Raw genomic sequence first — 117,489 nt, forward strand, 5'->3', positions numbered from 1 at the left:
TGCCAGGGATGGGAGCCAAGTGGTTTGTGCGCTTGGTTTCAATGCGGAAGTCCTGCTTCAAACCCCACCCCTGCCACATGTCTCCATCTAATGTGGAGTTGTGTCAGGAAGGGTGTCCGACGTAAAACTTTTGCCAAAATCAACCTCGAGTGAAAAAAAAGAGGGAACAGCCAACAGGACTTACTTTTGCGTTTGGGGGGGGGACTTAGTTTTTCCTGCAAAATAATCACCAAACAGCCAAAGCAGGGTGTTATTTTCACTAGTGTGTGCGTGTGCAAGATAACAAAATCAACTGCACAGATTTCCTTCAGTCCTGGCGAGAATACAACCCCTGGCAAAAATTATGGAATCACCGGCCTCGGAGGATGTTCATTCAGTTGTTTAATTTTGTAGAAAAAAAAGCAGATCACAGACATGACACAAAACTAAAGTCATTTCAAATGGCAACTTTCTGGCTTTAAGAAACACTATAAGAAATCAAGAAAAAAAATTGTGGCAGTCAGTAACGGTTACTTTTTTAGACCAAGCAGATGGAAAAAAATATGGACTCACTCAATTCTGAGGAATAAATTATGGAATCACACTGTAAATTTTCATCCCCAAAACTAACACCTGCATCAAATCAGATCTGCTCGTTAGTCTGCATCTAAAAAGGAGTGATCACACCTTGGAGAGCTGTTGCACCAAGTGGACTGACATGAATCATGGCTCCAACAGGAGAGATGTCAATTGAAACAAAGGAGAGGATTATCAAACTCTTAAAAGAGGGTAAATCATCACGTAATGTTGCAAAAGATGTTGGTTGTTCACAGTCAGCTGTGTCTAAACTCTGGACCAAATACAAACAACATGGGAAGGTTGTTAAAGGCAAACATACTGGTAGACCAAGGAAGACGTCAAAGCGTCAAGACAGAAAACTTAAGCAATATGTCTCAAAAATGGAAAATGCACAACAACAAAAATGAGGAACGAATGGGAGGAAACTGGAGTCAACGTCTGTGACCGAACTGTAAGAAACCGCCTAAAGGAAATGGGATTTACATACAGAAAAGCTAAACGAAAGGCATCATTAACACCTAAACAGAAAAAAACAAGGTTACAATGGGCTAAGGAAAAGCAATTGTGGACTGTGGATGACTGGATGAAAGTCATATTCAGTGATGAATCTCGAATCTGCATTGGTCAAGGTGATGATGCTGGAACTTTTGTTTGGTGCCGTTCCAATGAGATTTATAAGATGACTGCCTGAAGAGAACATGTAAATTTCCACAGTCATTGATGATATGGGGCTGCATGTCAGGTAAAGGCACTGGGGAGATGGCTGTCATTACATCATCAATAAATGCACAAGTTTATGTTGATATTTTGGACACTTTTCTTATCCCATCAATTGAAGGATGTTTGGGGATGATGAAATCATTTTTCAAGATGATAATGCATCTTGCCATAGAGCAAAAACTGTGAAAACATTCCTTGCAAAAAGACACATAGGGTCAATGTCATGGCCTGCAAATAGTCCGGATCTTAATCCAACTGAAAATCTTTGGTGGAAGTTGAAGAAGATGGTCTATGACAAGGCTCCAACCTGCAAAGCTGATCTGGCAACAGCAATCAGAGAAAGTTGGAGCCAGATTGATGAAAGTACTGTTTGTCACTCATTAAGTCCATGCCTCAGAGACTGCAAGCTGTTATAAAAGCCAGAGGTGGTGCAACAAAATACTAGTGATGTGTTGGAGCGTTCTTTTGTTTTCATGATTCCATAATTTTTTCCTCAGAATTGAGTGATTCCATATTTTTTTCCCTCTGCTTGGTCTAAAAAAGTAACTGTTACTGACTGCCACAATTTTTTTTCCTGATTTCTTATAGTGTTTCTTAAAGCCAGAAGGTTTGCCATTTGAAATGTCTTTAGTTTTGTGTCATGTCTGTGATCTGCTTTTTTTCTACAAAATTAAACAACTGAATGAACATCCTTCCCAAGCCGGTGATTCCATAATTTTGCCAGGGGTTGTATTAATTACTTGGATAGATATCTGGAGGTGATATGGGGACTAGTTGGTCAAAGGTCAAGGAAAACAAGGACCGAATATCTCAATAATCAGGAAGGCTAGACGGATCAAAGTTGGTGGGAATATGACTTGTATAGATATGTAGAGGTGGCTACATTTGTAGTAGTTGGTTAAAGGTCAAGGAAAAATATGGTCTGAAACGCTCCACCACCACCACATTTTTTTGTATATCTCAAAATCAAGAAAGCTACATGGATGATTTAAGCAAAATATTGATTGGTTGGTAAGAATTACCTCATAATGAAGTCACACAAAAGTCATATAGTGAAGTCACATAGTAAAAAACATGACAGATATGTATTTACTTATACATTTATATTGTGATGTGTAGAGCATGCAGGGTATGCATCAGCCCTCTAATGCCTTTTATTTCATGTAGCATGCATAGACCAGGTTTAGCAGCACTGAATTAGTCACATTGCCAGATCTGTTGTCAGTCATCTGTATTATAAAGATTACACAAGAGGGATACCATATTCCTCTGTTTATTCGTGTATTTTCTCCTTTAAATTGTATTTTTGGTTTGACTATAACACTCTGCGTTATTACTTTAATTGTGGAAGGGCATCCAAGTTCTGCTGCATTTTAAAGTTTTGCTGTCTTTTTTCCAAACACCTAACCCTAACCCTAAACCCTAACCCATTTGTGGTGTAATCTAACTGCTTAAATCTATCCAATTTAAGGTCTGGTCCTGCATCCAAATGCTTAAGAAATTCACAGCATTAACAAAATATTCAGATTTGGACTTGTCTTTTTTTATATCTAACCTGATTTCTATAGTACCAAAAATCTTCATAGATTGATTTGTAATTTTTTTTAATTTGGACAGCAGTGATCTCGCTGCCTAATGAGGTTTAGGCTTTCCAAAGTCATCCAAGGTTCTATTTGTTGCTTAATTCACAATTCCTTGGATGGTGCCAGTTTGTCTAAGGTATTTAGGAACATATATTTGAACTTTGTTGATGCTTTCATTCACATTGTTACTATCCGTCACCTTGGATCAGTCCTGTTCAAAATAACTGAACGAATTGTCTTTGTCATGGATCTCATATTATGAATGGTGTTGTGTCCACAAAATTGGGACTTGGTTACTCTGTGAGTACAGAAGATGAGCATTACAATCACTTAATCCAAGATTTAACACACCAGACTCACATATTTTTTTGTGGTTGGAAACAATAATCAAGTCAGTATGATTCTTAAATGCTGCACACTCACCATATTTGATTCTTTAATTAGCAGCGTGAGTCCAAACATTCGTTCAGAACTGACACAGGGCATTAAATGAACATTACCAGATGTACATTAGTACTGTCATTTAACAACTACTAAATGCATACTGAGTATATGGGCACCCTACGGGTTGTGAGTACTGCTTTTTGTCCAGTTTATAATAAGTTAGTATGCGTATTCAGATTTAGCTTGTGTATACCAGCTCTCACATTTGGTTGTGTCTTCCTGTGCAGTACCACGGCACGGTTTGTGTGTGTTCTAGGGGAAGGTCGGCATGTTGTCTAGCATATATTGGCACAAGTCGGAACATGGTTAAACTCATGCCGGTTTAGAATATGATCAAAATTCTTGGAAGCTCGGCTGGATTCCCAGCTGTGTGGGCCTCCAGGCAGCCTGGCGCAGACTTGATGTAACTTGGCGTTAAATTTCCACAGAAAATGGAAAGAATTATCCTGAGATATCAAGCGTGGACAACGGCATGTACACCAAGTTATCCCATAATTCCTCTGTGTTACATGGAACCTGCCTCAGGCTGACCAAGTGCAGGTGGGATTGAGGTGGCCTGGAGTCCACTGAGCTCTAGAAAAAACAAGACCACCAACCAACTAACTTTCCCAACTTTTTCTGAGGAATGTGCCTGCTGGGAACGACCTGCCTTGGTGAGAGGACGCCTGGGGAAATCAGCCAAGGTGGACAGAGTTGTATCACAGCGTGTTATGGCATAAAACAACACAAAGCTTTGCCAGGTGTGAGAAGAGCTTTTCTGGGTCCCAGAGAGTGGAGCTGAGCTATAGACATGTAGACCAAAGAGGCCAAAGCAGAAGATAAAGCAGTATTCCTACAAAAGTGTTTCTGCAGAGTTGTGCAGCATGTGAATACTATGATCTCACTGATCACATAAAGAGGGTTTGAGTTAATTTAGGGTAGGCAGTGAAAATGGGCACAGTGATTAAAAATACAACTTTCAAGGGCAATACCCAAAGAATCAGAGGACTTTTAATGTAACATCAATATGCAGCAGTTTTTTTTTAACAAATGCTTACGGTTTAAAACTGATTTTTTTTTTTTCGTTTGTTTGTTTTTATGTATTGTTGGTGTAAGAAATGGTCAAGGTACAAATTTGAACCTGGTGGAAATTTCAATTCAACAAGCCTCGGGGCCTTTATGGGGCTTACTGGGTAAAATTTAAAGGGGTCACATTATGAAAAATTGTTTTTAAACGTACATTAGGTTTCATGTTAAACATTAGTGAAATCCCAGGAATTAATTTCTTCTTCTTTATGTTTTATAGTGGGTGGGAAAAAAGCAAACAGGTGCATTACCATCACCACCTATTGCAGGGGTGGCCAAGTTTGGTCCTCGAGAGCCACATTCCTGACACTCTTAGTTGTCTCCCTGAACCAACACACCTGAATCCAATGAAAGACTCGTTAGCAGACTTTTAATGAGCCTTTCATTGGATTCAGGTGTGTTGGAGCAGGGAGACAACTAAGAGTGTCAGGAATGTGGCTCTCGAGGACGACCATGGCCACCCCTGACCTATTGTGTTGGAGGGTGGACCAGTGTTTCCTGATCCCATCTACTACTACAAGCAACAGTTGATTGTACTCATGTCCCACAGTCCTGTAATCAAGGTTCTTGAAATGGAGTAATATCTCCACCTGGTGGACATTTACCATTAATGTAGATACAAGAGAATTTCGCCAAGAGCTCTGGTGGTGAATAAAAAAGAGAAAAAGAAGAAGAAAAGAAAAAAGAGCAGAAAGAAAAGAGAAAGGGAAAACAAACCTACTTATCTTCCTTTGGTTTAATGTTAAAAACCAGTGGAAAGTTACATATTACCGCTTATTGTACAGGAGTGTGAAACATGTTTTGTTTTGTTTTTTAACTTGTTTGTTTGTTAGTTTTCCCAGTTTTCAGTTGTAATACCACATACTTGTCACATTTATCTGATGCCCGTTTGTTCTTAATAAAGTTGCACTGCTGTGTGTTCTGTATGACCCAACCTAAGCAGCGATAGGGTTCAAACACAGTCTCTTTATTCCTGAATCTGCCTCTTTGTCATCTGATTCTTACAGTTTTTCCTATTTCACAACATTCCTTGCATTCATTGCCGGTCTTCTATATCTTCTGACAAAGTGTCTTTATTCCATAATGGGTTACATTTTGTTTTAGCTCCACCAAAAGTAATTTGTAAAATGTCACTATCATCTTTCTTTGATCCCTATTTTGCCAATTGATCTGAAATGCAGTTACAATCTACCTTTCATACACTGGAACCCAATACAAGTATTGATCTTTTCCCAGAGATTGAAGAATTAACCAGACTGAATATTTCAAACCTGAGCGCTTACCCATTTCATCTGATTGTACTTCAGTACTGTTGAATCTGAATAAAACTGAATTCTTTTAGGTGAGCAGACTTGTGAGTGTTACAACATGTTGATCAGTTATTTATTCACTGGTTTCTGTGGAATTGTGAATTGGGCTGTAACCTTCCAAAGTATAACCAGGTTATCATATTCTGAAAATATACTTTCTTTAATAAAACAGGCAAAATTCATTCTGAAATGTAAAATTTCAGAGTTGGTCTTTTTCTGATAGCAGTGATGGAAAAACAGCAGAAAATCCATTTATACAGGAACATTATGGTGCTTTTGTACAGTACTGTGTACACTGAGTTCTGGGTTTGACCTTAAAGGAGTGTTTAAGATAATAATCACTGGGCTGCAATGCGTGTTATTTGAGATGTGCTTCTGCACTTTCTCATTTACATTCCTGACAAATCCATTGTTGCGTCTCCTTTGTATATTCCAGTAACAAGCACTTTAATACACAAAAAGTGATCAAACCTAGGGTTGGGTCTTCTATGTGCCCTCTGGCAAAGTGCAACTGAAGTGTCACATAGTTTCTGAGAAAATCCCTCTCTATGAAGCAGTGACTGCAAAAAATGTGTGCAATCCACAGTGCCTACATCTGAAAATATTTTGTTATCTTTGAACATAAAAAAAAATACTGACTATACAAAAATGGTTCATTTGCCTTTATTTCTGAACATAGTTAAACCTTTGTGCTTAAATTAGATTAGTAACACAGTGTTTTACAATCTGTGATTCATTTTCACTGAGTGCATTTAAATAAGTGGCAGACAGACGTGTTTAATTATCATACACAGTCAATTTTATCATAAGGAATGAATTCTGTTTTGAGCGGGGCCTCGTGCATAGTTGAGCTGATTTAACACGGCAAAACTGACTATGTCAAATAAATCAAAACAATATCATTGTTGCATATTTTCAGCATTCATCTTAATCTCATTGCAGTCAAGATGGGGGGCACAATAACTAAAAGCTGCCAGACAGATTTTTACCAACCTTGGTGGGAATATGACTTGGGTAGTTGTCTCAAGATGATTAACTTTTAGAGGGGATCAGTCAAAGGTGAAGGTGAAGGTCAACAAAAATATGGTATGAAAAACAAATTTTCTGCTATATCTCTGCAACCAGTTGGGTCACAGAGATGATTTAAAGTTGATATTGATCAGCAAAATATGTGTGATTGATTGGTAACATGAACTATCAGACCTGGATAACCCAATGCGCATAGTGTGCAGGGATTGCATCAGGCCTCTCATCCTTTCATTAAAAAAAATGCATTAAACAACATCTTGCACATGGAATAATTAAACGAAAATCTACATTTAAGAAAAACAAATGAATAATGTTGAAAACTCATTCTTCATATTTCATGCAGCATTAAATCTGAGTGTTATAACCTGATAGTGGTACCAAAGCCCCACACACTGAAGGCAGGGTAGAGGGGCTCCGTAAATGTTGTCTGGACTCTCTGCAGAAGTTGCATGGTATCAGACACACTGTAAAAAGCCAACGTTCCTGCCATTTGATCCACATACACTCCAATACGAGAAGACATTGGAGGTGGCATGTCTTTGCTCTTATTGTTATGCACAAAGGAGAATTTGGACTCAGAACAATAGAGGCTCCAAGACTTGTTGTTCCAACCCAGGCTGCATTCGTTGGCATTTCCTTTCCGCCGGATCCCTCTGTAGGTAACGGCTATGTCTACCTCTGTTCCTCGCCAGTCTACCTCCCAATAAGAACGATTATCAGTCAGATTCTCTCTGCACAGCACCTGAAAGAGATGGAATGAGAGGGAAAGCCATGGTGATGCCTCACTCCAGGTTGGCAAAATAATCCAATAAAGGTCTGACAAACATTTAATACATCAGCGTTCCCTAAAAGCATGGTTAATGACAATAAAAGCTTTCATTTTGTCGATTGCTTTTCATAACAACGTTGTTACAATTCTGCACATTCATTGCCAATTAAAAAAACATAAGAAGATGAGGAAACCATTTAAAAAGTCAAATATTTTCAAAGACGACTAACTTGAGCTCCAAAACCTGGGGTTCCTATTTACAGCAGGTTCATATGGGTCATTATTTGCCTTAAAATGATAATAATAATAATAATGATGATGATAGTCATCATCACCATTCATTCATTTAGAAATTTTCTATACCCACTTCATAAAAAATAACAATAATGTATTTTTAATTATTATTAATATTATTAAAGTTTGCAGCCAAAAACACACCAGCAACATCACTGTGATTCATCCTAACAACACTCATTTTCAGGCCTCTTTAAAATGACCGATATCTGTACCTGTTGCTTTCAATGAAAAGGAGCTCCTGCAGGCCAAACCCAAGGTGGACACATCTCCACTTCTCTCCCACAGGCCTGTGTGGGCACATCACACGGTGTGCAGACCAGTTCATTGGGTGTGTCTTAGAGCAAAAAGGAGTTCTGATTGTGACATCCGTGACATATGTCACAGACGTCTAACACAAGCCACTCCAGGCTTAAATTTACTTTATTACAAGGTTGTTTCTTTATTCACAGACATGGAACTGTGGGACGTTGAGGGTGTTTAACATGAAAACTAGATCATTAAAGCAAATATTCATGACTTAGAATGCCACATTCTAAGTAATCTGATGATTTTTACTTCTTTAGATGTCAGCGAAGAATCCTGATAGATGTCTCACCTGCTGCCAGTGATCAAATCGATCTGGGTGTTCAGGGTAGTTCTTGGGATCATTTTTCATCGTAGCTGTTCGGTTGCCCTCAGAGAGATGAAGGTTCTGGTGGACTGTGTTAATGTCCAAAGTAAGCTGGCAAGAATCTAAATAGTACAAGACAACAACAACAACATTAACAGCAATAACTTTAATTTTATAGCACTTTTAGTACAGAATTATACCATTCATATTGTTTCAGCATCATCAATTCCATATACAATAATTAAAAGTAATACAAGTTGAGCAAACACAAACCTATAATCCCATTATAACACACAACAAAACTTAAAATGTGTGTATATAATTTAAAATATAGAACATTTGGTTAACAGCACACAACCGCATAGTTTGACCAGTTAATCAATTAATCAGTCAATCAAATTTTATTTAGAAAGTTTTTGTCGTATATCAAAATGGAGCACAAAGTGCTTACATGATTAGAAAAAAAAGATGAGACTCAATCTCCTAAATAGATAACTTGCCCAGACCCAATTACATACAAGTCAATTGATATCGATTATAAATTACGATTTAAAAAAGAATAGATTTGTCTTCAGTCTGGAGTTTTTAAAAAAAAAAAGCTCAATGAGATCAGATTCCCAATGGGGATAAGCGTGTTTGCTGTCAATTACTGATAATTTATTTACTTATTTATTGTTTGTTTGTCTGTTTTAATATTTGTTCTTTGAAAAGACCATGGGTCAATGAGCCTGTGGAGTTTTTGAAACTACAATGTACTGTATAGAATTTAGTGACATCTAGTGGTCAGGATTCTGATTGCGTTATGATGTCACCAGTCACAATTTTGTTCACTTTTGCTTTAAGCAATATGTATGAACCTACAGTTCACAAAAATAAAAAAAATTCTGCCTTGTTAGCCTGCAGTAGCAACCAGTAGACAGTAGAAAGGGGAGCAACCACCGAATCTTATCTAAGTTTGACCCTTTTGGGCTACTGTAGGAACATGTATGTGGTGCAACATGGCAGTCTCTCTGAGGAGATCCACTCCTATGTAGATATAAAGGGCTCATTCTAAGCTCATGAAAATAATCAATTTCTGGTGATAAAAGCCCATAAATACTACACGCAGTAGCTTTAATGCCACAAATGAGTTGTTTTTACCTAAGACCAAAATATGGACTTTGGGTATTGCAAGGCTTTATGTCCATCTGTCTGTCTGTGCTCAGCATAACTCCATTCCTATTTACTGCCAGGGTCTTCAAATTCACAAGGAACATTCTTGGGACACAGACCTTGGACAAGTTTCTGTTTCTTATTTTTACACACTACATATGGCTGAGGGTATTTTAGCATTGCTTTATATTTTTCTTTTTCTGTCAGTTTGATCAATATTATGTAATATGATTCAGCAGCTGTTGTATTCATCATACTTAAATGACCTAACAATTCTTCTGGATAGCCTGTGTTTGGGAAAGACAAAGTTAGCCTGTGTTAGGTTTCAGGTAGAAATAACAGGAAGTTCTGTGTTTACTTAGAACTCGGGTGTTCCTGTAAGTTTACTTTCACGCAATCCATCAAACCTGTTCTACAAGCAGCACAAACTTTTGTAACAGTATAGTTTAGCTGTTCCCAGCAGATCCCATTGTTTGTCACAGAGACATTCCCGGTTCATAGGAACAGGTGGAGCACCTTTGAAGTTCTAGATGGCACAAAATAGACTTTGATCTTTGGATTCCATATGGTGGCAAAGTCGCCCTGCCAGGTCGGTACTGAAAATACACTGTAAGTTAATTACTCACATTTCATGAAATCATCTCTTGTTTTTGGTTCTTCTCTCAACTTTGGCTCTTCCCTCATGAATGAGTCGTTCCTCGTCTTTGTCTCAGCTTCTTGTGTAATGTAGACTTCTTTCACTGTAAAGGACATATAGTCCAAGCATGTCATGCTTCATGCAAGCCATTTATCCTCATGTTTGACACTGATTCATGCAAGTTAATTCTTTATGATGCAATGATTTGTGTCCCTGTGATGTTTGATCAGTTTTGTCCCAGATTAACCACTTTATCTTTAATGAAATACATACTGAAGTATGCATTAGATGTATCTGGAATTCAATAAATTCGTAATTTTCTCAAGTGCAGCAAACCTGTGTCCAAACAATTCATCTTACACAGCGCCAAATCACAACACAAGCTGCCCTAAAATGTGTCCCACAAGTAAGATCTAACCTTACCCACCCCTGAGCAAACACATTGGCAACAGTGTTCAGGAAAAAAAAACCTAAAGCATTTTGATTACAGGAAGAAACCTCAAGCAGACCAAACTCAGTGGGGTGACCATTTGCTTTGGTTATACTACCAGTAACAAAATGACAAATCAATCAAAGTACAACAAAGAATTGCCACATATGTAAAGACTGGAAATGTTTCAGCTAAGCAACCATGAAGTCCAGTAATCACAATGATCAATAGCTCAAAAGTGTATCACATATAAATGTAATTTTCTACTAACATTTTTGACCTTGTGATCTTGATCTCTAACCATTTCTTCTCAATCATGTCACCTCATTCTGTCTGCAGCCACTGCATGTGCATGAATTAAACATTAATTAAATGAAACATTAATTTATTTGACAAGCAACAGCAGCCCGGGTCACCATCAGGACCCTGCAATTAGCATCAAGGCTTCATAAGCAACTAGCTACGCCTGCCGGCCTTTTATTTTATGTTATGGGGATTCTGCCTGTTAAAGGATGCTAACATGCTAACAAAATCAGTTTAATGGTCCTCACCTGCATCTATCAGAATCTTAAATTTCAGAGCTGAGTATACTGTAGTTTTAATGGCGTTACAGAAATTTTGCAGCTCAGTCACAGCACACTGACTGACTGACTCCATGCAAACTGCAGGGAATATCCTACATGTAAAGTTTATGACTTCCACATTTATCTTACAAGCTCATCACAAATCAAGAGTCAGACTGAACATGTATGTTCTACTTGACTGGTCTAACCACCACCAGATGCATCTATCAAACTATGCATTTCATATAAAATTCTTCTCAGTCATTTCACCAAGTTTGGTCCAAAATCAAATCAAAAAGTCTTGTTTTACACACAAACACACAGGGACAGGTCTGAAAGCAAAACACTTGTGTGGGTATGAAAATGTCAACCTGATGCTGAGATTTTGTTCATTTCTGCCTTGCTGACTTCCTCGATCTGTAATCGTAAAGCAGATATGGCTTTCTTGGTGGGCTCAAAGGAGAAATAGGGAGCGACACTGATGTTGTTGAGGTCTTCATATCCTGAGGGACCTGACAGGGACTGCCAGCTCTGTAAATGAGATCACGACAGGGATAAAAATAGCAACATGACAAATCTCACTTAGAAAATATGGTCTTCAGCATGAAGCAGACTCACCTGCAGGAAGTGTATGTGGTCATCAGTGTGTGAGAGTTTCTCCAGGTCATTATGTCTCTTCCTCAGCAGAGTGATCTCCTCCTCCTGCCGGTCCAGCAGGATCTCAGCTCGGGTAACAGTGGCCTTTTCATGGGAGTGGATCATCTCCTTTACTTCATTGTACTTCCTCTCAATGGAAAGCAGAAGCTCAGCAAAAATTCGCTCGTTCTCTTGTTGGACCATTTGGGCAGAGTGCTGTTGAAACATAAGAACGGGGGAAGTGAAAGCTCATTAAAAATGTGAATGAAAGTTGTTGTAATTCAGAGCAGAAATAAGTGTAGATCTCTTTAACTGGATGTTACGGCAGTGTGACCCTGACCCATGCGTGGTGGCACATGCGGGGTATTGTTTTTGGTCCTGTGTGTCTGTATGTCTGTATGTGAACAAAATATCTTGAATAGTTTTTGATCTGGTTTGCACCAAATGTGGAGGAATTACTGAGGGTCAGCCAACGACAAAGTGATTTCATTTTGACAAAAATCGGCTAAAACGTCAAAATCACAGTTATTGTTGTTGTCCATTCGGCTGCTCCCGTTTTGTTCGGGTCACCACAGCGGATTACAGCCAGATCCGCATTGGTACTGGCACAAGTTTTGTGATGGATGCCCTTCCTGACGCAACTCCAGTTTTTACACGTTGCAGCAGCCGCTAGTGTTCAAAGAGGTCTCCATCCAAGTACTAACAAGGTCCTGCACTGCTTAGCTTCTGAGATCTGACGGGATCAGGCTGACACAGAGCAGGTCGGCTGCAAAAGTCTAAATCACAGTCCAAGGTCAAAATTTTGGCCCCACTGCTGAACATAGAGGTAATATTTGACAGCTGCTTTGAGAAATGAGTTAAAGATACACTTTAAACACTAGTGCAATATCATCTATCAGCTTTCCAATTGCTTCACACAATCACCATGACTGTGTATCAGTCACAGATTAACTGGTTCAATATTAGACAGAATTGATTGACTGTGGAGACCACATGGAACCCAATAACACAGTGTGACTGAGTCACAAAGAATTCTTTTGCATGACTCTATCAAACATGTCATGAGTGAGTGTTGCCCTCTTTCAGTGATCTGTCTTGCTGTACTAATGTTTTACGCCCTGCTTCCCTGTTTGTTTGTTTGTTAACAGGATATAGAGCTGTGGAGAATGTTTGTTCAGCCTTCAGCTTTTATGTTTGAATTTTTTATGACATCGCAATCAAATGAATAAATAATTCAGACTTTTTTTTTTTTACATTAAATTTTCTATAAGGGTTCATAGTGAAACATAATCTCTACAACATGATGTAAATTAAATAAAAATATAAAAGCCAAAGCAATTGTATGGGCAAGTATGGGTAGCTTTACATAATTAAATCCTCAATTTTACAGCCATTTAATTTTACAGAAGTGAGGGGACGGACACATGAACATTTCCCAGTCATTAAATATGTCTTGGATGTGATTTACATCAATCATTTAACAATACAAACAGTATGGTACTACACTGTAAATCTGTCTGGAGTAGGCAGTTCTCAAAAAATGAGTGAATAACATAAGAAGAAGGACTAGTGAGGGAAGCCACCAAGACTACCCATGATAACTCTGTAGGCATTATAGGCTACTGTGGTTGTTATTGGGAGAATTGTGCAAAGTGTGACTTTTGTATCTGTTGTCTCATCAGTCGTACAGCTTCATGGTAGGAACAGAGAAGGATGATCATACAACAAAACAGATTGAGTATCCATATGCTGATATTTCGGCTCTTGTTTTGAAGAAAATCATTTTCTGTGCCACTCCACCATGAAGCTGTATGTCTGTGATGCTACAGTCAAAACTTGCACTATGTGCAATTTCTCCAATCACAGCCACAGAAGCTTGTAACTTCTTCAGAGTTATCGCTGGTGTCAATCAATCAATCAATCAACTTTTTTCTTGTATAGCGCCAAATCACAACAAACAGTTGCCCCAAGGCGCTCCACATTGCAAGGCAAGGCCATACAATAATTATGAAACACAGTCTACGTCTAAAGCAACATAACCAAGGGATGGTCCAGGGTCACCCGATCCAGCCCTAACTATAAGCCTTAGCGAAAAGGAAAGTTTTAAGCCTAATCTTAAAAGTAGAGAGGGTATCTGTCTCCCTGATCTGAATTGGGAGCTGGTTCCACAGGAGAGGAGCCTGAAAGCTGAAGGCTCTGCCTCCCATTCTACTCTTACAAACCCTAGGAACTACAAGTAAGCCCGCAGTCTGAGAGCGAAGCGCTCTAATGGGGTAATATGGTACTATGAGGTCCCTAAGATAAGATGGGACCTGATTATTCAAAACCTTATAAGTAAGAAGAAGAATTTTAAATTCTATTCTAGCATTAACAGGAAGCCAATGAAGGGAGGCCAACACGGGTGAGATATGCTCTCTCCTGCTAGTCCCCGTCAGTACTCTAGCTGCAGCATTCTGAACCAACTGAAGGCTTTTTAGGGAACTTTTAGGACAACCTGATAATAATGAATTACAATAGTCCAGCCTAGAGGAAACAAATGCATGAATTAGTTTTTCAGCATCACTCTGAGACAAGACCTTTCTGATTTTAGAGATATTGCGTAAATGCAAAAAGGCAGTCCTACATATTTGTTTAATATGCGCTTTGAATGACATATCCTGATCAAAAATAACTCCAAGATTTCTCACAGTATTACTAGAGATCAGGGAAATGCCATCCAGAGTAACGATCTGGTTAGACACCATGCTTCTAAGATTTGTGGGGCCAAGTACAATAACTTCAGTTTTATCTGAGTTTAAAAGCAGGAAATTAGAGGTCATCCATGTCTTTATGTCTGTAAGACAATCCTGCAGTTTAGCTAATTGGTGCGTATCCTCTGGCTTCATGGATAGATAAAGCTGGGTATCATCTGCGTAACAATGAAAATTTAAGCAATACCGTCTAATAATACTGCCCAAGGGAAGCATGTATAAAGTGAATAAAATTGGTCCTAGCACAGAACCTTGTGGAACTCATAATTAACTTTAGTCTGTGAAGAAGATTCCCCATTTACATGAACAAACTGTAATCTATTAGACAAATATGATTCAAACCACCGCAGCGCAATGCCTTTAATACCTATGACATGCTCTAATCTCTGTAATAAAATTTTATGGTCAACAGTATCAAAAGCAGCACTGAGGTCTAACAGAACAAGCACAGAGATAAGTCCACTGTCCGAAGCCATAAGAAGATCATTTGTAACCTTCACTAATGCTGTTTCTGTACTATGATGAATTCTAAAACCTGACTGAAACTCTTCAAATAGACCATTCCTCTGCAGGTGATCAGTTAGCTGTTTTACAACTACCCTCTCAAGAATCTTTGAGAGAAAAGGAAGGTTGGAGATTGGCCTATAATTAGCTAAGATAGCTGGGTCAAGTGATGGCTTTTTAAGTAATGGTTTAATTACTGCCACCTTAAAGGCCTGTGGTACATAACCAACTAACAAAGATAGATTGATCATATTTAAGATTGAAGCATTAAATAATGGTAGGACTTCCTTGAGCAGCCTGGCAGGAATGGGTGTCTTGGTGGCTTCCCTCACTTGTCTCCTTCTTGCTCAGTTTGTGAGAACTGCCTACTAAACAGAGATTTACAACACAGTACTATACTGTTTGTATTACTAAATGATTCATGTAAATCAAGTCCAAGCCATATTCATGACCTGGAAATCTTCATGTATCCATCCGCTGACTGACTACAGAAAACTGTGTAAAGGATAAAGGGGGAGCTGTTGTCGCTTGGCAGCAGTTTATACCTACTTTAACTGACTCCATAGCTTGTGGAGATCCTGCCACTTCTTAACTCTCTGGTCAATCCTCTGTTGAGATTTGTGGAGCGTGATGCCAAGTTGTTTCTGCAGAAGTGATGAAGTTGATGTTACCATCTGAATTATGTGTATCTGAATAACGTACCTTTTAAATGACATATTTTGTGTCGTTGTGCTCACTTGTTTTTCGGTCCTCTCGGTTCCAGCTGGGACGATGTTGTGGTGTTTGTGTTCATCCATCATGCACAGAACGCACACTGATGTCTGATCAGTGCGACAAAAAGCCTCCAGGAGCTTGTCGTGCTGTGCACACACCTTCTCTCTCATCTGACCCGTAGCTTTGACCAGTTTGTGCTTCATCAGGGCAGGGTACTCATAGTGAGACTGGAGGTGACCCTCGCAGTATGACGCCAGGCACAGCAGGCATGACTTCACGGCCTTCTCTTTCGTTGTGGTGCAGAAGTCGCACAGGACGACCCCGCTCTTGGCTTGACTCCTGGCTTGGCTGCGACTGGATATCCGACGACTTTGCTCCAAAGTGTTGTGTCTGTCTAAGTCCAGAGTGCCGTGATGGGACATGTTGACCTGGATACAGCCAGTAAATACAAAAATAGAATGAATAACAGAAATGAATATCCTCAGTTGATAAAGAAAATGACTTCCTGTAGGTTTCAGCTTCAGTGAAACTGTGTGTGACATGAACAGAATGTTAGCTATGTGGTCCACTCTCCAGGTAAAACTAGTATTCCAACTTAGGTGTTTAATAGTTGTAGAAGGGGTGGAACTGCACGTACTGCCTGTGACACAGTGTTGACACAAAGGGTAGGTGTGGAAACCTTCAAACTGACAAAAGTTTTTAAAAAAATGCCTTATTAATGTGCAGGGTAGTTTTGAAGGACTGTCTCTAATGCACCCTGCTTTATAGAACCCACATCACATTTGAAAGTCATCATGTCATTGTAAATTAATAGCTGACTGTAGTGTTATGTTTGACATGTTAAAGTTTTCTTTTGTTGACATTTGCTGTGTAATAGCTGCTTGAGTAAGTTGCTAGACTCACATGTGAAAGTCGGACCTTAAAACACACACGCTTTGGGATTTTTCACTTTAATCTTGATTTTGGTTGGTTTGTTTGAAGATCATTTGTGTTCCTTCTGAGAAGTCAGCACAGCTTGTTCTGTTCTTACCATGGAGCAACATTGATCTCTAGTGGTAATAACACATTACTACAGGAAAATGTGTTATTTCCGCGTTTGGCCTCCTTTTTAAACATTGATTAATCTGTCAAGTATTTTTCATGTGACCAGTGATTCATTTGTTCTGTGCTGTATGTCTTCAAGTTCCCACTGTCTTTAAAGATCAAAGCCCAAAATTACTATTGATATATATGTTTTAATGTTGCTGTTTTATTTTGTTGACAACTTGTTTGTTCGTCTGAAACATTCATTGATTGATGATTGCATAAAATGCATAAAATAAGCATATATTTAGATATGATACCTTTAACCTAAAAAAATACATCTTTTACTTCTTATTGATCAAATCATTACTGACATTTTCCCCCCAAATCCGACTAACCACTGATTACAGCATTACCTGCCTTCATTTGAAATTTACAGTCTGATGATATGGTATCATGTAGGATCTTAAACATAATCCAGTTCCAGTACTGATTTTAAAAGAATTATGAAGAAATAATTGAGATATTTTGAATTTGTTTAAGATGATATATAGTAAGTTGCAATTGATTTCACTGCCATTTTGTGGGAAGACCTTCAGTAAATGGTTACTGGAAAATGTCACTCAACATTATTCTAAATCTGACAGCTTGGGTGCAAAGTTCAGGAAGATCTCAAACATCACATCAGTTTTCATGCCCTTTAACAAGTTACTTGTGTGTTTTAATTCATATTACATTTCTTCCATTCTGTTTGAAATCATTGTTTCCATACCTGTTGCTTTAAATGGAAAGGAGCTGCTGCTTGCCACGCCCACTGACACTTTGGACAGGGGCATTGCTGCACATCTTTCCTCACAGTGGTCAGCCCAGATATGGATTTCATCACAAAGGAAAATTCAAAACAAGCTATTTCAGGTCTGATATTTTCCTGAGAGCAGGACAGTTCTTTGTAGACAAAGAAACCCAGTATGTGTAATATAAACCTTAGCCATAGTTAACTGTAAAAATGAGATGAAAGTGATTTTGCACAATGCAACTTCTATAAATGGCCCTGTGCCACAGTCCTGTCAGAAATATTGGCACCTGTAAATATGAAGCATAAAATTTTAAATATGTTCACAAGAAACCCCTTAATAACAGAAATGGAAAAAATAGACAACAGAGCCTTGATGCATCTACCGGCACAATTTGATGAAATTACAATAAATCATCACTGTCACAACAAGTATGTTTTTTTTTACATACAAGGGACAATTTAGATGTTTTGAGTCTGACTCAGAAAAAAAGTAAATGGTAAATGGACTGCATTATATAGTGCTTTTCCATCTGCATCAGACGCTCAAAGCGCTTTACAATAATGCCTCACATTCACCCAATGTCAGGGTGCTGACACACAAGGTGCTCACTACAAACCGGGAGCAACTAGGGGATTAAGGACCTTGCCCAAGGGCCCTTGGTGATTTTCTGGTCAGGCTGGGATTTGAACCAAGGATCCTCTGATTTCAAGCCCAACGCTTATCCACTACACCTTCACCTCTGTGGCTCTCCATCTTTTCCATTCTGAAAAACCAACATTTCTTGAGAATGTCAGACGTTTTCCTACTTTTTTCTGAGTCAGGCTCAAAGCTTCTCAATTGCCCCTTGTAAATCAGGGGATGGATAAGTGAACATTTCCAAATCACAGAATATGTTTTGGACTTCATTTCATTAAGAAAATCACCAAAACAAGGTGATGTATGGTAATCTGTGTAACTGTCTAATTATAAGCCACCAAGACCCACATGACAAGGCTGAAGAAGTTATAGGCTCCTGTGAATGTGACTGTGGAAAGTGCATATTGTGCCACTTTTGTCTGATGCATCACTAGTTATACAGCTTCATAGTGAAGTGCAACACAGAAATATTGTATTATGCCCAGTTTCACAGAGGCCTATAACTCCTTGAGAGTTGTCATGGCTTCCCTCACTAGTCTCATTCTTGTACAGTCACTCTGTTTTTGAGAACTACCTACTCCACACAGATTTACAACACAGTATCGTACTGTTTGTATTGCTTAATGATTGATGAAGATGAAGTCCAAGACACATTCAGTGACTTGGAAATGTTCAGGTAGCCACCCCCTGACTTGTCTAAAGAAAACTGGCTGTAAAAGTGATTATTTGTATTAACAGTAATCAATATATTGGTCCCTCTAGGATGCTGTGATGCTGCGTTTCCAAGAATTAACACAAGTTTAATGTTGTGGTGGAACGTAAATGAAAGTCATTGATTGTCAAACACTTTTTCTACGATGAAACACAGACAGAAAATGACTTAAACTTAAATCAGTCACTGTGACACAGATTGTTGCGTCCAGATCGATTTCAAGTACTAAAAGAATCAGAGTGAGTTCCATGAAATATCCATGCTTAGTGGTAATTTTAGTATAAATCACAAACTGATAGAAGTATGAGGTGTGTGACAAATTGTGTATAGAAGACGTAAGTGCTATATCAGCTACGAGGCCTGTGCTTATCTCTGGATTCCGTAGCGTCTACTGAATGAGAATCTACCACTCCCTTTGGATAGGACACCAGTCAGACTCTGGTCATTTCTGTATTTAATGTGTCTAGTTACTACTAACCATATAAATAAAAATGGTTGTAGTTCATTAATCAGTAATGTGATATTTTTGTTAAACCCTGTGAACTGAAGGTCTGCACCACTAACACATATTGATTGTCATTTTAACTCCCTTGTGATGGCGTACAGAGGCAAATAAAAAGTCACTGTCCAAACACTTATGGACCTGACTGTAGGTATTCGTGTATCCATTCCTGAATTTAAGCATGCTTTTTGAAAGCATTTTATTAGTGTTGTTTACTAACTTTGAACATTTTTTATACCTCAGCTTCCTTGCCGTTTGTATGGTCATCCCAGGCTATAGGCGGCGATAGAGATTTGCGAGGCAGCGTGAAGACAATGTTGCTTTGGTAAAGTCTGTCGGTAGGGCTTCGTTGGCGCCAGATGAGCAGTGGCGCCAGGCTCCAGCTACACACGCAGACTCACTGAGGAAAGACAAGCTGCAGCTTGACGAGGCTCCCGCAAGCTTATAAAGCACTTTTCCAACCCTCTGTGTCAACTACACATACGATTTTTTCCTCTTTTTCCCCTCGTTGGTAATCAAACAAATACGTGACAGGATAGAAAGGTGGGTGCCATTACCGAATTTCTATCTCCTTAAACATGCGCGATCTTTATGCTTATTTCGTCGTTTCAGCAGTTCTAATGAATAATAGTTGGAGTGTGTGGATTTAAGTGCGTTATTTCTGTTTGTGAACATTGATGGCGAACTTAGAGAGGCCCTGCCTCGTACTAGTTTATGTTCTGCTTTGGGAATATATCCGACAACCACGTCGACACGCCAGAGCCTGTCCTTTTTTTGTCTTGGTTGTCATCAAGGTGGTGGTTTGGGTGTTTTTTTGCGTTATGTGTAGAATCTCTGTTTCTTGTGCTTCCGCTCCAGTGTTTGACGCTGCTGTCCAGCTGGACAGGGGGGGTTTAGCTATATTTAGCCCTGTTAGCAGAGTCGGTTAGCTGGGTTGTTAGCTGTGCGTAGCCGTAGCCAGCAGGGAGTAGCTGCTGCTACCATCAGTAGGCCGCAGTTGACGTCGTGTGTGCGGTTTGCCTGCCGCCGCCGCCTCGGTCAACAGCTTCAGCTGTGTAGCCGAGTGTCCTCACGTATTTTAGCGGTGGTATTGACTTTACTACGTTATATTTTTAGTGACCACCAACGGGCTTTTGCTGTGGGGCGTGCAGCGTCACGGATTCTACCAATATAAGATTCATTTCCCGGGCTTTTCTCCAGGCTTTTATCGCCGCTGATGGTTAGCCATCTTTGTTTCTCTTAGCCAATTAACGCTGCGGTAGGTAGATCGGTTAGCTTGCTAACTCGCTTGCCATTTAGCCAACGACCTCGTCTTCTGTCATATTTATTTTAAGTAACGCACCAGAAAGGCTGCCATTGCTGCACGGCGTGTCTGCGTAAAGTTGTGTTTTAGCCTCGTCAAGAGGTTGGGCTCGGTGCGTTTTTAAAGGGCGGAGGCTAAGCGGGCTAGTTAGCGGCAGCCATCTTAGACTTTGGCTAGCTGGAAGTGCTGCTGTGGCACAACAAGATGGCCCGTTAATTCTCTTACACGGACAGTTTCCGCGTCGCTGGCTGCATCACAAATTGTGTTGAACTACTTGATTCGAACCACCGGGTTTTTTTTTTTTTTGCATTTAAACGTGAGTAATGTGCTGTTGTAGTTCACTTTGCTTGTTTGCTGCTCGCTGTGTAGCTAGTTAGCTGGCTATATCGTGATCACATTAGCGGCTAACAATGCTGCGTGTCGTTAACCAGCTAACTAGCGGCTACCGTGGCTATTTGTAGCCGCCACCTAGAGCCAGCAAGAGTTCGGTGTTTAATGCCCGAAACTTTGGTTTTTAGATGTCGCTGGAAGTAAAATTCGAGAACATGTTTTGGCGTACTGCGTGGTTGTCTGCACGCTGTAGGCCGCAGATAAGTTGGCGTGTGGTTAGGGATCATAATTCAGAACTTGGTCGTGATGGGGTACAGTTTTTTTTTTTTTCTGAAATAATCAGCTAATGAAACAAATCTCATTGTGTACACCAACATGGCTAGCAAAAATTAGTAGGATTGATTGAAACACTGCTGCTTCTCAGTTAGATTTTTACCTGGTTTAAAGTGTGTGTAAGTGTATATTTATGTAATGTGAAAATTCATCAGCTTGGTTAAGTTTTTAGGGGAGTGGTTTGTTGTGATGTTAACTTTATTCACAAAGAAATATTTGCATTTGACCATTGTACCAGTCACTTTCCTTGTTATTTTGCAATTTCTGATAAAGCACTGAGATTCTTAAGGCTCCTTGACACTTGCACAAATGTGAACCCTGCACTGATGTGCAATCTTGCATGCCAGTGCGCAAATTTTTTTGAAATGTTCAATATTTCTGGTACACACGTTTCATGCCACTTTCGTGAACTGGTCATGAACATTGCGCAACCTATTTGAAAACGCTGTATCATAAATTAATAAGCGGTGTTACATCTATAATAAACAATTTTACAGATACATTATCTGACTCATAAGAAGGAATGAAAATGCAACTGATTACCAATCCATTACAATCTATTATAAATACCTTTGAGACAAGATTCCAAATGTGTTCACCACCACACTTCTGGGAGGGATGACAGAATGATTTCACCAGCCAAGTTCCAAGAACAAATGCGTCATTGGCTATGGAATGACCCGGGACTGTTGAGCTCTGACGTAACGCATCATGTGATAAATTTGTTTGTGTCCAAACACAACACTTACGGTTATGTAAACTGACTAAATTCGTTTCATAATGGTCGGTACAGTCGCTACAGCGTCAAGAATCAAAACAAAAAGGCCAGGGTAGGGGGCCCAACTGATCAGTTGTAGCCACTTCTGTTGTTTATCATCGGCTGGGAATCTATAAAACAACAGCTCCGGTAATGTTTCCGACTTATTGACTCGGTCGCACATCCGGGAACTCTGCTTGTGAGGTCTTAGCAACGTGCTTAGCAGTGCCGGCTGGGTGTGTAAACGATCCATATTGGAAAGTGTAAATTTATTTTATTTTTCCCTTCATTTTTCTGGCCGTTGTATGGGTATCATTTTTCCATCGTCCAGCTTTGTGTTGGTACGGATGAGATGCCAGTGCTGCTGCTAATTTGGTTTTTATGTAGCTCCCTGACAAAATGATCTAAACTGAATAGTTGAAGGCCACACTAAGATCCCAACAACAGAAATGTAAAGAAATTCAAACAAATTACTTAATCTGGAATAGAAGAACAAATACCACTCCCACATACATATTGTATCTCTATGGTAAAATACGCTGGCAGCAGCAGAGTTTCACACCAGTGCGGAATTAAACTGGCAGTGAGGTGATTGCGATCAAGTCAGTTGACACATTCTGGTACACAACACTGTGGCTTATTTGCGATGCTTTACTTTGAAAGAAGCTCAGGTGATGCCAGCGACCACAAACAGCTGACAAAGCTCGCTTTTTTTGTTTTGACTCGGAACACCTAACCGAATGGCACAGGCGTTATTTTATATAGCGTGGTGTCAAGCGAGGCAGGTTGAGTTGATGAATTGCACAGCAGTACAGGGATCAAATTTGTGCAAGTGTCAAGGTGGCTTTGCTGTCAGATGAGATGGCATGAGATGCTAACCAGTGAGCTGAGGTGGCAGCTAGTCTTTTTTTACTTAGTCTCTTCAAGTGATCATTTGCTGGTACTGAAATTACTTTACATTGAACAAACTTAATACTAGGTTGTGCTATATGGGTGGCTACTTTGGAGTAGTGGGCATAGACTGGTTGTCTGCCTGGTTGGTTGCCATCTACTGCCCAAAGTGGTTCCATAATGTGCGGGTGACATGGGCACCAACACATGCTCCTTGTCCTGCCTCTACGCCACCACATAGTTGCAATGGAACAGTCAAGCTGTGCCTGTAGTGGGATTTCAGTTTTAATTCCAGGCTTTAACAAGATCACTGCATGAACCATTTGGGAATTATATCCAGTTTTTATACAGATTCTCTCCATTTTCAGGGGCCATATGCAGGTTGTCAACCTAAATAAATACAAGGATTAATAATACAAATCATCACTTTTGCAGTGAATGTTTTTCATAAGCTGTAAGAAATACAGGTGTTATTTCCTGACTGTATGGGAAATGTTTGGAGTCAGCACTTCACAAAAACTGAGTGACCATCCAAATGGAGAGACGTCACCAAGACACATTGTGGAGTTAGAGGCTTCTGAGGGTGCATATGGGGGAACTGGGCATGGTGCAACTTTTGCCTCTTACAGCTTTATGGTAAAGTGGAAACAGTAGGATTTTAATGCAAGAAAACTGATTAAATAGTGGGGTGTTGTTTTTTTCCTTCTTTTAAGAAATCCTCTGCGTCACTCGGTCCTGCAGCTGTGTAACTGCTGAGGCAACAGACAGAAGCTGCACTATGAACAATTTCTGCCGTCACAGCACAGAAAACCTGTAACTCCAAGAGTCGTCAGGGGTGTGGGGTTACTGAAGTACATGCACTCAGCATATATGGGTGATTCTTAGACTACGGGCACTTATGTCCTTTGATCATATTGTATGAAAATAGAAAAAAGGGGAAAATTTGACACTTTTATAGTTATCTTTACAATGGAAAGTGTGTTAAGAAATTTGTTCTAGTAGTCTATGATGACTTTTTCACCTTTTTTCAGCATCATTATATGCAAATATTGCCATTTTGTGCTTGTCCCACACCCAGAACTTTTGATCTTCAATGATAAAAATGAATGGTAAACGTTTTTTCTAATGTTTTTAAAATATCTCTGAATAAAATATCAGTAAAATAATCAAAAAATAATTGGGGTATTCAATGTCATACACCTGTTGTGATTTTTTTTTAAACAAAATGTAGTTGTCCCACACTATTGCTGTAATTTCCACCACAACGCTGTAATGTCCCTTTAAACAGTTTGTATGAAAGATTGTTTGGGTAGTTTCTATGGAGATAAACAGTGACATCAGAGCACATGTATATAGCGCCAAATCACAACAAACAGTTGCCCCAGGGCGCTTTATATTGTAAGGCAATGGTGTGGTGGAAATTACATTTACAAGGCCAATGGTGCCTGTTGTTAAAGAATCACCCATATACAGTAGTGTTCAGAATAATGGTAGTGCTATGTGACTAAAGATTAATCCAGGTTTTGAGTATATTTCTTGTTACATGGGAAACAAGGTACCAGTAGAGTCTCACAAATCCAACAAGACCAAGCATTCATGATTTGCACACTCTTAAGGCTATGAAATTGGGTTATTACTAAAAAAAAAAAGGTATAAAAGGGGGTTGTTCACACTAATAGTAGATGTGGCATTCAGTCAGTGAGTTCGTCAGTTTTGTGGAACAAACAGGTGTGAATCGGATGTCCCCTATTTAAGATGATGAAGCAGCACCTGTTGAACATGCTTTTTCTCTTTGAAAAGCCTGAGGAAAATGGGACGTTCAAGGACATTGTTCAGAAGAACAGCGTAGTTTGATTAAAAAAAGTTGATTGGAGAGGGGAAAACTATACGCAGGTGCAAAAAATTATAGGCTATTCATCTACGATGATCTCCAATGCTTTAAAATGGACAAAAAAAAAAAGACGCTTGGAAGAAAATGGAAAACAACCATCAAAATGGATAGAAGAATAACCAGAATTAGGGGTGTCGGAAAAAATCGATTCACGTCCAAATCGCGATTCTTATTTATTACGATTCTGAATCGATCCAAAATGTCAAAATCGATTTTTAAAAAGCTTTTTTTAAAACATTTTCTTGCTTACTCGCTGCGTGTACTGTTTGTCAGGCAATGGCTTCCGTACTACAGCGTCCCCGCGAGGGGGGTGGTCCGCCGTGCTTCACTCGTGAGCTGCAGAGTTCAGTGGCTGTAGCGTAGCATGGCGGAAGAAGAGCTAATTCAGCCAGCACCGTCTTTGCTGAAGGCAAATGTTTGGGCGCATTTTGGATTTTATTATTTGCTGCGTAAGAAGGAGCTTGACATGAATTGTGCAGTGTGCAAAATCTGCAAAATGAAAATCAAGTACTTCGGAAACACTTCAAATCCGCAATCCCACATGCTATGCTATCACCCGGAGCTAAAAGAGTGGAGCAGCGGTCTCTGCCGACTACTGACCAGCGCTTCGCTAAACTGCCAGCCAGCTCAGAACAAGCAAAGCAGATAAGTAAATTTACATCTAGAATCACTTGATTAACCTTGTAAAGCTGTATTTTCTTAAACATAAACATTTTTAAGTAATATAACTATTTCTCAGAGCTCTTTGAATCAAAAATCGATTCTGAATCGAATCGTCACCCCAAGAATCGGAATCGAATTGAATTGTGAGTTGTTGTACGATTCACATCCCTAACCAGAATGGCAAAGGCTCACCCATTGATCAGCTCCAGGATGATCAAAGACAGTCTGGAGTTACCTGTAAGTGCTGTGACAGACGCCTGTTTGAAGCTAATTTATTTGCAAGAATCCCCCCGCAAAATCCCTCTGTTAAATAAAAGACATGCAGAAGAGGTTACAATTTACCAGAGAACACATCAACTGGCCTAAAGAGAAATGGAGGAATGTTTTGTGGACTGATGAGAGTAAAATTGTTCTTTTTGGGTCCAAGGGCCGCAGACAGTTTGTGAGACGACCCCCAAACTCTGAATTCAAGCCACAGTTCACATTGAAGGTAGTGAAGCATGGTGGTGCAAGCATCATGATATGGGCATGTTTCTCCTACTATGGTGTTGGGCCTATATATCGCATACCAGGTATCATGGATCAGTTTGGATATGTCAAAATACTTGAAGAGGGCATGTTGCCTTATGCTGAAGAGGACATGCCCTTGAAATGGGTGTTTCAACATGACAATGACCCCAAGCACACTAGTAAACGAGCAAAGTCTTGGTTCCAAACCAACAAAATGAATGCCTCGCAGATGTGAAGCAAAAAGCAGTTTGATCATAATAGTTTTGAGTTTGTAGTGTCAACAGCAGATGCTACTATTATTGTGAACACCCCTTTTCTACTTTTTTTTTTTTACCAATAGCCCAATTTCATAGCCTTAAGAGTGTGCATATCATGAATGCTTGGCCTTGTTGGATTTGTGAGAATCTTCTGAATCTAGTGGTACCTTGTTTCCCATGTAACAATAAGAAATATACTCAAAACCTGGATTAATCTTTTTATTCACATAGCACTACTATTATTCTGAACACTACTGTATGTACAAACACTCATTTTTTTCACTCTCAAAGCCCTGCTGCATTTGGGAATATCTTATGCAAGTTTAATAAATCTAATTTTCAATATAGTGTGTAAACCATTTGCCTCATTCATCAAGCTCCTCAGTCATTACTGCATTTTGATGTTTGCAGTGGCCACTTGACTGCAGCTTTGCCACTGCTATCCATGTCTGTGAGATCAGTGCTTTCAGTTGAAGGTGTAGTAAAATTGGACATTGGTCAGATGACATAAAAGAAGGGCCTTTTATTGTCACTGTATGTATGTGCATGCAAAATTTATCCTCTACATTTAACCTATCCTAATTACAGTTAGACACAATCCAACCACTAGGAGCATGAATCCATGCAGTTGGTGAATCTGAAACTGAGTGATCCTTGAACTTTGGGTGTTCTTTAATATGAAAAATATTTAAGTGAAGTTTTTATTTTATGTAGTCATTTTTATATCATTCTTGTTATAACCATTGTGTATGACTAAGTTTGAGTTGCCTGTACGGAAAATACATGAGTGGAGTCAAAGTAAACATGATTGTTCTGTTCACATTTGAAAGTACACAAAATTGTCCATTACTGTAAAAACCTTAGTGTTGGTGAAACTACCCTCTAAAATATAAACCTAGGGGTAAAGCTACCCTCTGTAGTACAATTCCAGAAAGAACACTGGGTGTCTTGGTAGCTTCTTTTACTAGTCTTTACTAGTGATGGAGTGTGTAGAAAAATTATCTAACTGTTGAGAAGCAGCACAATCCTGACAATGAGTGACCCAGGAGAAAAAATGAGAATGTAGTTGTAGATGGCATATAGTGTTTTTACTGTAATTGTTACTTTTTACATGCAAACGCAGTACAGAAAGATCCAGGCGGGAAGCGATCCTATGACCTTTAGCAGTGCTCAACAATAAGTCATTGTGCTGCCTTTGAATATTCTTTACAAATAGAGCTTGCTATGTTGTGAAAATTAGTTTGATTCAATTATTAGTCGTATTGAACAATACACAGAACAATAAATCTCTCATCACTTATGTTGTGGTCGTGTTAAAGATGTGTACAGAGTTACTGTTCAGACCAATTGCATTTTGAATGAATTCTGTTTTACATGGAACCCTTCATCAAACATAGCTACTATCTTAAGTAGAGGTGGGGCAATATGTCGACGTCATCAGTGACGTCGACGCAAAAAAATGCGTTGACGCAAAATTTGCATGCCGACGTGTCGGCGGATCAACAACAAAGATGGCGGCCCCGGAGAGTTGTGGTAGCAGTGCAGTGAGTGGCTCTTCTGAGTTTCTAAAAAGCAAAGCACGTACCCTACAATACCTTGTCTACACCTAGTGTTTTAGGCTACTGTTGATTTTCTGTGTAATTATGTAGTCGTTTACTGAATGTCTGAAATGATAACATTACGCTTAGGGATGGGTATCAAGAACCAGTTCCTTTCAGGTATCGTTAAGAAATGATTCGATCCACCGACATCAATAAGCTTTTTGCTTAATGATTCTGTTATCGGTCCTTCAGAGTGGCCGTTATTTTGGGGGATGTTTGTCAGGAAAATGATGATTTCTCTACATTGATTACAGACCCTGCAGCAGGTCTGTAATCAACTTTTTGCAGCGCGGCTTTGCTTTGAACCTTGAACCAATCGAAGCAGTGGTTCGCAGATTGAAACAGTGCTTCTATCTATTGCTTCGTGTATTTTAAAACCCTATAGAGCATACATCTGGAGTATTATTTACCTTTTTATGTTAAACCGACCTGTTATGGTCTTCTGAAACAGTTGATGTATTTTATAACTTAAAAACGGGAGCGACGCTAACGCGTTAGCATGTCTATGGCATTTTCAAAGTTAAAAGTTATCTTTGAGCAGTTGCAGCTGTCATCACATTCGGGTGCATTTGTTTTCAAATTGTAATTTTTTTTATTTTTGTTTATATATTAATAATCTAATGATTATTATATACTTATATACAATTTTAGAGAGAGACAAAAAGAACCTGAATAGAAACACAACAGAAAACATAAATGAACAGTGAACATACAGAAATAAATACATACAGAAATAAATGTTTCCTGTGAACACGTAGTGACTCTTACACCTCCATTTTATCCCTCTTATTTAAGTTTAATGAGTTTGTTTCAGTCAAACCATATTTTAATTTAATTTCTTCAGTGATTTCCTCCAGAACTATCTGCCAAGCTAGAAAACTGCTGCATCCTAGTAAGAGCAGAATACTATTGGAATGAATTTGAATAAGGAAAGTTGTTTTTGTTTTTTCTTTTTTTCTCTCACCTAAATGGATGCTGCACTCACTCCAGTTTATCGTCTGGAATAGTCCCAGATTGCATTTCAGAGCTTCTAGAATTCAAACATTCGCGGCGGTGCCGCATGGCGCACAGCAACGCCGTGATGAAGCCTCACGGGACATGTTCTGGCATGTCCAGGCACATCCACAATTTCTCGGATAATCACTCGATGGAAAAACCACCGACAGCTGTCTGAACGCCATCTCAAAGACGTCCTGTGAGACCAAAACGGAGGTGGTTTTGTCTCGCTCTAGTAGCGAATCCATCGCGACGCGCGAAGCCTCCGCTCGGCTTTCCGTGACAAAATCTCTTGTTTAAAGTGAAATCTGCCGGAAAATGGTTGATGTCCAGCTCTTGTGATAACCAGAGAAATGGCACACGATGGTCACGGATCCAGACAGCCATCCGTTTAGAAATGAAATGGTTGTTCAGCCTGTTGATGGCGGCTTCGGTGCGCAGCGCGCCCCACAGCCGCTGGGGGCCGTCCTTAAAGCAACATTAACACTCTTATTCTCTACCAAGCCCGTAACATTTTCACCGAAAGCCAGATAAATTTTTCTAATGGTTTCCAGCTGCCAGTCTAACAGTTTCTGAAAAAATTCTGATGGAAAAAAAAGCCCAAATCATTCCGCCATTTCCTGCCAATGAAACAATGAGGGGGCTGAACCACTCCTCACTCAGAGCCTGCTCACAGGCGAATGACGCAACCGACAGGCGTGGAAAAACTCACGCATGCGCACGAGGGTTCAAGCTTGTCTGACGCAGTCACACGTGATTCAAATCCATATGGTTTTTAAAAAAATAATAAGGTCGGATACGTTTCTAATAGACCTCGTAATTACATGTAGCAATCCTTTTCTAGTTTTTACTAACTTTTTTATTTTGTTTGTATTTTGTACAGATCTACTCACTGACTAGAGACCCTGCACCATAAAACAAAACCTTTACATCCCCGATTCTTTCTTGAGTCACTGTCCGGCTTTAAAACGGAGGTCGTGGGGTTGGAGTGTGTTCTCATGGCGGAGTCAGAGACTGAATGTGACACACCCGGCCTTGACACGCTTGGGTCGGAGTGTGTCATAGCCCACAGCCATGTCGACCTTCACTATGGAGCAGAAACAGAGATCATGACAGAGGAAAAGCGTGGGTTGGAGCTAGAGATCCATGGCTCTGACTTAAAGATCCAGGGACTTGGGACAGACCTTGGAGCCGTGGCTTGTGTTGATGCCATTGTAGAGACGGACCATGATTACATCAAGGTAGAACATGGTGAGATGCACTGTTTTACAGGAGCAGAGATCAAGACCACAGGAAATGAGACTCTACTGGGAGAGGTGCTGCTTAAGACGGAAACCGAGCATGTTGTAAAAGTGGAGTCTGATCACGGAGGAGAGTTGACAGTTGAGTCTGAGAATGGCGTTATCATACACGAAGCTCATGGCCTACAATGCAATGAGTGCGGAGAGATTTTTGGCAGCATAGGTGATCTTCATCAACACTTTGAGATCCATAAGGACCTTAACCCTTACATCTGTGTCCACTGTGGCGAGAGCTTTGCTGTGGAGGCCAGTCTCAAGCAGCACATGAAGATTCACATGAAAGAAAAGCCCTATGTTCCCCCTGGAGTTGAAATCATGGGCAAAGATGTTATCGACGCGTTCAGTCTCAAATCTCATCAGATGATCCATTTGCCTGACAAGCCACATAGATGTTCAGAGTGTGGCAAGAGCTTTGCAGCTGCCATCACCCTAAGAGAACACATGAAACTACATTCGGAGGACAAGCCCTACAAGTGCACTCAGTGCAGGAAGAGCTTTGTCCGTAGACGGCATTTGAAGAAGCATCAGGAGGTCCATGCACGTGAGAAACCGTACACCTGTGGCCAGTGTGGCAAAGGCTTTGCTACAACTTCCAACCTGAAGCAGCACCAGAAGACCCACAGTGCTGCCATTTCAGTAACACTGGGAGACAAACCCCACCGATGTGTTGAATGTGGAAAGTGTTTTGCTGCGGCAGCCACTCTGAGGGAGCACCAGAGGGTCCATTCGGGTGAGAAGCCATACAAATGCAATATGTGCAGGAAGAGTTTTGTCCGCAAGCGCCATCTGAAGAAGCACCAGCAGGTTCACGCTGGAGGGAAGCCCTATACCTGCAGACATTGCAACAAGGGCTTCAACCACTCCTCTTCGCTTTCACGCCACAACAAGACGCACCTGCAGAACCCAGTGTTTACTCAAGCACAGCCTGGCAAACCTCTAACCTATGTTCCTCCCATGAAGCAGAGGGTGCACCAGGAGGGAGACAAGCCCTACATGTGTCATCCACTGTGACAAGGGCTTCAATCATTCTTCTTCCCTGTCCCGGCACCAAAGAGTCCACTCTGACGGAAAGAGTTACACCTGTGGTCACTGTGGCAAGAGGTTCAATAACACCACCTCACTTAGTAGGCATCAGAGAGTTCACCTGGAGAAACAGCAACAGCCACCACAGTCACCACAGCCGCAGCAGTCGCCGCAGCAGTCCCCGCAGCAGTTTAGCCCCATCTCCCCAGGGAAGGGATTCCCTAACAATGCCTTCCCAAAACAGCACATCCTTGCCATGGAAAAACCATACAGGTGCTCCCAGTGCGGAAAAGGCTTTAACCATTCATCTTCCCTCTCCAGACATCATAGGATCCATGTAAACCAGTGAGGCTCCCGAGTCATGTACACGTCCCTGCTGTTGTCTTCTACTAATAGCCCAAACCTTACTACACACCACCACAGGAAATGCCACTACATTCTCCACAAACTAGTGGTCCACTCAAGCAGAAATGAACAGTAACATGTTTTACTCAGAAGGAAGAGGCGTGGCCGGCACTGTGTACTTGGACTTTGTGTTCAATTTGAAGATGTGATAATAGCTTGTGAAGAAGCCTCGCTTCTTGGTAGATTGTGCTCAACTTGCTCCGGGATCTGCTTTTGAGCACTTTTAAATGATAAAAAGATTTATTGATCCACACTTATACTCCACCTTCAGGTTAGCCTTTTTGACAGATGTTGGTTAATGTACCATCAGACAGTCAGCTGCACCTTATTCAAGCCATCAACACATTTGAACCAGAACTTGTCTTGTTTAATATCGTCACCCCCACAATCCATGTAAACGGATGATAAAATCCTTTGTAAATACTTAATGACTTCCTTTTATATATATATGTGTATAGGTGACTAGTGTGCTGTTCCAAAAATAAAACGCTTTGATAGTCGGACCCACTTTTGTCCCATGATTTGAATGTCAGTGATGCCAGGGAATATTGAAGATGTTGAATCTGGGCTCCATCGGACACTAGTTGTTTTGTATATTTAAGGATGTTTCTTGTATGTCAGCGATTGGTTAGTGTGGTTCCATAGACTGTACAGAGAGCAATACTGGCTGGGACCCTGGTTCTATGATCTGCACTCTAGCCATAAAAGAAAACAAAAAAAATTAACATACTGGTTAGCACGACCTGCTCTGTAATTTACTCTGTTCTTCAGCACAAAATGTATATTGAGATGCAAGGAAATGCTTTGTTTATTGCTTTGGAAGTTTAATCCAATTTACTTTGTATAGACTATAGGTTCTGCAAGTTACCACAATTTTGTTGAAAAGATTGTGTATACTTAAAAATAAATTAAAATAACTCATGAGAAGTTAGATTTCACAGGACTAAGGTTTTCCAGATGCCAATGGATGCGCTCCATTTACTGTTCTGTGTAAAATATCTTTTACAAACTATTTTTTTAGCTTGGGTTACATGAAAGGGAATGAGAGACACAGTTTTTATGGGAGTGAACATTACGGTGAGCAATATTTTTCTCTTATTTGGGTAACAGTTGTGCTTCAAATTGTAGCATAGGTTTCTTCCTTGTGTTAGATAGGTGCCTTAATGCATGCGGTGTAGAAATGTATGCTGAGCTGTTTGAAGAGAATTTTGTTTATCAGCTCTTTTTGTTCTTATCCATACTAACTTTACATTTTAATTTGTCATACTTTTTTGCATTCTTGTATATTGCCATGTGTTACACTGTTACAACCATATTGTCTTTATTTTCCCCCTTAATTTTTGTCAATAGCCTCACTGTAAAAGAGGGAAAGTGTAAGTGATCCATATGGGCTTCTCTTAAGGGCAGTTCTGTAACATCTCCCAGTTTCTGAGTGGCAAATACATGGATAAATAAAGGTTGTTGGCTCTCTGTGTTTGAAGTGTGATTCCTAAAGTCATTTGCTTAAATAGGAACGCCAGAAGTAGCCTTTAGGAGTGCTACAGGTAATGATTGATACTTGCACTTCCTAATATAGCCACATGGTGTCAGGCTTGTCAAATTTAAGTGGAAAGCAGCTGGTGCACGGGATGTGCAGCGTCTGTTAATGCTAATGGTATCTTAATGTTTATAACGTTCCTGCCCTTTCTACAGCAGTACCTTTTAGAACATATTTTTTGATGGTGTAATTTACCTCAAACTTAGATCTGGCTCACATACATGAGCTGCTCTAAGACGTCAGGGCTGGGTTCTTCGCTTTTACTGATAGTTTTATCCAAGGCTTTGAACCGGTTTGTGGAATGAAAATGAAAACCAGAAACCATTTTGCTAAGAACAAAAAAACCAGAAAGTGTATTTTTACCCAAGGCCAAGATATGTCTGGATATTGCGAAGGCTTTTGTCTGCTCAGCACAAGCCCAGTCCTATTATGGCCGGGGTCTTGAAATTCACAGGGAACATTCTTTGGACACAGACCTTGGACCACTTCAAAGATGGCTAACCTTAACCATTACAATGACCTGGTGAGGTTCACTTACTCTCATTTAATTATTTTGGTTGTGGGTGGGACTCCACGTCGAGTGTCATCTATCCTGTCCGGGACTCAAGAGCCAATCTCCTTGCGATCAAGGGGTTGCCATGATGATAAATTCTCCATTTTAACCAAACACTTTTAATGTGACTCACCTTTCAGAGGTGACAAGTAGTTAACTGTTAATGATTTTAGTTGCCAGTACCTAAATTAGCTGCTTAGCCCTTGATACTAAGTTCGAAATTAGTAATGCAACAATTACTTTTGTTTTTGTCCCAAGTGAAAAAAAATTTACCCCAGAACATTTAAAGTACATTCTGGATTGTAAAACATTCTTAATCCCTCTTTGGGTCACCATTTCATCACAATCTGAACGACTGGGGGTAATTTTCCAGTCACCAAATCTTGTGCTGAAGACGAAAGTGGAGTGCAGAGGAATTTGGCAGCCTCCAGAAGCAGACCCAGTGATGGGAGAGGGTGGAGTGGGTTTATCTGCAGGTCTTGCAGCACCAATCAATACCTTGAGTTCACTGCTGCGGTGGCCAACAGATCAGACTGCTGCTGTGCTGGACAGCAGTCAGGGGTCAATGTTCATAATGACTGAAAAATATCTCAGCACAACTTCTTCCATGAGCCAGGTAACTTTTTCCAATACCCCAAGCCAATTTATGGCTGGTTTCACAGTTCTTTACATCATCATAAAAGTTTTCCTTTCGCATGTTAGCAAAATATGAGGGATCATTGCATGCAATTAAAAACTGAAATTTCTGGTAATTTTCTTTAAAAAAAAAAAGTTGACGGGAGTCAAGCAGGCGTCTCTGAGTATTAATTCTGGTCTGTGCTCTGAAAGTTAAAACAGGCATTTCTGTCCATTTTCAGGACAACTAAAAAAAATTTCAGTTGAACTAAAGAAAAGCTAAAGGTCTTTGAGAAAGACCAGAATCTCCTCTGTGATCTTAGTGAATTTTGTCATTTGTGGCTGTTACCATGGTAATGCTTCAGTTTTGGACAAATATCCATTAAAGCTCTGGTGTGTAGGATTCAGGGGCATTTAATGGAATGGAATATAGCATTCATAACCATCCATTCATGAGCTTCCAATGAGCCCTTCCTATCTACATATCCTCACCGTGACCACCATATTTCACTGCATCCAAAGTAATATATAACCTCTTTGGGTAGAAAGGTGAAGAAGAGAGTGCAGGCCGGGTGGAGTGGGTGGGTAACGGAAGCAGCCAAAGGAAGAAGACCAAAATATTTCACTGCCATGTTGATACAGTTGCCCAAAAGGGACACACTGTCCACGAATTTTGCAGCACACCTGTTAGACAAACACATTTCAAGGATTCAAAAGAATTTTATTGTCATATGCACAAAGGTACATGTTCCCTGCACAATGAAATGTGATTACTGCATTTAACCCATCCTAATTGCCAGTTAGGAGCAGAAGTCGCCTTTAGACGCCCGGGGACCAGCTCCAGATGTATGTCCTGCCTTAGGTCAACAGCAGGGCTGAGCAAACCAAGACCGGCCTCATGACGACAAACAACACACACAACACACTTAAGCCGGCCCGGTACATGAACACATAAAAAGCACACACAAGGTAAGACTTGATAACCCTCATTTTTGTGAAAGGTGGATCATACGTTGCCAAAAAAGTGAAAACATGACATGAAGGGGAAACAAACTCGTGACCCGCAACGTCTTAATGCAACCTGCATCCTCACCACTAGATGACACCAAATCCTGAACACTGGCTTTGAAGGCTTTAGGAAGTTGTATCTGACTCCAAAAGTAACACTGTACGTTGAGTGATTCCTGAGATGTTGCAAAACATCCATGGAAGCACACGTGAATGCACAAACCGGCGGCATCTAGTGCATTTTAGATTATTTTTATTTATTCATTTCAGGTTTTGGCTTTGTTAATGACTTCAGTCAGTAAATTACAGAGGCTCATAGTAGATGAGGCAGATTGGTGCAGAGGTCCGGGAGGTGGAACTAGAGTTCATATTTGTTGGTGTTGAACTGACTATTCCTTCATGGGAAACAAATAAGAGGAAAACCTCAGTGGTAGACATATACAGTTTTATTTGTGATAATTCAATAAATGAAAAGTAAAAAGAAATTGTGTGATATAAATTGCTGTTAGGAACTTTTTGAATCTCTAAAAGCATGCAGAGAAAAATGTACATTTGCACTGTAGGTCATGAATTAATATTAGCATAGCCCCTTCAGAATCATTTACAAACAAACAAAATACAAAATGTACAATGTGTACACATTCTTATGCAATAACAGGTACTAAGACATGGGTGTAAGCATCAGAATCCTTCTTACTGCACATGTTTTTGTGAGCTGCATAGAACTGGAGATTCAAGTACTTGGTTTTAGCATCTTCATGCTGATCAGTTGGAACATCTGTGTCACCTCATACATTCATGACCGGAGTAAGCTGCAGCAGGGAACTCTGTGGGTCTGATGGTGCTACTCTTAGAATGCAGTTTCTCCAGGTTTTGCAGGAAACCTCTTCTCTTGAGACCTTCCAGAATCACAGTGTTGCTGGAGGCCAAACTGACACGGGTCCTACAGAGGGAGGGGAGGTGGATATCTTCTGTAAATATGCCTTTTTCAATAAGGTGATGTGTTCATGCACAGCAGATTCAACATAATAATAATAAAAAAGGTCTGTTCTTCCTCTTTACTTAATGAGGATTTAAGTGCTGCACAGTAATTATACTTAATTATCAAAATGACTCCCTTCTGTTCAAATAGTGGGATGGTATAATTGTCCACAAGATGTTTGTTCAGCTTTATTGCAGTTACCTTTAAAGTAAAAACACAAATTGGACTAAAGCCAACCACAGACGTGTAACCAGAGGTTAACTAAAGTCACCATGCTGTTTATTTTAGGTGTGATAGTTAAAACACCGGCCTGTGCTATGGGATTAGGATAACTGGTTTTCTTTTACTCAGCATTAAGCTTTTCTTTGGTCTCAGTCTCTGGCAGCTCACCGTTTGTTGTGATGAACAGATGAGGACTAAGAGAGTGGCTTCAAGTTCCAGGAGTCCTTTGTTTATATCTATATTGACATATATCTTTATTTTTCATTGTAAGAGTGTTACTCCTGCATTCTCTTCTCTAAGGGCCTGCGTCCACATAGTTAATTTGTTGTTTTTTTGTTTTTTTTTAATCAGCAACAGCATCTTTTATCACTTCTTCCAAACAAAACAGACCATATGCGGTTGTATGTGGCCACCTAGTGAAAAAGCACTGCACCTAGTGTCTCTTTTTTTTCCCACAGTGTGCTGGCTTTTTTTCCGCAACTGCTCCGAGTGTTTCAACCTGAAAATCTTTCAAGCTGTCAGAAAGGTGCTGGAATCATCACTGCAGTTCCTTTTCAGGCAACCAATCAGGTTAGATAAGATTTGTCACCCTGACAACCATGAAAATGGAAGAGAAAGTTGTTTTGGCTGTCCCCGTCTGGTATTGTACGACATCACCCAAAAAATATCACAATAGAGAGAAATGTGAATCCGTGGGAACACATTGTACAGATTGTAAATGCTGCTGGTGAGTGTTGTGCTTGTGTTGTGTACATGTTGTCAGCTGCTTGTTTGCTGTTGTCATAGAATCAATGCTTTTTTTTTTTTTTTAAAGTATGAAGCACTTTCCAGAGTTTCAAAAAAACAACGTGGACATGGGTCTTAACATTGTTATGTCTTCATTACTATCCTTTGATCCTGACTGCTCACATTTGATTCTGATCTTAAATATTGATTATGAACTATGAACCTGATCTTGAGCCAAAACATTTGTTTGATCCTGATCTCTGATTTTTCAACCAAGGAAGTTGTGTTTTCATTTCCCTCCATCTGCCTGTGTTAGGAAGTGAGGGGCTGGCCCTGACCTAATCAGATTTACTAAAATAAGTCCTTTCTGATTAACAGCTCAAAGGAATAAGGATCAAAGGCAAGGTGAAAGGAATCAAGGTCAAAGATCAAAAGCAAGACCAACCCTTTCAGCAAAAGAAAAAAAAAATTAATCAACTCTGTCTTAGCCCAAGGCGTACCTCTCATTGTTCATGTTTGAGATATCTTTCTGAGTATCTAAGTAATTAACTATAGACAGAGAAACACCAAGGATAATCTCCTTGGTGGAGGTAATTAAAGAAAATCTCATAGTATCAATTTTGTATAACAATATAACTGAAAACACTGGCGGACACTCACCGAGGAGAATCTATGCCGCTGTCACCTGTGAGGCTCTGGTTTTCTCCTGTTTCCAACCGTTTCCCCCGATCCCTTCCCTCTGGCTCCAGCGGGTATGGTCAGAGCTGTTCTGTGCACCTGAGGACCTCCCCTCTGGCCACAACTCTGAAAACCCTCCTCCTGCTCTTCCTCTACCTCATTCACCCAGTGAGCAGATTCGCCATCGCCTTCATCAGTGGACTTGCGTACAGTCTCTGCATCTGATTCCATCTCACTGGCAGTATGACAGTAGTCAAAGATACTGCTGTCTGCCCCCTCAGAAGGATCAGGGCAGTCCAAGCTGAGGGTAGCCTCATGCCTTGTTTCCACATGGGTCAGTGTTCCTTGTCTGGGGTCAGGTTCACTTTGGCCACCTGGTGATCTCATCCTCTGACTGTGATGCTGGAGATTCCAGTTGGTGTCTGCCGGCTTTGTGAAGCTGAGAGGAGTTTCTCTCGGGGTGGAGGAGGAGATCAGCTCTCTGATCCCGTCTTGTATTGAGGGAACATGTGGCTGGTGGGGGATGGAATTATAATAGTGACTCTGGGGCCGCTGATACTGAAAACTAGAATCACAATTCGGGTAAACCAGTTGGGAGTCGTGGTGTTGTGTTTGATACAACTTTGCACCATCAGTAATCTCTTCGTTCAGACACAAGGAGCTGCAAGCGTCCTCGTCTTCCTCCTCATCTGCTCTCTGATAGAGCCTGTAGTCATCCTCCATAAAGCCATCAGCCTCTGTTAATAAACCAGTGTTGTCATCTTTCAGTTCTTGCCTTTCGTCCTGGGCCACGATCCTTTCCTCACTGTTACTAATAGACATGCCGGTTCTTAACTCGTGTTCCTGTGGTTCTATGTTGTCACACGCCTGATGGTGTCCAGAGAGCTCACCGGGCCTTTGAATGTTATCCCTCTGTGGGTTAGAAGGTCTGATGGAATGTGTCCCATGTAGAATGGGTTTAGGCCAGGACAGAACCGGATCATCGGTGTGGTTTGTGTCTATGACAGAGGGAGGAGCAGGGAGAACAGCATCAGTATAAGGCTGAGGTTTACACAGGTTGTCCTCTGCTGTCCTTCCTCCGCTATGGTTTGGTACAGTCTTCAACTTCGCCTCCTGAAATGAGCTGTTTTTGTCTTCTTTCTCCCACGTCCCCTTGCTGGTCTCCTCCCTCCGATGCCGGACCTTGTCTTCTATCCTCAGTGTGCTGCTCTGGGGGTAGGCTGAGCTGTAGTCTAATGGCAGCTCTCTGCTGATTTTCATGCCAGATTGGTGATGACAATCAATGGTAAATTCTCTCTCAGGCACACAATCGTACCTGTCCTCGGATGTTGGGGATTTCCCTGCACCCTCTCTATCTGCTATCAAGTCTTTTGTTCGATAGGGATCCCATGATTTAGAGCGGTGACTAGATTTGTTCTTCTTGCCTGTGCCTGAAGCCTTCCCTTCCTTCACTTCCCGTCGTCTGTGCTCTCTGGTACCAACAGTGGTCTCGGCTGTCTCTTTTGTCGGATGGAAAGGATTGTCAATGCGTTTCTTATAAAAAGCTTTCCCCTCCACAGCTACACCTTCTTCCATCCCATCTGATTCTTCTGCCAGGTTTTCCATTCTGAGCCGAGAGGGGATCGCATCCTCCTCATCTGGATAATCAATTCCACATGTGGGGGTCTTACTCTTAACCCTCTCCCTATCCTTGTCCCTTTCCCTCGTCTTTTCCCTGGAGGAGTGGCCCCTCCTCTTACTGCGAGAAGCCTTCAACACAGTTCTCCTCGCTGCCCCTGCCTTAGAGGAGTGATGATGCCTGGTTTTTTGGAAAGTGAGGATCTCTGTCGACATTCCCTTGTCTACTCCCCTGTCATCTTTATCCACACCTCTGTCCAACACCCTGTCCCCCTCCCTGTCCCTTCTCTCCTCCAGCTTCTTCATTAGGACCGTGTGACGTGTCAGGTTGTCCACAGTCAGTTCAGGATTGATGCGCTTGATGATGGCATGCTCCAGGTCACGTGGTAAATTGTTCAGGTCATCTTCATCCCTTACAGGCCACTCCTCTGGAGGGAACTGGCCTGAAAATGATGCATACTCCTTTTCGGCTTCTCTTTCTTCCCTCCATTCCTGCGGAACAGACTGAGACCAAATTTCCTGCCTGGTTTGTTGTCTTTTTCTTTGCGGCTAGTGGCATTAGTAGTGGCAGTAGTCTTGCTGATCTCACTTGCCTGACAGTCTACTGCTGTTGAAGTGGACTGATGCTGCACTGTGGGCTTATGGTCTAAAGTCCGAGGCCACTTTAAGCTCTTGCCTGTACATTCGCTTATGGAAACAGAGATGGAATGCTGGTCTGGGACATTGGATGGAGAAATATTGGGTGTTACAGTTGTTGGGGAGAGATTATTAGATGTCTGGAGAGGACCGAAGCAACTACAGGATTTGCAGTGAGCTACCGGGGGTGTCGTAGTGCTTTCCACACAGGCATCATTGCTTAAAAGGTACGTAATGGGAGGAGGTGAAGGAGGGTCATCTGCTGAGCCCGAAGTCCACCAATTCTTCTCTCGGACCATGCTGTTGGTGATGAAGTAGGTCTGTGGTGTGACAATGAAGTAGCCCTCTCCTGTGTGGTAAATCTTGCGCTCTTTGATTAGAGTGCCGAGAGCATTGTAGAGAATGTCTTGTGTGGGGATGGTTATCCCTGAGGCACAGAAAGGAGAACGGGTGATTAGCAGAGGGGACAATCTGTGTCCTGGTAGAGATCCTTAAAGGCTCATGATGAGAAATGAGACTACGGGAATCTTTTTGTTCAATTGGGGCAATATTTTCAATCCTTTAAATCTTTATACTTTGTACTGTAGCATTTAAATTAAAATGAAGTATGCTTTGGCCAACATTGACATAAAGGTGTGTGCAAAATTTCAAAGAGATGCCTCGTACCAGAATGAAGGGGAAGATGAGGAACTTGTGTGCTCCACTGGGAAAATGTTTTCACCACAATAGCTTTTAGAGTTCTGGTAGGTTGCAATGGAAACTAAGTATGCACAGGCCAACACTGAGGTAAAGCTGTGCACAAAGTTTAAAGGAGACTCGTCGTATAGGAGTAAAGATCACTTGGTATATTTAAATACACGGCTTTCAGGTCACATTTCAAAGATTACCTGGATGGGCTTTGCTCATATGATTGATGAGTGCTTCTTGGTTGACGGTGATTTGGGCGGAGTTCATGTCTGAGATGACAGAGCACAAAACCTCAGCCAAGGGAATGAACTGGGACTGAGGGACAGGAGACATCTGCACTGGCGACAGGTCACCTGAAACACATGCACGCACACAGCAGCAGATTAGTGTGGTGCAACAAGTGTACTACTGCACAACACACAAAAACACCTGGGTTAGAGAGCTCTCTCTTTCTCCCAATGCAAACAAATCAAAGTGAAGTTGACATTCCACGACTAACCACCTTCTAAATCATGACCGAGGTGGTCTGTTTATGTGCGTTATGTGAACCATGCCTGACTGCTTTTGAAATTCCATCAGTCCTTGGACAGACCACAGAATTCCATTACTCCCTCAGAAATAACCACAGGTCCGCCTGCTGGGCAGATCAGATATCCTGCCCCCCATAGCATAAGGCCCTGCACGACCATGAGGTACCCTTAGACAAACACGTTACCCAGAGTGAGTAAGAATATGAGAAAAAGTCGAAGACACTCGTTGAAACATTTTTTTTTCCTTTTCAAAAATACAATAAAATCCATTCCATGTACATTTGTCCACATCACAGTCCCACCAGTCGGTGCGATTCTGAGGCTTGATGTTGCCCTTTTGACATACAAACTGTGAGAGTCCAGGCAGAAGCCACAGCATTGTTCTTTCGAGGAAAACCATAGTGCAGAAAATAAACAATACTTCACATGGTGATACAAGCACCAAATCCAGCACAAATTCTCCTTAGACATTGCTCTTTTGAAAAAACCGACAGCCACTTGAATTTTCAATAGACGGCCATGTAAGGGTCAATTGAAGAATTACACAGGGGTTTAAATATAAAAATGGTCCAATCATATTGAAAACTATTACCACATTATTTGTCTGATCATAAAGATTCCAAAAAGGTATAGCTTAGACTATCTATGACGGAATGTCGAGGTAAAAACCTTTTAATGGTGACAAAGGTCAGTTTAAGTTTGTACAGGGGTCAAAAGTTAAAGTTGCTCCAATTTGACATGGATGACCTCTAATTTCCTGCTTTTAAACTCAGATAAAACTGAAGTTATTGTACTTGGCCCCACAAATCTTAGAAACATGGTGTCTAACCAGATCCTTACTCTGGATGGCATTACCCTGACCTCTAGTAATACTGTGAGAAATCTTGGAGTCATTTTTGATCAGGATATGTCATTCAATGCGCATATTAAACAAATATGTAGGACTGCTTTTTTGCATTTGCGCAATGTCTCTAAAATTAGAAAGGTCTTGTCTCAGAGTGATGCTGAAAAACTAATTCATGCATTTATTTCCTCTAGGCTGGACTATTGTAATTCATTATTATCAGGTTGTCCTAAAAGTTCCCTGAAAAGCCTTCAGTTAATTCAAAATGCTGCAGCTAGAGTACTGACAGGGACTAGAAGGTGAGAGCATATCTCACCCATATTGGCCTCTCTTCATTGGCTTCCTGTTAATTCTAGAATAGAATTTAAAATTCTTCTTCTTACTTATAAGGTTTTGAATAATCAGGTCCCATCTTATCTTAGGGACCTCATAGTACCATATCACCCCAATAGAGCGCTTCGCTCTCAGACTGCAGGCTTACTTGTAGTTCCTAGGGTTTGTAAGAGTAGAATGGGAGGCAGAGCCTTCAGCTTTCAGGCTCCTCTCCTGTGGAACCAGCTCCCAATTCGGATCAGGGAGACAGACACCCTCTCTACTTTTAAGATTAGGCTTAAAACTTTCCTTTTTGCTAAAGCTTATAGTTAGGGCTGGATCAGGTGACCCTGAACCATCCCTTAGTTATGCTGCTATAGACTTAGACTGCTGGGGGGGTTCCCATGATGCACTGAGTGTTTCTTTCTCTTTTTGCTCTGTATGCACCACTCTGCATTTAATCATTGGTGATTGATCTCTGCTCCCCTCCACAGCATGTCTTTTTCCTGATTCTCTCCCCTCAGCCCCAACCAGTCCCAGCAGAAGACTGCCCCTCCCTGAGCCTGGTTCTGCTGGAGGTTTCTTCCTGTTAAAAGGGAGTTTTTCCTTCCCACTGTCGCCAAGTGCTTGCTCACAGGAGGTCGTTTTGACAGTTGGGGTTTTTCTGTAATTATTGTATGGCTTTGCCTTGCAATATAAAGCGCCTTGGGGCAACTGTTTGTTGTGATTTGGCGCTATATAAATGAAATTGATTTGATTTGATTTGATTTTAGTAAAAAATTGTGTAAATTGTTGATTGAGCTACTTGGTTTAATAAATGGAATAGTTTTGACTGTGTTGAATGCTTGGTCTCTAAAGTAAAGGTCAAATAATGTTGACATCCATTGAATTCTGTGAAATATGTTACCCTGTAACGTTATAACTATGCATGATACATGGTCCAAACTATTCCTTTTTGCAACCTTATTAACTCAACCAATAATTTGCATCACCTTTGAACAAAACTGGAGCAACTCTAACTTTTGACCCCCGTACAAACTGAAACAGAGCTTTGTCACCACTCTTGTTGTTTTTACCCCATAACTCTATAGAATTCAGTCATAGATAGTACAAACTATACCTTTTTGGAATCTTTACAATCAGATAATGTGGTATAATTTTCAATATGACTGGAGCATTTTTATATTTTGACACCTATGTAATTCTTCAATTGACCCCTACGTGGCCGCCTATTGAAAATTCAAGTGGCCCGTCGGTTTTTTTCAGAAGAGTAATATCTAAGGTGTACTTTGCCAAATTTGGTGCTTGTACCACCATTTGAAGGATTCCTCTGTAAATATTCTGTTATCTGGCTGCAGTACCAGACATTCTGGAAATATCTCAATTCAGTAATAAAGAGAATAAACAAAGTTTCACACAGAGACAGCTGAAACAGCGCGAATTCCTCAATGATACAAGGAACTCCAATGACGAGAGGATTGGACACCAAAGATCTGGAACAGCTGTGTCACAACAGCTGGCTACCTCAAAAACAGTGTTGCTACATTGCTTATATGGCTGCACAATATGTTGTAAAAAATATCATTATTGCAACACCGGTGATAATTGCATTGCGCAAGTTTCCTAACCTGTATCTAATTTATATTTATTTTGCCTCACATTAAACCCAGAAGGGACGCCGTAGTGAAGTCTGAAAAGATGAGAAGAGTTGAGACAAATAACTCAACACACGCAACTCTATCCATTTTTTTAATGTAGTGTTTTTGCACCCGAGCGTTACATAAGGCACCTAAATTTGAATTTATAATAAAATAATATGTTGGAGGCTCTAGTCCGCACCACACATATTTCAGTTCTGTCTGACCGATGTAAACAGAGCTCCATTCAGTCGGGATTTAATAAAATACCTCTGTTATTGAGTTTTAAACTTTTTACATTTAAACAGACTCAATCTCCCTCAATTCAACCAGTTTATGGCTAGTTCACTTTATTTTAGTTTTAACAGTAACATGCCCTAATTGCTAACACAGTTAAAGCACTAAGGTAGCTGATGCTTAGTGTAAACAACCATTATTTACACTGTACTATCAATGTATCAAAACATTTCAAATATATCGTTATTGCGATATTTACCAAAATTACTAATCATGGCCTGTTGTCCTGATATTATGCAGCTGTAATTGTTTCTGTGCTGAATTCACCTGAACACAGGTGAATTCAGAGATTGCTGCTAGCGCCAGTTAGCATGTGGACAAAGACAAAATAAGAACAGCAGGAACAAAAGATGAACACATTTACCCAGAGGGCTAGAAAATTCATCAGCTTCAGCTCATTAATGAAAGGTGTAAAACAGGTGGGATGAAGGATATAATGTGTGCTGAAGCAAAACAAATCACTATCTGCAATTTCTAACCCTGCATGCTACAAATGACATAAAACCCCCAACACAAATAAAATGTGTAATTACTGCTTTGAGCACAAGTTACACAACACAGCTTATCATAATTCCAGTACTGACATCAGTACAGTCTAAAGCACCATTCATACTTTCAAGGATATGTGTCCCAGAACATCTCGGTCTATACTCCTGACAAACTGGTATGTGAAGGTCACAGTTGCCCATGAATGTGATCTAGTGCGCACTGTTTGATGACTTGTACCATGTGACGTGTGCAAAAACAATGATAGCCTAACTGTAGGATTACCGTGCAGTTAGAATAGAATTATAACTTTGGCACAACCATGGTACTCCTTGAAATCTTCCTGATGATGTTATGGCATGTGCAAAACTGTCCTGGAGTCCACGAAAATGCAAGGGATTCCCAAAGTACGTCAAAATTTGCAACAAAACAGGGAATTTTTAAAGATCTTGGAACTATCACAATGGTTAAGACAAGACCACAACACACAGAATATCCCAGTTCATCACGGACACCCCCCTAAGATGGGATCACCAACCCTGCTCCTTGGAAATCACCTGCTTTGCATGCTTTCAACTCTGGTTGCTCCTTCTTGGTCTTCTTGCACATAGTGTGCAGAGCTAACCAGGTTTTCCAGTGCCTTCCAGTTTGGGCCAGCGTGATGTCCCATGCTGAGTGGAATCAAAGCCCAGGATGGATTAGTTTGGATGTTCAAGAGGGAGGCTCAGGATGTGGCCATACCATCAGACTCCTTGCATTGCTGCAAGGCAGAAGGCAAGAGACGGGTGGTTGTTGGGTCCACTCTCTGACTTCATTATTGGTTGTGTGGCGGAACCACAAGTCCTTGCATGTCCCACTGCTAATTAACCAAGACACGTTTCTCAGACAGTCAAGAGCTAGGAAATACCCCCCCCCCCCCCCCCCAAAAAAAAAAAAAAAAATTTAACTAATCAGCTGTGGCTACAGGCAACGGGTACACGTGGAAAACATGCACGGCAGGTGATCACAATAAGGTTTTCCAAGAAAGGACATAATTTCAAACCCTGAGCTTCTGGGCTGCATATCCATGAAAGTGACAATGGGGCATTAACTTAGTGGAGCAAACAGAAGACTTCTGTGATATATCTCATGTATATAAAACAAGTAGCGTTGTGTCTAAATTTTGGTTATACACCATGGTAGCTTCTTCATGCACAGATATAGAATTGCGGGACTCTGAGGATGTTTAAGTAAGTAACGTTTATTTGTATAGCACCTTTAAAAATAAAATCACAAAGTGTTTTACAGGAATTTAAGAACATAGAAATAAAAATACAGAAATTAAAAGCAATCAATAACATAAAACTAGTTAAAAACATGTCTGCACAAATAGGTCTTGAGCTTCTCCTTAAAAGGTCCAACAGAGTCCACGGAACGTAGATGTAGTGGCAGCGCATTCCACAGTTTGGGTGCCACAACCTCAAATGCACAGTCTCCTTTGTTCTTCAGCCTTGACCTCAGTACAACCAACAGGTTCTGGTCCGAGGACCTCAGAGACCTGCTTATCACATAAGGGTGCAAGAGTTCACTGATGTAGAGTGACATTTCACTGTGCAGAGCTCTAAAAGTCATCACCAATATTTCACATTGCAGTCTGAACCAAATTGGGAGCCATTAACATGAAATGCCAAATGCTGAACTATAAAAACTATAGAACTATAAAATTACTATAACTATAAAATTATTCCGCACCTCTTTAATGTGTATTATTCCATAGTTTTTATTGGCATAAATGTTTTCCGCACGCCATTTAAAGTTTCCACTCGGCCTACAAACATTGCTCTGTGTGCATTCAGATTTACGGTTGAAAAAGTGACGTGTGTCACTGTGAGCGATTCTCCCATCAGCCCCTGGGCATCCAGTGAAAACACTGCAAAGCTCACGCTTGTTGTACGGTAAACATTTACAACCCTCATGCCTAAACCACTTATGTCTAAGGAAGGAAAAACAAACAACTAATCAAACATCTGGCCTAGTACAGGATGACAGTGCACGCACATACGCACACATTTGGAACGTGTGTTTGATGAGATTTGCATAACTCACGTGTTTGTGTTGCACATTCTATCCCACCATGACATAAAAACACCATACAGCAGCTAAATTCCTCTCTGCATCAATCACACTAATGAATTCCACTAGGGTGGAAACGGTCTAGTGAAAACATTCACAAACAATATATTTTCAGTAAAATCATTAAAAACAACAGCCAAATATGCACTCAAGTGGGGCACTTAAGATGGACAGACATGAGTGTTCATGGAGGAATTGGAAAAATAAAGCATTTGAATTGGTTTGTGTCCCACCAAGTTTTATAGACTATAGAATTTTGATAAAAACAAGAAGTGCTAAAACCTGCAATTCCTTCAACGGCCACATGAGGCTGGCTCCAAAACAAAGTCACTCCTCATTGAAGCCCATGTTAAAAATCTCCAGGTTTACAGCAGAAATAATCACATTTACAGCCTGGTCCAACGATTTTAGTCTGTATAGCTGGTTTCCTCATTCAGGACATTATTAATTATTAGATGTGTGTCACTTTGAATGTTTTTTTTTTTTGTACACTCAGGCGTGCAGGAACATAAAAACCCATTTACGTATATGGATTCATTGGCAAGTCCATAGACACCAGAGGATTAAATATGCAAATATATGGGAATAACCTTGTTGCGTCTGATGACTTGCGGACGTTAATGCTGGATTTTACGTTCGCAAATAACAGGGTTATTCCCATTCTAATCCAATTCCATCGTTTGCACGGTTTATTTTTCTGTAAGTAATTCAGTCGGCGAAGCTTATGGTAGCAACAGTGTTTTCATGCTAAATTGGAAATTCTGAGCAGACCCACAGATTTCTCCATCTCATCAACTACACGGAGCGCCTTGGGGCAACTGTTTGTTGTGATTTGGTGCTATATAAATAAAATTGATGTGATTTGATTTGATGGAGTAATTCTGTATCACAATCCACATCAATACCTTCATACGACAGATTAAATTCACCCATTTCGTCATCGTTGTCGCTGCACTAGTTTGGGCATGGAGTGATACATCAAATGTGAAACGGTCGAATATTTTGCTACCATCAATGCAATGTTTTATGGTCGGAAATCTCACACGATTAATCAATCAGATTTGCAGAGCTAATGTAATTGGATTAGAATTCTAATTAGTTCATCTAATTCCCAGAGTCAAGTTGTCTACATGCCCAGTCAGGTCTGGCAACATGTGCTGGTGTTGCATGTCACCAGACCCACCATACTATGGACCTATTTTGTGTTCTGGATAGCAACCACCCAGGCAGAAAACCAGTCCAGCCCCAGCTCTCGGCAGTGATCTATCTGCCCTTGCCTGGTGAAGCATGGACATCCCCTTGGCCTTCTCCAGCCACTGGGGTCCTCAACACTGAGGCATCTGTATGCTGAGACATGCACAGAGAAATGATCTACATGACCAACATGTCATAGCTGACATTCCCTCAAATGTTAGTGTTACTCCTCACCTGAGTTTCCCTAAGTAACCACTTATTTGTCATCCCAGCAGTACCCTACATGTGTAACTAATGAATAATTGTGTTCAGAAGACAAATAATTTCACCCTCATTAGTATACAAATACAGTAAATACACAAGACAATCCTGAAATCCAGTCAGGTCACCGAATCCCCAGATGCTCAAAGCGCTTTACAATGATGCTTCACATTCACACGGACACACCCACATACTGATGTCAGAGTGCTGCCATGCAAGGCGCTCACGACACACAAAGAGCAACTAGGGGATTAAGGACCTTGTCCAAGAGCCCTTAGTGATTTTTCCAGTCAGGCTGGGGTTTGAACCAAGGATCTTCTGGTCTGAAGCCCAATGCTTAACCACAAGACCATCACCTCCCCTAATAATCTTTGGGGTTACCTATATTGTAATATCAAGCATCAGCCATGTTAGTATTGTTAATGAATTATTCATTCATTTTCTATACCTGCTTACTCCAATCAAGGGTGATGAGGGACTAGAGCCTATCCCAGCAGTCACAGGGGGTGAGGCAGGGCACACACTGGACAGGATTATTATGGAGTAAAAAAAAAACAAATCACTTCATTCTTGTTAATATGAAAATATATGTAAAACAAGAACAATCTTATTAGCTCATCTACTGCTCAGAGGTACTAACTACGTATGTATCAAGTGTCTACTATCTGTTGTTACTGAAGTATGGTGTTCCAGAGGTGGGACAAAGTCACCAGAAAGTCATTCTCAAGTCATGAATTGGCAAGTCTCAAGTCATGATGACCACCAATTGTTTGCAAGCTAACTTGAGACTTGCCAATTCATGACTTGAGAATGACTTGACAGTGAGTTTGTCCCACCTCTGGTGTTATTGGTGGGACATAAAAAAAATAAATCCTCTGTGATCCCCCAGCTTTAAGAGAAGATTCTGATCTGACTAAACCTCAGTCGGGATCTCAACAGCAGTCTCTCCCAGCAGTGACCGAGTGCTGCTGCCCTAAGCTTCTCATTGTTGTTAGCTTCCTACAACCCCTGGCAAAAAATTATGGAATCACTGGCCTCGGAGGATGTTCATTCAGTTGTTTAATTTTGTAGAAAAAAAGCAGATCACAGACATGACACAAAACTAAAGTCATTTCAAATGGCAACTTTCTGGCTTTAAGAAACACTATAAGAAATCAAGAAAAAAAGATTGTGGCAGTCAGTAACGGTTACTTTTTTAGACCAAGCAGAGGAAAAAAATATGGAATCACTCAATTCTGAGGAAAAAATTATGGAATCACCCTGTAAATTTTCATCCCCAAAACTAACACCTGCATCATATCAGATCTGCTCGTTAGTCTGCATCTAAAAAGGAGTGAACACACCTTGGAGAGCTGTTGCACCAAGTGGACTGACATGAATCATAGCTCCAACACGAGAGATGTCAATTGAAACAAAGGAGAGGATTATCAAACTCTTAAAAGAGAGTAAATCATCATGCAATGTTGCAAAAGATGTTGGTTGTTCACAGTCAGCTGTGTCTAAACTCTGGACCAAATACAAACAACATGGGAAGGTTGTTAAAGGCAAACATACTGGTAGACCAAGGAAGACATCAAAGCGTCAAGACAGAAAACTTAAAGCAATATGTCTCAAAAATCGAAAAATGTACAACAAAACAAATGAGGAACGAATGGGAGGAAACTGGAGTCAACGTCTGTGACCAAACTGTAAGAAACCGCCTAAAGGAAATGGGATTTACATACAGAAAAGCTAAACGAAAGGCATCATTAACACCTAAACAGAAAAAAACAAGGTTACAATGGGCTAAGGAAAAGCAATTGTGGACTGTGGATGACTGGATGAAAGTCATATTCAGTGATGAATCTCGAATCTGCATTGAGCAAGGTGATGATGCTGGAACTTTTGTTTGGTGCCTTTCCAATGAGATTTATAAAGATGACTGCCTGAAGAGAACATGTAAATTTCCACAGTCATTGATGATATGGGGCTGCATGTCAGGTAAAGGTACTGGGGAGATGGCTGTCATTACATCATCAATAAATGCACAAGTTTATGTTGATATTTTGGACAATTGAAAGGAAGTTTGGGGATGATGAAATCATTTTTCAAGATGATAATGCATCTTGCCATAGAGCAAAAACTGCAAAAACATTCCTTGCAAAAAGACACATAGGGTCAATGTCATGGCATAGGGTCAATGTCAATGAGCAGATCTGATTTGATGCAGGTGTTAATTTGGGGGATGAAAATTTACAGGGTGATTCCATAATTTTTTCCTCAGAATTGAGTGATTCCATATTTTTTTCCTCTGCTTGGTCTAAAAAAAGTAACCGTTACTGACTGCCACAATCTTTTTTTCTTGATTTCTTAGTGTTTCTTAAAGCCAGAAAGTTGCCATTTGAAATGACTTTAGTTTTGTGTCATGTCTGTGATCTGCTTTTTTTGTACAAAATTAAACAACTGAATGAACATCCTCTTAGGCCGGTGATTCCATAATTTTTGCCAGGGGTTGTATATGAAAGCCTGCCAGACCGTACTCATAGCAACCGCTCACGAACGCCATCAATATTCAGAAGAAAGGTCAGTGACACAGGGTCAGTGGGAATCAAACGTAGTGTTTTCAGAAGTGGCTTCTCTCTGCATATGAGTGTGATACAGAAGTCGCAAATATTTCCACACCACTTTATTTATGTCTGAAGCCAGGTGTGAGAACGCAGAGTGTTTATTGAGTCTAACATTAGCAGGCGTGCACGGACACTGTTGTCTTCTCTCCATGGGGACTGGACCTGTGTGTTCCTGTAATCTGAGACTGGACTGCAAACATTAAACTCTTTGTTATACACACCATGAATACCCTACTGGGGGGGTCATAGCAACGCAGAAAGAGGAAGGGAAGCATCGGCCCCCGAGCCAAACAGGAGACCAGATCTTGTTGTGCAGCAGCGATATAACATCTTTAAAGGAGAACAAGCCTAGGCTCTATTTTTGGATATTTTGTGGTTCATCTTTTCACTTGGAGAATCGGCACATTATTGATTTAGAACACCAACATGCACATGCTAACTGGCTAATTAAGGTTATCAAAGGGCCAATCTAAAAACATTCATAGTAAACTACTTGTCGCCACTGACCAGTGGTGGGCACAGTTTCGCTAGTTTCCGATGAATTTAGCTCTGATAACTTTTAGACCGCTAACATATTTTTGTGGGCATAGTGAATAAAGCTTAACAGTTAAAAATGTTTGCAAAGTCTGAAATCATATATTTTAGTGCCTGCCTGTTACGTTTTGTCACGGACAGACAGCTATGAGTGGCAGCGCTCAATCCTCTGCCAGCAGAGGAGAGATGGCTACCAGAGAGAAAGAAAGAGGGAGGGGAAAAATGATCATTTATTTTCACAACATACAGACTTGCAGGCATATCATACGAGTCATGCACAGGCAGACAGTTTTGACCTATGGTTAAATTTTTAAACAAACTAATTCCGGACAAGTTATTGAAATTAATGTCACCTCTGTCGTTTTATAAAGTGAAAATATCAGCTATATGTTTTAGTTTTAAAGTACTGCACTAATATAGAAGGTTTTAGTGTTTAAAGACACACATGCCGCAATGCATTATGGGAAAATTAGTTTTCTGACATCAGTGTTTGGTCGGTATATAACACACAAGTAACTGTAGCGTGTCATGGGTTTTACAAATCTGTATTTGTATATATGTCATTTTATTAGCCAATGATAGCACTCTGTGATCAAGTCTGAGAGCATGTACTGGAACCTCACTTCAATTCAGCTGATTTATATAGCACCAAATCACATCATCACCCCAAGGTGCTTCACAGGGGTAGGAACTAGCCCTTCACCACATCCACAATGCCACAAAACCACCTTGGGTCCTGATGGCAACTATCCAGGCACCCAACCAACCCAGCCCCACATCTCTAAAATAACCATTTGTCTGCTGCAGCCAGGTGAAGTGTTGGTTTCCCCTTGGCCTTCTGCAGTCACTGGGGTCCTCAACACTCAGGCACCTATGTGATGGACCATGCATAGAGAAATGTGCCACATGGCTAAAATGCTCAGGCTCCTGCATAATGCAAGTGATACTCCTCATCTCAGACTCCCTAAGTAACTGCTCATTTGATACAAAGTCATTCCATGTGCACCCAAGGATCCTCCAAAGACACCTGGTACCAAAGGTACAGTTGCCATCTTAGATCACTGGTTAGCACCTAAGTCTCACAACCATATAGTCAGATACGAAGCACCAGGAGCCTAAAGACTTGAGCCTTAGTTCCACTGCAAATATATCAGCACTGCCAAACACCCCTGTTCAGCGACCTCATGACACCCTTGCAGAACGTCTCTCAATCTCAAAGTTTGAGGACCTAAAGGCATGAACGTCACTCAGAGATAAGTGATTGTCTCTACAAGTTCAACATTTTCACCACATACAGATACACGTCTGACAGCCCAGGCCAGGAATTCATTAAAAGCATGGATCTTAGTCCAAGCATTTGGACACAAAAGCTTGGGTATCCAGGATATCCATTGATTTTGCAAAGATCACAGTATCATCTACAAAGTCAAGGTCAGTCAACCTTTCCTCACCAACAAAAGCAGCTATGTCCCTGGTTTTCAAAACCCTACTTAGCACCCAAACACTGAAAAGTGTAGGAGCCAGAACATATCCCTGATGAACACCAGTTTTCAACTGGAAAACTCAGTCTTTGCCTCTACTTTGTACAGCACTCATAGTACACGTATCTATGTATACACTGAGTGTGATAACTTCTTGGGGATCCTGAGCTGACAGCGTCAGCATTGTGTGTTGTCGTTGTCCATTCAGCTGCTCCCATTCAGTGCAGGGTTGCCAATGCGGATACAACCAGATCCACATCAGTATTTGGCACAAGTTTTACGCCGGATGCCCTTCCTGATGCAACTCCAGTTTTACCTGGAGAAACACACAGAGCCACTGGTGTTCCAAGGAGGTCTCCCATCCAGGTACTAACCAGATCCTGCACTGCTTAGCTTTTGAAATCTGACAGGATCAGGCTGACACAGAACCAACTGGCAGCATCATCGTGTGTACGATTTATTAAACTGGACACAAAAAGAAAGAAGTAAAAAAACAGTAAAAACTACAGCTTGCACTACTGTTGACTGATGCTCGTCGCAGCCATCCTGGATTCTGAACATGGCATATGTGCTGTTTGAAGGACTCAATGATTTGGGATCCCAACTTCAGGGTGCATTCCTAGGGAGCATAACCCAGAAATTACAACCTCCAAGTACAACTGGAATGCAACTTTAGTATCCAAGCTGTCAGCCAGTGCTTCTGTCCAGTGAAACATCACTAGTCAATTGCTGATGAAGGGATGTGCTTTACAGAACACTCCCGACATTGGCATTCTACCTGTAATGCCTCAGTGGACAACATCTTAGGTGGAGGATGGCTAGCAGGCTACGATAAGCAGCTAGATTTGCTAAATTTGTTGTTGTAAAAAGTTTATTTACATTTAGTGAGGCAAATATGTGATTCTCTTCATGTTACTGGATACTTCTTATCACATTTTTATTTGTCCAGTGGCAACGAGAAGCTTTTTACAGAGAGAGATTGCCTCATCCAATAACGTTAATTATGGTCTAGTGGTTAAGGTGTTGGGCTTGAGACCAGAAGATCCTCAGTTCAAATCCCAGCCTGACTGGAAAATCACTAAGGGCCCTTGGGGAAGGTCTTTAATTCCTTATTGCTCTCGGTGTGTAGTGAGCCCCATGTATGGCAGCACCCTCACATCGGGGTGAATGTGAGGCATTATTTGTAAAGCGCTTTGAGTGTAAATGGAAAAGCACTGTATATGTCCATTTACCATTTAACACCTGAGGGGAAAATCCACTTTGGCCAACTTTTGATTGTGACTGGAATTCTCACACTTGTCTTTACTGAGGGACTGGAAGTATACAAGTCTGTTGTACGGAAGCTATTAAAAAAAGAAAAAAAAGTCTGCTCTGTCAGGTTTACTGGTACAGCGTGGCTGGACACAAATGCAGGGTTCAGATGTCAATAAAACAGGGTTTAATAAATGTTCAGGCAGAGTTCGGTACACAGGTAGGCAGGCCAAAATAAACAACAGGAGCAGAAGCATCAGGCAGAGACAAAGTCAAAACACAGGCAGACAGGTCAAAAAACACATGTAGGCTCAAGTACGAAAAAATGCTCAGAAGAAAAGTGCTCAAATGAGGCTCAAGGCTCAATAATCTCACAACAAGACAAGGTGAAAAGTGTGTGTGACTTAAATAGAGAGAGTGATTAGGTAGAAATGCAAGACAGGTGTGTGTGGAAGGTTCTGGAAAGAGGTGTGGCCAGCAGGAAGGAGGACAGGGAGGGACACCCATCACCAAGCATTAGACAGCAGACAAGAAAAGTCCCTCCACCAAAACCCCAATCAAACATGACAGTGACAGAAAACCAGCAGAGACAAAATAAAGTAAAAACAAAACCACACTCCCCACAAACCCCAATCATGACATGATCTCATAATTATGAGATCAATATCTCGTAATTATGAGAACCTTTCTCATAAATATGAGATCTTTTCTTGTAATTAAGAGATCAGTGGTCAGTTTTTTTTAATCCAGTGAACGCAATACGCAGTATTGTTTGTGCACTAAATCAATACGGCACAGATGAAATCATTTTTTCTCAAGAGTGAAAAGATGAGCCTCAAAACATCTAAAAATAGAGTCCAGGTTAAAAAAAAGTCAATTTACTTTTAAACTCAAGTTTGCATTTGTCAAATCGCAGTAATAAATGAATAACAGTGGCAATTTTTACACTCTACACAAAATAAACTGGAAAGAAAGCCTTAATATTTCATATATCATGTCAGAAGTTAAAATAAAGTCACACAGCAGAGCTACAATTTATTTCTTGCCTTGTTAAAAAATTATCCATGTGAGACTAAGCAGCTGCCTGGCGGGTGTTTAAAAATGAAAAATGACTGACGTTACACCCTTAGATTGAGTGACACAAAGCTCTCCTCTAACCCGCAGAGATGCTTTTGGCAGCTGACACTGATCACTGCCACATGTATTCACATGGATATACTGTTAGCTGTCTTCAGAACCATATGCGCCCCATTTCATTACCTCCTGTTCCTTGGAGGGGAATGTGAGCATAACAACATGCAGTCAGTCCTACAGCAGCCAAAACCTCAGCAGTTTGTATTTTTCCTGTCGAACATTTCACAGCTGGGACTTCAGCCGGCAACCATCTTTGGATGCATTGTGATATTTTCAGGTATTGACTGGGGTTCCAGAAACCAAAATGATGAAAGGCATCAGAGGGGCAATGCATACCCATTGGAGCAATGGTCACACGGCCAATAAACAGACATTGTTAATCTAACTTTACTTGTTGCAGATATCCAGAGATTCTTTTTTTCCAGATACATATAGACTTATTAATTGATGACATGACACTGCACGTGAATTCAACTTCTGGGTCCAAACACAGACGTGCGAAATACAATCATATCGATGACTGAGCAGTAACTTAGTTTAGTCTCACAGCATTCTTCCCTGATCCACCAGAAAGGGTAAAGAAAGAGTTAAATCCAAAATCGAGAACGGTTTTGTCTGCCATCACCTATCCTGATGGAATATTCAGTGGATGGTGGGTCCTGAAAAAATGGAGACAAAATATGTGGATTAAAGAGCTTCATTCAGTTTTTTGTTCTGCTGCATGCGTAAGTCAAACACATGTTAATTAACTTTTCTGTAGAAGTAACTTGATTTTATAAGCATCATAGAAATATCTACAATGCATTGTTTGTGTGTGTGTGTGTGTGTGTGTGTAAGACTTTGAGCTTTGTGCTTAAACACTCATTAAGCCCACATATTAGTTAATTAAACACAATAATTGATGCCTAAATTGTAGGGAGGAAGGGCAAGACAGACAGAGTTGAATGTGATTTTTGTTGACATGTTTATGTTATTTTTATTTAATAGATGAAAATGATACAGTAAAAGTTGCAGTGACATTTCATATCCTCTGTCATCAGTAACACAATATTCAGGCCTTTTCACTCTGTATTTACATACTCTTAACTGGATATACTAAAGAAAACACTATCAAAACAATAGGGAACAAAGCACACAAATTTTTCTGACACACTTAACATGAGGACAGTGAGATAAAGTTTTGATGCTTTAAATGTTTTTCATGACCTTTTAGTGGCATCATCATGCTGTCACTTATTCTGCATAATGACATATAATCAGTATAAACTTTGGTCTCTCTGGCACTAGAGATATCCTGGAAAATGCGTTTTCAGATTTTTTTTTGGGGATGACCTTGACCCTTGACCTCTCAGTTCCAAAGGTTAATCATCTCACCACACTCAAGGAAGAATTTTACCAAGTTTGGTGAAAATCTGATCGCCCATTTCTGGGTTATTTTGTACACAGACAAACATAAATGATTAGCAGTTATAAAGAGACTTGGAAAACTTTGTACTTGGATGAATTTGGCCTTTCACATTTGTGTTGTCATGGTTAAAACTACCTGAAACATGAGTTTAGTTGCCACAGTTGGTCTCAAGAAGTACATTCTCTCTCTCTCTCTCTCTCTCTCACACACACACACACACACACACACACACACACACACACACACACACACACACACACACACACACACACACACACACACACACACACACACGTCTTATCTCATCTTGCTATCGTCTGTTTTAAGCTCCAGCGAGCAAACAGGCTAATCGTCTTTCTCCCTCATTAAGGACACATTGCATGGCATTCAGCGAGAACGCGAGTCCTGCCCAAACTGCAAAAACCCTCCTTGTTTCCCACCGACACAGACCCTTGTGAAGGACACGGTTCAGTGAATCTGCTGGCTGTAAGTGAAAGATCCAAGTTAAGTCTGCGACGAGACAATGTCAAACATTCATACAGTAACAGTCAGTGTAACGAGAGGAGACGGCGACCATAATCTGTGCTGAGCCCCCCCCCCCACCCCACCTAGTCCCACGGCCACTTTTCTTTGTTCAAGACGTCTGAACCAGCAAGCCTCCGTGACCCCGCCCTCCCTGTATGTGTGTATATGTGGGTGTGTGTCTTACACTTTAAAAAGCAGTTTACGAGTTGTGTCTTTCACGTCTTCCAGAGAGCACAGATGTGGGTGTTGCAGTTAAATGGCCCAATAAACTGAGTGAAAAGATCCCTTCAATGTGAACCCAAAGGCCGGTCGTCAGCACAACCGAACCTCGCCCCGTCTAACAGCACTGCCCTTAAATATACACTTAAATGTACCGTCCATCCAGAAAGTATTCACAACGCGTCACTTTTTCCACATTTTTTAATGTTACAGCCTTATTCCAAAATGGATTAAATTATTTTTTCTTCAAAATTCTATATAGAATACTCTATAATGACAATGTGAAAAAGTTTAGGTTTTTTCAGATTTTTGCAAATTTATTATTAGTAATAATAATAAATCACTTACACTTAAGTATTCACAGCCTTTGCCATGAAGCTCACACTGAGCTCAGGTGTATCCTGTTTCCACTGATCATCCTTCAGATGTTTCTACAGCTTAACTGGAGTCCACCTGGGGTAAATTCAGTTGATTGGACATGATTTGGAAAGGCACACACTTGTCTACATCTAAGGTCCCACAGTTGACAGTGCATATCAGAACACAAACCAAGCATAAAGTCAAAGGAATTGTCTGTAGACCCCCAAGACAGGATTGTCTCGAGGCACAAATCTGGGGAAGGGTACAGAAACATTTCTGCTGCTTTGAAGGTCCCAATGAGCACAGTGGTCTCCATCATCTGTAAATGGAAGAAGTTTGGATTCACCAGGACTCTTCCTAGAGCTGGCCGCCTGTCTAAACTAAGTGATGGGGGAAGAAGGACCTTAGTTGTGGAGGTGACCAAGATTCCGATGGTCCCTCTGTCAGAGTTCCAGCATTCCTTTGTGGAGAGAGGAGAACCTTCCAGAAGGACAGCCACCAATCAGGCCTGTATGGTAGAGTGGCCAGCTGGAAGCCACTCCTTAGTAAAAGACACATGGCAGCCCACCTGGAATTTGCCAAAAGGTACCTGAAGGACTCTCAAACCATGAGAAACAAAATTCTCTGGTCTGATGAGACAAAGATTGAACTCTTTGACTGTCAGTGTTGGCAGGGTCGTGACTCAAACAGGGTAGGACACAAATGTAAACTCTCAAGTAAGAAAAAAGGTGTAATGTAGAAAAAATAAGCAGATTCGGTACATGGGTGGTTAAGCAGTGAGGCAGAGGTAGCAGACAGAGAAGAGACTGAGGTGTGGTCCAGAAAACAGCCAGAGATCAAATATACATGGCCTGGTGAAGTTCAGTGGCAAAGACAACAATCAAAGTCAAAAACAAAGCAGGGTGAAAAACCAGGCAGTAAACAAGGCAAAACAGGACTGAGGTAATCAGCTGGGACATGAATGAGATTCAACAAACTGGCAGTGAGGAGGCAAACACAAAGGGCTTAAATAGAACTAGTGGTAATTAGGAAACGAGACACAGGTGCAGGCCAACAATCTGGAAGGGGGGTGTGGCAAAGAGAAGGGGAGAGTTTTACTCAGCGCGAATACTACAACAGCGATGTCTGATCCGTCAGGACGTTTCACCACACAACAAGCCATATTATTCCAGGTGTCTTTAATAAAATACTCCAAACAAGCAGACACATCCTCCAAGATCAGCAGCACTGAGCGGACACTGAGCTAAAGATGACACGCGGAGACGCTCCACTCAGCAGCTGTCACTCAAAGCGACCACACCCCCAAATTTGCAGAACTTTATGGCTTATAACAACTTAAACTAACACGTTGGAAAAAATTCACCGCCATACAGTTGTCAAGGAGGAGGAAGCTGTTGAAAGACAACAAAACCGTTTTTGTACCAGACTGTAAACATGTTTCTGCTCTGAAGTTGGACATTTTAACACAGAGTCCTATGGGAAAGTGATCTGTTTTGGAGCCAGCCTCAAGTGGCCAGTCAAGGTACTACACTACTGCGTCAACCTCAGTTCTAGCGGGCTCAAGTTGCCGCTTGGCCTCGATTCACCAATGGGTAGTTAGTTTCATTACATTCAGAAATGAAGAGAACACAAATATAACCAACAGCACATGTAGCAATTTAATCTGCTGCACATTCACACAGCACAAAACACAGAAAGGCCTTGCAAAGCTCCACAACACAGCAGAAGTACAAACAACACAAAAAGATGTTTCTGCATAGGGGACTTGAACTGTTGTGTGACGCAGGCACATTATTAAACTGTTGCATGTGCATGTGTTATATTATATTTGATTGTGTTCTCTGTGTTTGCAAGAGTTTTTTAAAATTTACAAGATTTTTTTTGCTGCAACTACCTGTTGTTGAGATCAAGTAGTTTCTGTATTTGCTCATGCTGTCTTAATTTGGAAGTGTTGTGGTCTCTATCGGCCACGATACAGACTGCTGGAAAAAAAATGCTTCTGAACACAGTTGTCACATTCTTACTTCAAAACAGATTCATGTACAATAAAACACAAACACTGACAATTTAGCAGTTTCACCGATTGATTCAGAACAGAAAAGCCTCAGTGAGTTGGTTAAATGTTTAATCCAACCCACAGCTACTTCACTGCTCTGTGGTGTTTGAGTTTAAAGATTAAGTAAAGCCTGGAAGTGAGAGGTGATGGCACAAAGTTGAACTGTGTCCATGCAGTCAGTGTTTCCCAGTTAGGCCTCACAGAAACGGTTCCTGAAGTTAGAATTCCAACATGTCAACCTGATCAAACCCCACATGCCCCGAGTTCACAATCCAGTATGGCTGCTCCTCACATCAACAGTAGTTTTTAATGTTTTGAAGCACTTTTGATCTTTTTTTTTTTTTTTTGGTCCAATTTAATGAATTGTGCACACAGTTTTGTCCTACCGCTGTCTGTGTACATGTTACTATGGTATTTTTTGTGAAATACTGCATAATGTGTTTATCAACTGGAGCTATTATTGTTGGCTAACCAGTAGATGTTGCTTACAACAACTGGCTAGACCCCTCTACAACCTAGCAACAAATTAAAACAAGAATGTACATTCTGCACAATCTGTTCTCTTTGGTGGACCAAATATTTTTTATGGCACTCAATACTCCAAAACCTTGAAGACATCCAGTTTATTTTCTGACTTGCAGCGCTGTGTGAAAAATGGAAAACATTCACCTCTGGTGTGATGCCATTCCCAGTTATGACTTATGACTTACCGAGGTAAATGGAATGCAACATTAAACCAAGCATGAGCTGGTCACAAGTCCAGCACTCTAACTTCTAGTCCACTACCTCCCCAGTACTCCCTGCATATCTCAAAATCCACTGAAGCCATGGAGCAGATTTTCATCTTCAGTAAGTCCTATAGAGTTGTCCCAGGAAACCATAACGTCAAACGGATGAAGATCCACTGCTCCCCCCTGGATGGGACACCGGCACATTGCAGTCAACTTCAAGACTTCAATCACTTCCACATAAATTTGGCATTATTTCAAAATAAAAGACAGATGAGCGATCATAGCACGACATCAGCACGTCTGAGTCTGGCGTGCTGCGTCAAAGCTTCAGCAGCAACCCACTCACCTATTATCGCCTCATTTCTGATGGTTAATAATCACATTATTCCCTTTGATCGCTTTGGGTGTAGAGTGAAACTCAGAGAGTCAGACTCACACATGCTGCTGTCACACTCTGATTGGTTTTCCGTCTTTAATTATGAACTAATGTTGAATTTATGTGAAAATGATTGTTGTACAACAGCTTCAGATAACTGTCACTGAGATAGATGGTGATTGGAGTGCAGTTTTAAGCAGAAACAAGGCAACATTGGTGAATTGCTGCTGACGCTCCGAAATGACGCAGACGCAGTGAAGGCAGGGGGGAACGATTTTTGGGGGCACCATTCGGTCAGTGACGCTGGTACCCAATTATAAGGACACTGGGAATATGTGTCTTGTCCAGGTGATGTGGACATACCTGTAACTGAGCTTTAGTTTCTAAGTTGATAGTCCAACTCCTACTCCAGAGACCCACCTGCCAGAGACGTTTTCACTGGCTCTAACTGAATGTTTCTCTTAAAAATATCTGGAATTGACCTTTGCCATCAAAAAGATGACCCACTGCTCTATCTCAGTAACTGATTCAAAAATTATTACATTAAAAAACAAACTTAATAAGGAAAATGAACACAGTCACAGTTGAATATACCTTTGAACATACCTTTGAACATATGATGCTGTAATACAGTAGAGAAAGTTTTTTCAACCAAACTCCAGACTATATAACCAGTCTAAAATAATTTGCTGATAATGTAGTGAGATGTGAACAACTAGGGGATTAAGGGCCTTGCCCAAGGCTCCTTAGTGATTTTCCGGTCAGGCTGGGATTTGAACTGAGGATCCTCTGGTCTCAAGCCCAACATTTAACCACTAGAGTCCATCACCTCCCCAAAAGTGTTGGACAAAGAACCAGAACAAGGGAGTGGCCAGACAGAGTAAAACGCCCACTACTAAACACCAAGAGACAGACAAGAGAACAAACACCAAGCAGAAAAAGAGGCAAGCAAGAAAATTCACCACAGACAAAAACAATGCAAACGTGAATACAAAAAGAATAAACATCCCAATATCCAAACCCTAACAGTAAGTACAAGACATAATTTCAACGTTGATTTTTGGTTGAAAACTGGGTGATATCCATCTGAACGTCTTTTTACCCACTTTTAAACCAGTGAAAATGTGGCTATATTGTCAACATATAACACAAAATGCAAATTTGTTTGAAATTTGAAATTCACATTTGAATTTCAAATGGACATGTTGCATTGATGTCAATTATTTAGAGTTTTTGAAGAAAACTAATTGTCTTCAGAAAACACTCCCCAATTGGGGCAATTCAAAGACATTATTCATGTTGTATTTAAATTGAACAAGTGCATTCAGAAAGTATTCACAGTGCTGCAATTTTTCCATTTTTTTAAATGTTACAACCTCATTCAAAAATGGATACATTTTTTTCCTCAAACTTCTACATACAATACCCCATAATGACAATGTGAAAAAGCTTTTTTTTTTTAATCGTTGCAAATTTCTTTTAAATAACAAACAAACTAATAAATCTGACAGAATAAACGTTCACATTTATTCCAGTTTTCAATTGCGTATTCATTGCCAGCTTTTAAATAACAAATGTCGATGTGCCTTGCTAGCGAGGCTTCATAATTATGATTTTCTATAATTTACTTATTGTATGGGTTGAAAAATGCCACTATTAAAAATCACGGTTAAAAACAGTCTAAACCCGAACGTGGATTAAAGGTCTACAGACGTTGAAAAAACCTTCACTTTGAAACCATTTTTGAATGTCTTTTCAATGGTAGGCATAGACATTTTTTTAACATCTTTTCAACATAAAAATGCTCATTGGGAAATATCTACCAGCTTATTTCACTTGATTTTGAACATATTTTCATGAGCTGACAATGAAATAGTGTATAACACGTACATTATTCAGCAGCAGAATCAGAAAAATGTGCTCGTTTTCATCTAAATCTTTCTGGACGTCACTCCTGCATACATTAATTAAAATTCATGAGCTAATGCACTGAACACAGGCGGGCTTTGTGTTGTCTTCTGTCACCATAGAAACATTTACTGTGGTGGGGACCTGCCATGTGCAATACAACGCCGAAAAAACGGAGAACCAGCAGCAGAAGGCACAGAGGTGCAGTGTGGTGGGCATCTATAGCTGCAGCTATAGGCCCACTGTGCCAAAACCACCCTTTGACATTAATGTATGTTGGCAAGAACGCATAAACAGACCAGCTTTAAACAACTCCATGTGACTTTCACAGAGTTGATTTCGACAGATCTTGGCTATAATACTTTACTGAAATGCATTAAATTAAAAAAGTTTTACCAAGTGATTCACAATTTTACTTTTTTTTAACTACTACACCCAGCTCATACCGGAACAATAAAATAACCTGCTGTGCAAAATGTCTGTTATCATGTTCTTAAGAAGAAGAAAAGACACCTGACCAGGTGTTTAACTGAAGACCAGGAATTATCTTTTAAAAAGACTGGTTTTATGGCACCGGCCAAAGAGCTCTGTATAACACGATGTTACAGAGGTGACAAAAACACGACTTCAAGCAGTCTGAAGTCAAATGTCCCCAGACAGGACCGACTACACCTAAACGTATCTGGATCTCATCCACTTTCACAAACATTGGACATTACTCTTAAGTCTGCCAGACGCCTTCGAAAGCAGAGTCACGTAAATGTAGGTGGCTCCATCGTTACTTTGTTTTTTAGCAGCTGTGCTCGTTTGTGACTGAGGATCAGGCCCGACCCAGCCTATAAGGGTGGGGAGGTGGGGGCGCCAGAAATGAGGGGGAAAAGAATAAAGCCAGTTTTCATTATTTTTGTAATAAAATGAATTAATACTATTCAACATCAAATAAATATAAGCCCATATTGATTTAACTGCATAGCAAAGGCTATTAAATAATAATGATGACTGTCTAGTGTGTCTAGTGATGTGCCCTCCTCAAAAAAACAGCCCAAACTGTCTCGTGTCGGGTCGCGATTAATTACGTGAATCATAAGCCAACAATGTTGAAACGGCCCAAACTGTCTGGTGCCCGTAGGAGAAAATAAGAATAGAAGAGAAGGAAGAATGGGACCAAGACAGAGGTACAGTAAAAATTATAATATGATGATGAATGTGGTCGACAGAGGCGGTAAAGCCAAGCACATGTCGATGGACCGCCTCAAGCCAGCCCACCTGGCTCTGGACAGACCCACGGGGCTTGCCCGCCCTCCTCCACTGGTGCGCCCTCCTACTCACCCCAGGCTCCCCCAGGGAAGGCCTAGTGTTTCCTTACTGGGGGCCTTACACCACAGTGCCTCCGATGCTCCGGTTAGGAGGATTCATTGCGGCTGGGTTATTCACCTGTCCCCTCGATGACATTTGTCATTTTCGTTTATGGTGAATTCTGGTTGGGACGTATGCGGTAGACATAATTCGTGGGTTGTCCTTTGTGGTTAGTGTGTTCTGTGCTGTGCGTTTGATGATGCGCTGAGGTGTGAGCAGTGCACATCAATGTGTGTCTCGTTCAGAGTTACAAAGATGCAGTCTCTTTGACAATTTTGCACCGGGGCTGCTGTGTTTTTGTTGGGCCGCGGTGCTGAGCTGGTTTTGAAGTCAGTGACTTTTTGAACCTGTGAGACAAAAATAAACGACACGCCGTTGCGTTGTTGATATGGGAAATTGTCTCGTCTTTTTCTATCCATCACAATTTCCACAGAACACTATTATCTGGATGTGTACCCATTTAGCTAATTTATTTTTAATTAAAATTCACAAAGAAATGGAATCATCTGCAGTAATGCTTACTGAAGATGGTAAGTATTCAATCAGTGATGCATCATTGGCAGGAAAAGTGCAAAAATATGTACAAATCATAGTTAACTTTTATTTGATCTCGTATAAGTTTTTATTATTAAATATAAAATTATTTAAACAGATTAATTTGGATGTATTATTATAGTAAGATATATTGGGTTATGGTGGTACCATAAAAAAATTGGTAAGTATCACTGTATGTAACCTTTCTTGCAGTTTTACTTGGAAAAAAAAAATCACTTTCTACGGTTATGTCTTGTTCAGATATAACTAAGAACACAGATTTTTCTAAGTAAGAATTGTGTGTCTAGAATCTACAGGAATGCACCATTTTTCAAAAATGTGACCCCCCGGGGGGGGGCACGCCACACAATCCGGCCAAGGGCAAACAAAGTTTCAGTCAAAAAAAATTTTTTTCTCACGAGCACCCAGGCTTTGAGCAGAGTTTCTCCCTGTCATTTTAACATGTATTGATCCTCAGTGTCAGCAGCTGTTTACATTTTTATTGAAATGTCATGTGGTTAAGCAACACTAAAGTTTTCCCTGCTTGTAATAGCTAAAACATGCTATAACACAGGTGTAAGTTTATTTGTGTTATAGTTCATGTTGTCTGTGTTTAGTTTTACTCTGTACGCAGACCATTAACCCCCTCAAATCTGCTAGGGCTCCGGCGCCCCTTTGCAGCAGTGTCTATTGCATTTGTGTTTGTGTGTCTGTGTGTGTGTGTGTGTGTGTGCATGAGGCATCACTGTAAAGCACTTTGACGATAAAAGTGCTATAGAAATGCAGTCTGTTTAACTCTTAGTGATCAGAGAGGATCACAGTGCTGTATCCAGGACTGCAGGTATAATCTGAAGCTGAACAATTCATCTTTCAAAAAGTGTGATGTCGACAAATAAGTTAAAGGATTTGGTTTCTTGTGATCAACATGATACTTTTTCAGAATTGCTAAAACAAATTCTGTGATTGTTATTTATTAGTGGGTGTTCTGACACATCTCAGTGTTAATTCAAGTTACATAGTGTTATAATTAAGAGTATCTCTGCCTTTACAATTGTCAGTGGTTCTGAGTTAAAGTTACAGTTTCGATAGTGTTAAAATAATATGAATAAGTATGGCATAGACTGGAAGTCTTTGCCATACTGGAAGTCCTGTGACAGACTGGTGTCCTGTCCAGGGTGTACCCCGCCTCGTACCCTATATGAAAATTCAGTAACGTATATCTTATATATTATATTCCAATTCTAAGGTGGAACTATGCCAGTATACAAAGGTATATAATATCTAAAAAGGAAGAGTAAAATAGGAGAGTAGAAAAGAGTAGAGTAGAGCCACTTAGGTGCCTGGTCTTGAGAACCAGGGATGGTAGGTTAAAAAGCTTTTTTATCCCATGGGAACTCTCCCTACCCACCCAAGCAGCTCAAGAAAAAGGTATATATAATATAATAAGTAATACCACATAAGAAGGATAAGACATCACAGGAGACGATTGTAGTAAAGGTAATTAGTATGTAGACTAGTAGTGAAATCAAATATAGTTAGTAGGCTAAGCTGTAGAAGCAGACTGCTATATGACTGCTGAGATAGGCTTAATTGGAGTAAGCGGGTGTAGAAAATGGATGGATGAATGGATAGAGTGGAGAAATGTGGGATGGGCTGCTTGGTCTCCTTGCCACCACATCCCGGAAAGGATAATTGGCAGAAAATGAAGGAATGAATAAATGAAGGGCAGCGTCTCCCGTTAAACTTTGGTTCAGGAATGAAGTGTAGTTGTATTAGTAATCTTGTTCACAGTATTTTAATTAAAGGTAGTACCAACCTAGCTACCAATCCTTGTAGCAGTCCGTATTACACTGTGTTTGTTCTACTGGACCAAGTGTCGCCAAGATTTGGGGCCAGGGGCCTTGATCACAGAGTTTTACTTTTCGTATGCAGATGATCAGACTTTTTAAAACAAGAAAACTGGTAAATGAATGTAAAGTTAACTGACCTGTGCTCCAAAATTACGATCTTAATGAAAGACTTTACTGTGTCGCAAGGTATTCTACAAATGTCAAGCAGCAGACAGCGCTAACTTGGTACCACCTGGTGACTGAGGCTAGAAACAGACATGCATCTCATACAGAACTGCTCGGTCATTTTTGTTGCAGTACAGAATGATGCCCAATGTTTGGTAGGTGCCATCAGGTGTTTCGAGTTGTAATTCCAGTTCCTCCTTCTGGTTGACCACAAAATTTGAGTTGTATAGTCTACGGATATGATATGAACAAACAGGAATTTATGTCTTACTTAAGAGCGAGCTTGCATTAACTCTATATTAGTATTAACAGTAGTGCACTTACTGTTACTTTATGACATATGAAAGTGTAGTTTCAACATTATAAAGAGTACTTTGTCTAACTTGACGCAAACATCTCAGGTTGGGTTTGAACCCAAACCCTCTAATTACTGTCACACAATCACCACTGAAAACTCACAGCATGTGTTATAAGAAACTGTTTTTCTCATTTCTCAATCAAGTTGCCTTTGGAGGTTGTAGAGAGTTGAACCAACACTGATATGATGAACTCTGAGAAAGAACTTAAACTCTGTGCAAGGTTTAACACTGAGTGCTAAACTTAGAGTTACAGTCTGTTCTAAAATAACTGAGTCAGATTTTAACACTTTAGCTATTGATTGGCTGAAGTGATACTTGTGTGTATTGAATCTTGACTGATTAATAATAACTGCAGACTGACATATAATATCATAAAAGACCACAGTGACAAACCTGACTGTAAATAATTTAAAAAACAGCAACCTGCAGATAAACTGGATCATTATAAAGGAAGGAGAGATAGACAGATTAACAAAATGACATTAATTAACTGGATTATTTCATTTAATTCTGTGGATGAGTAGCATCACAATAATTAAGAGAGGAGAAAAAAATCTAGACGTTACCTCATATCTGTCACTTTTATTCAAACAGCTAATAATTCTGACCTTGGAGAGGTGCTCTGTTTGGCTGAGATCCCTCTGTTTGGACTACGTTTAAAATAATGCACTGCTTCATGACAATAAATTATGGAAGATAGTACCTTATCCTTAAAAAGAAGCTCACTTAATATAAATAGACACAGATCTGTGCAGTTTTTTAAAGTTCCATTAAGCAGCAATCTTGACAAAGTTGCCTAAAAAGGCTTTTCATGTTCTCTTGGGGAAAAAAAGGGGACCAAAAAAAACAATTTTTCTCACAACCATGTCTGGTAAAAACTGAAGTTCCAAAAATAAATTAACTATCTAAATGCCTCTTTTTCTGCGATGTCAGAAGTAAGACCTAAATAGGTCCTGAGGCACTTTGCTGCTGGTGTCGCAGATGAACAGTCCCCCCCTAAAAAATTGGTCCGCCTTTTGCATTTGTGCAAGCGTCTTTTCGGACCACAGCAGCACGTCTGAGATGGGTTTCTTCACCCAAAGCAATCATATGGATTAATTGGATTATTAACCATCAGATGATAAAGGCAAACCCTCTTAAATCATTCCAAAGTCAGTTTTAAGCAGAAACAAGACGAAATTCTGTGACGCTTTGAAATGTCCGATGCACAGTATATGCATCAGCTAGCAGCTTCTTTAGCCGTAGTGCTCTGATCGCTTCTGCCGCCTTTTGTGAAATAATGCTGTATTTATGTGGAAATGATTGTTGTACAAAAGCTTCAGATATCTGTTGCTGAGAGAGATGATGGCTGGTGTACAGTTTGAAGCACAAACAAGGTGTTAATCCATGAACCGCTTCATCAGGGAGGACCAATTTTTAGGGGGACCGTTTAGTCGGTAACACCAGTGCTTATCCCCCCGATACTGTAGCGCAAAGCAAATGAGAGGCTACGAATCCCACAGGATGGGATGCAAGTCCAATGCAGGTTACTTCAGAAGTAAAGCCTGATACCCATTTACAGCTGGGTGGTCTGGAAGAGTGTAGATGAAGTGTCTTTTCCAAGGACACAGACAGCTAGCATAACTGGAAATCAACCCATATTGGTAGTTCACCTTCTTATCCCACTGATCTACCTGGTCTCCCATCTATGATGTCACTGTCTTAAGCTTAACTAAATTTATATATTGTAATTACATTGCATATGTAATTAAGAGTGTCCCACAAGGCTCAGTTTTTGGACCTGTCTAAGTTTGCTTATATCAGTGATATTATTTAAAATTAACCATCTTTATGCCTTCAAGTCCTGGCAATGCAGCATTTACACAAGACTCTTCTCAGGGATGTTTCCAGGTGTTTTTACCCCTATCCAACCTTTCCCCACGACACTCAACTTAAACGTATACACACAATCAAGGAGGGCGTGCAAGCTTTCCAGCAGTTCCACACTCCATAATCAAGAGTGATGGCAGTCATCGAGTGCAGATGAAACTCATTTCCTGCTGTTTAACCTGCAGCAGATTCATGTTGTTATGCCTGAATTTGAACAGAGCTCCGGCCCAGTGTCTGCCATATGGTCCACACAGCTGGGACCCACAGTCCAGATCTATAGCACAATGCTTTACGATCAGACAGATGATGTCAGCAGATCACACACAGATGACAATCAGTGATAAATGACGCAAGGAAAACATCCTAATTTAATGCAAGATTGTCTCACATCTCTGCCGACTCCTTTATCTGACTACAGAATGAATGAAGATAAATCCCATGAGGAGAAACCAAGCATCCAGTGACAGGGTGAATAAGCCAAGAGATACAGAGTAACCTTTGCAGCTGTTATTGTTGGCACCAATCCATGTCACTGCTATGGGTTATCCCAATATTTTGATCGATAATGAGGCCGGCATGCCTGATTCATATAGCCGACAAGCCTCCTGCTCAATGGGAAAATCGTGCTGAGATGCGTGCATGCGCACACAAACACGCACACACACGTGCACGTTTCACTAAGTGTGAAGGAACACGTTTGGGAATGAGGTCAAGGTGTCCTCATAGCCGAGCTTTATAATAAACAACATTTTACACGCCCAGACAAGACAAAAACATTGCTGATGTATGGAGACTCACAGCCTTCACCTTGCACAGTGACACACAAAGACATAGAATAATGCTCCTCTACAGCCTTGTTATCAGATAAAAGCAGCCTTATTTGAAAAGCAATGAGCAGGTTCAGCTCAGCTGCTTCTCTAAAAACTAACATATTGCAAATGAATTAATCTTTGACGAACTGTTTTTTAAGGACAAATCAATTTTGGGATTCTTTGTCATTGAAAGCCACCTTTCAAGTAAAACAGACGAACATCTGCACTGCAGATTTGCTCTATGGGTTCCTTGGAAAACATTCCACTTATGGTTTTGTGAAGAGAGCAAGACTGGACCGACTGCTGTTTGAACACCACTTCTTCATTATTTACATCTTGAACACTGACATCATATATTCTGGGATTAAGTGTGTAACAGCTTAATGTCATGCTACTAGCACTAAGGGAGGTAAAGAGTGATGTATTTAAAGATGTAGGTCTTGTGAGTCATACAAAGGATTTTCTTCAGCGGCACTATAATTTTGTTACGTTGTATTAAAATTATGGTTTCACAATCCTGTATCAACCACATGAACAAAATATGCCGTGTCTGAAAACAGTTGAGCATTTTGGCTCATGTGGGTCAAAATACAGCAACAAACATCCTGTGACAAAGTTACTTATGATTTGGGGTCTTGACCATAGAGCGGAAAACTTGGTCATTTTTAGAATCAAAGAGCTGGAGAAGCATTATAGAGCTTCAATTGTGACTTAAAGTGGTAATAAAATAACATAAAATTGAATTACACAGCTAGTAAACCACAGGCGACCAGAGATCCTAATAGGAAGAACAAGATTAAATCTGGATATATTTCATAGTAAACCTGCTGGATATCTGCTGACAGATAAGACAACACTCACACAGGTCTGCTTTGTCAGTTGTCAACACTAACTTTCATTCCAGTTACAACACTTTTCCTTGGTTTACCAAAATAAGTGAGGAGACTTAACATTTTTGCATTGCTTTATCAGACTCTTTTTATGACTCAGTTGCCCTTGGTTGCTTGGGGTCACCACAGGACATCTGCTACAGTTCTAGATATGGATTTGGCATAGGTTTTATCCCAGTGTCGCAGACCGAACGGTCCCCCCTTAAATTCAGTCCACCTTTTGCATCTGCGCATGTGTCATTAGCGACGGTTCATTGATTCAAACTTCGTTTCTGCTTCAAACTGCACTCCAGTCATCATGTATCTCAGCAACAGGTATCTGAAGCTTCTGTACAACAATTATTTCCACATAAATTCAGCATTATTTCATCATAAAAGGCGGCGGAAGCGATCAGAGTGCTGCAGCTAAACGAGCTACTAGCTGTGGCGTTCACTGCGCATCGGCCATTTCAAAGCGTCACAGAATTTCGCTGAATTTCTGCTTAAAACGGCCTTGTTTCTGCTTAAAACTGACTTTAGAATGATTTAAGAGGTTTTATCTTTATCATATGATGGTTGATAATCCCATTAATCTATTTGATTGCTTTGGGTGAAGAGACTCCGTCTCAGACATGTTGCTGTGGTCCGAAATGAAGCATGATGCAAAAGGCGGACCAATTTTTAAGGGTGGACTGTTCGGTCTGCGACACCGGATGCCCCTCCTGATTCATTTCCAGTTCTACATGGAGAAACATGCTCACATCTCTTGATGTTCCCAAGCAGTGTCTCCCAGCCAAGTACTAATCTGACAGAATAAGGTGTGATCAGAGTAGAGCTTTATTTGACCCTATATGTGTATTTTTCCTAAGTGGTATTTGGAAATTTGGAGTTCCCAGTTTCTATTGAATGCAGCATAAACTATTGAACCCTGCACATGCATACATGTGCTTCTTCCATCATGTTGGCCACAAGATCACATGGTGAAAACTCATATTTGCCCTGGAATCTATCCAAAATAAATACTTTACCAGCATTAACAGCTGCAATTTTGTAATATACTACAGAAATAAATGTACTTAGTAAATTTTGCCAAAATTTTGCCAATTATGTGGAAGATCAAAGGGGACTATGTGTTTAATTTTCTATGAGGGCTGTACCTGAGACAAGAGCAAGAGGGGCAGCTCTAACAACAAACATTCTTGTTTCTCATCATTAAAATGCCTTCAACAAGAAATTAAACACAAATAAATAAATTAGCAGATCAGCGATTACCCTCACAGCTTGTTCACCACCAACAGAGACAACAACAAAAAAGTCCTCTGAAGACGCCTGACCTCAAGGCAGCTAGTTTGCTGGAAGGTTGCAACCTTTGACCTGTGCTGCTATGTTAGGACAGGGTGCCATTCAAACCCAAGGGGGTGTCCCGCTGAACCCACTAACATCTGGAAAAGTAATGACCATTAGTGGCGAGCTTTGGGACATTGACAAAGTACTGCCATGAAAAGACACACCCCTTTGTGGGAATATACAACACTTTCAAGTAAAAAGCAAAGATCAAGCATTTCAAGAATTTTTTACTATCTGCTGGTATAGCGAGCTAAATGAAGCATACCATTTAAAGGGGAACATACAGATTGAGACTTAATGGTTAAAGTGGTGCTTTCCATGATGATAGTGAGGCCCATCCTTGGGTCCACATTCAGAGGACAAGAGCGGTTACAGAGGTTGACTGTGGGGTGGATACAGGACACCTCATTACACCACTGGCTGACTCATTGTAAATGTTTTAACTTGTGGATTTCTGGTCATCCTGTTGCATGGACAACAGTAAGACTCTAAATAATGCAACTACTGCTAAGAGTTGCTATGATGCCTCTGGTTTCAACAGGACATCTTCAGCAGTCTTTCAGTAGAATTTGAACCAGTGTGAAATTTAACTAATTTATTACAATTTAAATTATAACCACATTAAATTAATACTGGAGCTGGTATAAACTATAGAGCAGCTAAGAAGCTGGTCTGCTAATCTGTAGACGGGTTCGAATCCCACTGTTTGTGTCCATTGTCCCAATCCACCCAACTGTAAATGGGTACTGGCCTTGTCTGGGGAAATAACCAACGCTGGACTAGTGTTACATCCAAGGGATAATCAGCGGTCCACTCTCATCCACTTGATGCTACAAAAGATGGAGATCAGCACCAAAGGGCCTAGTAAGTTAAGTAAGTATCCATTCGGCTTCTCCCTTGTTTCCACAGCAGATGGAATCGCATGTTGATTTGGCACAAGTTTTACACCAGATGCCCTTCATGATGCAGTTCACGTTACACGGCGATGGCCAGGGGTGGCCTTGAACTGGGAGCCTTCCACACTGGAAACAAGCGCACTTAACTGCTTGGCCACAACCGCTGCCCACTTACTGTTATAACCTACTTGATCAAATTTATGGTACACATAGTTACTTTGTTGCAGACCATTACAGATTTCAAACACTTGGACCATATAGCTCATCTTATTCATTTGAATGTTTTTTAAATAGCAACTAATAACAATGGAACATAACCAAATGAATATTGATGACACATATTTGAATTAGACCAGACTCAATGAAGTGACCATCCGCTGTGGCATTTCTAACAAATGCAGCAAAGGCTGTGACAAAGGAAGATGCTCAACTACTGTGACAAAAGTTTGAGGATAAGGTTCAGCTGTGGAATCAATGACTGATGACAGCTGGACACAAGAGGGATGGTGTCAAAAGAGGACATGAAAGGGAGCCAGAAACCAGAGAGAGAGGCGGGGCAGTGACCAAGGCAGATACTCTAGTAATGAAATACAAGAATGGTGATATGATAGACTAACAGAAGACATAAATAAAAACAAGCCAGAGACAATAAACCACGATAAAGAATTAACCAGACAACAGGGAGGTGGTAGGGTAATAGCTTGCATGTTGACCTGTGATGCCGGTGATCTGGGTTTGTTTCCTAATTGCAGGCAAGCTCCCAACTGGCACTTTGAACAGGTGTGCTAGGGAGGTGAAGACGCATGTGCCGTGGACTCTTCTGAAAATAAGCTTAGTGCTTTCATTGGCTACCCTCTTTAAAACTGAAGTTATATTTAAAGAAAATCCTATGTTAAAATGCAATTTTATTTATTTATTTATTTATTTATTACTGTAGATGTTTTGAAAGTCAATGAGTAATTGCATTATATAATCAAGATTTCAGTTTTGGTCAAAATAACTCACCTTCAACCGCTTACTCCAATTAAGGGTCATGGGGGGCTGGAGCCTATCCCAGCAATCATAGGGCGTGAGGCAGAGTACACCCTGGACAGGACGCCAATCTGTCGCATGGCCACATATAGAAAACAAACAAACACATTCACACCCACACGCACACCTACGGACTATTTAATGTTTCCATTGTACCTAACCTTCATGTCTTTGGATGTGGGAGGAAGCCAGAACACCCGGAGGGAACCCACACAAACATGGGGAGAACATGCAAACTCCACACAGAAAGGCCACAGGTGTGAAGCGATCCCATGACCTTCTTGCTGTCAGGCAACAGTGCTAACCACTAAGCCAGTGTGCTGCCCGCCAAAATCACTGATTATGATTTTAGCCATAATTGAGCAGCCCTAACACAGGTGACACCTACAGCACTTGACATCCTAATTATTTTCAAGTCATTTTACCAGCTATTTAAAGGACACACTTCAAGTCCTACAAAGTTCCTCTCCCGTCCATGTATATTATATACTGTGCATGTATATTTCGTAACATGCTGAGTGCCAAATAACGGAACGCACACGTTGCCATTACTTACTGCACTCAAAATTGGTCTGCAGCATAATGCAGGTTTTGTTCTTTAAATATCAGCATGTAAATGGATAAAACAGCCGTGGGGAAGATTTCACTATATTTGTTCAAAAAAAGACTGAAAAACAGCCAGCAGACACTCACGAGTTGAAGCAGAGAGGTCAACCCAAGTACCAGAGGGGCCCATTCCCACGAGGATAGAAATGAAGCCTGTTCCTACGAACTCCTCACCCCAGTCCCCTTCCTCCATCACCTCCCCACCTCCCGCACACCTTCTCCTCTGCATACCGTCTCCACAGGAGAGGCCTGGAGATGGCTGATGGGCCCACAGAACAATCTGTCTTCACTCAGGCCATTAGCCCCGATAACCAGACAGCACCAAAGACGAATTGGCACAATAAATCAAACCGGCATGTGCCTGTGCGTCAGGAGGATTCAGTTTAACATCTCTGACTCTCAAAATATCAAAGCGTTAACTGACTGAACATCTGGTTAGTTTTAGCCAAACATCCACCTCATTTAATTAACTAAAAAGCCACGTCTAGTCAGCAAAGTCTTTTTTTAAGATGGAAATGGGCCTATTTGAAATACATCATAACCCATAAGTCACAGCAGTTTGTAGCTGACATATTTCTAACAGGAGAATGTCAAGGCTTGTACGTGCACGGCTGATCCATGCTCCACGGTCCCTTGCTGGCCATGAAATAGAAAGATATTAATCCTAAGCGAGGGAACAGGAAAACCGCCGTGTTCACCAGACAGTCCAACAGTGATTCACTGCTGACTGACTTGCAATAAAGCAGCCTGACAACCTGCCACAGCTGATTTCCATACAAATCACTGCAGTGTGACACCAAAGTGTTGTTAAGCTGCAGATCTGCACACAGGTGTGTTTGCTTAGAGGTGGTGGTGTGAAGCTCACACATACACACACATCTGAGGAGGCAGGTGAGCTCATGCATGTTGGGCTGACACCATAATAAGGTGCATTGCCCCACGTAGTGTTTGTTTATGTGCTGGGCCAGAAACGGTCTCACTGCAGGACATCGTGTCGGCCTGTGCCTCCTCGCCCTCCCAGGCCTCCCCCTGTGTGGTCTCTTCCTCCACTTTACATTCCTCCTTTGTGCGGGACTTCTGGCTCCGGTGACGGACTGATACATGTCAGCAAGTAGACAGCGTCAGCAGTCACCGATAGCATGTGTTATTGCTGGGCCGCTCCTTCAAAACCCAAGAAAGAAGAAAAACTTTCTGCAACTCACCCATCTGTCATGTGGAAACATAACCTCCAACAATGCTGCAGTTTTGTGCTCATGGGATAATTGTGCACCTCTCAGTGAAATGTGATGCTTTATGGCTCAAACATGAAATCAATTTAAAACTTGTTGCACGTTCTAACCTGCTTATTAACTTCTTGTTGCAGTACGAATAACCTGGTGTATTTCTGAAAGGATAATTTCACTTTTTTCAACCCAAATCATATTCAAACAGTATTTGCATCAGTATTTGCAATCAAGCCTTTAGGGGGAGTAACAGGAAGACAGAGGACAGAAAGGAGAGGAATGGTAGTAGCCAGTAAACCAGTAGTGATCAGTATGTCTGGTATTTCTATTTGCAATTTTTTTTTTAACCTTCACTTTTGATACTCTGTGTGCTTCTTAGCTTGTGTGGCGCTGCTGTACAATGCTGCTGGAACCTCAGTTTCCCTGAGGGATTCTTCCCAAGGGATTAATAAATTTCTATCTAATCTAATCTCTAATCTAATTTTTGAGTACTAAACTCACCTTTGATAATGCAAGAAACCTTTTTTAAGTGAGTTTTTAGAGCCTGACTGAGATATCAGTTGGCCGATAATATCAACCTATTCTTTAAGAGCTTTTCATAAACATATTAGTATCTGTGTTATTTTTGTCCATATGAAAACTTTTATTTTACCAAATAAACAATGTTGGAAATAGTGCCATTAAGTTGTTTGTCCAATAGAGGGAGCTCTGACACAGCTGGGACCCTCTCCACCCCTTGGTTCAGCTACAAGACACAGAGGCAAAGTGTCCAGCTGCCATTCATTTTCAATCAGAATGGGCATTTTACAGTGACAAGATATGTGGTCACTATTCCACCAGCTAGGCCTTGACAAAATGGATGAGAAGTCTATTTTTTTTTGCAAATGCTGAGCAATGATACACGGCAAATGCCATCCAAGACAAGGAAGCGTGACAGCAGGGTGACATACATTGGGTGGTCATTGGTTATACAGTGGAACCTCGGTGGTTCCTAAAGGTTGTTCTTAAACTGAACTGTGCTGAAACTGAAACCAATTTTCCCATAAGAAACAATATAAAATGGATTAATCAGTTCCTGGTACCAAAAGAACAGCATGTTTACCTTTTTAACAGCATTTCATGCATAAAAGACAGACAAAATACAATACTATACAGTAATTATAATAAAATAGACCATTTACTTTCACCTTACCTGTACTAAGAACATCAGGTAGCTGAACTTCTGAACGGATCAGACACCTCTGTTGCAGTGAAACTCTGGTCAGATTTAATGTGGTATGCTAACAGCATTAGAACTTTTAACTGTCAGTAGCTTCACTCGTTAGCTCCACATAATGTATGATTACTGGCAAAAATATGCAGCTCATAACTTTTAATGTCCACAACAAAGTAAACCATTAGGAGAACCACTGTGCTGTCCCCAAATGAGTTTATTGGTAGAATGCAACCCAACACAGTGTATTATACTGCCACTTACTGCGGCGGAGGTGTTCGTGAACCAAGACTTCGAAAAGTGATGCATTTTTTGTTCAAAAAATATGTTCTTAAACCGAGTTGTTTGAAAACAGAGGTTCCACTGTATTTATAATTATTTATGAAAATCTAATGTACAACCCCAATTCTAATGAAGTTTGGACGTTGTGTAAAATGTAAATAAAAACAGAATACAATGATTTGCAAATCCTCTTCAACCTATATTCAATTGAATACACCACAAAGACAAGATATTTAATGTTCAAACTGATAAACTTTATTGTTTTTGTGCAAATATTTGCTCATTTAGAAATGGATGCCTGCAACACATTTCAAAAAAGTTGGGACAGTGGTATGTTTACCACTGTGTTACATCACTTTTTCTTCTAACAACACTTTGTTAGAATTGTTGAAGATTTGAAAATGTTAGGAATCATTTCCATTTTTATATTTATATGATGGCAGATGTATTGGTATCACAATTGTTTTTACGTTCTAATATTGATATCCACCCCCAAACAATCCTTATCAGTCAGTCTCTAAGGAAAGAGTGAATAACACTGAACAAGGAAGCTATTATGATTTACTTACAGAAATACATTGTACACTCAAAATAGAAGTCAAATAATGCATAATGCAATAACTTAATTTGTAATTTGTCTGCAAGTTAGTGGCACAACAGATTATGTCATGTGGTGTCACATGTTGTAACATCCACAACACCACAGAATCGCTTTAGGTCCTGGATGGCAACCATTCAGACAGACAAGTGGTCCATCCACACCTTTCCAAAGTAACCATTTCTCTGCCACAGGTCACAGCCAGTTAAAATGTGGGGGAGCCTTTGGCCTTCACCAGCAGCTGAGGTCCTCAACATTGAAAGACCTTTGTGCTGGATTATGCACAAACAAACGTGCTTCATGGCCAAAATGTTGTAGCTGTGTCATCATGCAAGTGACACTCCTCAACTGAGTCTCTCAAAGTAAGTGTTCATTCAACTCAAAGTCATTTCAGTGGTGCCTAAGGATCCTCTGAAGATACCAGGTATCAACGACATCTAGTCATCACCTAAGGTCATCAGTAAGCACCCAAGTCTCAAAACTATACAGTAAAACAACAAGTACCAAAACCCAAAAGATGTGGACCTTTTTCTCCTGCAAAGGTTTCAGCATTCCCAAACACCTCTGCCCAATGACCTCATGAGTCTATCAGCTCTTACTGTTGTGTGTTGGGGGGTGTGGCTGGATATTTTGGTGTTCTTTTCTTTTCTTTGCTCTTCAGGTGGCATGGAAACTGATTTGTCTGTGGAAGAACGTGCTGGCTGAAGAGTCCTCACCCTCATCAACATCATGTGTAGCACCTGTGACGGGTGCTCACATGCAACCTTAAAGACTTTCAGCTGAAGCAGATAATTGGATGGCGTTCTGCATTTAAGTCATGTGTGATTCAAGCAGAACTGCCGGGAACTCGACCTTGTGATGTTCGTTTGTGAGATGCTGAGGACCGCGCCTGGGTTTGACACATTGAGCCCGTGAAGCAGGGAAGGGTGAGGACACATGCTGTCAGCACACATTAAAGGTAATTAAGTGTTTGATTAATTGTTGATAGTAACTTGGTGTTTTGTTACACAGTATACTTGAATTGTGATGAGAATTGTGCAGTTTGCTTCTCACTGCTGTGGCGTGCAGATAAGTGATCCTCCACCTGTTATGAGAAGCTGCTCATTTGCATAAAGTTAAAAAAGATACAGACCTGAATGTGTTGCTGATAGCGTGTGTCTTTTGAAAGATATTGTTGTAACTGCTGACTTACCTCACCTCTTCTTTGCTTCACAGAGAGTCAGTTTGTCGTGTCCACCTGGGGGGTGTTTGGCGGTGGTAGTGAGTCCAGGAGCGCCGGGCTTTGATCCTTGCGGGCGCTGGAGAGCGTGCCAACAGTCACTCCACCAGAAGGACGCTATTTTTGTTTTTACACCTTTTATGCACAGTGGGTGTAATAAATATATTGTTTTTGGAACCGCTTTTCTGGTTATTTTTAGCGCTGGGTTCTGTCTGACGCAGGTCCGCTCCTCAACCCGCGTCGACACATAACAGTAGTTCCCGGCCATTCCATAATGGACCCAGCGGCAGAAGCGGTTCCTTTTGCCGAAAAAGTTCAAGAACACTTGGAGAAAATATGGGAGCAATTACAGCATCTTGCAAACCAAATTAAACAAACAGACGCCCGTGTTACGGAGCTTGCAGCGCAAGCCGCTCTGCTTCCTGCTGCTCCAGCTGCGGCATCATCGATACTAGTGCAGATAACTCCGTCACCCAGAGATTCGGCATCCGAACCGATTGTTTGTTGTCCGGAGCCTTGTGCGGTGATGCAATGTTCTCTGGTTTCTGCTCAGTCAGGTTGGAGCGCCGCAGCTTTACGAGGAATGTTTGTAGATGGGTTAAATGAGTCATTAAAAGACGAGCCGGCAGTCCGTGATGAGCCAAACGATTTAGATGAGCTAATATCGTTGGTGATTCGTCTAGATGATCGGATGAAGGAGCGTGGACACGAGAGAGGACGCCCATTAGAGCGGGTTTTTTCGTCTCGGGGCTTTCCCCGACACAGATCTGGGCCGCCTCTTCTTCGCCCCACAGAGGCTCCTCCGACGGGACCTCTGGCTCCTCCTGTTGACGAGCCCATGCAGCTCGGACGAGCAGAGATTTCTGTATTGCCCCGACATATAAACGTCAAGAAAAATAATGGTGACGTATCTCCAGGTGTTCTGGGACAGGCAATATAACACACATAAAAAAAAAAATTAAAAAAAAAATCTAGCACGAGTAAATGTTTTGTTTTCTTTAAATAGGGGTTATAATTGTATGGGGAGTCAGAGGCGTATCTGGTGGAGTGATTGTTAGGCGGTTAGAAGTCCGCCTGGGCTCACTTAATTGTCAATTTTTTATGTGTTTTTAGGTATTTTCTGTTTGGATTGTTGGGTCGTTTTATTTTGTTGTTTTTTATTTCTCTACATCCCTAACCCCAACCTCACTTGCCCCAAGACCGTTTGTCTTGTGGGTTGTGGGGTGGTGCAGGTTGGTCACGCTGAGCATTCTCAGAAGACCTCTGCACCTAGGGGGGGTGTTAGAGGCGTTTTTCTTGGTTTGGTTAGGGCCCGGTTCCACTCCAGCCTCGGTGAGCCTTTGTACCGTTCGTCATTGGTGTTGCCGGGGTGTGGTGCAGCGGAGACTTACCTCAGTCAGAGGGGTGGGCCGATCTGTTGCCGTTCGCCATTTCGGTAGTTCCACCCCTCCCGAGAGGCTGGGGTATGGTCGAGTTGAGGCACCGGACGTATTTCCGGTTCTCTGCTGCGCCTTGGGGTTGGAGCTGGGTTAGTTTTTTCCTGTTCCCTTCTCCGGCTTAATGTTTTGAGCCGTTCGCCAAAGTTGAACCGCCGAGGGGCTCTGGGAGGGACCCGGGGTCTTTCGGGGTGCCGGGGAGGGTAACAGGGTTTACGGTCGTTTTATATCCCCCTGGGGTTGTTTTTGGTAGTCCTCCGGGGGTTGATTTTTGATTTTGTTCTGTTTCCTTCCGGGTTCCACCTCCAGGGTTGATGGGACGGTCCTCTGGGGGGGAATTGGCTTGGGGCCAACTAGCCAAGTGTGACCGGGTCTGGGGTTCCGGGGTTGTGGGGAGGGTACCTCCTGGGGTTGATGGTACGTTCCTCTGGGGGGCGCCGTTTGCTCCATGTACACCTGGGGACCTTTGTGGGATTATGGTTCTGGCTGTTCCTCCTGGAACTGGCGATGAAGGCCTTCTGGGGGGGGTTGGGCTCTGCAGGTCATTCTGGGGGGGTTGTTTGTTATTTTTCTTTTATGCATTTACGTTTGTATTGTGTTTGTGGGGCTGTGTTGGGTTTTTGCGTTTGGGAGTTTTTCTTTTCTTCCCGGGGTTTGATGGGACGGTCCCCTGGGGAGGTTTTGGGTGGGTTTTATGTTTTTTTTTTTCTGTGTGTTGGATTGTACTGGGGAATGTTTTGGGGCTTTTGTTGATTCCAGCCGGCCTTCCAGCTGCGGTGCCTGTCCTGCTGTCTGTGGTGGACCTTAGGAGCGTGGTGCTGTCTGCTTCCTGACGTGGACCCCGGAGGGAGGTGCTGTTCTTGGGCCTGGTCTGTTCGGTCGCCGGGAGGCTTCCCGTTGATGGGGGGGTACTGTTGTGTGTTGGGGGGTGTGGCTGGATATTTTGGTGTTCTTTTCTTTTCTTTGCTCTTCAGGTGGCATGGAAACTGATTTGTCTGTGGAGAAGGTGCTGGCTGAAGAGTCCTCACCCTCATCAACATCATGTGTAGCACCTGTGACGGGTGCTCACATGCAACCTTAAAGACTTTCAGCTGAAGCAGATAATTGGATGGCGTTCTGCATTTAAGTCATGTGTGATTCAAGCAGAACTGCCGGGAACTCGACCTTGTGATGTTCGTTTGTGAGACGCTGAGGACCGCGCCTGGGTTTGACACATTGAGCCCGTGAAGCAAGGAAGGGTGAGGACACATGCTGTCAGCACACATTAAAGGTAATTAAGTGTTTGACTAATTGTTGATAGTAACTTGGTGTTTTGTTACACAGTATACTTGAGTTGTGATGAGAATTGTGCAGTGTGCTTCTCACTGCTGTGGCGTGCGGATAAGTGATCCTCCACCTGTTATGAGAAGCTGCTCATTTGCATAAAGTTAAAAAAGATACAGACCTGAATGTGTTGCTGATAGCGTGTGTCTTTTGAAAGATATTGTTGTAACTGCTGACTTACCTCACCTCTTCTTTGCTTCACAGAGAGTCAGTTTGTCGTGTCCACCTGGGGGGTGTTTGGCGGTGGTAGTGAGTCCAGGAGCGCCGGGCTTTGATCCTTGCGGGCGCTGGAGAGCGTGCCAACAATCACTCCACCAGAAGGACGCTATTTTTGTTTTTACACCTTTTATGCACAGTGGGTGTAATAAATATATTGTTTTTGGAACCGCTTTTCTGGTTATTTGTAGCGCTGGGTTCTGTCTGACGCAGGTCCGCTCCTCAACCGCGTCAACACATAACACTTTCGTGGTGTCTCTTGAATTCAAAGGCTGAGCATCCAGAGATATGAAAGTCACTGCCAAGATAAGTGAACGTCTCTGCAGGTTCTATGCTTTTACCGCATACAGATACACTTCGGATGGAAGTCATTGAAAGTCTGGATCTTAGTCTTGATCCAGGATAATGACAAAACCTGAAACTCCAATTCCTCACTAAGCTTCTCAAGTGCTGTAATCAGAATTATCCACTGATTCCCCAAAGATCACAGCATCTTCTACAAAGTCAAAGCCAGTAAAACCTTCCTTGTTACTGTCATCAACAACAGCACTTAAGGTGCTGGACTCCATAACCCTAACCCAGCACCAAGCACCCAACAGTCATCAAACAGCAAGTGTGGTACAGTGACCTCTGACGAAATATGGTTACATCTGCGGATTTATTTTCTATAATATCAGTTTGTATCAACCTTACACCCGTCTTAGTTCTGTCAGTTTATGTTCCATTTTTTCAAGCCCTTAAAAGTGTTATTAAGAACATATTAAACAGTATAGCAAAGAATAGACTGAAACTTAAATCAGGCAAAATGTATAACAACTGCCACACAAAATACAATATGAACTTCTCTGGTAACCAAGGCAGAAGCAACACTTAGACACACGGTTTTGGTTTTCACTCTATCGCACATGAACGCTGAATATTGAGCAGAGGTTTACACTACAAGTATGTGGAAAGTAATTTCAAAATGCAACTAGGCAATAATAGACGACTCAACTGTTAACAATATTTTAATATGACTAACACTGTTTAAAAAAGTGAATTTGTCCTTTAACATACTCAAAGTTCCATAACTCTAAGACAATGCATGTGGAAATTCTGCTGCTCTAAGGAAAATATTAACCTAAAATCACTTTTACTTTAGAAAAGTAATAGAATTCCATCTTTCAGTCCTGCTGTCAGATGCGAAAGTGAAAAAGCAATGTGGTGTAAATAGTTTGAATTAAAAGCTGGTTAATGTGCTGAAATAGGCAAAAGAAATGAAGAATACTTTTTATTCTTTGCACTTCACAGCATGATTTGAGTAATGAATAAAAAAGATGATACTTCACCCAAATCTGCATTAGGTTTAAAAAAGAAACCAGAATTACTATTGATGCCTCATATTTGAACAGAGCCGACCCGCTCTATGCGCTGATGGCAGATTTGTTACTGATTCATTCATTCATTGCAAGGGATTTATTAAGATACTCTCACACCTGTACAAGTTGTTAATACAACACTTATAATAATAATAATAATGTTATTGACATAGAACTTTCAGGCAAGATATATGTCAAAGTATTCTCCATATAAAACATTCAAAAGACAATAAAATGATAAACTATAAGCTCCCCAACAAATCTTGGCTCGGGCCCCCTGTTGCCTGGAGCAGGCTCTGTATTTGAATAAGACAGCTAAGACCTGCTTATTAAAGTGTGAGATTTCTGGAGAAGCCAAGAGGAGGTGGAGGAGGAGTACCTAAAGGGCTGTATAAGTTGTTCAGGGTTTATGGTCTTGGTAAACAAATGTTGTCTGTGTGCCCTCCATAAAGAAAGAAAGAAAGAAAGAAAAGACTTGATCTGCTCTTTAGTTGTTTTTTTTCCCCATTCTGAGGATAAAGCTGCACCACAACTTCCTCCTTGATATAAAAGAATTGTTTCTGCACTACTATAATCCTTTCTTATGATTTTTTTAAAACGTGAATTGTGTTACATACCGACAGCTTTAATGATAAATCCCTTTGGGGACCTCAGAGCTCTGCGCATCCACGCTTCTCTCAGCACTTCCAAGTTGTTTGCGTTTCCTTGAATGAAAAGCACCAAATTTTCCATCCATCCTTGAAAGTACACTTCGGCCATGGCCTTCACGAGTCTTTTATTCCAGAAACTGCGCAGGTTTTGCGCCTTAAAGTCCGCAAATATCTCCTGGCCGCTCGTAGGATTGGTGGTTACTTTCCCTCCGCCGGCGCGCAAACTCTCCACATCCGGGCCGAAGACCACCGCCAGAGAGGCGGCGGACAGCTGGACAACCCGCTGCTGGTGAGACATGTCCAGCCGCTAGGAGACACTAATCATGCTAGAAATAAAGGAGTGCTTCTAAACAGAACCTTACCGAAATACGGATAAACGCCAGATTTCAACGCGCATTCCTGCGCGGCGCGTGTGGCTCCTGCAGAAAGTGAAGCAGGGCGCAAAGAACGCCCGACTGGTTTCTCTCAGGAAAACGGAGGAGGGGGAGAAGGAGGAGCAGAGCAGTCTGCACCACACACAGGTAGACCTCCCACTGCCCACAGGTAGGCGTGTGCGCGCGCGCGTGTGTGTGTTAGAGAGAGAGACAGAGAGAGAGAGAGAGATGCTATTTTAATTTAATTCAAAAGAGAAATTCCAAGTGTGTCAGACAGCTTGTTTTAATGTATAATTTGATCATTATGAGCTATATTATATATTACGACATATAGTATTCGACATCTGTAATCAGATTCCAAAAAATAAGACCTGATTGCCATGGTGATAAAAAAAGTGAATTCAGATGATAGTTACAATGTGAAGGATTACACTGGTAGAAATTGTACTTCAGATTTTGGCACACTGAATTCAAACACGGCTCTGTTTGCCACTGCTTCCAACATATTTACTTTTTTTCTTTTTACATTTTATTGTTTTATTGTTCTGATTGTAGAGTATGACTGGCGTCCTGTCCAGGGTGTACACCGGCTCACATCCTGTGACTGCTGGGATAACCTTCAGCCCACCTGTGACCCTTGTTTGGAAGAAGCAGTATAGAAAATGAATGAATGACACAGGTCTTTTCATGTTTCTCTGATTGCTTATACAGTAATATTTCACCTTTTCTTTTTTTTTTGCAACATGTTAAAAATCAGCAAAAGAGTCAGTTAATCTATTGGTTCAACATAGTTTTTGTTACTTTTTGTTTATATATATATATATATATATATATATATATATATATATATATATATATACGAGGTCTGTCAATAAAGTAACGGTCCTTTTTATTTTTTTTTTAAACTATATGGATTTCATTCATATGTTTTTACGTCAGACATGCTTGAACCCTCGTGCGCATGCGTGAGTTTTTCCACGCCTGTTGGTTACGTCATTCGCCTGTGAGCACGCCTTGTGGAAGGAGTGGTCCCGCCCCCTCGTCGGATTTTCATTGTCTGGAAATGGCGGAATGAAAAGGACTTTTTTCCATCAGAATTTTTTCAGAAGCTGTTAGAGAATGGCACCTGGAAACCATTCGAAAAATTTATCTGGCTTTCGGTGAAAATTTTACGGGCTTCACAGAGAATAAGGACTGTTACTACAGCTTTAAGGACCCCTTTAAGGTCCCCTTTAAGGACGCTCGGCGCGCCGTGCTCCGAGCTGCGACGACGCGGCACAAGCCACCGGACCATTTCTAACTAGATGGCTCTGTGGATACGAGACCGTTGTGTGCTCTTTCTCTGGTTATCACAAGAGCTGGACATCAGCCATTTTCCAGCAGATTTCACTTTTAACAAGAGATTTTGTCATGGAAAGCCGTGCGGAGGCTTTGCGTGTAAAGACCGATTCGCTTTGGTAGCGAGACAAAGGAACACCTCCGTTTCGGCGTGTCAGAGGACAAGTTTGGACATGCCTCTCTCAGCTTTCAATGCTTACCAGTCCAGTAAGTATCAGAGAAATTGTGGAGAGCTGGACAATGAAAATCCGACGAGGGGGCGGGACCACTCCTTCCCAAGGCGTGCTCACAGGCGAATGACGACAGGCGTGGAAAAACTCACGCATGCGCACGAGGGTTCAAGCATGTCTGACGTAAAAACATATGAATGAAATCCATATAGTTTTTGAAAAAAATAAAAAGGACCGTTACTTTATTGACAGACCTCGTGTATATATATATATATATATATATATATATATATATATATATATATATATATATATATATATATATAGGGTGGGCAAATAAAATGTTGCCACTTTTTGATCATACACAAGTTTTGAAATGAGAACTTATTTGAAAATTTTATTTAGAGACTTGTAACAGAAGCATCAATGTAACATTTGATACCAATGGTTTCCTACTTTGTCTCTTGTTTTCCACACAGTTCAGTAATTGATGACATGTTCAATCCACGCTCCAATTCTTTGGATTACAGCTGCAACACGCACACTGAAGTTTGTGATAACATTACCACACATCTCAAGAGGGATTCTCCAAATTTCATTTTCATTTTCAGGAACTGATATTCCTGAAAATGAAAAAGACATCTTTGTTATTTTGGAAAATGTACGAATTAAAAAAGTGGTAACATTTTATTGGCCCACCCTGTGCATATATATATATATATATATATATATATATATATATATATATATATATATATATATATATATATATATATATATATATATATATATATATATATATATATATGCACACACAGATCAGTTCAGTTCTTATTCGGCATGTTGTCTATGCTTCTTGGCCTGTCTCTTGTATTCAATAAATGGAGCATCTAGCAGTAATCTGCAATGAATGGACTGCATTTTCCTACAGCACCTAAAGTAAATGCTATTGTACTGAACCCGTTTAGATAAGGTTTATTCCTAGATTCAGTCCATGCTCTCCCAGTTGCATATCATAAAAACTAGAGCCAATCAACAATTTCAAGCCTCATCTTCATTCTCAGTGGTCGAAAATGAGTCAATTTTGATTAGATTTTTTTCAAAAGCATTTTGGCTGTAGGCCAGTGTTACTTGATCTAGATCAAGATGATTTATTGTCATTCCGAAACATGAGGTAACATGAGAGGGGGCGCAAAACTACCGAGGTCCCAATGAAGTAGCAGTAGAATAAAAGGTACATGTAGAAAATACTAAAAACAGCAGATGAATACAATAATACAATAAAAACAGCAAAGCAAGAATATACTTACAGTGTATACATAAATATATACATAAACACATTCATATACAGTTGTATGCAAAAGTTTGGGCACCCCTGAGAATTTTAATGATTTTCATTTATAAATCATTGGTTGTCTGGATCAGAAATTTCAGTTAAATATATCATATAGCAGACAAACATGCTGATATTTGAGAAGTGAAATGAAATTTCTAGTATTTACAGAAAGTGTGCAATAATTATTTAAACAAAATTAGGCAGGTGCATAAATTTTGGAACCCTTGTCATTTTATTGATTTGAATACATTTAGCACTAATTATTGGAATACAAAATTGGTTTGGTAAGCTTACTGACCCTTGACCTCCTTACACAGGTGAATCCAATCATGAGAAAGGGCATTTAAGGTGGCCATTTGCAAATGTTTCAAATGTTTCAGCCTCTAAAGAACTCTCAAATGACCTGAAAACAAAGATTGTTCAACATCATGGTTTAGGGGAATGATACAAAATGCTATCTCAGAGATTTCAGCTGTCAGTTTCCACTGTGAGGAATATAGTGAGGAAATGGAAGACCACAGGCACAGTACTAGTTAAGGCCTGAAGTGGCAGACCAAGAAAATTTTCAGATAAGATGAAGCGAAGGATGGTGAGAACAGTCATAGTCAACCCACAGACCTGCTCCAAAGACCTACAACATGATCTTGCTGCAGATAGTGTCTCTGTGCATCGTTCAACTATACAGCGCACTTTGCACAAGGAGATGCTGTATGATGCTGTAATGCAGAAGAAGCCTTTTCTGCGTACACGCCATGAACAGAGTCACTTGAAGTATGCTAAAGCACATTTGGACAAGCCAGCTTAATTTTGGAATAAGGTGCTGTGGACTGATGAAAATAAAATTGAGTTATTTGGACATATTTTCTGATGACAATCATTCATTCACTTTGATCATCACTGTTTCACAGCTATGACACAGTGAGACAAAATGCTGCTTCGATAAAACCGTACACTTACCTCTGCCACAGGGAGCTTGTTGCTGTTAAAATGAGACACATTCCCCCTCTGTGCTTAGAAAAGAAGGAGCCCATTAGCCCTGCTTTCACAGACACGCACCTCATATATAACAGCCTCACAAAGCCTTTGGCTTTAGTTTCAGGAGCATTTGGGGCCCCGGAGAGGCCGGGGGCCAGTCTCGTCATTGTGGTATTAGGGGCCGTGCTGGAACAGGATATTGTGCTTCCTCTGAACATGAAAAGAATACATCACTTTAACCTTCACGGGATGAATTATGTGCAATCTCTCCGAGGAAGGCCGTCCTGAGGACACTGTAGCTTTGAGGCAAAAATAAAGAATGTGGCTTTAAAATGATTTGGCACTTTGGAGGCTTTTTTAAAAACAATTAATGAATTTGGGAATTTTAATGTTATATTCAGCAAAATCATTTTTATGTACCATTTATCCCCAGGGTTTCATGCTGGACCTCCTTGAAGTGATGTCCAGGGTGCACGGAGCACCAGAGGTTATGGAGCAGAAAAAAAAAATCTAATAAATGCTATTGCTTGTGGGTTAAATATAAATCATTCCCATGATTTTATTAAAGACTCTGTCACACTTAACACAAATGAAGCTAAATTAGGCCGAATGGGAAAAAAGCCAAACTTTGCGGAGCATTCGGGAGGGACGCACATTTGGACAGCTGTGTACGAATGCCGTTCGACTACTTTCCACAATAGTAGCAGACCAAGCAACTCATCCCACACTTCCCTATCCTTAGCTAAGGCCAAATGCTTTCTGGGGGATCCTGAGGAGTTACTGAGCCAGCTGGGAAATATGTCTTCTGGCGTGCAATAGGTTGGACATGCCTGGAAGACCTCCCTAGGGAGACATCCAGGGGAGATGTCTGAACCACATCAGCTGGCTTCTTTCAGTGTGAGGACTTAGCAGCTCAACATCAGGTCCCTCCTGAATATTCCAGGTTCTAACCCTGTCCCTGAGTGTAATCCCAGATACCAGACAGAGGAATTTCATTTCCACCACACATGCATCCGCGGCCGTGAAATTTTCACCAGATGTCAGTAACAACCTAATCCATAGATACAAAAAAACAACCAAAACAAATATGTACAGATATTAAGTTATGTGTAATAAAATGGAATGACACAGCAAAAAAGTATTGAACACACTTACTGAAATTTATTTAATACTCTGTACAAAAGCCTTTGTTGGTAATGACAGCTTCAAGACACCTCCTGTATGGAGAAACTAGTCGCAGGCATTTCTCAGCTGTGATTTGGCCCATTCTTCCACACAAACGGTCTTCAAATCTTGAAGGTTCCGTGGACCTCGTCCATGAACTCTGATCTTCAGTCCATAGATTTTTATTGGACTCAAGTCAGGTGATTGGCTGGGCCATTCTAGCAGCTTTACTTCCATTCTCTGAAATCAAGAGCCTTGACTGTGTCTTTGGGATCACTGTCTTGCTGAAATGTCCACCAACATTTCATTTTCATCATGTTTCCACCTCCAAACTTCACTCTTGGTATGGCGTTTTTGGGGTGATGTGCAGTGTCATTTAACCTGCAAACATGTTGTGTATTATGGCATCCAAAAAGTTACATTTTGGTCTCATCTGACCAGACTATATTCTCCCAATATTCCACAGGCTTGTCTAAATGTTGTGCAGCAAACTTTAAACAAGCTTTAACAGCAATGGAGTCTTGTGTGGTGAGCGTGCATGCAGGTCATGGTGGTTGAGTGCATTACTTATTGCTTTCTTTGAAACAATTGTACCTGCTAATTCCAGGTCTTTCTGAAGTGGTCCTTGGCTCTTGGACAACTCTTCTCTTCCAATATTTTTTTTCAGTCCTCTGTCAGCACAGGGTCTGGGCCGGTTAATGGTGAAATGATGTTCTTTCCATTTTCAGATTATGGCCCCAACAGTGTTCACTAGAACATTCAGAAGTTTGCCATCACTATGTTTTGCAACAATAAGGCTGTGAAGAGCTTCAGAGAATGCTTTGCTTTTACCCCTAATGAGATGTTTCTTGTGTGACACCATGGTAACAAGACACCTTTTTCAGGACATCAATCGGGACTGAACCATCCATCCATCCATCCATCCATTTTCTTCCGCTTTATCCGGAGTCGGGTCGCGGGGGCAGCAGCTCAAGCAAAGCCGCCCAGACCTCTCGATCCACACACACCTCCCCCAGCTCCTCCAGGGGAACCCCAAGGCGTTCCCAAGCCAGCCGAGAGATGTAGTCCCTCTAGCGTGTCCTGGGTCTTCCCCGGGGCCTCCTCCCAGTGGGATGTGCCCGGAACACCTCTCCAGCGAGGCGTCCGGGGGCATCCGGAAAAGATGCCCGAGCCACCTCAACTGACTCCTTTCGACGTGGAGGAGCAGCGGCTCGACTCCGAGCTCCTCCCGAGAGACCGAGCTCCTCACCCTATCCCTAAGGGAGCGCCCAGCCACCCTGCAGAGGAAACTCATCCCGGCCGCTTGTACTTGCGACCTCGTTCTTTCGGTCATGAGCCAAATCTCATGACCATAGGTGAGGATCGGAATGTAGATCGATCAGTAAATCGAGAGCTTTGCCCCCCTACTCAGCTCTCTCCTCACCACGACCGTCCAATACAGCGACCGCATCACTGCAGACGCTGCACCGATCCGTCTATCGAGCTCACGCTCCATCCGTCCCTCACTCGTGAACAAGACCCCGAGATACTTAAACTCCTCCACTTGAGGCAAGGACACTCCACTGACCTGAAGAGGGCAAAGCACCTTTTTCCGGTCGAGAACCATGGCCTCGGATTTGGAGGTGCTGATTTTCATCCTGGACGCTTCACACTTGGCTGCAAACCGCCCCAGTGCACGCTGAAGGTCCTGATTTGACAAAGCCAACAGAACCACATCGTCCGCAAACAGCAGAGACGAGATTCTGTGGTTCCCAAACCAGACCCCCTCTACACCCTAGCTGCGCCTAGAAATTCTGTCCATAAAAATAATGAATAGAACCAGTGACAAAGGGCAGCCCTGGCGGAGGCCAACATGCACTGGAAACAGGTTTGACTTACTACCGGCAATGTGAACCAAGATCTTGCTGCGGTCGTACAGGGACCGGATAGCCCTTAGCAAAGGACCCCGGACCGCGTACTCCCGGAGCACTGCCCACAGGGTGCCCCGAGGGACACGGTCGAACGCCTTCTCCAGATCCACAAAACACATGTGGACTGGTTGGGCGAACTCCCATGAACCCTTGAGAACCCGATGGAACGTGTAGAGCTGGTCCAGTGTGCCGCGACCAGGACGAAAACCACACTGCTCCTCCTGAATCCGAGGTTCGACCATCGGTTGAATTCTCCTCTCCAGTACTCTGGAATAGACCTTACCGGGGAGGCTGAGGAGTGTGATCCCCCTATAGTTGGAACACACCCTCCGGTCCCCCTTCTTAAACAGAGGGACCACCACCCCGGTCTGCCAATCCAGAGGCACTGTCCCCGATACGCCACGTGATGTTGCAGAGGTGTGTCAGCCAAGACAGCCCCACAACATCCAGAGACTTAAGGTACTCAGGAATGATTTCATCCACCCCAGGAGCCTTGCCACCGAGGAGCTTTCTAACCACCTCGGTGACTTCGGCCTGGGTAATGGATGAATCTGCCTCTGAGTCCCCAGTCTCTACTTCCTCTTCGGAAGACGTGACGACGGAATTGAGGAGATCCTCAAAGTACTCCTTCCACATCCCAACAACATCCCCAGTCAGGGTCAACAGTTCCCCAACCGCACCGTAAACAGTGCTGGTGGAGAGCTGCTTCCGCCTCCTGAGACGTCGGACGGTTTGCCAGAATCTCTTCAAGGCCGACCAATAGTCCTCCTCCATAGCCTCCCCGAACTCCTCCCAGACCGGAGTTTTTGCCTCTGCGACCGCACGGGCTGCGGCACGCTTGGCCTGCCGGTACCTGTCAGCTGCCTCTGTGGTCCCACCTACCAACAAAGATAAGTAGGACTCCTTCTTCAGCTTGACGGCATCCCTTACTTCCGGTGTCCACCACTGGGTTCGGGGATTGCCGCCGCGACAGGCACCAGAGACCTTGCGACCACAGCTACGAGCAGCCGCATCGACAATGGAGGTGGAGAACATGGTCCACTCGGACTCCATGTCTCCAACCTCCCCCGGGATCTGGGAGAAGCTCTCCCAGAGGTGGGAGTTGAAGACCTCGCTGACAGAGGGTTCCGCCAGTCGTTCCCAGCAGACCCCCACGATACATTTGGGCCTGCCAGGTCTGACCGGCTTCCTACCCTCCCAGCGGATCCAACTCACCACCAGGTGGTGATCAGTCGACAGCTCTGCCCCCCTCTTCACTCGAGTGTCCGAGACACGTGGCCGAAGGTCAGATGATACGACTACAAAGTCGATCATCGACCTCCAGCTCAGGGTGTCCTGGTGCCATGTGCACTTATGGACACCCTTGTGCTCGAACATGGTGTTCATGATGGACAAACTGTGACTAGCTCAGAAGTCCAACAACTGAACACCACTCGAGTTCAGATCGGGGAGGCCGTGCTTCCCGATCACCCCCCTCCAGGTTTCACTGTTGCCACCCACGTGAGAACAATGGAGTCCCCAGTCAGAGCGCTATCTAATACCCCTCCCAGGGACTCCAGGAAGGTCGGGTACTCTGCACTGCCGCTCGGCCTGTAGGTTGACACAACGGTGAGAGACCTGTCCCCGACCCGAAGGCGTAGGGACGCGACCCTCTCGTTCACCGGAGTGAACTCCAACACTTGGTGACTGAGCTGGGGAGCAATAAGCAATGCGACCCCAGCTCTCCGCCTCTCCCCATGGGTGACGCCAGAAAAATGAAGCGTCCAGCCCCTCTCCAGGAGTTGGGTACCAGAGCCCAAGCTGTGCGTGGAGGTGAGCCCGACTATCTCTAGTCGGTATCTCTCAACCTCCCGCACAAGCTCAGGCTCCTTCCCCCTAGCGAGGTGACATTCCACGTCCCAACAGCCAGGGGCTGTGAGCATGGACCGGGCCGCCGGGCCACCCGCCCTCAACCACCACCCAATCCTCTCTGCACTCGACTCCCATGGCCCCCTCTGCAGGTGGTGAACCCACAGGAGGGTGGGCCGACGTCACTCTTTTGGGCTGAGCCCGGCCGGCCCCATGGGCTAAGGCCCGACCGCCAGGCGCTCGCGCGCGAGCCCCAACCCCAGGCCTGGCTCTAGGGTGGGACCCCGGCTCCGCCATACCGGGCGACGTCTCGGTCCTTGATCTTTTACTGGTCATGGAGGTTCTGAACTGCCCTTAGTCTGACCCATCACCTAGGACCTGTTTGCCTTGGGAGACCCTACAGGGAGCACAAAACCCCCCGACAACATAGTTCCTAGGATTATCCGGGTACGCAAACTCCCCCACCATGATAAGGTGGCAGCTAGAGGGGGAGTGAACCAGCTGATGCGGGACTGAACCAGCTGATGTTAATTAGCGCTGACAAGGGGCAGGATTGCTTTCTACTTACTGATAGATTTCAGATGGTGTCTTGCCTTTCTGTGCCTTTTTGCTCCTCCCGTTCTTCACGTGTTCAAACGTTTTTCCTGTGTCATTTCATATCATTACACATAACTTAATTTATGGCCATCTATGGTTTAATTTCTTTGTATGTGTGGATTACTTGGGTTGCCACCAACATCAGATGAAAATGTAATGTCAGTAGTACCTTTAGAAATATATTTACTGAGAGAAATAATGAAGTGTTCAATACTTATTTTACCCGCTGTATCCTACTTGATTGCTGTGACCCATTTCACTGATGTTTCAGCATCTCAAGGAACTCTGTCGGAAGAAATGTCCTTATTTTGTCTATGATGATGGTTTCAAACCATAGACTGAATACTGGATGACCCCTGCATGATGTCACCCATAGGTTTTCTATAGCGACCCGGAAGAGTCAATATGGAGCCCATATCTGGGCGTTGCCATGTTGGCAGCAGCGGCAGTGCTTATTTTGTCTACATCATGACGAACCCATAAATGCATAAAGAGGTGGAGCTTGGGTGGCTCTGTGTGTGATAAAAGAAGCCTGAACACAGCCCTATCTTCAAGTCTGAACCAGTTAATCTAACATGCTAACATTGGTTCAGATGTTTGTTAAATCATACTTTTGGGGACTGCGCAGTGGTTATCATATCCGTTTGCACTGGTGTAGGCATTAAAAGTTATGAGCCACTTATTTTCTCAGCAACCGTGCATTTATGTGACTTAATGGATCAAGTGACCAATAATTGCTAAAAGTGCTAATGCCTTTAAATAAGACGGGAATTTCACTCAGCACAAATATTGCAGCAGGGACGTCTTACATGATCCATTACGGCATTTTGCCACACAACAAGCCAAATTATTCCAAGTACTTGCAATAAAATGGTGAAAACAACAGCCACAGCCCTCCACAAGAGCTAGCAGCCATAGTTAGCACCCACATCCAGGGGTCTGCGAGCAACCAACTGTATGGGTTGGCATGGATACAGTCACTTCCCCATTAGAGCGCTTCGCTCTCAGACTGCGGGCTTACTTGTGGTTCCTAGGGTTTGTAAGAGTAGAATGGGAGGCAGAGCCTTCAGCTTTCAGGCTCCTCTCCTGTGGAACCAGCTCCCAATTCAGATCAGGGAGACAGATACCCTCTCTACTTTTAAGATTAGGCTTAAAACTTTCCTTTTCGCTAAGGCTTATAGTTAGGGCTGGATCGGGTGACCCTGGACCATCCCTTGGTTATGTTGCTTTAGACGTAGACTGTGGGGGGGTTCCCATGATGCACTGTTTCTTTCTCTTTTTGCTCCGTATGCATCACTCTGCATTTAATCATTAGTGATCGATCTCTGCCCCCCTTCTCGGCATGTCTTTTTCCTGGTTCTTTCCCTCAGCCCCAACCAGTCTCAGCAGAAGACTGCCCCTCCCTGAGCCTGGTTCTGCTGGAGGTTTCTTCCTGTTAAAAGGGAGTTTTTCCTTCCCACTGTGGCCAAGTGCTTGCTCATAGGGGGTCGTTTTGACCGTTGGGGTTTTTCATAATTATTGTATGGCCTTGCCTTACAATATGGAGCGCCTTGGGGCAACTGTTTGTTGTGATTTGGCGCTATATAAGAAAAAAGTTGATTGATTGATTGACTTCCGGCAAAGTGGCCAATCCGAAGGTGAGAATTTGTACCTCTGTGACTGGCCGCCCAATGAAAACAAGCTTGGGCTGCATTGATTGTCTATTGAGTTCAGCTGGTTTTGTTTTGTCTCTAACTTGCTTCTAACAGCCAGCTGACAGCTACCACTGCCTGGAACTATAAGATTTATACACCAAGCTGACCTGAAATGAACATTCATTAAATTGACTTTATTGACAAGTCTGACCACTTTGAAAAATGACCAAATTACATGTATTTGTATTGAGCTCGACAATGTTTTCATCGGCCAAAAAATGTTCACCAGAGGGCAGTAGGCGTAAAGTCTGAGCCAAACATATAATAAGAGTTGGAGGTGCTAGGCTCAGCAGCTATCACTCAACACAACCACACCCCTAATTATGCATAACTTAATGGCTTAAAATGTCTTAAACTAAAAAGTTAAAATAAATTAACATGGAATTGAATGGGAATCTGTTGAGGCAACCTCTAGTGGTCAGTCATGGCCTCATCTGAGCCCATCGAAGCTTACCGCTTGGTTTGCCAGATGCTGAACATGAATCTACCATGAGTGCTTGAAGTCAGCGTGTACAAAATGGGGTCGTACAGAATGGGGTTAATGATTTGCCACTTACTTCAACCAGAGGGAATTGTTTTTGAGAAGCAATATGGCAAATAAGCATTAATAATATGATCTAATGACGTCAGAGGCGTGGGGTCTATATTAGCTTAATGAAAATATGTGACTGCTTTAAAAACATTGCATCCAGATCAAATTTCACTTGAAATAACATTTTATAAACTAATTGCAGGTAAAAATTTAGTGTCTTTATAGTTTTGCTTTCATCAATCATAATCATTTGTGCAGCGCCCAAACTCAAACCATATGTGGACACATATTTTTAGCACAGTTTGCTCTGCCAGAACGCCCTCATTGTTTGATACTGTAAACTTCCTATAGATTAAAAAAAAAAAAAAAAAAATTGGCTCAAACTTTGTTTTGTGTGAGCACAACAATCAGATGGCCTGAAGCACATTTAAAATCTGATGGCTTTTTCTTCTAAATGTTTAGTCTGCTGATGGGACTCTTGATCAAGGACCAAAGTCCACAGTCGCCCTCTGATTTTTAATTACTGTAAATCTCTCAGACTGTCTTTCTCTGCACTCAAGTAATTTCCAGGTGGTATCAGGTGTCTCTGAGAAGAAAATGACCTTGCTGTGATCGAAGTGTATATTTTGAATATGATCACTCCAACAAACCGCAACGCTGAAGCCAGAGTTTGAGTTCCTGCATACAAACTCAAACATCTGGTACCGCTATAAGAGTTTGGCTCTCAGGACATTTTCTGACTGAAATACCCCCGGAAGACTTCCCCTTTACATTCGTGCCAAGAATAAATATGACCTAAATCATCTCAAAACCTCAAGAGAATTCCTGAGCAGAAGACAGAATATATAGAGAACTTCAGCGTCTATAGAAAGCTCTTTGAAATTTACACTGGAGGGTGAATCGTCTCTTTGTTGGTTTAGCTTTGCAATGAGGATTTCAAATATGAGTTGCCACAGAGAGGGAAGAGGACGGGTCAGTGGTGATGTCATAGAGTTGAGGTCAGAGGTCAGGAGAGGGTTGGATATAAGATACGTTTTTCTGACCTTTCAACGTGGCTTTCTAGATTGGAAAATTGGTAGTGAAAAAAGTGAAACAAGTTTGCTGCTTCATTTAAGCCTGAAACACACCAGATGTGTTGTACGTGCACGGTTTCAGTTTGGTGGCTGCATTAACAGGTTACAGCTTACATATCGCCCGCATGAGGGATGCATCCTAGTTGTAACTATAATTTTTAAAACTATTTTAACAATTGAAAAAGTCACATGACTGTATCTGTCAATTTTCTGGTCTTCACTTTTCCAAATGCTTTTCAACAAATTTGTAAAGAATTCTATTACCCACAGCCACAGTATCCAGATGAAAGATAATCTAAAAATGAAAAAGCTGTTGGTTCAGATGGTACAGCTATATGTATCTATTTATGTATGTATGGTTTTCTTTATTTAGGTTTATAAATTATACCATGCTCAACACAAGTAGTAGTTTCAAACAAAAACAACAACAAAATAAGGTAATTAGGGTGCTATAAAATTACTTCCAAAAACCAATTACTTCACAGAAGATTGAAAGCTTGTGTGAAAATCATTATCAATGACAAATGAGGTGGAAAGACTGAGCTGGGTGCAGCAGTGACACAACAGAAACACTCCTCGGTGTAAATACATACAGGTTTGAGCGGCTCAGCTGGTGTGTTTTACTTGTACCTCGTGAAGTTCAAAAGTACAGTGCTTTGGAACAGAATTTCCCCTCAGGGACAATAAACTAAAGTAAACTAACTAACTCACACACATGTCAGCCAGTGTTACACAGGCATTAGGAGACGGGTCAGGTAAGGTTAATATGGTCTAAGTGCCTGGTGTGCCGCGGTGGAGATACAGTGTGCCGCTTGAGTTTGGCAAAGTTTGATGCTATTTTCCGTGGTTAGAACAAATACACAGATCGTCAGATGAAGTCGTTAGAATACTCCAGTCCTCCAGGGGTTCTTTATGTGGGTGAGGCACATTTTAATTCCAACGGATGCAAACACGGGTTGATATGAGAGCAAACAGCATCACTTGATCAAAGAGCTTTGATCAGATCTTTTTCTTCTTCTTTCATGCATTTGAAACATTTTGCTCTTTGTGCCTGAGCGAACATGTCTCAGCATCAGTCCCGGTACTCTGTTATTACATTTTCATTATTTCAGCACTCTGCCAGATCAAAGGAGGACCTGGCTGGTTTGTGTTCAGTTTCAGCAGCACTGACATTTAAGACAGTAATGTATGCACACCCGAGAGCTTCAGAACTGAAATCAAGGTGCTGCTTAACCAAAACCTGCACAAGAGTGCGGCTCAGCCAGACACATAATGATGGTGCTTTCTCATAAAACATGATCGCTTAAATCAGGACTATAACTGAGTCATGTTGTCTTAATAAGTCAGGGCTGGAGAGTGGATGCCACAAAGCACTTAGCTCTCAGAGGATTACTTTTACAGTCGCAGCCTTTAACAGGATGTGTTGAACAAAGAAACGTGAGTGAGGTGGTGAGTTTGAAGGTGGTGAATGATCTGCAGGTTCCTTTACACCCACATACTTACATTCCACACACACACACACACACACACACACATATGCTCAAAGACCCCTCTGGACATATGGAGATCACAGCCATGTGAGAGACGTTTGCAGCTGCACTGTGTGTGTGAGAGGGCAGCAGGGTCACCTGCTTTAGTCTCCCCTTTTTATGAGCGTCTGTGTAAGCCATAATTCAAATTTAGACTTTCACATATATTCACCCTCAAACGTACATCTATTTTTGCACACACAGTATTCTCATACACATGCATATAGTTCCACGTGTGTATGCATATGCATACATGCTCATGCAAATGTGTGAATATTTTGACACATTCATGCTTATGCTTTTACATAAATACATTTATCTGTTTATGAAAAAAGTTTTTCCTTACCACTGTCACCTGTGTGCTTACTCTGAGGGTTGGTTAGAAATTGAAAATTGAAATTATGTGTTGTCACGTACTGTTAGGGGTGTTGATGGTCTAGTAGTCAAAAAGCTGGGCTTCAAACCAGAGGATCCTCGGTTCAAAACCCAGCCAGACTGGAAAATCACTAAGGGCCCTTGGGCAACGTCCTTAATACCCTAGGTGCTGCCGGTGTGTAATGAGTGCCTTGTATGGAAGCACCCTGACATCGGTGTGTGACTGTAAATGTAAGGCATACAGTGCATCTGGGAAGTATTCACAGCGCTTCACTTTTTCCACATTTTGTTATGTTACAGCCTTATTCCAATAGAGAATAAAATATCCCCCCCCCACCCCACCCTCAAAATTCTACTCACGACACCCCATAATGACAACAGGAAAAAAGCTTTTTTTTGTTTTTAGTTTTTTGCAAATTTATTAAAAATAAAAACCTAAGAAATCACGTGTACGTAAGTATTCACACCCTTTGCTCAATACTTTGTTGATGCACCTTCGGCAGCAATTACAGCCTCAAGTCTTCTTGAATATGATGCCACAAGCTTGGCACACCAGCCTTTGGGCAGGTTTGCCCATTCCTCTTTGCAGCACCTCTCAAGCTCCATCAGGTTGGATGGGACGCGTCGGTGCACAGCCATTTTCAGATTTCTCCAGAGATGTTCAATCAGATTCAAGTCTGGGCTCTGGCTGGGCCACTCAAGGACATTCACAGAGTTGTCCTGAAGCCACTCCTTTGATATCTTGGCTGAGTGCATTGTCCTGCTGAAAGATGAATCATCATCCCAGTCTGAGGTCAAGAGTGCTCTGGAGCAGGTTTGCAGATTCACCTGAGCTCAATTTTGAGCTTCGTGGCAAAGGCTGTGAATACTTATGTACTTGTGAATTCTTAGTTTTTTTTATTTTTAATAAATTTACAAAAATATAAAAAAAAAATTACATTGTCATTAAGGGGTATTGTGTGCAGAATTTTGAGGAAAAAATTTCATCAATTTTGGAATAAGGCTGTAACATAACAAAATGTGGAAAAAGTGAAACGCTGTGAACACTTTGTGGTTGCACCACAACTCCATATTGTAGTGCTTCAAAAAAAAAAAAAAAAAAAAAAAATCCAAAAGTAGTCCCTTGCCCATGTGGTTATATCAGTTATTGATGAATGATGGCTTTTGTCTTGATGCAGTGTCGTCTGAAAGATTGGAGGTCATGGATTTTAATTTTAGGCTCATGCCCTTGCCCTTTACAGTTTGTAATTCCTGGAGTTATTTAATGATATTATGCATAATTTTCTCCACCTTTTGTGGATACTGCCTTTGTACCAAATCATGATTACAATTATTTCTTGACATCAACTGTTTGAAATAATATCAATACTCCTCTCAATTCTAGCCCCAAATTGGCTCCATACAAACTTTTTTGGACTGTATTGCAAATCTTAAATGCAGCAATAGACATATGATAATAAATGAAGTTGAAAACACAAAACAGATTCCATCTTGGGTTCATACTGTCTGCAGTGAAATAGAATTCACAATACTGTTGTGTGGGCCGCTGAAGAGGAGGTACTGCTGGCCCACCACCACCAGAGGGCGCCCTGCCTGGAGTGCGGGCTCCAGGCACCAGAGGGCGCCGCCGCCTCACGGGAGCAGCCTCGGTGACAGCTGTCACCCATCACCTGAGACAGCTGACGGCAATCATCAGTGGGGTATATCAGCAGGACGGCATCTCCACCTCATTGCCGAGATATCGTTCTACCTGGAAGGTAATATTCTCAGCTGACTGCTTGACAGTAACCTTTTGTGACTTTTGTGAGTGATAACAGACCTTTTTTTCCAACGAGAGGTGGAGGTAGCTTTCCTGCCGTGTGGATTACTGGGTGCAAACGCGCCCACCTTTAATTGTGTTTTTGTTCCTCGCCAGCAGTACCAGGTCCGACACGCGGAGGCAGTGGCCACCTGGGAGTTCGGGACTTGGCGGCTCCAGTATACCTGGGGTCCTGTGGCGGAGGAAGCCGTGTGGTACCGGTCTTACCTTGGAGAGGCGTCTCCTATCTTCGAGCCTGCCCACACGACACTTTTGTAAATTGACTGTTGTCCATTTCTGTGATTGGTTGTATTCGTTGTGCACATTCACAACAGTAAAGCGTTGTTATTTGACTTACTCCATTGTCCGTTCATTTGCGCCCCCTGTTGTGGGTCCGTGTTCCTACACTTTCCCAACAGGATATCTCGGCCAGCGTCATGGATCCCGAGGGGCGTCAACCGGCTGTTGAACGGCCAATGGAAGAACAAGGCGCACAGGCGTCCGCAGGAGGGGTAATCGGTGAGTTGCAGCGGATCCTCACCGCTTTCACGACTCGGTTAGATTTGATGGCCGAGCAGAACGCCCTCCTGAACCGCAGGGTGGAGGCTCTCGCCGCGCAGGTGGAAGCGCGCCCTCCGGGCGCCGCTGCGGCTCTCCCTCCCGTAGACCCTGTGCGTGACAGCGACGTTCCACTGGTTGTCCAACGACCCCCCCCCACCATCCTCTGAAGCATACATAAGCCCCCCAGAGCCGTACGGAGGCTGTGTGGAGACGTGCGCGGATTTCCTTATGCAGTGTTCGCTCGTCTTCGCACAGCGTCCCGTCATGTACGCGACCGACGCTAGCAAGGTAGCTTATGTGATAAATCTGCTTCGTGGTGAGGCACGCGCTTGGGCTACAGCGCTCTGGGAGCAAAAGTCACGGCTCCTTCAGACATATGATGGGTTTGTGAGGGAGCGCAGAACAGTGTTCGATCACCCTAATAGAGGAGAGACCGCTTCAGCCGTGCTGCTGTCAATGAGACAGGGGCGCCGGAGCGCAGCTGCCTATGCAGTCGACTTCCGCATCGCGGCTGCGAGGTCCGGCTGGAATAGCACTGCCCTCCGCGCCGCCTTCGTAAACGGACTGTCATTGGTCCTCAAGGAGCACCTGGTGGCTAAGGACGAACCGCGGGATTTGGATGGGCTTATCGATCTTGTCATACGATTAGACAATCGGTTAAATGAGCGCCGTCGGGAACGGGACGAAGGGCGTGGCCAGGCACGCGTCGTCCCTCTCCCTTCCGGTTCCGACCGCGTTCCGCCCTCCCCACGCTCCACGGCCCCTGCGCTCCGTGCGATCACAGCTCCCCCTGCTGACGAAGCTATGGACACGAGTAGGGCAACATTTAGGGCACCGGTCACACAAAGGAGGCTGGCCCGCGGAGCGTGTTTTGTTTGTGGCTCGATTGAGCATCAGGTACGAGACTGCCCCGAACGGTTAAACACCAACGCCCGCCCCTAGACACTGGGCTGGGGGGGGCCGAGACGTTCACGTGGGACACACCCACATCGCCACACGACTCCCAGTTACAATCCTTTATGAGGATTTAACCCTGAAGGCCCCAGCACTGGTGGACACGGGCTCAGAAGGGAATTTGCTTGATAGCAAATGGGCCAGGGAGATAGGGTTCCCTCTGGTGGCGCTTACCTCGCCTGTGCAGGTACGGGCACTAGATGGCTCCCTACTCCCTCCAATCACCCACAAGACACCACCAGTAACTCTGGTGGTGTCGGGGAATCACCGGGAGGAGATCGAGTTTTTTGTAACTCCGGCCACCTCCCGTGTGATTTTAGGTTTTCCCTGGATGTTGAAGCACAATCCCCGGATCGATTGGCCGTCCGGGGTAGTGGTCCAGTGGAGCGAGACCTGCCATCGGGTATGTTTAGGTTCCTCGGTTCCTCCCGGTTCCCAGGCCAGGGAGGAGGTCAGAGCCCCGCCCAATCTAGGGACGGTGCCGGTGCAGTACCATGACCTTGCGGAGGTGTTCAGCAAGGATCTGGCACTCACCCTTCCCCCGCACCGCCCGTATGATTGTGCCATTGATTTGGTTCCAGGCGTTGAGTTCCCGTCCAGCAGGCTGTACAACCTCTCACGACCTGAACGCGAATCAATGGAGACCTACATCCGGGACTCTTTGGCTGCCGGGTTGATCCGGAATTCCACCTCCCCGATGGGTGCGGGTTTCTTTTTTGTGGGGAAAAAGGATGGCGGATTACGTCCATGCATTGATTACAGGGGGCTGAACGAAATCACGGTTCGTAACCGATACCCCTTACCCTTGTTGGATTCGGTGTTCACGCCCCTGCATGGAGCCAAGATATTCACCAAGCTTGATCTTAGGAATGCGTATCACCTGGTTCGGATCCGGAAGGGAGACGAGTGGAAGACGGCATTTAACACCCCGTTAGGTCATTTTGAGTACCTGGTCATGCCGTTCGGTCTTACAAATGCTCCCGCGACGTTCCAAGCATTGGTTAATGATGTCTTGCGGGACTTCCTGCACCGATTCGTCTTCGTATATTTAGACGACATACTCATCTTTTCTCCGGATCCTGAGACCCATGTCCGACATGTACGTCAGGTCCTGCAGCGGTTATTGGAGAACCGGCTGTTTGTTAAGGGCGAGAAGTGTGAGTTTCACCGCACTTCTTTGTCCTTCCTGGGGTTCATCATCTCCCCCGACTCCGTCGCTCCTGATCCGGCCAAGGTTGCAGCGGTGAGAGACTGGCCCCAACCCACAAGCCGTAGGAAGCTGCAACAGTTCCTCGGCTTTGCGAATTTCTACAGGAGGTTCATTAAGGGCTACAGCCAGGTTGCTAGCCCCTGACAGCCCTGACCTCACCAAAAGTCCCCTTCACCTGGTCGGATCGTTGCGATGCCGCGTTCAAGGAGTTGAAACGGCGCTTCTCGTCTGCACCCGTTCTGGTGCAGCCCGATCCTAGCCGCCAGTTAGTGGTTGAAGTGGACGCCTCGGACTCAGGGATAGGAGCTGTGCTGTCCCAGAGTGGGAAGACCGATAAGGTCCTTCATCCGTGTGCCTATTTTTCCCGCAGGTTGACCCCGGCTGAACGGAACTATGACGTCGGCAACCGAGAACTCCTAGCGGTGAAAGAGGCTCTTGAAGAGTGGAGACACCTGTTGGAGGGAACGTCCGTGCCGTTCACGGTTTTCACTGACCACCGGAACCTGGAATATATCAGGACCGCCAAGCGGCTGAATCCCAGGCAAGCCCGCTGGTCACTGTTCTTCGGCCGTTTTGACTTCCGCATCACCTACCGGCCCGGGACCAAGAACCAGAAGTCGGATGCCTTGTCCCGGGTACACGAAGACAAGGTCAAAGCGGAGTTGTCGGATCCACCGGAACCCATCATCCCGGAGTCCACTATCGTGGCCACCCTCACCTGGGACGTAGAGAGAACCGTCCGGGAGGCCCTGGCACGGAGCCCGGACCCCGGGACTGGACCAAAGAACAGACTGTACGTCCCACCAGAGGCTAGGGCTGCAGTCCTGGACTTCTGTCACGGCTCCAAGCTCTCCTGTCATCCAGGGGTGCGAAGAACCGTGGCAGTTGTCCGGCAGCGCTTCTGGTGGGCGTCCCTGGAGGCCGACGTCCGGGACTACATCCAGGCCTGTACCACCTGTGCCAGGGGCAAGGCCGACCATCGCAAGGCTCCGGGACTGCTACAGCCGCTGCCCGTGCCTCATCGCCCCTGGTCCCACATCGGCCTGGATTTTGTCACGGGCCTCCCGCCGTCCCAGGGCAACACCGTGATCCTCACGATAGTGGACCGATTCTCCAAGGCGGCCCACTTCGTGGCCCTCCCGAAGCTCCCAACGGCCCAGGAGACAGCGGACCTCCTGGTCCACCACGTCGTCCGCCTGCATGGGATACCATCAGACATCGTCTCCGATCGCGGTCCCCAGTTCTCCTCGCATGTCTGGAGGAGCTTTTGCCGGGAGCTGGGGGCCACGGTCAGTCTCTCGTCCGGGTATCACCCCCAGACCAACGGGCAAGCAGAGCGGGCCAATCAAGAAATGGAGCAAACACTGCGTTGTGTGACAGCCGCGCACCCGGCGGCCTGGAGTACTCATCTGGCCTGGATCGAGTACGCCCACAACAGTCAAGTGTCATCAGCCACCGGCCTCTCCCCCTTTGAGGTGTGTTTGGGGTATCAGCCCCCGTTGTTCCCGGTGGTTGAGGGAGAGGTCGGTGTGCCCTCGGTCCAGGCCCACCTGCGGAGGTGCCGTCGGGTGTGGCGTGCCGCCCGTTCTGCTTTGTTGAGGGCCCGGATGAGGGCGAAGACCCATGCAGACCGTCGGCGGACCCCGGCCCCTACGTATCGCCCCGGGCAGGAAGTGTGGTTGTCCACAAAGGACATCCCACTACAAGTGGCCTCCCCCAAACTACAGGACAGGTACATAGGACCGTTTAAAATCCTCAAGGTCATCAATCCCGCCGCAGTGAGGCTTCAGCTTCCAACCTCACTGCGGATCCATCCAGTGTTCCATGTGTCGAAAATCAAGCCCCATCACACCTCGCCCCTCTGTACACCCGGTCCGGCGCCACCTCCTGCCCGGATCATCGATGGCGAGCCAGCTTGGACAGTGCGCCGGTTGTTGGACGTCCGACGGATGGGCCGGGGCTTTCAATATCTGGTGGACTGGGAGGGGTACGGCCCTGAAGAACGCTCCTGGGTGAAGAGGAGCTTCATCCTGGACCCGGCCCTCCTGGCCGACTTCTACCGTCGCCACCCGGACAAGCCCGGTCGGGCGCCAGGAGGCGCCCGTTGAGGGGGGGGTCCTGTTGTGTGGGCCGCTGAAGAGGAGGTACTGCTGGCCCACCACCACCAGAGGGCGCCCTGCCTGGAGTGTGGGCTCCAGGCACCAGAGGGCGCCGCCGCCTCACGGGAGCAGCCTCGGTGACAGCTGTCACCCATCACCTGAGACAGCTGACAGCAATCATCAGTGGGGTATATCAGCAGGACGGCATCTCCACCTCATTGCCGAGATATCGTTCTACCTGGAAGGTAATATTCTCAGCTGACTGCTTGACAGTAACCTTTTGTGACTTTTGTGAGTGATAACAGACCTTTTTTTCCAACGAGAGGTGGAGGTAGCTTTCCTGCCGTGTGGATTACTGGGTGCAAACGCGCCCACCTTTAATTGTGTTTTTGTTCCTCGCCAGCAGTACCAGGTCCGACACGCGGAGGCAGTGGCCACCTGGGAGTTCGGGACTTGGCGGCTCCAGTATACCCGGGGTCCTGTGGCGGAGGAAGCCGTGTGGTACCGGTCTTACCTTGGAGAGGCGTCTCCTATCTTCGAGCCTGCCCACACGACACTTTTGTAAATTGACTGTTGTCCATTTCTGTGATTGGTTGTATTCGTTGTGCACATTCACAACAGTAAAGCGTTGTTATTTGACTTACTCCATTGTCCGTTCATTTGCGCCCCCTGTTGTGGGTCCGTGTTCCTACACTTTCCCAACAAATACAATTCCATATCGTCCCAGTGTTTTCTGATTTTGGGTTATATCACACGTGCAGCGAAGACTGTGTATGTGTGAGTGAGAAGATTTGTACCTTTCTTCCTGTGTGCAGTGTGTGTGTGCACTGAGGCAGCACTGTCCATGCACAGAGGTAACACATGCAACTCCGGTCAAACACCAGCCACCATGAAGGCAGAGCGTGTTACCAAGTAAGCTCTGTGTGTTCCCATGTGGCATACTTCACAGTACAAATGCTGCACACACAGAAGTCAGATTGTTGCTGGTTTTTCCAGTAAATTTTAGAAGAGGTCATCATCCTTTTGTGGGTTGCAAGACAGAAGCAAAGCCAAAAAATATTTGTAACTATTTTTATTTGGTTGTATGAGTGGAATGGACAGTTTATACATCTTGTGTTTAAACTCTTCCTGCAGTTATCTAGAGATTTAATCTAAAACATTTAGTTTTCCACCAGAATGACTTGACCCCGAACACGCAGCTCATCTCTGACATTCTGTGCAATCAGCTTTCTTGACATGAGATCTGTTTTCTAAATGCAGCTTAAATCAGACGCCATAAACTGATTGGCAAAACCTCATCAACATCAAGGCTTATTCCGACCTGTGGTATGTCACCAGGCGGCCACTGACGTATTAAAGCGGGACCTAAGTGGACGAAGCTTTGAACTGAAGAATCAGAGCCTGAAAGCCTTTTGTGGTTACGTGACATCAAAGATGTGTTCAGCATGTGAGCTTCATTAACCGAGCACACCGCCAGCAGAGAATTGAACAACATATGGCTTTCCCTTTGTAAGCGTGCACACAGATGTAGGTATGTATGTACATACACAAACACATGTTGTTCAGAAGAGTTCTGCTCTTATCAGCGATCCCTGCTCCAAAGCGTACAGGAAATAGCTCCTGGCAACATCCTGTTTGCTTTACAACATTTGAGAAAGGAAGAAGGAAAGGAAGTGAGACAGGACGTTTGTCCAAGGCAGCAACCTTCACTTGATATCAGTGTTGGTTGTAATGTGTTACTGCGTTGTGATTACCCTCACTGTTTCACCTACTGCTAACTAATCAAGTCACGTGCTCAGCCAATCAAGAATTAGAAAACACCACACTCGACTTACTAGCTGCAGGAGGCACACATGGAAAACACACTGGGCAGGTGGCAAAACAAGGGTAGGTTAACCAGGTTAGTCCCATTGAGATCGAGACCTCTTTTCCAACAAAGACCTGGACAATTATGAAGTTTCCAATTCACCTAACCTGCACGTCTTTAAATATGTGAGGAAACCAGAGCACCTGGAGGAAACCCACGCAAACACGGGGAGAACATGCAAACTCCACACAGACAACAGACAGACCACAGGTGGGAATTGAACCCATGACCTTCTTGCTGTGAGGCAACAGTGCTAACCACTAAGTCACCGTGCTGCCTGTACTTCATTAGCAGGTGGGGACAACTTGTCTGCAGCTGTTGAATGTAACTAGTAAAGTAACTAGTAATCTAACTTGGTTATTTTTCAAACTGAGTACTCAGAAAAGTAACTATTAGTTACTTTGCTGATTACTCATTCATAAGAGTAACCAAGTTAGATTGCATTACCTTATTAATTACGTTACTTATTAGTTACAAGTTGTCTGCAGCTGTTAATAAAGGTGCTTATAAAGCAACTGTATAAAATAACTAAAAAAGTAACTAATAAAGTAACTTTTCAAAGTAACTGTAGCAACACTGCATTTCACTCCACTGGCCACCCCAATCACAGCTCAGCACTGAATGTCTGTGTTGCTGTTGTCTGTGTGTGCACCACCATTAAAATGCAGGAATTTTTTTCTTCATCAAATGCACACTTTATACATGTTTGTTGAAAAGAGATACGCTTCTTGAGTACAGAGCTGACCAGTAGAGGTGGGCGATACCGGGAATTTTGGTATTGATCCGATACCAAGTAAATACAGGCCCAGTATCGCTGATATTGATACAGATACTGATACTTTTTGATATTTAAGCTTCATAGAGCCAAAGGATCCAAAAGACCTAGGATAGAATTTCGCCAAACATTGTACGTGACAACAAAATACTCTATTATTACAATCAACATTTTTGTTTAAAAAAAAAAAATCACTCAACACAACTTAAAACAAAATCTCCTGAGGCAGAGGGCTGACAAACCACAATACAACAAAATTAACACACCACAACAAAATTGGCTGGCGCCGCTGAGTCACGTGACAGCGCAACAACAAAAGACCAGAGGGGGGAGGGTGCGCTGCTCCGTGTTGTGTGATACAGTGCAATGCTGCTCTTACAGACAGAGAGTAGACTTTGATGAATCTGCGTGCACAGCAGTCAGTGCGTGCAGGAGAGAAAAAAAGCTTGAGTATCGATCTTTTTACACGAGGATCGTTCGATATCAATACCAGCGTTGGTATCGATATTATCGATATTAGGATCGATCCGCCCACCTCTACTGACCGGCTTTCAGTGAAGGATCTTCCTGTGATTAACACCCAAATGTTGTTTGCATGTGCAGGATTAAAGCGAGTGCTGCGCTTTTACACTGAAAATGTTTGTTTTTCTCAGTTGCAAAGCGGTGTTGGTGATCCTGTTTTCCCACTGTATGATCATCTTATTGAGTGATGTGCTTTCCTTCAGGGCAGCATGCAGTAGCAGTCGGAGAATATCTGCTGTAGGCCCGGGATGAATGCAGCACTTTGTGCAGCTATTGTTGGCTGATGAAATACGAAACTTGCTCCAAATTGGTGTGAAGCGGTGTACAGTTGCACTAAAGAGGCTGCAGAGATGGCGCTGCCTGATTTAGTGCTTCTGGTGGATTGTGTAGCAGCTGACTGCTGATGCTCTGCTGGGTTCTTCTTTCTGTGGATGCCGCTCGCCCACATGGGACAGAAGGCGTTCTTGCGTTCACTCTGAGAGAAGCAGTCAAAAACATGCATGAACTTTCTCACACTGTAACACAGTATTCCCAGGGAAAGGCCTTTATGAGAGGATGGCCTCTTTGACAACTACACCTCTTTGCTGTGCCGGTGTTAAAGAGGCAGGATTCCTGCAGCGGGACAGCCAGGGGCCCGGCTCACGTGTCCAGCCAAGACCCAGGCTGCAAAGGAGACAAGGCGAGGTCAAAGCTGAGCTGAAGTTCTGCAGATTCACTTTGGTACAGGGGTTGAACTTTGCCTTTTCAACAGCAAAATGTCAACGCGTCAGCGCAAACGGTGACATTTGGGCTGAGATCTGCTTTGGTAATTTGCCAAAACAATAGAGAGCAAAAACACACAGCGCCTCCTGGCTGGGTTTGAACTGTGTGGGAGGCTGAGGAGCAGCTTTTGTCATGATAACTGCAACTCTGAACTGCTAATGTGCACACGTGGGAGACTGGGTGTTGGGATTTTTAAAAAAGGGTGTTTCCAAAGTGTCAAGTGATAAATATGAAGAGAGAATCTTTTAGAAAAGTAAAAAACACACCGTTATAGGTGGCAGCGTGTTGCATCTCCTGCCAAAAATCTGCCAAATCACTGACTTCTATCTCACTAATAGTGGGAAAGATGTGATTGTACACTTTTGGTAAAAGCACCAAATTTTTCAGATATTGTTTGGTATATAATAATAAATTAGATTTCATGCCATATTTTCCCCCATTCTTTTAAAATTGATTTAATTAGTGTAATTGTGGTTTGAATGGATTCTGTGTGTAAGAAAGCATAGAAAATGAAACTTCATTTGTGTCTGCATATGATGTATAGCAGGGCAGATGTGTAAATATCAGTACAATTGCACGTTTTATGGTAAATGCACCACATTTTGCAGACATTAATATATATAACAATAATATTAATGATAACAATAAAACTTTAGATATCACTCAAAGTTCACAAAGATAGCCACCATGCCAAACTACACTCAACAAAAATATAAACGCAACACTTTTGGTTTTGCTCCCATTTTATATGAGATGAACTCAAAGATCTAAAACTTTTTCCACATACACAATATCACCATTTCCCTCAAATATTGTTCACAAACCAGTCTAAATCTGTGATAGTGAGCACTTCTCCTTTGCTGAGATAATCCATCCCACCTCACAGGTGTGCCATATCAAGATGCTGATTAGACACCATGATTAGTGCACAGGTGTGCCTTAGACTGTCCACAATAAAAGGCCACTCTGAAAGGTGCAGTTTTGTTTTATTGGGGGGGGATACCAGTCAGTATCTGGTGTGACCACCATTTGTCTCATGCAGTGCAACACATCTCCTTTGCATAGAGTTGATCAGGTTGTCAATTGTGGCCTGTGGAATGTTGGTCCACTCCTCTTCAATAGCTGTGCGAAGTTGCTGGATATTGGCAGGAACTGGTACACGCTGTCGTATACGCAGGTCCAGAGCATCCCAAACATGCTCAATGGGTGACATGTCCGGTGAGTATGCCGGCCATGCAAGAACTGGGACATTTTCAGCTTCCAAGAATTGTGTACAGATCCTTGCAACATGGGGCCGTGCATTATCCTGCTGCAACATGAGGTGATGTTCTTGGATGTATGGCACAACAATGGGCCTCAGGATCTCATCACGGTATCTCTGTGCATTCAAAATGCCATCAATAAAATGCACCTGTGTTTTTCGTCCATAACAGACGCCTGCCCATACCATAACCCCACCGCCACCATGGGCCACTTGATCCACAACATTGACATCAGAAAACCGCTCACCCACACGACGCCACACACGCTGTCTGCCATCTGCCCTGAACAGTGTGAACCGGGATTCATCCGTGAAGAGAACACCTCTCCAACGTGCCAAATGCCAGCAAATGTGAGCATTTGCCCACTCAAGTCGGTTACGAAGACGAACTGGAGTCAGGTCGAGACCCCGATGAGGACGACGAGCATGCAGATGAGCTTCCCTGAGACGCTTTCTGACAGTTTGTGCAGAAATTCTTTGGTTATGCAAACCGATTGTTTCAGCAGCTGTCCGAGTGGCTGGTCTCAGACGATCTTGGAGGTGAACATGCTGGATGTGGAGGTCCTGGGCTGGTGTGGTTACACATAGTCTGCGGTTGTGAGGCTGGTTGGATGTACTGCCAAATTCTCTGAAACGCCTTTGGAGATGGCTTATGGTATAGAAATGAATATTCAGTACACGAGCAACAGCTCTGGTTGACATACCTGCTGTCAGCATGCCAATTGCACGCTCCCTCAAATCTTGCGACATCTGTGGCATTGTGCTGTGTGATAAAACTGCACCTTTCAGAGTGGCCTTTTATTGTGGGCAGTCTAAGGCACACCTGTGCACTAATCATGGTGTCCAATCAGCATCTTGATATGGCACACCTGTGAGGTGGGATGGATTATCTCAGCAAAGGAGAAGTGCTCACTATCACAGATTTAGACTGATTTGTGAACAATATTTGAGGGAAATGGTGATATTTATGTGGAAAAAGTTTTAGATCTGAGTTCATCTCATACAAAATGGGAGCAAAACCAAAAGTGTTGCGTTTATATTTTTGTTGAGTGTAGAATATCTTCAAAATGTTCTGACTTTATCATACGAACATGAAATTTCGTTTTCTATGCTTTCTTATACCCTGAATCCATTCAAACCACAATTATATCGATTTTTTAATGAAGGGGAAAATAGCACTTGGCATGACATCTATTAACTATTATTACTAAAAATCAAAATAAAACCTTTAACAGTTTAAAAAGTGTGTCGCATGATGTGCAATTTTTGTTATTTATTATATATTAAAACAATGGCTGTGCAAAATTATTCAGTGGCTAGTTAGGTAGATTAAAGTTTGGTGAACACGAATGTACATGGTCAGTACAAAAATCTGGACATATCCAAATTTGTTGCAGCACACAATCTTATAACATGTATAAAGTTAATTCGGAGTAGTTGTGGTTGAAGTTAGATGTACTGTATAACAGGAACAAGATGCTTATTGACAATCAAGTCGTAACACCTCAGTGGAGACTAATGCTGCCTAACAGGCTAAGGTAAGCTGTTTACTGCATAATGGGTAATTTCAAAAAATTAAGTTTCTTTGCATTCAGTAAATAAATGTGCACATTTACTTCTGTTGGGATTATCTCTGTGCTATTGACTTAAGACCAGAGAATCTGGTTTGATTACATATATAGCTGTAACGGTTTGGTGGCGGTAACATTGTTTGCATGCATGCACACCAACTTGGTTTGACACAAACGTCCATTTGGCCCTCACCCAGTCTATACCATGAAGGATCCACACCTGCACATGCTGCATAGCCACATCTTAGAACTTTAGCATTTTCATGAGAAGTGAGTATCTGAGGGGGTGTAGATGACAGCGTTATTTTATAACCCACACACCCAAGACTTGTAACCCCACTACCTCTGGAAATGTAAAGCCAGCAGTGGAACAGGCCAACTGTCAGCAGAGTGAGCTGTGTCACTCTTACCCGACCCTTTGAAACCTGGGGGGGTTAAACAAGAGGCGTGGCCAACAGCCACAAAAGCCTTCTGTTGCACCATGGGAGTGTGGTTACCATCCCTGCTGTGTGGCGGTGTCCGATTTCACACGTCACATGTGCATGCATACGCATAAGCACGCACATCCCAAATGCTCACATGCAGACATCACGTGCACTGCTGCTGCTGGAGTTCGAAGAGACGTGTGCACGTGGCTCCTCTGGGATAAATGGGGGTTTGTTCAAAAGGCCTTCACCGTGTGAATCAGGGCACATACAAGTGATAGAATGCTTCCGAAAGTTTAATTTCAGCATGATGTGAAGTAGCCGTGGCGCCAAAAGCACCTCTGCAAAGTTCTTTGAGCTCGTCACAGTAGATGGACTTCAAATTATTAAATAGGAGTACAAGCAACGTCCACATTGAGAATGGAACAATGCTTTGTGGTAAATTAACATATAAAAAACAAAAATATCTTCTTCTTCCCCTCACAAGTTTCAACATCAAACAAGAATCAAGTATAAAATATCCATAAACTATATTATACATTCCAAACTTTTGAGCCCTAAACCTAAAAACTGCCTCATTTTTAACTCACTGAAGCAATTCTGTCATCCAGATCCACACAAAACTTACACAAAAGAAACTAGTCAAGTCTCGCAATATTGATAACATTGAAAATCGATTTTGTGCATATTTGTCAAAGTTTATTTCTGCCGTTGTTTCATGACCCAAGTCTCAAAATGCCAACAAGGTTCATGAACATGTCCTTCAGTTTTAGAGTAACCATGGTGATAAACCAACTAACAACCTGGCAGCAATGAGACTTCATTTTGACTGTTTGTAGAATCCATTATTTGATTTAAAGAAAGACAAAGAAATGGACAAAGAAAGAATGAGACAGAAAAAGAGAACAAAGAAAGAGGGAGAAAAGACAGGAAGAAATAAACAAATGGAAAGAAAGACAACCAGAAAGAAATACAAAGAAAGAACTGGAGACAGACTGAAACAAAAGATAAAGGAAATACAGATGGCAAAAACAAAATCAGGAAAAAAAAAATGAGCTGAAAGAAGAGAAGAATTAGACAACAAAAAAGTCAGAAACAAAAAGGAATATAGGCAGGAAAACTAAATGGACAGAAAAAACAAAGAAAGTTAGAAAAATAAAACAGAAGACATGGAAGAATAGGCAGACAAATAATGACAGAGACAGAAAGACAGACAAATTAATACAGAGGACAAATAATTTTACAATTTTGAAGAAGAATCTACAAAAGAGGAAAAAAAAACAACACCACCTGAGTTTCTGCAACTGTAGATACCAAATTGAAAATTATTCATGTGACCTTTGATATTATATTTGAAACCAAGGAGTGTTTTGATTCGATGACATATGACATGTTACCTTTAACATAACCAAGCATGACAGATGCTGCATACTATTCCTTTTTAGAATCCTATTAACCCAAACAATAATTTACATCACTTCTTACCAAAATTGGAACAACTTTAACTTTTGACCCCTGTACAAACTGAAATTGACCTTTGTCACAATTTTTGCTGTTTTTACCTCATAACTCCAGAACATTCAGTAATAAATAGTCCAAACCATATCTTTTTGGAATTGTTATAATCAGATAAATAATGTGGTATAGTTCTCAATATGATTGGGGCATTTTAAAATTTTGACCCCAAACTGGCTACAGATCCCACCCTGGGATTGCTATACATTTTTGTGTATGCCGTGGTACACTGAGGCTGGATTCTAGGTGTCGTTTCGTCACCTTAAGTAGTACCGAAAACCTGCTTGGCCCACAGAATAATAAGCCAGGGTCGACACTTGGATGATCAGAGACGTTTAAGATGCTCTTTAAAAAAAATTTGTGGTCAGACGACCAGTTTGAGTCCTATTAATGAGGCACTTCATCAGACTTGGATCAGTCCAGCTGTAAACGCGTACCAGCCTCAGTTGGGGAAGTAACGTGATGGACCGGCACCCCATCCAGGGGGAGCTGTAGAACCTCATCTGCTTCAAACCATAGAATCACACCTCCTCCCATCAGCCCAATCATATTTTTCCCCCCAGTGGGATGCTGTGGTCTTGATGGTGGGAAAATAGAAGTAAAAACTCTGGAGGAAAATCTTGATTGCCTCCACTGCCAGTTAACAGTCTACCAGAGTTCTAAAGTGCCCGAAATAAATCACAAAACAGATGTTTGGCGAGTGAGTGCTGAGGTGTTACAGATGTGACTGGAAGAGGGACAACTTTGTCGTAACCTGAGCTGCTCCACAGCTGGACGCTGACAGTATGGGCAGACTGAACCATGAGTCACCGATAATGTCACAGAAAGGGGCAGAGACGACGCAAAACCATTAAATCGGCAATTCATGAGAGAAAAGCCCAGCAGTTCTGACATAAAGCTCAACGTATTCATAGTTGACAATAATAAGCATCTAAGCTGCTATAAACAAAATTAAAGCCTGAAATTAACTCATTTTAGAGTTTGACCTATGTAACTGACACCTCCTACAGACTCCTGCTTAATCTGAGACACACACCTTCAAGAAAGCAGTATGTTTTATAAAGTTTTATAAAAGATTTCTATACGGGTTTTTTTTTTTTGGGGGGGGGGGGGGGGGTATATTACATCAGTTACTATTGCATTTGACTACAAACCTGCATATATCTGTGCCAAGATGTATAACACGACCCCTTTAAAAGTTTCAAAAGAACATGAAACAGTAGCTTCACAGGTGAAATGATCTCCAAGTGGCTAAAGGTCAGGAAGCTTTTTTCATTTAGTCCTGCACAATAATCCTGGTCACACCCACAATTTTTTTGTGCAACTACATAGATACCACTTCTGACAAACATTTGCCATCTCATTTGACATTTGTGTTCTCCTGCCGTTCACACGTGGATTTCTGCAGAAAGCGCAATTACACACTTTACACCAGAGAATTTAACGTTTGGTGCTGTATTTGTCTTGTAGGAACAATTTTCAATCGAAGTTCAACACCTGCTGTTCAAATATTAACAGGAAGTCTTCTGGTCTGCATGCACTGCACCCATAACCACAAAGGATCCATCGTTACACTGCTGCCCCCTGCTGGTGACTAAGGCACCACAAAATACCACAATGCTCTTCTGCATGTTTGGATTCACTAACAATTTATATTTTGTAATAAAGCTACACTGTGAAGGACACTTATCTCGTGGTGAGGTTGCAGATTACATTGTGGCAACACATTCTGATTTTAGTTCCGTTCATGTTTTCACTTCTTTGACAACGGGGATTCACGCTCCCTTGCCCTCTCCTGTGATAAAAAGTAAGTATAAGCCTCCATTTTACAAAAATCAGGGTTCTTGCTAGCCTGCATGAATAAAGAGCAGAAAGTGCACGGGAGCAACCAACGACGACTCCTTACTGCAGTCAGCGGGCTGCAGAAGTGTGTTCCTTTTGAACTATTGTATCAGCATGGCAGCCTCCATGAGGGGGATTACTCCCAGGTACAATACAACGGCTAACAATGCATGCACGGCCAGTCTCAATGCCCGTGTTAAATAATGCTTACAGTATTTATGTAAAACAACATGTTTAACACGTTTATGTAAAACATGTTTTATATATATATATATATAGCCTTTATAAGGCTGACTGTGATTAAATTTGATCAGAGAGGAGCATCCATCTTAATTATGTGCACAGTAGATTCACCAATGTGTTGACACTGGTGAATCTACTCTGTGAGATCAAAGCAGAAAAGCTGCACTTCACACCTCCAGGAACATCACTGACGTAGTCATGAAGGGCACAGATTTGCTCTCACAGGTAATCTAGACAACAAACACATGGTGATGAATGCTATACATCCATTTCTACTAATAACCACCCTTAATCCTACACACTAGTTTTACGTTACAAATCAATAAATAGACATTATGTTGTGTTAAATCGAACCACTTTACTCTTGCACACAGAACATCCAGTTACATTAGTAATAGAAAAATAAAACCGCCTGCTTATGAGCAAATCAAACTTTTTTCTTCCCTCAGAACCCAAACTGATGCTCACAACAGCCAGAATTCAAATGTCCATTTGCAAAAAAAAAAAAAAAAAAACAAAGAAAAGAAGTGTCCTTTAGCACATTCACTGAGCTTATTTTGGTTCATGTGTCGTCTCCTCATCAGCAAAAAAGACGCTTGTCACAGTAATGCAGACGTGCTGACAGCAAAAGCGCTGACAGAGGCAGGAATCATGCACAGCCATGTTGTTCAACACTGAGTGGACGTCACCAAACAAACTATTTGCCACATTTATCAAACAAGGTGACTACA

General features: G+C 42.3%; 3 protein-coding genes across 3 annotated transcripts; 1 reads left to right on the forward strand and 2 right to left on the reverse strand.

The window, feature by feature from the left end:
- Positions 1-6,327: 6,327 nt before the first annotated feature.
- LOC117522866 (tripartite motif-containing protein 16-like) lies at positions 6,328-16,698 on the reverse strand. Its single transcript, XM_034184275.1, is given in 8 exon segments — positions 6,328-7,451; positions 8,371-8,507; positions 10,164-10,277; positions 11,539-11,698; positions 11,786-12,019; positions 15,607-15,629; positions 15,632-15,701; positions 15,795-16,698. Coding segments are annotated over 8 exon segments (1,641 nt in total). The 5' UTR covers positions 16,314-16,698; the 3' UTR covers positions 6,328-7,067.
- Positions 16,699-19,785: 3,087 nt separating this feature from the next.
- si:ch211-198a12.6 (uncharacterized protein LOC563253 homolog) lies at positions 19,786-33,176 on the forward strand. The gene is made up of 2 exons (XM_034184624.1): positions 19,786-19,984; positions 29,857-33,176. The coding sequence occupies exon 2, from the start codon at positions 29,972-29,974 to the stop codon at positions 31,283-31,285; it is 1,314 nt and encodes a 437-aa protein (XP_034040515.1). The 5' UTR covers positions 19,786-19,984; positions 29,857-29,971; the 3' UTR covers positions 31,286-33,176.
- Positions 33,177-35,841: 2,665 nt separating this feature from the next.
- On the reverse strand, positions 35,842-84,870 carry stox1 (storkhead box 1). The gene is given in 7 exon segments (XM_034184836.1): positions 35,842-36,248; positions 36,250-36,358; positions 38,006-38,058; positions 38,060-40,107; positions 40,110-40,703; positions 41,164-41,316; positions 84,406-84,870. Coding segments are annotated over 7 exon segments (3,333 nt in total). The 5' UTR covers positions 84,737-84,870; the 3' UTR covers positions 35,842-36,203.
- Positions 84,871-117,489: the final 32,619 nt, after the last annotated feature.

The sequence above is a fragment of the Thalassophryne amazonica genome, chromosome 13 (genome assembly GCF_902500255.1).
Source record: "Thalassophryne amazonica chromosome 13, fThaAma1.1, whole genome shotgun sequence".
Taxonomy (NCBI): domain Eukaryota; kingdom Metazoa; phylum Chordata; class Actinopteri; order Batrachoidiformes; family Batrachoididae; genus Thalassophryne; species Thalassophryne amazonica.

Excerpts from the sequence above, each read along its gene's own strand:
- si:ch211-198a12.6 (XM_034184624.1), top strand. The coding sequence starts at position 29,972 with ATGGCGGAGTCAGAGACTGAATGTGACACACCCGGCCTTGACACGCTT.